At 44.0% G+C, this 103491-nt stretch overlaps 8 protein-coding genes across 10 annotated transcripts; 4 read left to right on the forward strand and 4 right to left on the reverse strand.

The window, feature by feature from the left end:
- The first annotated feature begins 22787 nt into the window (after positions 1–22787).
- On the forward strand, positions 22788–25755 carry ccdc43 (coiled-coil domain containing 43). Its single transcript, XM_068719018.1, has 5 exons — positions 22788–22962; positions 23630–23720; positions 24477–24612; positions 24756–24802; positions 25004–25755. The coding sequence occupies exons 1-5, from the start codon at positions 22789–22791 to the stop codon at positions 25189–25191; spliced, it is 636 nt and encodes a 211-aa protein (XP_068575119.1). The 5' UTR covers position 22788; the 3' UTR covers positions 25192–25755.
- Positions 25750–31053, reverse strand: moto (minamoto). Of its 2 annotated transcripts, none has more exons than XM_068719016.1 (8): positions 30971–31053; positions 30556–30670; positions 29770–29927; positions 29408–29512; positions 27724–29209; positions 27475–27609; positions 27120–27297; positions 25750–26999 (listed from the first exon to the last, which is right to left on the reverse strand). In XM_068719016.1, exons 2-8 carry the CDS (start codon positions 30616–30618, stop codon positions 26800–26802), a joined length of 2325 nt encoding a protein of 774 aa, XP_068575117.1. In that variant the 5' UTR covers positions 30619–30670; positions 30971–31053; the 3' UTR covers positions 25750–26799. The 2 variants fall into 2 exon arrangements, with proteins under 2 accessions (XP_068575117.1, XP_068575118.1); XM_068719017.1 differs by lacking the exon at positions 30971–31053 and adding an exon at positions 30774–30857.
- A 1100-nt stretch (positions 31054–32153) lies between these two features.
- Positions 32154–34741, forward strand: fzd2 (frizzled class receptor 2). The gene has a single exon (XM_068718901.1). The coding sequence runs from the start codon at positions 32322–32324 to the stop codon at positions 33948–33950; it is 1629 nt and encodes a 542-aa protein (XP_068575002.1). The 5' UTR covers positions 32154–32321; the 3' UTR covers positions 33951–34741.
- Positions 34742–44025: 9284 nt separating this feature from the next.
- Positions 44026–53182, forward strand: mylk5 (myosin, light chain kinase 5). The gene is made up of 17 exons (XM_068718286.1): positions 44026–44418; positions 46601–46750; positions 47314–47466; positions 47615–47794; positions 48231–48266; positions 49290–49417; positions 49510–49663; positions 49760–50071; positions 50168–50273; positions 50663–50866; positions 50967–51184; positions 51272–51395; positions 51548–51700; positions 51777–51903; positions 51988–52081; positions 52202–52342; positions 52525–53182. Exons 1-17 carry the CDS (start codon positions 44301–44303, stop codon positions 52728–52730), a joined length of 2604 nt encoding a protein of 867 aa, XP_068574387.1. The 5' UTR covers positions 44026–44300; the 3' UTR covers positions 52731–53182.
- A 1611-nt stretch (positions 53183–54793) lies between these two features.
- LOC137878145 (complement C1q-like protein 2) lies at positions 54794–55979 on the reverse strand. Its single transcript, XM_068718289.1, has 3 exons — positions 55582–55979; positions 55332–55466; positions 54794–55188 (listed from the first exon to the last, which is right to left on the reverse strand). Exons 1-3 carry the CDS (start codon positions 55661–55663, stop codon positions 54902–54904), a joined length of 504 nt encoding a protein of 167 aa, XP_068574390.1. The 5' UTR covers positions 55664–55979; the 3' UTR covers positions 54794–54901.
- A 92-nt stretch (positions 55980–56071) lies between these two features.
- On the reverse strand, positions 56072–58773 carry si:ch73-141c7.1 (coenzyme Q-binding protein COQ10 homolog, mitochondrial). 2 transcript variants are annotated; one of them, XM_068718288.1, is made up of 5 exons: positions 58549–58773; positions 57911–58066; positions 57399–57591; positions 57169–57270; positions 56072–56568 (listed from the first exon to the last, which is right to left on the reverse strand). In XM_068718288.1, the coding sequence occupies exons 1-5, from the start codon at positions 58650–58652 to the stop codon at positions 56416–56418; spliced, it is 708 nt and encodes a 235-aa protein (XP_068574389.1). In that variant the 5' UTR covers positions 58653–58773; the 3' UTR covers positions 56072–56415. The 2 variants fall into 2 exon arrangements, with proteins under 2 accessions (XP_068574389.1, XP_068574388.1); XM_068718287.1 differs by having other exon boundaries at positions 57911–58069; positions 58549–58772.
- Positions 58774–60585: 1812 nt separating this feature from the next.
- On the reverse strand, positions 60586–62920 carry hsd17b1 (hydroxysteroid (17-beta) dehydrogenase 1). The gene is made up of 6 exons (XM_068718698.1): positions 62782–62920; positions 62369–62530; positions 62097–62276; positions 61832–61925; positions 61562–61745; positions 60586–61297 (listed from the first exon to the last, which is right to left on the reverse strand). The coding sequence occupies exons 1-6, from the start codon at positions 62876–62878 to the stop codon at positions 61142–61144; spliced, it is 873 nt and encodes a 290-aa protein (XP_068574799.1). The 5' UTR covers positions 62879–62920; the 3' UTR covers positions 60586–61141.
- An 18825-nt stretch (positions 62921–81745) lies between these two features.
- stk17al (serine/threonine kinase 17a like) lies at positions 81746–93152 on the forward strand. The gene is made up of 7 exons (XM_068718626.1): positions 81746–82095; positions 85347–85559; positions 89243–89387; positions 89961–90087; positions 90190–90238; positions 90537–90716; positions 91460–93152. The coding sequence occupies exons 1-7, from the start codon at positions 81983–81985 to the stop codon at positions 91749–91751; spliced, it is 1119 nt and encodes a 372-aa protein (XP_068574727.1). The 5' UTR covers positions 81746–81982; the 3' UTR covers positions 91752–93152.
- The last annotated feature ends 10339 nt before the right edge of the window (positions 93153–103491 follow it).

The following is a 103491-nucleotide window of genomic DNA, read 5'->3' on the forward strand; positions in this document are numbered from 1 at the left end:
AAGCAACTTCCCCAAACTTTTTTTTTTTTTTTGCCTCTCCCCTCTTTCTTTTGTTTTTTCAGCAGACAGCTGTCTGAGACAAGATGCCGCTTCCACTGGAGACCTCGCTCTTTTTCGCTAACATGCTCGCTGGCTCCATAGTTGCCATGGAAAAAGCCCAAAAATGGGGCAGAAAACAGTTCAGTGAGGGAGCAGAGACTTGGGAGAGTCTACAGGGAAGGTAGAAAGTTTCTAGGGCCCATCCTGTCAAACCATCAAGCTCTTTTGATGCGTGAAAACGGAAAGGAAAGGAGTGAGAAAAACTGAAAATGAGAGGAGGAAACTAATATGTTGACTGAAGTACAATTTGTGTGTGGAGAGTAGAAAACTGATATACATGAGTACAAAAAAAAATGAAGATCTATCTGTGTTGGAAATATCGTAAGCACCGGATGTCATTTTAAGTGGGGAAAAAAAATGAAACTCCTGATGAAATATGATCGAGGTAGTCAATATCTTGCAGCCAGTGAAATGACTCACTGAAATATAGGAGAAATCGGTATGATATCCTGTCTCCCAAGCAAGAATTAACTGTCTTTTATTAAGTTGTTAATAACTTCATGAGTACAGTGTTGATGATAAATTACTATACACAGTCAGTCAGAGCAAGTGAAAATGAGCCTGGCTGGCACCAAAGGCCTGTCTATCAAACCAGCAAATCAAAATGTAATCATAAAAACCAGAAAAGGCTACATTTTCTGAAAAAAAAAAACTTGAGTGTGCTTGATGTAGCTGAAAGATGGTGCTTCAATAAATTTCAGACGCCAGAGTATCTTAAATATCCAACAGCAATGGTGGCGGTGGCTGGGATTGAACTTCTTACTGGAGGTTTGGAGCAAAAAAAGGGCAGAATTATGTGAATTCCCAATGAAGTCATCGAGGGGGGGAGGGGTAACAAATAAAAAATTAAACAACCATCTTTAAAGAAACGACTTAATACAAGACAAACTCACTGATGATGAAGGTTGCTCATGGCCCCAAAAGTTCGAAAGAGGACTATGAAATATGCAAACAAACAGATATGGATGAATAAATAAATACTTTAAACTTTGAAGCTCTCTGACACATCCGTTGGGACTTGCTGGCGACAGCCCCACCTCACTTTTTGCAGAGGGTTTTGAAGTAGAAGTGTCAGGAGAGGCTCCTCAGAGGTGCCTGAGTAAAACACCTGTCTGAAATCAAATTCCCTTTTATTTGCCTGCCTCCCAGAGACTGAGGAGCAAAGACAAGGGACTCCATTGTGTGTCGCAAACATGCAGCACCATGGCACGTCCAACAAACCAATTTGTTGCTCTACTCGCATGTTGTTGTTACTGTAATTGCACTTTTGGTGCCAAGTGTTTATTACTGTTATTGATCATATGTCTAGTTTAGTTCTCTGATGTATTTTTCCTTTTTGTAAATGCAGCTTTACTTTTGTACTTTCCAACTCTGTCTGCTGCTGCTATTATAAAATGCATCACTTCCTGACGTGAAGGCCTGCTCACAGCTAGCACTGGCTACGGCAGCTATGGCAGTAGCTTGGGGCAAGCAATATTTTCCCTCCATCTCTCTAATAGTTAAGCCTTTTGTGTGAGCTCACCACTGTGGCGCAAACGTGACGACAACAGTTAGCGGAAGGCTAAGCTCGTAAAGCCTCGAGTCCCAGTATGTCATCTCAAAGGGCTTTACAAGCCCACAAGTGTGCAAAGAAAACAGGACGGTTATTCTCATTAAATTGCAGCTATAAAACGGCATCAGGATCACAATAACGATGACACAGTCAACGTGACGCCACCCGTTGGTTTGTAGACTATACAGTTTTGAAACCTCAAGATTTTTGCCCGTCGACATTTTTTTTTTTGCAACCAGAAGGGGAAGGGTGGAGCGAAGTACAAATGAATGCTGAATAAGACATTATTAGGTGACCAAAATGTTACTATTAACCTTCATGAACTGAAAACACAATGTCAAAGTGTTAAAGTTGTAAAAGATGAAAACATGGACAACAGCCAGATTGGATTCTACATCGTCATATCTTATGCATATATTCATTTTATGTTCTCTGTAATATTGTGCAATTTTTATATTATATGGAGGCTTCAGATAAGCCCAGTTGGCTTTTTAACCTCTTCCTGCACTGTGATATTATTCTTTTTTATTATATCAATTTTTGTTTTTATTGTTTGTTTGCTGTGGTAGCCACACCCTGAAGCATACTCTGCTTTACAAGTATTTTACTCTAAATGGGATCGTAGTTTCGTAGTTTAAACACCATGTTGTATTAAATAAGACTTGAAACTAGCGATTGAGAGCATACACTCATAATCAAGTGAAAAGTAGGGTCACTGACTTCTACAGAATTGTTAATGCAAACAAGGGAGTTGGCCCCTGATGGCCATCAGAAAGAAACATCAGCATGTTAGCATTGTGACTGTAATCATTTTAGCATGCTAACGGTAGCCATTTGCTCAATTCAAAAATAATTCCAAACTTCAATACAAGTGTGAAAGAGTTTGTGAATAGCACACAAACTGAAAATGTCTGGCCCACCACACTGCCACTTTGTAGTCCAACTTCTGGCAATGATTAAGATGAGAAGGGGTCAAAGAGGATGGGTGGGAGGATAAAGTTGGATGCTGGATGACATGAGAAGACTGAGTGCACTTAAAGCCCGGAGAGATTGATTCTTCTAAGAGACTAAGTAGAAACAGGGTGGCTCCGGCTCTGACACCAAAGATCCTTCAATTCTGGCCATATTCATCGCGGCTTCCTCTACTGGGCCACCAGACGCCGTGATTGACATCATCCTTCCATCTCTGTGATTACGGCACGTCTCCTTTCCCACCTCTGTACCATCCGTCTTCTATCTAAGCCCCGAACACGGCTGTCGGCTGGGCCTTCTCTACTGGCTCTGTCCGAGGACGAAAGCAGGCATAAAGAGATTGTTACAGAAAGAAAAGGCCATCAGACTGGCTGTGACACAAAGCCTCTGAATTTGTCAGTTTGTCACAAACACTTACACCTAAAACCTCGAGGCCGTCTCCAACACCCGAAACTGCTCATGCAACCTCAAATATCATGTCAGCTGTAGTTCAACACGAGGGGAAAAAAAGTAGGGTGTAAATAAAAACCTCCCGTGCTATCCTCTTTCTCACAGTTTAAAACGAGTACAAGTATAGCGCTTTCTTTCCTATCTTTATTCACGAGAGTGGTTTTCAATGTGAGAGCGTGACCCCTCAAAACCACGTCCTCGCACTCAAATAGCCCTGTGTTGCGAATGGATTTGCTCTGCTTCCACTCAAACGGTAGTCTGGCCCGCTGATCTGTTGCTTGCACAGATTTCCTGCGTTCCAGCTTTCCACACGCTGCTTCCGTGAGCTGAAACCTCTGCTCTGGGATTTCTCATCTGGTCTTGGATTTTTTTGAGCAATGACCCTGTCAAAATCCCCCCACAAATAAAATGCCAGGTGTGTGCTGACCAGTGGTGGGCCGTCAGGGCCAGCTTCTCTGCTGGCCTAAACAGAATCACAAAGTTATAGCTATTTTATAATTTAATAATTTTTCACACTACAAGTATTATAATTTTTTCCCATTAGTTTATTTTCTCATTGCACAGCTCCTGTCTTCCTCAGTTGCTCTGCTTCCAGCCTGCAGCGCTGCTTCCAGCACAGCTTGTTTTAAGTAGAGCTTTTATCCAATCAGATTCAGCCTCTATGTCTCTATGTAAGGAGAGAGGCCCCAGGTCCTCTAGGTAGACTTTGCAGATTAAAGTATATGGGGACAATATTGTTGATTGTCATTGTCTTCAACCAATCAGATCTTTAGTTTGACATGTTGGGTGTATTCTTTGACGTGCCACAGCTGTCCAGGTAGCCTGCTAAGTACGTCAGCATTAAGGTGCACCGTGATTGGTCAGTGGGCCAGCGTGACTTTTGTCAAACAGAAAGCTAGCTATCAGATCTTAGTGTTAGTGTTTAGAGTTCAAGTTGAAACATATGTAAGAAGTTATGACATTGACATGACATTTTTAGCGTTTTTAAACGGATTTCTGGAGAAGGACATTTCCAGAAAAGCTGGACATCGTGTCAAAGGGTCGACAAGCCCACAGCTAGCAGCTCTGACCCAGCATGGAAAAGGATTTGTACGAACGGTGTTTCTGGCTGACAGCGGTGGAGAAGCGTTGCACATTTTATGGCTAAGAATGCGTTTCATTTGCAACTGAGCTCTTGGTGTTTGGAGCTGTTTGGAGCTACGCTACGCTAACCAAGGCAGCTACACAACAGGACACGCACAAGCTCCGTGCTTTTGAAAACTTTTGGAGAGACCTGAGGGGACTTTTTAAGTGAAGAGCAGCTGTGGTAAGTTAACTGATTTTGCATCCTTACATCTGCAGGAGCGTTTCTATGTGTTAATTTGTCTATCGTGTAGTTTTTATGAATAATATGAATGGCTCGTGCTCTAGCGCCGCAGTGTTGCTGGATTGATTTGTTGCTTTGTTGTCATATAAATATATGTGACTGGTTCTTGTGAGTTTTTCTTGTCATTGTCTTAATTACATTGATTGATTGGACTATATGCATTGTCCGTTAATTACGAAGCATCCCGTCATGTGCGGGGTTGTTGTCCGGACAATTGAATCCGTTCGGGCTGTTGTTTCCCCGCTAAGCTAGTTAGCTTAGCCCCCCTGAAGACACGCGCGGTGCCGCAGCTGTTTTTTGTTATTGTTCCGGGTTCAGAGGTCACAAAGCCTGTTGTCTGTTACGTGAGCGCAGTCCACCGAAAACATTATATTTCTCACAATTTAAGCTTCTGCATTTTCCAAATGCACTAGTATTATACAAACCTATTGTTCAGTTCTTAAGCCTTGTACTGAATGGTTTAATACAAATACGTGTATTATTACACTCCTAGAAACAAATAACCGTAGCTGTGGCGTCTTAATGAGCTTATTAGGAGATGGCTCAAGTCTAGTCGGACAGCACAGAAGACCCAGGTATAAAATGCACGGTCCGCCACTGGTGCTGACCAATGAAATGATCCTGGCCTCGTTGCGAGTGTGTCCGCTTTTTAAATAGAGCGACCCTGACCAGCCAACATGGAACAGTTGACTAATTTATAGCTACAGCGAGGTAGCTTAACATGGGCAGACCATGGATGTATTAAAGGTGCCGACCGCAATGGTTTCCACCTCGGGTTTAGCAAGCATTAGAAAGCATGCAGCTGTCAACGAGTAAGCTTAAGTGTATAATTACGTATTATAGTAAAAGAAAAAGTATGGTTTTTAATTCCAAAAAGTCGTAAAGAAAGCAAGGGAAGTACATAGTAAAGCCTTGGAGGGCCAGGTTAAAGAGTAACCGGACATCAGGGACACTCAAAGAAGTAAAGCGAACGCATTTGAGAGCAGATGTTTCCCGAGGAAGCCCAAGTGTGAGCAGAAGGGCTGAAGCTGGAGCGCAAGAACATTTGTGGGAGCAATAATCCATCCGAGTGCAAGCATACAGTTTGAGCAGAAATCCAAGCGCATGCAGGGGGTATTTGAGAGTGAGGACGGGGTTTTTAAGGGAAAGCGTTACAAAATCTGAAGTGAGATCAATGAGTCATGTTCTCAAACTGAAAGTCTTCACTCTTGAATAAAGATAGGAGAAAAAAAAGCCCTAAAGTGATGAGCTCTGGGGGGAAAAAGAGCAAGAGAAAGAGAAAGTGTGATGAAAGACCGTGGACGAGAAGAAACGGCACAGACACAGATGAAAGAGAAGATGTCACACCGAGTTGTCATGGGACCATGTAACAAGCATGCATGTCCCCCGGGCTTGGTGCTCCATGTGAGGAGAGGATGGAGTACACAGCCATGGCCTCTGAGGAGGAGCCATGCTCTGAGGGCAACAACACCAGCAAGGAAGCCAAATCCCAGCAGTGATGAGGCCTGTGAACTTCTGCATGTTCAGGCCATTTGAGTGTCCAAATAAAACTTGTGACTGTCTTTCATTTGTAACTTGTAGTTACGGTCATGTGCAGTAGTGCCTAAAGATGAGCTTTTTCTGCTAAAGGCTGCGCAATATTGTCTCCAAACAAACTCTGTCTGTCCTGAAATCAATGTGAACTTTTAGATTACTTAATCAGTAGATTTCACTCCTTCTGATTTTGTCTTGTTGATTTTCAAAGTCATTATTCCATGAAAATGATACAGGATCATAAATGAGGAAGAGGTATGTTTGGCCACGGTGGTTGTCAGATGATTGTTCTTCCTCTTCTCGGCCCACTTTGGGATTTTCTTTAAGGCTTCAAAATGTATATTTAGAGACATAAATAGGTGACATAAAAAAAGTCGAGAGCCGTGTGCAGGCAATCCTGGATTGTGGTTATAGGATGCAAGCAAAACCATAGAAATAGTTTTTTTCAAGATGTGGGTATAAAAAGGATACATTGCAGGTATTGTTTGAATGGAAAGGTTTTCGATACTACTTGGTGACAGGTTTTTTAGGTCAATACCATAAAGGTGTTGAGTACCGATACCCAGCCCTAAGGGCGAGTGTAGCGGTAGACTTGACTACCAGGGTAGTCTGTATGCTCTATATACAGCATTTGCACTGTGCTCACTAAAGCCTGGGAGACTTTTTAATTTCATTGGTTGATTTAACTTTAACCAACCCTATATATCGTAAAGGAGGATTGATGTTGGAGGATTTTGCAAACTTCCAATGCCAAACTTTTCAAACGGTATTGTAAAGGATATTACATATATATTAAGGTAGAGTTAAGGTTAAGCAGCTAAAACAAATGGTTAGTTTGGAATTATTTGTTTTATTTAAATCCTAACAGCAATGAATTGCTGTGCGGCCAATGTTTGCCCGTGAGCTACCGAATACTGGAGGAAATTTCTGTCATTTTCTGTGTTGTGTGTTTTATCAATACATTTCAAGATCAAGCTCTGGTGTAATATTATGTTATATTGTATGTTGTTTTTCCTGTTTCCTGTAACGTATTCTGTATGATTCCCATTATTCCCAGAATGTCCCATGATCCTACATTGTTAATGTTTTACACTAAATGTCTTTTAAAGTGCTGCAGGCAAAAGTCACCGAAGTGAAGATTTCCAAAGTTACTTTCTTGCTATCTTCTTTGAAAAAGGAAAGAAAGAAGTGTGACTGCTGCAGATATTCTACCTCTGCACCTCTTTCTGTAAACTCAACCGGCACCGACCAATGGGAAATCAATGCACTGACTGCTGCTGTGAGTGTCAATGAAATGTACCAAATGCACCCACGTGGCTGTCCGAGCAAATAAGGACACACACACACACACACACACACACACACACACACACACACACCCCTATACTCACACAAACACACAAAAAAAGGACAATTAAATAAGAGACAAATCAACGGGGTGTCTTTTAGGTAGATTACTTCATTCCCAGGGATTTTTTTTTTTCACACCCATGAGACAGCCTTCTCTAAGTGTTTCCATATTAAGAGAAAAGACACAATAAACCAATTTTAATCCAGGGACATAAAAAAGACAGCATAACAAGTTTAAGGGAAAAAGAGTTACCTGCTTTGCTTGACTTTGTAAGGCTGTCCTCACTGTCACACCAGGGTGAATGAAAGATGCATCTCGGTACTGTAACACACATCAACTGAAATATGACTCATATAGTTCTGAATATACACCATCTGGGTGTTCTAACAAAACCCCAACCATCTGTGTCAGCACACAAGTAAAGTTGACTACAAATAATATGACTGAGGTCAATTTTAGCCTCGAAACACAGCAATGGAGGTAAACAGAAAAGGAAAAGAGAGGACATCAGGAGCTGTGCGATAATACACTGAGTAACATGCAGTATTTTTATTTTTTCACTATTTTTACATATTGCTATTTCCCTTTTGAAGAAATACTTCAAATTTATGAAAATGCACTTATTCACTTTCTGGTGGAGAGTTAGATGAAAAAAATCAATACCACTGTCATATTTCTCCGCTAAATATGAGGCTGTAGCTAGCAGCCAATAAGCTTATCATAAAGCCGACACAATCTGCCTTCCAGCGCCTCTACAGTTCACTAAAGAACTCTACATATATTGTTTGTTCAAGCCACACAGAAACCAAACTGCAAAAACCATAATTTGTCATTTTAACGGGGGGTTGCATGCTGGACTATTTGTGAGATTGTTATTGATCCTCTCTTCCATCTTTCCACCAGAGAGCAAATAAGCATATTCCCCCAAAATGTCAAACTACTCATTTAACAGCGGCACAAGATATTACTCTGTCTCAGGATCCGAAAGGTGTGATTATGCCCCAACTCCTTTACTTATTTCCCTCAATATATGACCAGCAACCTTGCAGATGGTGCTAAGCTAGACGTCACACTTATTTGCAATATTTGAAGAAAAAAAAAGAAGAAAAAGAACAAATAATGAGTAATGCCCTTTCCAGACCAATTAGGTAAGCAAAGGTTATGGCGGAGCTATGGCTGGGTCACTATCTCTGTGTCTGATTGTGAACCGAGCGGCTGTCTCCTTCCTGCTCATGCCGTTTAGTTCCTAATTTAGCCTTCGCTGAGCCCAGGAAGATTACAATGGCCTGCAACCGGGCCACGGTGCACTCCGGTGTTTCGCTCCACAAGCAGGAAGCGGGGAAAAAAAGGGGGAGGGGGGGTAAATCAAGAGACAGCCCCAGGTTGATAGATGCTGAATGGAACCGATGGAGAACATGGAGCGAGGTCGGCATCCATTAGCTGTGCCTTGAAGTCACAGATGGATAACTCCGCAACAGAAGGGTCAAGCCTCTGCTGTTGCTGTTAACACCTCTGTCTCACACTGTATATTTCATGGATTCTGCCAGCATGCACGAACACACACACACACACACACACACACACACACACACACACGGAAGCATGGAGACATGTTGCAAACATGTTTGTGCATCAGACGTAAGCTTGGCCTGGCTCACCGTGTCGATGCCATATGTTTGAACTTGTTTTGTGTGAAAAGCAAAACTTCACAGAACATACATAGTGGTAAACATGTTTTCATCCCCGAACGATGCAGTCGCTGCCATTGACAATGACTAATACGCACATGCATCCCAGTGTGCCAGTCAAAATACTGCAGCATATTCTGGAGAAGCTTCTGTCAAAACACAATCGGCGAACAAAGAATCCAAATGAAACTGCATGCTAAACAATAAAAAGGGTGTTAAACCGAACTATTTCTTACTTAAAACCACTTCAACGTTTTTTTCCACCAACCATACAGTTGAAATGTACAGTCACTAAAAACATATAAGGTCCATATCAATGTCCATCCCAAACAAATCCATCCAAGCATGAATAAATGGCAGGACTCCAGACATTTTATGCACATACATTTAAATTTAAAAAGAAAAATTGAAGTCACATCACACAGACAGAGCTCCTCCCATCTGCCTGACAGGCCTGGAGGTCTAGCACTAACAGCTTCTTCGCTATAAAAGCCAGATCTGGCCACTTTCGCTGCCCGTGATCCTCCAGGATCCCAAACCCGCACGGCAATGACGGCGGCAATGACGGCTCCAATGTCACCTGAGCTGAGCCATTATTACACAGGCCTTCTTAATAGCCCTATAGATTAAAGTCCAGAGCAACAAGACACCAGCAGATTAAAAAAAGAAAGATAGGAAAGAGGATGATGAATTGCCCCAGATTGCCAGGGAATCATGCATAAATTACTAGGATGTGTGTAGGTATAATAACCAGCGCTGTTTTAAGCGATTGCTCACTCACGCCGTGCTGTTGTGTAAGGGTGCAGGTGAGTGTGCGTGCGTGCGTGCGTGCGTGCGTGCGTGCGTGCGTGTGTGTGTGTGGGGGGGGGGGTCGCCGCTGTCTACTCAATCACATCACCGTCAAGGGTATCGCCCTGACACCGTCTCCACTCTGTGCCCCGAGCCTGCACACAAATCTCCTGATAGACAGACGCAGCAGTCAAACAGCAACCGTCATCACCCCCCCCCCCGACACACACACACACACACACACACACACACACACACACACACACACACACACACACCCAGGGCCCCCAAAGGTTCCCTGGGCATGTCTCTGTGGCCCCGCAGCTTGCCTGCCGCGGGAGCCCCCGACAACAACTGATTATTCAGGATCTAGGCTAACAAGAAACTGTCATGTGGATCTCAAAACAACATGTTCTGGTTGTGAATACATCATGAAGCGGGGGGGAACAGGCTGTCTTCTTCTGCTGCTGCTTCCTCCTCTCTGGATGCGCTGCACACTTTCAGCTGAGCAGATTCATCAGGTAGGAGGATTGAAACCACACCGTTGACTGGTTTCACAGCAAGAAAAAGTGAGATACAGCTGCTTCCCACTGTTAATAAAAGGCCCCAAAGACCTACTGGCACAATGTTAAAGAAATATAGGAAGTTTTGGGGGAGAGGAGCATAATGTATGCTGAGAAAACAGTGACCAAAATCTCCAATCTCTGGTTATTTGTTCATTTTCATGCTTCAGAGAAGTCATTTTAGAAAATAAAACGTAAAGATTTTTGATTATGTGGCCAGAGTAGTGAGTTTTAAGTTTGTTTTTGTTGGCAGTTATATACTTTTGAGATTTTTAGCTCTGTATCATCTCGTAAAACAATCACCGTGAAACAGTTAAATGGACCCTAATATTTGTGTCAGTGTCTCCCACAGAATTAGAATCCATTTGTGGTGCCAGCCGTCTTCTTCTCCGGGTTTCTTTGGTAGAGCATGTGAGATCAAGAGTAGACGTAAAAAGTGAAAATCTGTGTGAAGGGTGAGCGGATCAACAGCGCGGCCTCCGCAAAAAAACTTAATTGGGAAGACGCGTCAAGGATGAATATTATTGCATGTCGGTTTCTCTCACCTTCCATAATGTCTACCCTTGCCACATCAGTGCTACAGCCTGTGCCATCTGCAGCAACTCAACCAGCCAGTGAGCTTGGCAGGAGTTCAGGCTACAGCCACAGTCGACTCTCCACCGCAGGGAGGGTGGGGCCCATCTCTCGGACCGCTACGGCTCCTCAGGGCCCGGGCATTCGTCGCCCTTCACCACATCCTTCTTCATCAGCAACACTCACTTAAAGCATGATACTGCAGTCCCTGTTCCTTTAGATCTCTCTCTCTCTCTCTCTCTCTCTCTCTCTCTGATTGCTTATAGTCCGAGTGGTGTAATGCTATAGCGCAGCAGGGAGCTGGGGAGCAAAACAAACTTCGGGCACTTAACTAAATAGTATTCACAATGGCAAATTAGAAAGAAATACTGAAGTGGTTGCCAGCCGTCCCACCCAATCAAGCACACACACACACACACACACACACACACACAGAAAGAGCAGGGGAGTGTCTTTCTCCTCTGTGACTCATTATAGAACTGATAATAAGCAGAAAGTGTAGGTGAATGGGCAAAATTGTTAAAGGATACACTGGTTAATATTTACATGGCACTTTGTCTCCATCATATCCTCTACTCCACAGCACGGAGTGAGAAAGGAGGATTAATAGTTCCACTTTTCCACCCATTAATCCATGAAGACGCTACAGAGCTCCTCCTCCCCTCGCTGCCTTTTTCTTTCTGTCTTTTATATCCCCGATGACCCCCGAGTTCAAAGCAGCAATACAGGGGCAGGCTGTGTGTTTGTACAGATGAGTCCAGCAGCATCTGAAGGAAATGAGAAGGCAGAGTTGAGGTCTGTCAGCCATTTTTTTTTCTTCCTCAAAATAGCAGGTGGCAAACGGAACAGAGAGAACAACGGAGCACGTGGGAAGAGACACCGAGGGTCTGCTGCCAGGACAGCCGGGGCCTCTGGGATGAAGTCAGGGAGATGCCCAAATAAAAACACACGGCCAATCGCTTCAAAACACCCCATTGCATGCACATGCAAAAATGGACACTTCGGCACGTAAGCTTAAACCGTAGCCCACGGGTTCATCTGAGCTCAGCTACATAGCTTAAGTCAGTTAGCCAAGGTTTACTCCTCTGGACTGAGCTCCAAGTGGATCACACCAAAAAGGCATACCGCTACACTACACACCGCTAAACCGAGGAGCCAGCTGCCAACTCATGGATGGACTAAAGCGCTGTGGTGTACTATCCAAGCTTGGCGCCGCATTCGCACAGCGCTGCCATCACATGGTCTCCGCAACATCACAAATACGCCAGGCACGCACACAAAGCACGCAACGTGAAGAGGCAGCCGACCTGAGAGGATTGAGCTCGCCTCCAGGGGTAAAAACGCAGTCAGCATCTAACACGCTCATGTACACAGTACACCAAAGTACACACTGGGTGACCCGTAGAGACGCGCACACAGAGGACAAACAGGATCTATCTGTCTCTCGTAAGTGGCGGTTCACTACTGTACCATTAACCTTGGAGAAAAGGAGCTAATAAAAGTGTGCTTTGGTACCCTTTCCTTGTCTCTATTTAATTTGTCCTTTAAATGAAATTCCCAGGAGGCTCTGTGTCTGAGTAGGCCGAAGAATAATGCAGGAACGGCACACAAATCCCACTGGTGTAACATTTTCAGGCATTGAGTCGAACATAACAACAAATGTAAAACAAACAAAAAAACAATAAAAGAAATAGTTTGAAAATCCATCTAAAAATATAAATGCTACATTCCATCGACCTGATCCTGCATACAGACGTTTGTGCCCAAAAAAAATTAACCGAATTTCACACCAGGCCAGAAATAGGACTTGGCTTTGTTATGTCAAAGAGATTGAACTCTGTGAGACAAAGCTACAAGCAGAGCAGGTTCTTTCTATTTCAAAAAGAATAGATGAGGGTTGATGCCTTAACTTGCGGTGTGTTTTATCTTTCTAATATCTCAAGTGTCCCTACCTTCCCTTTGATCCTCTCCACTAGACAGTTTCACGTGTCTTGCGACAAAGAGAGAATGTGGGTGGGGAACAAAAAGAAAGAAAAGGAGGCAGCTTTAGCAGGTGAGAGATTGATATACATCTCTTTTGTGCCGATTAATATCTCGATCCAAATGGGCCGAATCGATAAAAAGCACGGAAACACATATGGAATCGCCTCGCCCAGAATAACAAGTCATAAAGGCCCGGGCGAGACGGAAAAAAAGAGAGATATTTGAGAGAAAGGGCAACGAGAAGAGCAAAGGGCAGCGGAGAGGGACTCCGGCTTCTAAAGGGTGAGCTTGTTAGTGAAAGGAGACGGCATGAAAAGCGCCAAGCGTGCGCACTCAAACACTCGCCCACGAATGGATTTAACAGCACACAAATTCTCGCGACAGGGCATTTGTGTCCCCGAGTATTCTTGAAGAATGTGTGTCCCTGTGACATCAATACAACCGGAGCGGTTAACACGCCAGGCTTTTGCCATTTTGCCTCATGCCGTCCACTCCGCTCGCCCGACCGATAGACCTTGCACTTGGTGTACGGAAGAATGGGAAAGGGGGGGGGGGAGAAAACAAAAGCGATTGATATAAATGATCTGCTGGCTGAGAGAGGCCCCCAGGCGGGGGCAAGCGAAGGTCCGCTCGATACCAATTGATCGTGGGAGGCCCAGGCATTCGTCTTAATTCTGACTAATTAGGGCAGCGGCTGACGATGAGGGGGTTAGAGAGACAAGTAGTCGGTGTGTGTGCGCGTATGTTGTGTGTCTGTGCGTCAATGGGACCTCCCAGATTACAAAATCGAGCCCCCCCTTCCCCCGTGTGTTTACAAAGCGTGGAACAAGTGGAGGATTAAGGAAATCAGTTTAGGAAACAACAACCGTCACCACATTAGTGTTGCTGCCAAAATAATTCCCCTGTCTTCGGTGGGTTGCCTGACAGGCAGGATGGGGAGTAAATCCTTCTCTCAATTTTTTTTTCTTTCTAAATCTTGTTTGTGCGCGAGCACTGAAGATTATCTCGTGCCAGCACACGTCTGGCCTTTGGTAGCCAAGAGGCAGCAGAAGAGAGATGCTTTTTCTTGCCTCACCCGTTGCACAGATAGACATCAAAGCTTTTTAATTGGCACGGAGGAAAAGTTGGGCTTGATCACCACAACAATTGGGATGAAAAAACATGATTTAGTTGCATGGTCCTCGGTGTGAAAAATGATGGGATGTAAGCTCCTGGTCGAGGGTGAAAGAGACGGGCCCCGTGGAGACCTGAGGCGAATCGCTTTAGTGCGTGATCCAACAGTAGTGGATCGTATAGTGGCAACCTGAGGACGGGAGATGTGTCTCGGAGTTTAGAGGCAAAGCCCTTTTAAAAAAAAAAAGAAATCGCAGCTTTTGGGAGCAGACAGCGAGCGGGCGCCGAGCTGCTGAGCGCCCGGCTCAGACTCTGATTTCTATCTGTCACTCCCTGAGGATGTTAGCGGCGTGAAGTGGAAGGTGGCAGAAGGGAGGTATCGCCACGAACAAAAGGGCGGCAGAGGCGATGATTCCACCTGACTGGAGATCACAATCTGACAACAGGAACACACACACACACACACACACACACACACACACACACACACACACACACACACACACACACACACACACACACACAGGCACTCATGTGAAGGTGCATGAGCACTGGCTGCACAGACAAAAGTGACAAAATATCAGGGAGTAAAAGTGACAGACAGGTAGCGTATCTGTATCAGACAAGATCCCTTTGTTGAGGAGACACAAAAAAGCTCAGGCAGGCCGGGCTGACCCTTTGTCGCTCACTCTCAGAGAGAGAGACTGACAGGTACACTTGAATATCAGCTCCTCATTCTTGTTCTTTGACAAATAAACTTCCCTGCCCTTTCCACCCTCCGGCACACTGTTCCCAGCCAGCTATTCATATCCCGGGCCCGCCTCGCTTTCGCCACCAGACCCCCGGTGGGCAGCGAACAGAGGCACGCAAACTAGCGTTGGGTGTCTTGATATCCTCACCCGCGCTATAAATACCTCCAGACGCAGTGTCAGTCTACTCGCATCAAATTAAGCAGAAGGGGCGGACATGTCCCCGGAATTCTCTCTGCTCGTCAGCTCAAGTGTGATGTCCTAATGACTGCCTGGCCGTCGATACCGGTCCACATAACGGTTGGGGCCCTGAGGGGGACAATTACGGAAGAGCAGGAGATGTTTTCACTGATAAATGTTGTCACTGCTGGTATCGGTACTAATAAGCTGTAATTTGCTGCTGTAGACTGTGATGACACACACTGTATCAGCAGACAGATGGGTGAGCCCTACAAGGCTTTGCATGAAAGTGACACAAATGCTTTCATTAACTCAGCGCGGTGGGATCCACAAATTTGTATGCAGTGTTTATGAGATCAGGCCTGCGTGACATATTGAGAAGTCCCCAATTGTGCCGAAATGTGCTCAGGAAGAGAGAAAACGTCATCGTCCAAGTCCCGTCACGAGTTTCGTCGTGATGGTTGCAGCCCAAGGTTGGGGGAAAACGTCACAAAATTGGTGGCGATGAAGAATTCATGATTCCATTTCTAATCACTGTGTGTTTAGTACGTTTTATTCTGAAAGGTAAATGTCAGTTGGAAATTCTCAGTTGATATTTTCTTCCCTGAATTAAATTTAGCAGGTAGCGCTTCCTTCTCCGGCAGAACAGCAAAAGTCAAACTGCTATTTTCAGATATCATATTAGGTTTGGGATGGGTACGTTTGGCTATGTTACAAACTATCTGCTGAGATTTTAATTGGTTTGGGCTCTGCCTGATGAGCCTACATCTGGCACTCTAAATATTCTTTGAGCATGAACATATTTGCAAGGACGTTGATTTTATTTGACTCAGCTTGTAACAGTGGTTCAGAACTCATTTATTTTAAATGGCGAAAAGGCGGCACTTGGTAATATCCGCAAGCTTTGTTCTTTATTTGAACCAGTCTGTGAAAAACATGGGGAGGATTTGACAAAACTGAAAGCTCTTGCAATTCTTGCAAACACAAGACCCCAAAATCACACAGAGACTGATCATTGGTTGTTATCGACGCTGAAAACTACCAAAAACCCAAAGACAGTAAACGTACAATGATGTGAAAGTGGAAGCGCGTTCACTTGATAAATGCCTTTAAGGATTAATCCAACAGCAAAACTGTCATTTTTTTTCTGCTGATCAAACAGTTAGAGTGTGTGTGAAGCTCTCTCTCTCTCTCTCACGCTCTCTCTTCTGATTGGCTATGGGGCCAGATGAAGAACAGAGGGCCAGAGAGACGGACCATCATACAGACACAGGTGGCTTGAGACTGCGCCGCGCTCTCTGATGTGTGGCTGACTGACGGCTACCAGCGGAGCAGGCGTGCCTCAGCCCATCAGCAGACGCGACACCAGCGCCAGTCTGCAGCACCGACCCACAGCCAGCGTGAACAGCTGAGAAGACGCCTCTCTCTCTCTCTCTCTCTCTCTCTCTCTCTCTCTCTCTCTCTCTCTCTCTCTCTCTCTCTCTCTCTCTCTCTCTCTCTCTCTCTCTCTCTCTCTCTCTCTCTCTCTCTCTCTCTCTCTCTCTCTCTCTCTCTCTCTCTCTCTCTCCGTGTCGCCGTCCTGCCAGAACACTGATGGGAGGATGTGTATTGTTGTCAGCGAGGCAACACAGTGTCACCACAAACTGTCATGTGCTGTCAATATTTACCCTGATTTGAGTAGCCTTGTTAGGCAGTCATCTGACAGCGACTCATCTGATTGCGGACTCATTCAGATGTGGCATATAGGCGGTGGTGGGGGAAGGGGGGGGGGGGGGTCCATGGGAACTTTGCTTCAGTGCTTTTGGGAAAACATTGGAATATATTGGAGCTTGCATGTAAAACACCTTTACTGACAAATATCACCCTGACACTGTTTTGTTCGGGGGAGGGGGGGTGAGGGAGGGGGAGGGGAACAGCATTCAGCTATCAACAGCAAAATAACAGTCATTTTAAAAGGAGGTGACTGATGTGTCACAGTGGATAATAAGATGGCTGTGGGGGGGATGTTCCGCTGTCAGCGGGCAGACAACTCAGTCAGCGTTTCGTGTATTAATTTAAAACAGACCCTTAAAAGTCGCCTAAGTGCAGCTAAATCCACAGTATCCGTTTCCTATCTCTCTCTGAGAAGCCACCCCCCCCCCCCCCCCCAATCCATCCTTTTATGCCCCCACGCCGAGTCAGGTCTTCAATTTAATTCCTCAGCTGTGGCCAGCTTGAAATATTATCCAAGAAATGAGATCCGTGACCCTGAATACAGAGTCGTGAAGCGGCACGGGGAGCCGGATGGAGACATGGCCTGATTCCGTGGCTAAGAGGCATGCCTTAGCGGAGGGGAGGGAGGAGGAAGCTTGGATCCCCTCCCCAAGTGGCATGGCTAAATATTTGCCCTCCTCCACTTGGCTGTCTAGACGCTTCCACTCAGCACCCCCTTCTTCCCATCACTCCTCTGCACAGAAGCGACGAGAGCTGGCACGGTCGGCCAGGCAGGGCGCCAAGCAGCTCCGCGACAAAAAAAAAGTTTCTCCACACTGCCAGAGGTCACGGAAGTTCAACAACCTGGAAAGAATGGGCTACGCATTTTTAAAAACCTCTGGGCCACCATTTGGGGAGTCGCGCGCACTGAGTGAGGGGACAGGAAGAGAGAGAGAGAGAGAAAGGGGGAAAAAAACGCTGTCAAATGGTCTTTGTGCTTCAGGATGATTTGGAGAAAGGAACCCTCAGAACTCGACGAGCGGTCTCTCCGCGGACGTCTCCGCGTTAGTGTTCCATATTCATTGCCTTCTTTCCACATCCGCGTGGCCGGGTTTTAATTGCCTACGATTCAGACTAAAAAAGGCGAGATGAGCGGGAGTGAAAGTGCCGTGCCTCCTGAGAGGGAGATGTGGGGAGTCCAACACCAGCACACTCAAACCTGATAGATGCATTAACTTCTAATAAGAGCCCTCATTATCCCTAATCAGATTGTTCCTTCTGCTATCAGCTCAAGTTGATTTTTTTTTTTGGGAGCTCCAGCAAAACTGACGAACCAGCATGCATCGCTGCTGTGCCGCCACTGAAGCTTGAATCCGAGCGGCCCTGTACTGATCCTTGAAGACAAACGAAACCTCTTTAATTGAGCGACTCCTCTTTATCCGTCGATTGAGTCACAAATTTCGGTAACTTCAGACTACATAAGAGAAAATTAACAAGAACCAGCTATTTCACTTCATCACCACTGACTCATATCTTCACTTCTGATTGAACTTTTTAAATTGAAATGAAATAGATCCTACATGAAACCTCCCGCTAACGTGGTCATGGTTTCTGGAAAGAGTTTATCAAATGTTGTCTTTGTTGGGGGGAGTCCCATGTAGTTCCATTATATTGGAGAGAAGGCAGACATCTCTACGGCGGATATCTCCAATTAGGCAACTCGCACCAAAACTATCTAGACCAGCACCTGGTCAAGTATAATTTAAATTGTATGATATTTTATAGACTTTTTATAGATTTATCAAATAATCAAAAAAACATGATCAGTCTCAGCCCTATGAAAAATGTCAATATATAACAATATCTCAGACACATTTTCTGTAGAACAAGTACTCTTACGCTTTCAAATGCATTAAGCTATTAATACGTCTGTACTTAAACAGGATTGTAAACATAGTACTTCAACACTGTGGTTTGTGTACTTCTACTTTGATAAAGGACCTGAGCACTTCGTCCACCACTGCATGCTATTAACAATCGTGCTTCATGAGGTCTGGTGAACAATAAACAATGGCAACATGAAGTCAGCGAGCCGTTCACACAGTAAATGTGGTGAGACAATCTCTGGTAACCAAGGTTTGATATCCTTAATGTTGTGTTGCAGAATCAATAAGCAATCAGCAATGTTTAATAATGGCAATCTGACGCTGATGGATGGACAGAAGGAGTCAAACATTACTTAAGACTTTACTCACTCTCTCTCTTATTACTTCTCTCTGCTAACCACAGAAATATGGAGTGAGTTTGTTTGTCCGTCAGTGTGGAGTGTGTGTGTGTGTGTGTGTGTGTGTGTGTGTGTGTGTGAGAGAGAGAGAGAGAGAGTGTGAGTGTGAGTGTGTGTGTGTGTGAGTGAGCTATTAGAGGGGAATCTAAATAGAAGAACAATGTGTTTATAGCGAACAATAAAAAAAGGCAACATCATGCATTCATATTATTAGAATTATTATGTTGTGTGGCTGTCGTAGTTACCGTCACTTGTCCCTCGCCTGGTGTCCGTCCTGGCCCACAGGTCAGATCGCTGACGTCGACACTCTGAAATGATAAAAATGTATCACTTACCATGAATACCATTCAGTGACATAATACATCGCTGTTAACACTGCCATTAATTTGATTTCACTCGTCGTTATCTCCTACAGTGAAACAGTATATGTATGTATATGTGAATTCAGGTCTCTCCCCTACCACACACCAACCACACTAGTCAACAGGCTGCTTATTCAAAAGAACTGCCAGCGTTGTTTTTAATGTCGGAGCCACCGTGTGATGAGGCAGCAAACTGCTCGAGAAGATGAGGAAACATGCCTGTTACACATGCTGCTTTTTCTTTGCTCTTCACCGCCGCCTGGTCGTTCCGGGCTCTGGTGGTTATATTCTGTCACATTAACGTTGGGATAGAGGATATGTTGACAGAGAGAGGACATTGCACATTGAGACTGGAGGGCTTTTCTAAGGCTGGTGGCATTGGGACATGAAGACAAGTGTGTATATATGGGTGTGTGTGTGTGTGTGTGTGTGTGTGTGTGTGTGTGTGTGTGTGTGTGTGTGTGTGTGTGTGTGTGTGTGTGTGTGTGTGTGTGTGTGTAGAAGGAAAAGGTTGCCTGTGGAGTGGAGCATGTGGATGCCCACCCACTCAGCAGCCTCGCGGCCCTCGTCATTTCGCATCAATCCACAGCCCCTCAATATAAATAGGACAGGCGTCCTAAAGCTATACGGTGCTAAGAGAGGCGACGGCATTATGCATCGACCCTGGGCCCCTCAGCTGGAAGTATGACTGTACGCCAGCCTGTTGTAATGGCAGTTTCCCTAAAACTTGCACAGCACTCTGTTAGTAGGGGAACTATTTTGGCAGTTAATATACGTGACATTAATGTACTTGTCTTGTACTGCCTATAATAATATAAGGCTAGTGAGTGCCTACGGACATCGTTAAAACTGCACTTTTGGATACTTAACTGTGATAGAAGTAAAAAAAAAAAAAAAAAAACAATTCCAGGAGTTTATTATTCTTTTTTTTTTTTTTTTAAGTTTTGCACGCTGTATGCAACTAACTTCTTCACAGCACTGTGTTGCACTTTTAATTTCACTGTGTGTCATTCATGTCAATCAGCACCTCAAACGTCACACAAAGCACGCTGGGGGGGAAAAATAATTCCAGCACTTTTTTTATTTCCAATGTGATATTCAATTCATGGAGAGAATTGATACATAACATGCAGCTGGTTTACATATCTGTCCGTCTAATTTGAAACATCTGCAAAACACCTTTAGCACTAAAGTAAAAGCACCAAGCACCAAACTTAACGGTCTGATTTCACAATTGTTTTAAGGGTGTTTGACGAAAGTTAAGTTGAATTTTGCCTGTAGAAAGTACAAAGTGGGCTAAACGTGTGTGTGTGTGTGTGTGTGTGTGTGTGTGTGTGTGTGTGCGTGTCGCGGCTGTAAGGAATTGAAGATGGTGCTCGAAAATAGAGAGTACAGTTCCACGCGGTAGCTTCCCCGTGGCGTCACAAAAACTTCACACTTCATTACTGCAAGGCCAGCGACGTGTGAAGCCATTATGTAGGAGCAGTGGGCAGGGGAGCGAGTGTGTGTGGGCATGTGTGTGTTCGGGGGTATAACTAAGGGTTGCGGGGTGTGTGTGTGTGTGTGTGTGTGTGTGTGTGTGTGTGTGTGTGTGTGTGTGTGTGTGTGTGTCTGGGTAGAAATGATAACCCCCCCCCCCTTTGCTTAAAGTGCTTTCTGGAAGCAGGATCAAGCCATTCACATGGAAACATTGTTTAATGCATTCAAACAGCTGGGAGGTGTTGTCCCACTGTCAAATGAAAGAGGACGAACAAACAGCTGGCAGGGCATTTTTTTCTTGCTCCACGGCTCTGCTTACAACTACGCTTTAATAAACGCCGTCTGATGCACATGCATGCAGCAATTTGCAATGAATCACACACTAAATGAGCTCCAAACTACTTTCATGCAATTTAATCCAAAGAGTTGATATCCTCTTGTCTCTATCTTGAGAAGCAAATCCGTGTCCTCTACTTCCACCAAGTGTCCAAAAGCAGAATGTCACACTTGCTTTTTGCTATTTTTTGATAGCAGCAAGTCTGTGTGTCATCTGTGCCTCCATTCAGCAAGATGGAAAAGTTACGATGAATGGTAAAAATAAAAACACGTGTGTCTCAACTATTCCTTTCACTCAGTGAGAGCCAGTGATGCATTGCAACGAGCTTCTTAAAGATTTACAATCAAACCAATTCACCTTCAAAGACGTCATCCTCTTACCTGAATGGTCGATGCAAATCTGTTCTCAGCATTTTGATACGTTGTGATGATTTTTGTTCTGGCTATGGCTGTCTGACTGCCAGCTGAATTTAAAAAAAGAATAGCTGATCATTTTGAAATCAGCATTTCAATTAGACTATAGCATGCCCGGTGCTCAAAGCCTACGAGCGAGTGCACAAGCACCTTCTGTTAACTGCGGGACAATCGGAAAAATATATTTTCAATCAGAACTTTTTGGGATTTGTGGCAGTATCCCAGGGCACTTTCTGTGACTGCCAACGAGCGTTTAGCTCTGATTGAAATGTTGGCCGCTGATATTGATCTAGCAAGCCAGAATAGCAGCAGGAGAACGTTATCGCAGTCATTTTCATTCAAATGGACAGTTGACAAGACCTGTGTTCATAACTATATGGTCCATAGACAGTGTAGCGTATACAGGGGGCAAAGCAGGGACCAAGGTCTAGATGTGGAACAGGTAGACATCACTGTGAGGCAACAGGAAGATGTGGGTACATGTGGTCATTTTGATATATTTGAATCAATACAGAGTAAAGAGACAAAGGAAGACAGAATATACAACCTACCTGTGAAGACATCTCAGGGGAAACATGGGGAAACATGGGGAATGAACATAGTAAGGCCAATATGTTTGTATTTCAAGTATTAGATGTGCGGTAACGTTGGATGAGATGTACTGGAGACAGAAGCAGTCAGATGACTGGCATTACAATTTGTTTTTCACAAATAGTTCTTAATTAGTTCATCAATGTGCTGTATTTCATTTTGGATGCTATTTGAATGTGATAATAAGCTACAAACTTTAAGGCTGAAAGAGTATCCGTTAAATTAAAGAAATGTAATTCATACTGATTGATTGATACCGAAATGCCATTAAACACAACCTAAATGTTTTTGAGTGAGTCATGACCTTTTAAAAGTAAAATAAAGTGTGTTTTATAAATATATAAACTGATGACATGCTTGTAGAAAGTATAGTTTCAGAAATCCCCGCAACAGAAACAGTAACATGTTTAACTTATTAGGTAATTAACTTAAATGTGTTACTTACAGAGCTTTTTTGTGCTGGCACTTGACAACTACCAGTACTTTGTAAATATACTCAGTACATAAACTGCTACATTTGTATTTCAGCGTATTACAAAATGACTGCCAACGTCACTCGGTTACCTTTTCGTTTGTAGAAAAAACAGCTGAACTATCAAACGCCTGCAGTTTTCGACAGGCAATGGGAAAGGACAGCCCTGCACCGCCGAAAGACCCCAGAGGGCCAAGATGGCTGCGCCCGTGTCAAACGCCGGGGAGTTTGAAAGCTGGCTAAATGATCGGCTAGACTCGCTAGAAGTGGACCGTGAGGTGTACGGGGTGTATATTTTAGGGGTCCTGCAAGAAGAGGAGAGTGACGAGGAGAAGGAAGACGCGCTTCAAGGAATCCTATCCGCATTTCTGGTGAATATTTCCAAGCGGCGTGTCCCGCTCAGCACAGCGAGGCTGCGCTCTCTCATTTGTTGCTGTCCGTCTCGTCCGCCCGGGCGGTGCCAAGACACAGCGCTGATGTCAGCTGCTGTTAATGGAACGAAATGTCGACGGTAGACGCGACAGTGTTTCTTTAGCTAAAGTCCAGAAACCACAGGCGGTGATTTGAACTCTTCTCTCCTGCCACGTAGAAGCCAATTAAACAACACATGACGCCGGTTCCTTAAGATGTTTTGACAATTTCGGCTACGGAAAAGTGCTAGTTCTGGTTAACAATTTGCACATCTGTGTAGTTGTATACTATGCACTAGGCGTATACGTGTATGTGTAGCGAGCTTTGGCTTCTCAGAGTTCACATAATGTAAATGTAAATATGTGTTATTTATATATCCTTATGCTGTGTGGCAGCCATGCTGAATGCCGCCTCTGTCTCAACCTCTGCAAGATGACCCAGATATGGGATCCCAGCACCACTAAATGAGTCATGTGCTGGCTGTGAATGAAGCCAATGGGTGCTGTTGTCACCTCACACTACCTGAACTCATACTAACATGCTGTGTTGAGTTGATGCATAAGTCTGCTGCTGAGTGTATGAAATGAGCTGTTAGTACTACAACTGTTATTGGTCTTTTGTATGCAGGACGAGGACAACGTGGAAGATGTGTGCAAACAGATCATCAAGCAGTGGACAGATTGGCGCAACAGATCAGCAGCCAAAAGTGATGAAGATGGTATTTATGTGACTTTGATTTATCCACATTCCCAATCTCATTGAAGCATAAGATTTCATACAGTGCAGTTTATAATAATGTAACCATAAATTACTGAAGATATGATCAACGGAAGACAATCTGGCAACAGTGTGGTCCAAACTTCCACAGGCAGTTGTAGAGTAATATATGAGAATTCATCTAAAAAATGTCAAAAGTCCAAAATAAAGCCAGGAGGCTCGTCGACTCTTTAAATCTCGACTAAACAGAGCAGAGACAGCTGGCTACCGAGTCGTTCGTCAACAGCAGTGAAACACACAGAAGGATCAGCTCTGTGAGTTTTAAATCCTTCGCTCTGAGTTTGGAGCAGAGTGCACAAAGACGCGTTGGTCTCGCAGAGAGATAAACATTTCCTGGAAAAAAAAAACTAAACAAAAACTTCCTGAGACTGTAGAATTTCTTTTTTTTTTTTTTTTTCTTTCTGATCTGATGCCAAAAAGTAATTTCCACTAAGTTTGTTTTGTCGGCGTTATTACTGGAAAGAGATTGTTTACTGTGTACATAACCATAAGGACGTCTCGAGCTCAGATGGCGGCCCAGCGGCTCCTTCTGTTCATGTGCCGTCATATTGACAGTGAAAAGCAGGTATCTTTTTTTATTGCAAGTGAAGCTACGACTTTTATTTACAGTCTGTCCTGTTCTCTCTCTCTCTCTCTCTCTCTCTCTCTCTCTCTCTCTCTCTCTCTCTCTCTCTCTCTCTCTCTCTCCCCCCTGCAGCCGAGGTCCAGGCCATCGCCAGCTTGATCGAAAAACAAGCTCAGATTGTGGTGAAGCACAAGGAGGTGTCGGAGGAGTCGAAGAAAAGGAAAGAAGCCCTCCTCGCTCAATACGCCAATGTAACGGACGGAGAGGAATATCCTTTATGTTACAAAGCTGTCATGGTTCACGTCTATAACAAGTTTGATCTCCGTCCACGTTTTCATGTCGTCTCACCTAGTGAACGTTTCCTCCAGTCATGATCCCTAAGGTGTCCGTTCCTTCCTTGACAAAAAGCACTGAAGCTGAAGAAGAGGAGGCAACGAACTTCACTCCGAATGATAAATGTATCCTTTTTAAAGCTGTTCATAGACAACCACATGGAATGCAGTGTCACTAATTGCAATATCAATGGATAATGCAACAGTTGCATGACGCACTGCTCCTGTCGTTTACATCTCCGTGCCGTAGTGGTGACATGAAGTCCTGATGAATTGTGCTTTTGGCTTCTTTTTTTTTTTTGGCTCTCCTTGACTGAAACGTGTCAGCCCTGTTTAAGAACACAAACGTGGAAGAGGTGCTGAGCAGACAGAGGCAGAAGCGGGACCAGGCCCGCGACGACTCTCAGAAGAAGAAGGAAGGCGACAAGATGCAGCGGGAGAAGGACAAACTGGCCAAACAAGACCGGAAGGAGAAGGAGAAGAAGCGCACGCAGAAAGGGGAACGCAAGAGATAAAAGAGAAAGGACACTTTGTGTGTGGAAAAGGTTTTTTGTTATGAGACAAAGATGAAATTGCCTTTTTTTTTTTAAGCTGACATTCATCAGACCCTCTGTGTTGATTAGTCTCTCTCTTAATGTGCGTAAAGAACAATGTACTGCTTATTGTGCAGGTCCAAAGCCGTTTGTATGATGACAGCCGTGATGTTAGTCATTCTTCTGTCGTGTGAAGCATGCTCTGGCTAAGCTTTTGACACAGTTACCCCTGAAATTATCAAAGTATGCGCTTGAAATTGGATCGGTCCCGGTGGAAGCAGAGGAATGCGCGTAGAGCAACCCGGTCCAGAGGTTCTGCTGTTGTCCTCTGTGCCAATAAGCCTTTTTATTTCTGCACAAATAAAGGCGAGGTCATCATTTTTGCACTTTGGGTTTTAGTTTTACCGTCTATGCATTTTGTCTGAGAATAAAAACAAAGGAGCGGTCGCTTAAATTATACCTCAACTGTATCATGTACCACGGTCTGAATGTTTAATGAGGGTCATCGTCTTTTGGAATTAATAATAAAAAACGTTTTTCAGCCGTTTGGATTGCTTTATTTTAAAAGTTTCCTTTTTACAGAACGAGTGACAAGAAGAACAACATGAACGTTAAAATGAGGGCGTGGAACAACTCGTACTCACAAAGCACAGTCAGCGAATACGTCTGCAGACCGGAGAAGTGTTGCTTGACAGATACAAGCTTTAGTCCCAAACTGACAAACTGTCACAATGATGAGAATAATATTTGATAAGACGACCTGAAAATGATGGAAAGTGTGATTAATACATTTCAATTTAAAACGCTGAACTCTTTAAAAGTTTCAGTATATTTTTGTACAGATACTATTTTTTTTTTACCAAATGGCAGATAAAACAAGTTTCAGAAATGAATTGGAACATTTGAGAAAACATTTTATAATTTAGCATGTTAATATTAAACTACTGATGGAGAGTCTTAACAGCATACAGAGAATCATCTTTTAACTTAGCTATGTTACATTTCACTGATAGGAATATTTGTATATATTTCTAATAGAAAATGTGATTAAAACACTGAACATTTCTTCCTGAAGTCTGAGTTCAAACTTCACCAAATTGTAGATAAATACATTGTTTTCTTCTGATTACAGCACATTACGATTACGTAATAAAAACCAAAGCTGCCGAAATTAATTTGAATATTTAGCATGTTTGTTTTAAAGTACTGCCCTTATAATTCAATTATTGCTTGGGAGGGGGGGGGAATACTCAGAACTGAGGTTCCAATACATTCCAATAAATAAGTAAAACAGGAGAATTCACTGAAATCTTCCTCATAAATAGTGCCTTTAAATACAACTGTGATGGAGCACATTCGGACACTAATTAAATGAAAACGGAAATGAAGACACAGCAGGACAAATTACATTTCATGCAATTCCCGCACAACAAAAGTTAGCCCAACTGGTGCCAAAAAACTGCAGCCATCATCAAGCTTCAAATTGCTCATCTCATATTCTGCACTGATCACTGTGTTGCAGGTAACATTAGTTTTTAGGGAACTGTATAATCAGGGCATTCTGGATTGGTTGTAATCTAATCAAGCCCTTTAGCTCGTAGCACTGCTAAAAGAGTAACCCTCAAACGGAGAGGGGCCCCTCTCTCTGTGTGGGGCCTCTCTGTCCATGCGGTGGTCCTGCCTCTCGGCGGGTTTCGGCAGCGTCATCTGGAGAGCGCACCACAGAGCCGTGCGCATCCTCCTCGTGGTGGCAGCGAGGTCCTTCAGTGCGATGACCAACAACAGTGTGTCTACGGAAAACAGAATGCGAGTCACAACCGGCAGCGTGAGAGAGAGAGAGAGAGAGAGAGAGAGAGAGAGAGAGAGAGAGAGAGAGAGAGAGAGAGAGAGAGAGAGAGATACCGCTTTACCTCTGTCCTCTGAGAAGTGCGCTCTCTGCCGCTGGTGTTTGGACATGCTGGCCATCTCCTCCTTGCGTCTCGCCTGGCTGACGCAAAGCGCCATGTGGTGCTTGTTCAGTGCCGTGTGGATGTTGACGTGGAAGGGAGTGTTGCACAGACTCTCCATTCTATCCAGAAGGCTGGCCACCTGCAACACAATCAACACTATTACACCCCTCCTTAGTCTTAGAAATGTGTGACATTCTACACACACAGTGCTTATTAATAACGGCACAAAAATAGATCATTTATCAACAAGACATTTGCTGTGACAGAATCCCCCTGTAGATGGCGGTATGGAAGCAATGCATGGAGGCTGTCTCACCCTTGCTTGCTCCCTCATCTGATTGACAATGAGGTGGTCGACTCTCGTGGGATTCGGGGGAGTATTGGGCAGGTTGGTGGTGGCCACCGCCGCAGCTCTTTTCCCCAAAAATGTCTTGGTTAGGATGACCTCTGTCTAGAATAATAACAACAACAAAAAACAAGGGAGAATAACAACACAACACTTGCACAACACCAACACCTTTTAAAACATATATTTGTTTTACTAATGAAGTATAAATATACATACCCTCTTCCTCTCCCTCTCCAATCTCCTCCACTGCTCGTAGCACTCGTCCAGGTAGAAGTTGAGCTGGATCACCGCTCCTCCTTGATTCATCCCCATGGACGTTGTCCCGGCGGAGGCCATGCCATAATAAGTGTTCTCTCCTCTGCAGGCCAACATGTCGCCGACGTAGGAGTTGAAAACCGCAGACTCGTTGGCGGAGACTACGTCGCCCGTGTCCATGCCGGGCACGCAGCTTCCGTAGGGCAGCGTGGACCTGGAGCTGAAGTTGGGGGGTGCGTTGGAGTACCTCCTGGGGTTGTTCACGGCGTACATGTAAGGCATGAGCAGCTGTGTGTTTTCTCCATCGAATCTGTGAGACTGCATGCTCCCCAGATGGTCATGGTTTGGGTTTTGGGAGAGCGCCTGTCTCTTATCTCCGCCTCTCATGTTAATGTTGGCTGAAGGTCTCGCGGAGAAGCCTTCTCCTAGAAAGCCAGACATGTGCATCCTCTTCTTTTCCCTCTGCACCTGTGGCCTGGGCTTGCTCTGCATCAGGCCCTGCTGGATGTGATGCTGTGAATACCGGTTCATGCCCATGTTGATGGGGAGCGAGGCGTTCTCTCTGTGCACGCTCATGTTGCTCTGGTATTGATTCGCGAGGTGTAAAGGTGCAGAGAACGGCTTGGCCGGCTGGTAGTACTCCGTGTTTTGCAGGCCGAAACCGGGCGGGTCTAGAAAGGAGTCGCGCTGAAATGTTTGTCTCCTCGCTCCTCCGTTTCTTTCCATCTGCGCCGTCCCAAACTCTCCCGCCAGACGTTCTTGAGTGTGCATTGCAGGAGTGCTTTGCGCTGACATGCCGGGACCGGCGAGCTTCCATTGTTCAAACATGCCGTCTTCGTGGGGCATGCCCGCCGTCTGCCTGTGGACGTTGGGGACGTCTCCGCCGCGTAAGCCGTCGTGCTCACCGGCTATGAAGGACTGAAAGCTGCTGACCAGCTGGTTGATGTCTTGTGGCCCATACTGCTCGTGACTGACGCTCTGGATGTACTGGTCTTCATAATAAGGACGAAAGCGCGGGCTGTTCATTTCGTTTTGAGGTCTAAAGACATTACCGAGGTCAGGGAAATCATTAACGGGCTGACTGCTCCCTCGGTCCCTCTCAGCTGGCACGTTGTCGTATCTGCATCGCGGTGCCTGTGGTAAATAGGTGTTTCCTGAGTTGGGCATTGACAGACCTGGTGGCGGCTTCTGAGGACGGAGGGCGCAGCCGTCCTGGTCTCCGTTGGGCAAATTCAAAAGCCACGGTTGATTGGTAGAAAGGCCGTTGGACTGCTGATGAAACTCTTTGAGGTCTGACTGTCCCTGTGCTTTACTTAACGTCTCACGGGACACATAGTTTGGAGGAAAGGTCGGGTGATGTTGCGTTTTAACCTCTGATTGAAAATACTGTAGCAGCTCTTCTCTCAATGTCTTCGGAGACCAGATGGGGTTACATGTCGGTAGGTTCCTAAAAGTAGTGTAAAGGACTTCCTTTAATGTCAGATTTTAGAAAACTTCTACAGCATATATTAAATATATATATATTTGTTTTAATTAAAAGATTTTTTAAAACTACAGATATTTATTTTTGGCTGCATAACAGCCATAAATCATATATGTATATATACCCAACCGTACAATGTGAAGACCATACACCATGACATACCCTTCACTGTAGTAGCTGTCCTGTGAATCTGCTTCATCCAAAATATTGGACACTAGACCCTGTAGATCCGTCTCCCCTTCACAGTCAGTACTCTCAGCGGGTTTCCTGCAAGGAAAACAGAACACGTCCCTAGAATTGCACTCCATCTTTTTCTTTTTCAACAGTATGGCTGAGAATGTGTTCTTCTTCCATAATAACACTTTATTAGCACCCACCCAGTTCATTTAACTACCTCAGGATAACAGAATAAAATCCCAAACCTGTTGCGATTAGGAGGAATAGCAGTGCAATTGCTTACCATTACTAAGGGATAGCGCAGAGATGAATAATCAGTTCACCCGGACATAGTTAGAACTGAGTACCTGATTTTCATGTTATTCTGGGCACAGTTGATAAGGCCATAGGGATCATCGTGAGCTGTGTGAGACCAGGGCAGGTAGGGTGCTGTGTTCTGCTCCTGTAGGGAGACACTGGGGACGGCAACGAACGGCAACGCAACGCTGCCATTATTTACACTGGTCTGAAAGAGACAGAAGCAACGGTTAATCAATCTGAAGCACACCTGAACAAGAGAAGAAAGAAACCTGACTACTGTATTTCTCTTCCTCACACAGAGCAGATTAATGAACATTTACAGAAGCTTTAAAATCATTTACAATACTGTTGAGACTCGATAAACCAACAATTAACGCTGCAATTAATAGATTAATAAATTAAGGATTTGCTGTTTATTTTTTAGATCATTGTAAAGTAAATATTTGGTCATACATAACAAGCAACGGTCGAGATATCACATGGAAAATTCTACATGTTTTTTAATATTTCACAGGCCATGCGATTAATCTAGAAAATAATCCATAGTAAAGATAATTGTTCGTTCCAGCTTCAGAGACAATAATCATAAACAATGTAACACTAAGTAACTTTGTGTTTCTGCTATGAACTAAGACAAAATATTTCAAACAAAAAAATATAATAAGAGATCAAGGGCCTGATCTTCTGTCCCAGAATATAATTTATGATTTATCAGTAATCTAGTAGTCCCACCATTAACAACCTCATAATAAACCGCTAACACATGTGCATGACTATAGCAAATATGGCGTGACACAAAAATAGATCCCATAGGTATGAAGCTAAAATCTTACCTGTCGTCGGTATGAGGGAAACAGTGAATTAGCAAATGTGCTCTGATAGCTGTCAAAAGCCATCCTGAACTCCCTTGAACTTGGACCGATTCTTTACTCCATTAACGTCACTGGTCTGGCAAAGCAAGAGAAACTCACTGTTAAAATGTGGTGTCATATATATCATATGCGACAAAGGTTCGGGATACATAGAAAATGTTAGCTAAAAGCTATCTTACACAGAGGACGTCAACTTCGCCATTAGCTTAGCTAACGTTAACTCCACCTAACAGTTAGCACTAACAGCTAACGCTAGCTAGCAAGCACTTGGTCACACGGCTAATTCTGACTAAAACAAAATCGAAATGCTAGTCATATTAGGTTAACTCGGTCTAAACGAACCGAGTTAGCGGCGTAGAATACAGGATTAACCTACATGAGTACTTTAAGTAACGTCAACTTCTGGAGTTTAACAGTTTTCTTTACAGTCAGTACATTATCGTCAAAGGCTCTCGTGCGCCCTCAATCTCGAACCCAGAGACCTCGCGACCTGAGCCCACATTGGCTCAGCGCGACCAATTCTATTTTTCACCCAATTAACATCAAGTAGGAGATAAAAGCGCATAGCAACGTACGGTGTCACCACCCTTCCCCCATCGGCCAGTGGCACAGGTGGTCTTAAATAAAGACCACCTGTGGCCTATGTATTTTAGACAAAAGAAAGTATAATAACAACTATATATAATTATAACAACATATATATATATATATATATATATATATATATATATATATATATATATATATATATATATATATATTGCATTTTTTAATTACAATGCAATGGTAATAAATGCATAAATGTGCAGTATTTTACGTTTTATACCTTTGTTCAATTCAGTTCTGTATAGATTGTTTCCACTTCAGTTTAACTATAGCAGATTCAGCACAAATTACATTTATTTTTACTCATTACTAGAACTAAATTATTGCATACATACGACTGATTGATTGATTACTGGATTGTTACATTGTTAAACGGGATATGAACATGACATGGACATTGAAGTACGCTAGGTGGGGAAGTCTACCTTCTGCATTTGGGACGTCTAGTTGGGCCCCATAGACTTTATACGCAATCCAGCTGTGGAGCAAAGTTAGAAAATGTTACCAAAATTATGAGCGACATTACCTTCAAAATAAAATAAAAAGCGCTCTGCTAAAGTGTCATATGCATACAACTCAATACGATAATTGCCTTAAAAAATGTCATAATATCGATTCTGTCCACTAATGAATATGATTATGATGCTCTATATAATTTGTCCTGTATTACAATAAAACATGTACTGTGTTGATGAATGCATTTGATATCATATGACTAGACCATTATTATTATTATTAATAGTAGTTGTAGTAATAATACATACGTTTCTCTGGATGACGAAATTATTAAAAAGTATTAATTTTTTTCTATAAAATACGTGTGCTATGCAAATTCGTCGTATAGGGTTTTATTTTGAAAGCTATAACCGGAAGTTATGTTTCTTATTGTTGCCACCTTGATGTGTTGTGGAACTCGGAGTTGTAGAAAAGAAAAATAAAGTCAGCCAGCAGTTCCCTGCGGAGACCAGGGAGCAGCGGTCCGGTCTTCACCTCCGGTTTTTCTACTGTAGTAAGTTACTCTCTCTCTTAAAAACTACTTGCAGAACTGATAATACACACTGAGCAAGTTTTACAGCAAGTTAAATCGGGCTGAAGAAGTTGCTGTCTTAAACTTTGGGAAGATGATTTCTTGGTCTGTTGTCCTCCTGCTGCCTCTGCTGCTTTCAGCCCAGTATCAAGGGGACAACGGAATAGTGGTCCCGGAGCACGGGTTCTGTCAGCCAATTTCCATACCTCTGTGCACGGACATAGCCTACAACCAGACCATCATGCCCAATCTGGTGGGTCATTACAACCAGGAGGACGCAGGGCTCGAGGTGCACCAGTTCTACCCTCTCGTGAAGGTGCAGTGCTCGCCGGAGTTGAAATTCTTCCTGTGCTCCATGTACGCGCCCGTGTGCACGGTCCTGGAGAAGGCCATCCCTCCCTGCAGGTCGATCTGCGAGCGAGCCAAGCAGGGCTGCGAGGCTCTCATGAACAAGTTCGGCTTCCAGTGGCCGGACCGCCTGCGCTGCGAGAACTTCCCGGTGCTCGGGGACGGACAGATCTGTGTGGGCCAAAACGATTCCTCTGCAGCCACCGTCCCGCCCATCGTCCCGGTCCCGGGCACCCACGACCTCACCGACGTCCCCGCGCACGAGAGGCCTTTCCGGTGCCCGCCAGTGCTCAAAGTGCCCCCGTATTTGAATTACAAGTTTCTGGAGGTGAAGGACTGCGCGGCTCCGTGTGAGCCGTCAAGGAGCGGTGGATACATGTTCTTCAGCGACAAGGAGATCCGCTTCTCCCGCATATGGATCCTGGTCTGGTCCGTGCTATGCTGCGCATCCACCTTGTTCACTGTGACCACCTATTTAGTGGACATGCAGCGCTTCAGGTACCCTGAGCGACCAATCATCTTCCTGTCCGGCTGCTACACCATGGTCTCCGTAGCCTACATAGCCGGCTACTTCCTGGGGGACAAAGTGGTGTGCAACGACAGCTTCAGCCCCGACCGCTACAAGACCATCGTCCAGGGCACCAAGAAGGAGGGCTGCACCATCCTCTTCATGATGCTTTACTTCTTCAGCATGGCCAGCTCCATCTGGTGGGTCATCCTGTCCCTCACCTGGTTCCTGGCGGCAGGCATGAAGTGGGGCCACGAGGCCATCGAGGCCCACTCGCAGTACTTCCACCTGGCGGCCTGGGCGGTGCCGGCCGCCAAGACCATAAGCATCCTGGCCATCGGGCAGATCGAGGGCGACGTGCTCAGCGGCGTCTGCTTCGTCAGCCTGAGCAGCCTGGACCCTCTGCGGGGCTTCGTGTTGGCCCCTCTCTTCATCTACCTCTTCATCGGCACCTCCTTCCTGCTGGCCGGCTTCGTGTCGCTGTTCCGAATCCGCACCATCATGAAGCACGACGGCACCAAGACGGAGAAGCTGGAGCGGCTGATGGTGCGGATCGGGGTGTTCAGCGTGCTCTACACCGTGCCCGCCACCATCGTCATCGCCTGCGTCTTCTACGAGCAGGCCTTCCGCCCCCACTGGGAGCGCAGCTGGGTCAGCCACAACTGCAGGGGCCTGGCCATCCCCTGCCCCGCGCAGACGGGGCCCCGCATGACCCCAGACTTCACCGTCTACATGATAAAGTACCTCATGACACTGATAGTGGGTATTACCTCTGGGTTCTGGATCTGGTCTGGAAAGACTCTACACTCCTGGCATAAGTTTTACACGAGGCTAACAAATGGGAAACAAGGAGAGACCACCGTGTAGAATGAAGGGACATCGGCATGTTGCTGGGACCTGTTTACCTGTTTTGTCATGTGATAGGTAGGAAGCACGGCGAGTTGCCACAGGTTCTCCCAGCGTTTGTATTCGCCTCAGCTTCACAGCCACACATGCATGCCAAACTGTGGGGTCAGGGTTTGACAAAAGGGCAAGCTGGATAAACAAGGACTGAGCCGGACTGTCTGAACAAATAACAAGCATGGCTATGGATGCCATGTGCTGAAATGCTCTCCCTCCCCCTCTCTGAAAGCCACCTCGAGCTCACGTTGAGTGATGATCCAGCAGCCGAGGAAACTCAAGAGAAATGAGCGGTGGAAGAACGGCGGTTTATTCTCCCCTGTAAACCTTTCATATGTACTTCAATGAAATTGTAAATAGTATTTGTAAAAACATGAAATTATATATTTTGTATTTATAGAAAGTAAACACTTTTCCTTGTCTGCCAGTGTACCTACTTTACTTTTGCACTGTAAGAATGCCACATACTGTAGATCTAGACATGCTCCTTTTAAAAAAAATGAATGATGTTGTTTTTGTATGGATTTAAAGAACATTTCAGTCTTTTTCAGAAGCTTTTTTGTTTTAGCCCACTGTAAAAAAATAACATGTGCTGAGACTCAGCAGAATGTGCAGATATAATCAACTATGACTCAAATGCTTTGATTTTAATTTCCTTGTTCAATAGGAAAAACTGTTTATTTCTTTACTTTTTCCCTTCCTTATGTTGAGTATTCTTTACTGATTAAATAATATCATGTTACTTTCTTTGATAACAGAACAAACCATGCTGTTTTCTCTGGGGGGGGGGGGGGGGGGTGTCTTGTCACACCTGAACATCTGTTGCCTCCGACTGGCAGTAAAAGAAATCATTGTCATTCCTAATGGAATCGGACTGTAACCCTCTCTGAAGTACTAGGCCTGAGTTTCATACCGAGACAATTGGGCACACCTCTCCTGTTATGTATTCCAATACATTCTGAAATATTTCACATCCAAGTGTCTTGTGACTGGACAAACTGGTGCCAACCTGTAAGAATGCTTCCTCACACATGTCCACCAACATCGCCTCCGAGTGCCAAACAAAACAAGAGCCCCTTTTTATTAGCCTGTTGTTGGAGAGGGCCTCGGTTAAATCAACAGGAGTCGTCTGTCGCCGAGGAGGTCCGCACTGTTGCATAATTGTGAAAAATGTCTCTGCCTCTTTGGCGAAGGGAAAAACCGGGGGTGTTCAGGTTTTTTTTTTTGCCGTCGTGTTGCTTACTACTCGGTGCAGTGCTGCCAAGTTGGAGTGCCCCCCGAGGAACACGCATGGCTGAAACTGAACCTTTCTCTGCGCTGATGTCATGAAGCAGATGGGTGTGTTGGAGAAAGTTGATCCTCTTGCCTTGGAGCGAAGGCTTCGGGGCTGGAGAGGATTGCACGCACATACAGCACAGTACTGTGCATTCCTATTGTTACTGCAATGCTCTACAGGGGGGGGGGGGGGTCACACATAATCACTATATTAGGCTGCATCTCTCTAGGTTACTAGTAATTACTGGCATGAACACGTGGCAGCTAGCCGTACTGTCAGCGGAGCTTTTGGCCTCTTGGACAAGTTGCTGTTTGTCTTTCTTGTATCTTCATCGGGTTGAATGAAGAAACGTAATAACAGACAGGTAAAAAGGTGGAAACTGATACTCTGAGAAGGGGGTGGGGAGAGAAAAAAAAACATAAATCTTCTCTCTTACACCCCCTCTGCCTCCACCCTCTCCCCCTCTCTCTCTGCTCAGATGATTGGGGGGGGGGGATGCGAGTGAGTCAGCGGAGCGGCGCTGGGCCTTCGCCCGGTGACAGACAGTCTCCTGTGTGCTGCTCACTTCAAAGCGCCGCCGAAACCTGACTAGCTCCTTGTAAACAGTGCCGCCTGGCCCGAAGGCCCACTTCCTGCGCTTAACTCAACTTAATGGCTGGCTTGTTTGGCTTTGCACCGGAGCGGGGAGACGAGTGAAGAGCGAGAGGATGAAGACAAGCGGCGTGGGGTTGGTGGGGGGGGGGGGGGGGGGGAGGGGTAGAGAGAGGGAGATGGTTTTTAGGGGTTTTGGGGGGTGGGGTTGGAGAGCGTGATGGAAAATTTGGTTTTATTCGGTTGCTTTTGTCTTTCTCCAAGGGGGGAAAACAAAGAAAGAAAAAAGAAGGAGAATCCAAATGAGGAGACGTGTGTGTGTGTGTGTGTGTGTGTGTGTGTGTGTGTGTGTGTGTGTGTGTGTGTGTGTGTGTGTGTGTGTGATTTTTTGTGAATATTTCACTTGAAACCTTGGACTCAGACCGAAACTAAGTGGAATCAGATGCTCTGCATTCAACTCTTGCCAGGAAAAACAGAGCTTTTCATAAAGTCATTTTCTCACAGAAAATCTTGACGTGTGTTGTGGAAAATGTTTTTTTACAGACTTTACCTGGTGGCCTTTTCTATTACATGCAGAGATGAGGAAAAAAAACAGTATGAAACTGTTAACTGTGCAACGAGGTGGTGCCTGTCTAGAGTAAATCCTTTTTCCTCTTTAATGTCGGTGCCCAGTTTTTCAGTGGCAGCCGTCTCCCCTGTTGTTGATCTCACATCTTAAATCTTGCGTGCAGCCGTTTCCTGCTTGCTCGAAGGCAAGAAGGGACAAGCCGAGGATCGGGGGGTAAGACAGGAAGAATGCTCCTGGAGTTGATATTATGATGTCGCTCCTGCAGGGAGGAAGGCCTTGGCATGTCAGAAGAGGATCATGTTGTTAGTCACAAGCGCCAGTGTTCTCCCTGCTGCTGTGAAACTATTGTTTTAAGTTTGTGTGAATGTACCATGAACTTCTTTTTTTTACTGGATAAGAATTACATCAGGCCTATGAAGGGGCTCGCAAACGGACAAAGGAAATCAGGAATGAGGTAAAGAAAAAAGGAAAAAAGAAAGAAAAAGCTAGCCAGACATAAAGTAAGTCTGTTTCTAATCAAATCTTGGCACGAAGTCAAGAAGAACTCTGAAGGCTAACACTGGATTAGTTGCAGTCATACATTATCCTAACCATAGGAGAGCAGCTGAGATTTTCCAGAGCACGTACTATATCTATCTGTCTCGCTCCCCCTCGAAATCTCAACAGGAAGTGCAATATGTTCTTTCTCCTCCTCTCGTTGCTCTCAGAGGCGGCCACTGCGAGTGGGATGGAGCGTAACTAGTTGGCAGGAGGCCGAAGGTTTAAATGTGCATTTCAGTTTCTGACTTTGTTTCAGAGGCCTCCAGCCACAAATGCTGCTCCTCACAGTCACCATGAAGACTCGTGTGTCCACTAAAATCCCCTTTTTTTCTTCTTCTTTTTAACTTAACTTGTTGAAATCAGAGCCATATTTTTTTCACGGAAAAATGTTCAAGATAAAACACCAAATCTGAAGGATTTTATTTTGGTTTTAATATCACTATGGTGCCTCGTCCTCCTGGTCTCTTTGAGGCTTGCATCATGCCTTCACAAGATGTCCAGCTGCTCTTAAATCATCAAACACATCAAACCTTTCCTACCTCATTGCCGAACAAATCAGGCCAACATGTGGGCCTTGCAGCGAAGAGCAAATATAGTAGGGCTTGTGGAAGGGAGCTCAGCCCACCAAGCTTCCTAACTTCACATTCTCAGTGACTCATTTTCATGCCTTGCGCACACCATTTGTCTGGGATTTTTTTTATTGCTCTTAAGTGCACAGGACCACTCAGAAGTTGCTTTGACGAGTAAACAAACACTGTTGGGGCCTAAAACTCTGCGATGTTAGAGGGGGTTTATTTGCCCCATTGTCCTTCAGGACGAGGGGTGCACGGCACCAGGGTAGAAAAAAAGCGAGGGAGTGCCCCGGAGCCTCTCCAGCTGCTGAGCAGAGAGGTGCCGACAGCTGCGTGACAGATATTTTGGGAGCCTGCAGCACGCCTGGGATAATAATGGGCTTGATTGGGAGGAGCGCGCGTGGAGAGGAGGGAATGGTTAATGTGCATCCAGACACCGCAGCGTGTACACAACAGTGCCACTCTCATAAACATTCGGAGCAAATGACAACACGAGGAGGGATGAGGTGTCTGGAGTGTTTTAACGCTCCTGTGTCACGTCATTGTTTTTTTCTAACTTTTTACAATTATTAAAAAACCTGAGGATGGTTTATTAAGTTGCAAAGCTTGAGCCTTGAGTCGAAACTAGACAAGCTTTTACCTGTTGGAATAATATTACCAGGGTATGTTATCCAACACAAGAGTTTGGTATAACAATGTCTGTGGTTCTCAGACACGGAGCTACAGAGATGGATCACCTTTCAGAGTGTGAATACACTGATAGCCCAAAGCATTCTGTTTAATGTGTCGTGTTTCATCCATGTCTTGTAATGAATCTACAGTAAGTTTGCTATTACTTAGTATCACATATTCTGTCATAATTTGACTTTTATTCATTGACCATATCAGCAGATGCAATGGCACCTTTGTTGACTTTTATTTTGAAACTCTTGGACCTGCAACCTGACCAGATCTCCTCACCTCCTGAACAGGGTTGCTGTACAATACTTACAAAATAATTCAGCATTTTCTGATCCAAACCATCAGTAGGTGGGAGTAGAAGATTATTATTTCTCGAAGAACAATCGGCCAAAGGGAGTTTTGTTCCTGTGCAGCAGAGGCTAGAAACTGAGTCAAAAAAAGAGCCTCCCAATTCAACAGCTGTGCAAGTAATCGCAGAGCTTTTAATTGACGAGTCAATCAACCCCCTACAGATACACCACGAGGCAGTAAAATAATTCTTTGATGTAATCCACGCGGCGCTCTCAACACCTGTGTCTCCAGGTGAACGAGGTGTGTTGAATAGGACGGCGCAGTCTGTGGCTGTATAGTGACTCTCCCGTGGGCCCCAGCGAGGCCTCCAGGCTTTCGACGATGACTTATTGAGTCGGCTCCTCTCTGGCGAGCGCCGCGCCCCCCCCCCCCCCAAACCATTTTAATGGAGGCGCTCTTAACAGCACTTTCTGAGGAATTTACAGCCCCACTCCCGTCCAGGAGAGGGAGGGAAGCACACTGCGGCCTTGTCCCAACAGAGCCAGCAGTGGAAACGCACAGCCTCAGGCAAGGTGGCTGCAGAGCTCCCGTGTGAGGGCATGTGTGTGTGTGTGTGTGTGTGTGTGTGTGTGTGTGTGTGCCCATCTGTCTCTCCGTATCGTGTGCGTGTGTTCACTCGGCTCTATGTGCTTTCGGAGCTTGCGTTCATGTGTGTAAAAACCGAGCAAATGAGCGAGTGGTTATAGGAGGGCTCCAGTTGAGTAGGTTCCCTCTGTAATTTCACTCTCTGCGCGGCCTAATCGCTTCCATGTGGGCCCTCACCGACAGCAGAGCGGTGGAGGGGCCTCATCGCAAAGGTGGGAGTTGAACACATCGACTCCCAAATGCACTCGCTCATGGAAAAAGGACTGCCAAGCCTGTTCACTAATGGAACAGAGGGCCAGAAGATTATTTGGGGAGGTTTTTTTGGAAACAATATGTGCCTGGGTGTTACTTTAATTCTGTGTAATGTCATGTTTTTTAAGGGTTTTCAGAGTCGGAATGGGAAACTACTGTAAATAACTGTTTTTCCGTCGGCATATTGAACCACAAACGTCTCAGTCCTTCATGCAAACGAGATAAAATCGTAATATTCCAATCCCTAAGTGAAATAGCAGGAAGGCCAGCGGTCATTAGTGATTTCCTTTAGAGATATTCAGGAGTTTGGTGGTTTTCCTCTGCATCCTGTGTTTTTTGGCTCCCTCCACACATGTCGAGCTGTCAGCCTGGGATGCCCCAAGGACTGCTGGGTCAGAGGGTCACGGTCAATGTGTGAAACCAACAGAGCAGAAAACGACAGCCCATTTTGCACAACAGGGTCAGCATTTAAAGACACCTCTACGGAGCTCATTTGCTCTTTTCAGGGGCAGGGAAGAGAAACAATAAAAAAAGCTACCAGCAATCCTGATAGAAAGGATTGTATTTAAAGGAAGCTATGTACATGTCGCAAAATGTAAATACACAGACTGTGTAACGTGACTGTGTAACGTGATCTGAACTGAGACTGAGCTCTGAAATCAAACATTTCATTCAAAGATCTGATTACAGTTATGGATCACGTATAATATTTGTTATGGTGAACAACGCCCCCTGCTGTTTTGGCTCATCTACTGCTACAATACACACGTTTAAGAACACACAAGTTAAGCATGGAAATGAAACGTGAAGATATGGTCCCTCTGCTTTGAAATATAAAGTTCTATTTGTGTTGGTTGTGACCTTGTGAATTTTAGTTTGACAGTCTACTACATCCCAAAACAAGGCCCTTTGCAGAAACACTTCCTCTTTAGCGGGAATAGTGCGTGTTGGAATGGCCAGCAGGCCTCTCAGCACCACAGCACCGTGGCAACGTATGACTTCTTGTCCCGTCAGCCTGGGAGCTGCTGTGGGAGAAGTCAGGGGTCACTGGTCAGCTTAAGTGTTACATTTTTCACAGCGCCTCGGAAGCTTCATAACATTCACACCAGAGAGTGTGTGTGTTTTGCTGTATAAGGTCAGCACAGGATGTCAGCAAGTTCATCAAGCCACAACTCTGCTGTGAAGGCGTAAGTAGAAAATGTGTTTGTGGTGCAGGGGTGGAAGAAGCATTGGTAGATACTGAAGCAAAAGTAGCAATACAACAAGTAATAGTCATGCATACAAATTTTGACTTAAATAAAAGTACAAAAGTATTACCATCAAAATTGTATATACAGTATATATACATACATATATATATATATATGTATGTATATATATGTAAATATACATATATATATATATACATAAATATACATACGTACATATACATATATATATAAAAATATATATTTATGAAGCACCAACTCGTACCTTTACTGCTGCAGGTAAGGTCACTTAACATGTCGCCTTCAAGCAAAAGCTTCGACAAAGTACAGAGAGATTATTGGAACACTTTTACAGTGCAGAGTTTAATAAATACATATGAGAAATGTGACGAGCCCTTCTAGTTTGGCTGCATGTCTTTATGTTTTGCATTGCAGATGCCAGTAGTTGTGGTCGGGTCATCAATCAGGCTATTGGGAACAGCTGGGAACATCCCAGCTGTAGGAGCACACGTCCTGTACCGTGGGGGGGGGGGGGACTCTGCTCCGTATACGCTCCATGCTCACTATCTCTGTCCCTTCCTTTCACAATGCCACACTCCTCTCTTTTTCCTTTCATTCATGCACATACACAAGCACCACGGATTTACTGACTTCCACTGCTCATAATATTTCTAGCTGATTGTGTTATCGTCAAATAAATGAACCGTTGTGTCATCTCCAGTGATTTGCTGTTGTTTTGAACCAGCCCTGACAACAAGTACATTGCCGCACTGACAGAGTGGGTAATACACTATGTTAGTAAGATGATAGCAGTTACCACAGAGTGACAAATCTGGGGGGGGGGGGGGGGGGGAGCTGAGCATCTAGGAAGCAATGTAGTGCTTGCATGTACATAGTTGTCCTCCAGGTGGAGCCAGTCTCTTCATCCTTGGTGTGAAGAACTGACTGCTGCCAGCAGCTCCACTGAAGAGGTGTAATCAATTGAACATGCAGAGATCAATGATGTCAATTGGTTTCTTGTTTAACCCTTTGACTGCTTTATTCACTAAACGGTTAACCACATTTTACTCTCTGTACTTTTAGCAGCCTCTAATATTCTTGATATTAGAGGCTGCTGTTTTGCTATTTCATTTAATATTGATAATGTAATATCTGCATATCATGTAAAATGGAGATGGCTAAAGGATCAGCATAGCTTTATCATTGTTATAACCAAAAGATAATGATGTGATACTAAAAACACACTGTGTATTGTTAATTTCCCCTTTTATCTACTCTATTTATATGTATTTATTATTTGATGCGTTCTTTTGCATCCACTTCCACTTTTTTTTTTTATTCAAAGAATTGTGTAATACGCTTAATGGCAAAAGTTTTGTATCTGCAACAACTTCCTCAAACAGATCAAGAAACGTGCCCACATGTTTTCCACCAATCAAAAATAATTGGCTGCCCAAATTATATCTAACTTTCTGAATTGTGTTGACGGCACCCAGTTTGCCATGTGTACTGAAGCAACATGTGATACACATGCTTGGCATATAACAGTTTCAGATTAAGTTTTATACCTGTCTTAGTCTGATGATGTCATTTGAAAATGAATCATCATTACCTTTTGTTTTGTTTTACCAACGTAACTGTTTCATGTCCACTCACATTGCACCAGCTTCCCTTTTGAAGCTCTACAAAAATTCCAATCCCCGGACCGAATCCTTCCTTCAGGCCGCTGTGACTATCTCCAGTCTACATCTACCTCCCTCATGTTTAGATTGAGGAGTCATGGTGGATAGTTCTGGAAAGACGAGGGCTTTTTAGTTTTATCACGTGCAGTCATTCAAGGACAGAGAGAGCAGATCAAACTACCTGCACGCATACCACAGACTGGTAAAAGCTGCAGCATGCAAATGGGGGGGGGGGGGGTTAGATTAACGAGTCAGTCGCCATGTCCCCTCCTGCTCTAGATTCTGCTGTGTGTAGTAAGTGGCCCCGTGCCTACATTTCATTAACTATGCTCCTACGGGCCAAGGCTCTGTGGGAGAGATGCAGCATTATCACTGTGTTTCCTCTTACTGAGCAGCTCTGCAGACCTCACGGTCTCTGCCAACTTTCTCTGAGTGTGTTTTCTTTCTCCCACGAAGCTGTCACATCTCATTATAAGCTTTGAGTCAGACCTAATCCTACAATGTGTCTATTATGATGTGCAGCACATATAATACTGTGATTTGTTTTTTTAGGTTACTGTGAGATTCTAAATATCCCAAAACGTATTTGTTTCTTTTGGTGTAAGGTGGCATGATTATTTTGGATTATTTTGGAGCCTGTGGCTGCGTGGTGATCCCAAACAAGGCATGGAGGATGTCTGTCTCCAGCTAATGAGAAAAGAAAAGGATATGAACTCTCTCATCCGCAGTTTTTGGTATTCTGTTGAGTAAATTATATGATGGTTTTACATTTTAACAGTGAAGTTCTAGTGAATTCCAGTGGTTTCAACCCTTCTCTGGTTTCATTCTTATCTCAGAACACGTGACGTGATATTTAGCAGTGACGGGGCTGGGATGCTTTCACGGCAGCAGTCACCGAAAACATGCTCTACAACTACAACAGCTATTTTAGAACAGCAACAGATTTTTACACGTTTCTACATCATCAAAATGCCCTCACAATGGTGTGTCTGTGTGCTTTTGGTAAATGTTTGATTTGGGAATTCTTCCCTCACAGAAACTAAAAACAAGCCCCTCACAGTGCTTTTCTGTGTGATCACTGATGTGGAATCCAGGGATCAGGCATGGGAGCGGAGTGGGAAGTGGGCCTCTGTTGTGTTCAGCGAGGCTGATATTTCTCCCCTCATGAGTGCATACCCCATCATATTAAAACCCAGGTTGTGTGATCTGTTGGGTCTACACAACATATGTTCATCATGAGAACAAAGGCAGGCCTCTCACGAGACATCCCCTGGTTACCATAGCAGCAGGTGGATCTGTTGAAGTGATGCTGCTACCCTTGGAAACGACTGCGTGTGTGTGTGTGTGTGTGTGTGTGTGTGTGTGTGTGTGTGTGTGTGTGTGTGTGTGTGTGTGCTGGGATATACTGTACCAGGGGCCCAGACTTAAAGCCGCGTAGGATTTACGAGCCTGTCGTTCACAATCAGTGCTTTTTTTTTTTCCGTCACTGGCGTCACAAAGTTCAACTGCAGCATTGATAAGTGAGAGGCCAAACAGGGAAATCGATAAACGGCAGCGCATTCGACAAACAACACACAATAACGACCTTTGGCTGGGCGGGTAGATAAGTCCTTCCTCCCACTCTCCCTCTTTCTGTCTTTCCTTGTTTATGTGTGTCTGTTAGCCTCGGTAATAAAGGCCACCGTGTGAGGAATGTATTTGGGGGGGGGGGATCAGGCATCAGAGTGATTTTTGGAGAGATAAGGAGGTGACTGCCCTGCCCGAGGAGGCCAAAGTAAAAGAGAAAGAATTGTGATGTAGGTGGAGTTAGAGTAGACCAGGGGGAGGGTGATAAAAACTGAGTTTCAACATGTGCAGAGAAGTGTGAGTGAGGGCAGAGCTGCACTGGCTTAACAGAGACAGAGACACACAGCTGTGACAGAGGAAGGAAGTGCGATAACCAGCTTGGGAAATGACTGTGTGAATTATTGGTTGTTCCGATCACAGGCCTTTTCTGCGTCCTTGCACAAAAATGAACGGCGAGGGCAGCGAACAGCGTTATGTGTCAACCTTCAGGATGCACATCAGGCCGCCCCGAGCACCGTCTGCACCGGGGGCTGTTGGCACCAGAGGCAGATGTGCTTACACAGGTACGGTTAAGCACTGCATGAGAGTCAAGGGTGTGTGTTGATGTTGTCAGGAGCTCCGCTGATAGCATTTATCATGGTTTTAATGTCAGTGCTCGAGTAGGCAAGCCTGAACATGGTGATGCCTTCCTAATAACATTTTAATTTACTGCGTAAGGAACTTTGCTTTAATTATTTTTTTTGGTTTGAAAACTTTATTTTTTTTAATTTCCAAAGAAAGAGACCACACACCAAGTTTGTTGCTTTTAAAGTTGATATCCGGTGTTATGTTTGATCTGATTGTTTATTGTATTTGAGCCCCTTTTATTTTCACATCACACTGAACATCATTTTCTAAAAGCTTAACAGCATATTGCCTTTCTTTCTCATCCTTTTCAGTTTGAACAAATATAAACATTTTTGGTGGCTTTTGCCACTAACTGAAACACACACACACACACACACACACACACACACACACACACACACACACACACACATCTGTCGATCAGATGACCATCTTGTACAGTAGTCAAAACATCAGGAACAGATAAAAACTGTCTACTTGGCCACGGTGCTATAGTGATTTCAAAGTCTCATGTTGAGCCCGCAGTACAAGGTTTGTATAGCAACCTGTAAGCTTTTGGTTCGGCTGAGTTTTCACTGACTCGCTAATAAAAGCTTTGAGGTCTGCTTAAAAAAAAAAAAAGGTTGAAGAGTGATGATGTGTGAAGGGTGCGACATTCCACCTCTCAGTGCGTGCAGCTCAAAGTAGTAAACATCTGGCTTCACAGTGAATACTTGTGGATTGTAAACGCTGGCTAAAGGTTGATGGTAAAACAGCCATTTTGTTAAACCATAACTAGCAATCTGTAAATGACTATTACACACAGTCAGGTCTAGTCCACTTTTACACAATGTGGAGTTAAGGCACTGTACTACACCTGACAGGCCTAATAGTACCGGTGATACCGCTCGATGTCAGTGTAACAGGATTGCACGGAGGACAAGGAAAGTAGTGGCATCACAGCAATCAAAGACAAGAGTCAGAGCAGCTGTTACCAGGGTCATCAATTAAACAAACTCAAAGATACACAAACAAAGCAGAAAATCTAGCTCAGTCAAGAGCACCATTACCAAACGAGAACAATCTAAACTATCTTCCAACTGTATCCAACACACTGGAGATCTTGGGGAGACTCCGCTCCTCTCTCAGCATCTCACAAGATCAGCTTCCCTGATTGTCTTTTGGTCACCTCCCTGATTAGGAGATCAGCTCCAGGTGAGGCTCTTTCTCCTCTGGCTGGAATGTGTGCCTCTAATTACCCTGTCTCTCTGCCCCTTACAGTCAGCCTGTAGTGCTGATAATGTGTTTTGGATTTATTCAAGCCTTACTGGATCAGAGGGCGTGCAGTTCCAGGGAATATCCAGCCCCGGGCTTCAAGCCAGCACCCAGCTCTGATATCAATAGTGCATTTAAAAACAAGACAGAAAACAAAGAGAAAAAAAAACCCCGCCCTCTTACCATGATTTATGTATTTTATATTATGGAGGATTGATGTCACCGATGTGGTTTTCTGGGCAATGATGACCTGAGTTCATGTGACATTTAAGAGAAAAGGAAAAAAAGATGTGAACTGGTGTGAACTGTTAGGGTAGCAGAGAGGATGGAACATATACCATTGCGTTTAGCACTTCTAGCAGGTGTTACTTCTCATTGAAGACGAGGCCGAAACATCAGTGTGAGGATACAGTAGTTTAGTACGTGAATTCATTTAAAAACACAAGTTTATGGTCAAACTTTGCATTATTATTATTATTATTATTATATACTGAGCACAGAAATAAATGGGGGGGGGGCTAAAATGAGAACTCTTGTAAAAATGCACTTAGATGCAGTCATAACAAGTCTGTAAACCATTGATATAAATGTGTTGCCCTTATTTCGTGCATCTGACTATCCTGCCTATCATGTACCTATCCCTCGTGTTTGTTTTCTAATTACCTTATCCTGTTCTTCCCGTTCCTCGTTTTCCTTGGATTTTTATTGCCACACATTTTTGGACTCCCCTGCTCTGCAAGTTTTTGTTTTGGACATTTTTTGTTTGTTTATTAAAATCACAGTCAAACATCCTTCTGCGTTTGGGTCCATCCCCTGCTACCATTTATGTGTAAACCCTGACCGACTTTCCTCACCTCTTTCCAGGGTCAGTTGACCTCTCCGCTCGTAAACGTGTGGATCCCCCCGTCTTCGTAGAGCCACTGCAAGACTGCTGCGTGGACGAAGGAAATGACATCACACTGCGGGGGGTTCTCGCCGGAAGTCAGCCCATCAAAGTCTCGTGGTTGCACAATGGTGAGATGGGACAATTTACACTGATACAGCACATTAGATAAACAAAAGCAGCAAGAACTCGCATTTGGTTTTAAACGATTAACCCTCTTGAACTCTTATATTTCGCCTTATGGCTTTACATTTTGCAAACTAAATCAACTCCTTGGGACGTTTCTCATGACTGTGTTCTGTTTGTGCTTGCCCCGACCCAATGACTCTTATATTCCTACTGTACGTTATGTCATGTCAATTATACATCAAATGGCAACTTTCTAATTGTCTTTTGCCTAATTGTCTACACATTTCTTCTAAACTCAGCCTGACTATTTGGTATTTCTGGAGACTTTGGGATTATTATTATTATTATTATTTTGTATTATTAAAAACATAAGTGTGGGTTTAACCAATGCTCGACCAGACGACCAACATTTGTACCGACAGATTCACAACAGGGTTCGGGAGGAATCTGGCTTCTTCTGTCAGCCCTTCCTCTCTCCCTTGGCTCCTCTCCATGGCTCTTTCTTGCACAGGACACCGGCGGGGGAGAGAGCGTTTCTAGTTTGTTTGTTTGCTCCTATGGGCAGGTGAAGTGGCTCGTTTTGGGAGTCCTTCCTTCAATGGCAGGGAGACGAGATTTGTGGTGAGTGAGTGCTTGCCAGAAGACGCTGGCGCCTACACCTGTTTGGCGGAAAACAGCGCAGGGAAGACGTCCTGCTGCGCCGCTGTGTTCGTCAGAGGTGAGGGAGACACTGGCACACACTCGTCACAAGTTTGATTACGACAAAGTCTGCTGCTGGTTTCAAACTCTGCCTCTTGCGAGTTGTAATGCAATAGGAGTTTCATTTCTGCTGCATCTCTTCTCCTCTTCCTCTTTCTGACAACCAGACTTTGAAACTATCTGCGGTGTGCAGAATCATGTCTCAAATGTCCCGACTTCTGCTTCCAAGAGCATTGTGGGGAATGGAAGGTCACCACAGTCTCCCAAAGGAGAGCTGCAGAAGTTCAAAGCATCTGTTTGTACTTCCCCAGCAGGCTCTAAGCTTAGCCCAGTCTCAACTCCAAGAGGTAATCAGATAAACACTCATATCATATCTCGTATCGATACAAAGGAGTTGATCATTCTTGATATTTTAGGAGTTGATGTAACAACACAATACAGTGCAGCTTCCTTCCTTCCCTATACACCAGGAAATATCTTTAAACCATTGTTTTAACTTCTTCAGGACATCCATGTTGTATTTATACATAAATAGTTAACGCACCATTTCCCGTCTGTGTCTGATTGGTTGGCGGGCAACATGTGAACCAGTCAGGGATCATGCAGGACTTCCATAACAGTGATACACCCACTAGAGGTTCTCGGTCCCAAGTGAACACCATGTAGGGAAGTGCACATGTGCACTGTACAATATAACTCTGTAAACTGATAGCCGTAGAACAGAAGCGCTGAGCCCCGCCTCTATCCCACTAAAACCTACCTGCGCTTCACCTGTCTCTGCAGAAGTCATCCCAAAGAAGAGAGCCAACTCGGAGAAAGGTGAGAAACTTTTCTCCTCTTTGACAAATGACAAAGCAATGCACTTGTCTTTCTGTTTCTCATCATTTACTGCTATATTGTCTGACTTCTCCTTGTTCATTTTAATGCCATTTATTCATTAGTCAGTTTTTGTGTGTTTGAGTTGCTTCTGGTGCTGCTGTGGTTTGCCCTGGAGGAGCTACACCTTTTTTTTGGCCTTTGTTCTTGATATAATGTTGTCTGGCTCTAAGCTATTGTGCTCCACTATACTGGGGAACTTTACCTTGGGGTGTAGGCTGCAACAATAAAAGCATGAACAGCTTATATAATGTCTGAACTTCTGCTATGAGTGCACAGGATATGTAATACTGCTTTTTATGGTTTTATGAATTAGATATAAGTGATGTCTAGAGCTTGAGAGGCAATCATTTAGAATGCCTTTTAAGAAGGTGAACAGTAAAGCCCTTTTAAAGTCAACTTTATCAGATTGTCTCTAGTCAAATTCCCCATCCTGATGCCACAGTATTTGAATACTGATAGCTTGAGGGTTGATATTGACTGCAGCTCTCATATGGAATTTTCCATACTAATGTAAATGTATGGTAACGTTATATCACAAGAATACAGTACAGACTTCAAATGTGTTTTTTCCTTTTTTAAATAGATCTGTGTGTGAAACCTTTTGAACTGAAATGCAACAGGTGAACTAGATTAACATTGTTTAACACACTTGATTACACAAGAACTGGATGTACTTGTGTGGAGTAGGTCATGTATGTTTTGCTTGTGTTTCCAGTTGAGACACTTGGTTTGCTGTACGCTACAATAATAAGGGTCTCAGGGGAAGTGACACACTTCCAGTCTTGGCGTACAGCGCTAACCACCGATTATGTAATCCCACAGCACTAATTCTGTCTTTATCTCACGTTCACACGCTCACACAGTTTCCTTTCCAGTCTAGTGTTTCAGGCCTTAAACCAGACCGAGAGTCAAAACACTCAATTCTTTTTTTATTTTCTTTTTTTTTTTAAATTGAATTTGCAGGTGCAGTATTACATTTCGAAAACCCTCCACAGCACCTCGAGGTGAAGGTGGGACAAACTGCACGAGTGACGTGTTTTTTCACCGGCAGTCCTCCTGTAGTGTCGTGTTGGATCAGACACAAAGAACAGGTGTAATTTTAAGCCTAATTTACAAAGTATGCACTTTCTGCAATCTCATCTTTATTTCTGGTGTAAACCTGTCTGTATGTCTCTCTTTGCAGATAGTGGATGGTCCAGAGCTGTGGGCAGAAAGCACTGAGAGGAGCAGCACACTGGTCATAGCAGAGGCTAAACCACAGCACGCGGGCCGCTACGCTGTCGTAGTGAAGGACCGCAGGAGCTCAGCAGAGCACACGCTCACCATCTCTGTAATAGGTAAGGCAACACACACACTCTGCAGCATCTGGACCATGAAGCAAGTTTGCATTGCAGATACTAGAGTTCTTAATTCATTATTATCGTCCTACCCAGAGAGGCCTCAGCCTCCGGCCTCCTGTCCTGTGGTCTCCCTCATATCTCCCAACAGCCTAGTGCTGTCCTGGTCCGGCCCCTGTTACGACGGCGGCAGCGCCGTCCTGGGTTACGTGGTCGAGGTAAAGAACCAAGGACGTGTTGGGTCTGGGGATTGGAGCGAGCTCACGACCCAGTGTAAGAGCACCTCATATAGAGTGTGCGCCGGGCTGCAGCCTCACCAGGAATACTGTTTCAGAGTGAGGGCCTACAACGTTGTAGGAGCAAGTGAGCCAGGACCAGTGTCGCCAGTGGTCAGGATGGAGGAGAAAGGTGAGGCAACAGGGGTTATTAAAACCACAAAATCAGAGACAAATATAATGAGCCTTATATTACAGCTGTTGTGCCTTATTTAATTTTTTCATGTAGGTGTAGAAAAACCCAAAGAAGAGGCGCCACAAGCGTATTCCTGTGTCGCTATTAACTCTTCACAAAAAGTCACAGATCACTACAGTTTGCAGGAGAGACTGGGAATGTGAGTATCTGTCAGGAACAAGCATGTTCCAAAAAGCGGTTTCTTCAGAAATGCTGATGAACATGCAAGCTTGACCTTTCCCGAGAACAAATCTTCCTTTCATCGGTGTGGGTTGCATGTAAGAGGGGCAGTCTGCCAAGTGTAAAAGAGGGAGGATTCAAATTCATGCAAGTAGAGACACAGTTCTGCTCATTACAACAACAGATGTGCACCCACGCAGGTTTGAGAACGCCAGCGACATCAGTTAATAATGCCAAATAAAATATGTACTTCATCTGTTACTTTGACAGATGAAGGATTAGAATCACACATCTCGGATGAAAGATTGTTTTACATTTCTTTCTTAAAGTCTCAGAGATAAAAAAACAAAACAACTTGTCTCTAATTAGGGGAAAGTTCGGCCTGGTGTTCAAGCTCACCCACAAAGAGACCGGACGTGTTCATGCAGGGAAGTTCTACAAAGGTCGACGTGCCAAGGAGCGGGAGGCTGCTCGTAATGAGATAGAGTTGATGAACTACCTCCACCACCCCAAACTGGTTCAGTGTCTTGCAGCGTACGATCACAGGCCTGAGATGGTGATGGTCATGGAGTTGTGAGTATCCTCGTGGACGTGTTTGTGATCCTGCAGTTTCTGGTTGCATGCAAATAAATGTGATAACCATTTGAGGTCGCTGCCGCCTGTCTGTCTGCAGTATCGCAGGCGGGGAACTGTTTGAGCGTATCGTGGACGACAGCTTTGAGCACACGGAGTCGGCCAGCGTGCGCTACATGCATCAGATCCTGGAGGGGATCGCCTACATGCATCAGCAGAACATTGTCCATCTGGACCTCAAACCTGAAAACATTGTGTGCGTTGACACCACTGGCACCTCCATAAAGATCATTGACTTCGGATTAGCCAGCAGGCTTGGTATGTGAAGTGACACTAGCTTAATATTTACTTGTCATTTCCAGTGAATGTTCCAGGAGTAAATTAGGCAATTTTCTATTTTAACAGATGGCAACACACCTCTCAAGGTGATGCATGGGACTCCAGAGTTTGTGGCACCTGAAGTGATCAACTATGAGCCTGTGTTTTTAACCACTGACATGTGGAGCATAGGAGTCATCTGCTACATATTGTGAGTCTCACTGTCACACCCATAGCGGTAATAGTCATGATAGATCAACCGCCTGTTTGAATGTTTGTCTTTGACTTGTAATGCCACCTAGTGGTTGCAGCTTGAAACAGTTAATATAATGTCACTGCCGTCTCTCGTTCTCTGGTCTTCAGACTGAGTGGCGAGTCTCCATTCCAGGGTAACAATGACGCAGAGACCCTCGCCCTGGTCACAGCTGCCCAGTGGGAGTTTGATGAGGAGAGCTTTGATGAGATTACAGACGAGGCCAAACATTTCATCAGCTCCCTGCTCAACAAAGACACCAGGTCATTTCATAAATGCACAGATGGCTCCAGACACAATCTCCACTCAGGACCAACTATAACGCTCTGTGTTCCCCAGGCGGAGGATGTCCTGTGAGGAGGCACTTGCCCACCCTTGGATGGCATTTGAGTCTGGAGATCACACCACCACCAGGAGCCTGTCCAAGGAGAAGATGAAGAGGTTTTTAGCCAGGCAGAAGTGGAAGGTAACGCCTCAAACTTTTGTTTGTCTTTGAGTATAAGGTATTTTGTACTTGACACTTTATTTTTTTAATTTTTTTATCACATAGAAAGCAGGTAAGGCCTTGTTAGCCCTGAAGAGAATGGCTCTGCTGTCAAAAGGTGACAGTTCTGCCTCTGGATCTCCTACCAGCCCTAGAGAAGGTAAGACGCTCACTTTCTTTCATCTTCCTATCAGGACCTTTCTTAGTTTTCTGGTTTAATGTTGCTGTATAGAGTTTCTTCCCCCTCTTTCATCTCCTGCCTCCTTCCTCCCTGTCCCAGACTCACCTCTGAGCCCGGAGGCAGAGCATGCCCTGCAGTCTCTGGAGCGCAAGATGCACGGGCCGCCCAACTTTACCCAGAGCCTGGAGGACCAGACAGTGAATCAGGGATCCAGTGCTCGTCTCTCGTGTCACCTCACAGGTACACACGACTTCATTCCGAATGTTCCGATACTGTCACATTTTACTGTTCAGCACTCAGGCCAGAAATACTTTCATTTGGCCTCCCGATATGAACTTCGACCAAAACCGCTTTGCCCTTCATTCATTTTAAGAGGTTCTGCTTTATTAAACCTGCCCTCACCCCTCCATCTATCTTGGCAGGATACCCTGACCCAGAGGTTGTTTGGCTGTGTGGTGAAGAGCCCATGGTGGAGTCCGCCACTGTGCAGATAGAGTACGAGGAAGATGTCCGCTGTGCTTTGGTCTTAGCCAAAGTTGGGCCAGAGGACGCCAACGTTTACACATGTAGAGCCAACAATGACCACGGGGAGGCTTTCTGCTCAGCTAAACTCATGGTTCAAGCGTAGATCCATTCGATTTTTGTATGCAGAGATAAAATGGATAAACGGAGTTCTTGGGTGCCTTCAATAGTTGTATTGTACATTGTTGTTTTAATAAAAATTGGGACTAAACTGTACATGCTTTACTGTGGCTAGAAATATATAATATATTATTGTACAAATGTATGAACAGATGAATATTGTTACAGAGCTACTACAAGCATGTATAAAGGTTGATATTTCTATATGAGACTAAGGTATGGTTGTCTTAAACAAGGCGTTGCAGAAAAATCCACAAATGTATCTCTTGCTTTGGCTTATAGGTGAATGATTTTAAAGCTTCCAATATGAATGGACTGAGATATCTCTTATGAGGAGTAAATGAGCCTGAGATGATGCTATTTGAATGATAGTGAAGATCTGACTTGTGATTTCTGATGTAGCTTTCATTGGGTGAAATAAACAACGGTACAACTACATTTGTACAGCTATGGCGATAACTTGAACATGCAATGCATTGGCAATATGGGCATCCAAGTGTCTCTGGATCTTCTTTAGTAGTTGGTAGAAACTTGGGGCACAGGAGGCAATGAAACGATGTCTTGCTGAGATTTGGGGACTGCATTTTGAACAGGCCCACGGTTGACGGGTGAATCTGTGAAACTGCAGTAGATTTGCAGAACAATTTCAAGCCTTTTTTTCATTTAATTGTATCAAAATGTTTCCTTATCCTTGACAGATTTGTTTGGAATGCATACCCATTTTTAGGGTGAATTTCTTAAAAAAATATGAAATTGGGATTTTTTGGGGGGATTTATGAATATGACATTTTCCCTCACAAACAAATATGTTAATTACAGTCAAATGTTCTGTTATCCGTACAAACGCAAAAAAATAACTTTACGTTACTTTGTGCCGTTAAAGCTTTGAACACCTGTCAGCTATTGCTAATTTGTTCGCACACACAAGAACAGTATGAAACATTTAAGCACATTTAACATGGAGAACGTCACCTCTGATGAGACACTGGCGTTTACAATCCCATTCACTTTGACCGTGATGTTTCGACTTTAGAATAAAGTTGCTACATTAATGTATTTGTTCATCGTAGCATTGCTAGGCGTAAAACCCTTGGAAGAATTCAAGAACGTCTGTCTAAGTGTATACTTTTAATATGGAGTCATTCACACCAGCATAGCTGCAGTGTCCTTTTCTGAAAGGTACATGTGTGTAGTGTACACAGTAAGTGGTGTAAATACTAGTCTGATCTTTATGGAAAACAATAACCTTCCTGGCACCAGTGTTATTGTTTGCAGCAGCGACAGCTATGCTGTTTATTTCCTTCACCTTGTGAGTCTGTGTGTGAGTCATTGTGACAAAATGTAATCCTGGAGACCCCATCTGTACCAGGAACTACCACAGGGGCGGTTTGGAGTACTTTGACTGTTTATATTTATGTCTGTCTGTGGACACATTTCGTCACCACGACAGCGTACAAGATGCTGTCATGAAACTATATACAGGAGTGTAATGGAGAGCAAATTGGCGAGTTTGAAGATGGCTGGAAGCATGAGTAGGGAGTTGTGAAGCACCCCCCCAACTTACACCCCTGGTCTGATTGGACGATGCGACCTTTGTGTTCCTATCACAAGACGGTCTACGGTATTATTCTGTATTTTATTTTCTATAGCATTTTTACCCTCAAAACTAATAACCACACTGTAAGTAAGTGTAACCAGAATAATTTAATCTGGGATCTTAATTATTATGTTTAAGATCCCAGATTAAACATAATCAAATTTGGTATAGACACTTACTATGAGGGAATTCTTGTTCCGGGTCAAAATTGACCCGAACCATACTGTGAAGGCATCAAATATAAACAGTATGTAAGGGTTAACCAGTCTCCTCATCGAACCTGGATTAGATTTGATAATTCCCCTATTTTCTGTCTATTCTGCACGTTCTCTGAAGCGACAGCTGCAGGGGGTTACATACGCTTGTTCAAATGATGAAATCCAAACATCATGAGAGGAAAATAGAGACACAGGCATTGTGCCGACAAAGCTTGATATTTATTGACGTCTCAAACAAATTGCTGTTACGTTTCCTGACACAACACATCATTACACTTCCCAAGCTCCCAGTTAGCAGTATGAATAACGTGAGATATTACTTTTACTGCAGACCCGTGCAGATTATGCAGCAAAGAGCAGAAACCCAGTGAAGGTGTTGTAGTTCATGCCGTCATCAAAGACCCTCCGGTTTGCCAGGAGCTCCACATACACGCTGTCCCCCACGTGGAGGGGGATGACCGCGGCGTTGCTGCCCATGTCATTGCTGTCGGTCCCTGAAGTGTCCCAGACAGATACCAGCCGCTCGCCGTTCTTCATGAGGCTCACAACAGAGTTGGGAGTAGGACTGAGGTTGTTGAACATTGAGAATCGAAAGAAGTACGTCCCACTGACACGTGCTGTGAAAATGCCTGCCAAAATAAAGAGACTTGTTTTAATTTCACGAGCCCTCATTAGTCTCTCTCTCTCTCTCTCTCTCTCTCTCTCTCGCTCTCTCACTCTCTCTCGCTCTCTCGCTCTCACTCTTCATTGTCTCTCTCTAACACACACATACCTGTTGAAGGATTGTAGCCATTGCCAGTGTTGGAGAAGACCTTCTGATACTTAAGTGGGGTATTGGTAGTGAAAGGTCCAATGTCTCCAGAGCCAGATTCCCTGAGAGTAGCAGAAAAGGCCACCTGAGGCGTGCCTGAGAGCATCAAGTTACCACAAACACATCAAAAGTAAGAATTTAGGCAGGGAAGAATTACAACACATGAATATTACATCCCATAAAATCATGTTTTGTCTTTGTTAGCCTATACCTCCAGTCAGGCTCTGCAGCTCCAGGACTTCTCTCTCAGTGTTTTGCAACTTAGCCTCCAGTAGTGTTATTTTCTCGGCCATGTTTGCAACCTTCTCCCCCACCGCTCCCAGGGTTTGACTTATGGAAGTGAGGGAGCTGGTGTCACAGCAGCCGGTTGATCCTGGGTGCTGACGGACCTTGTCATCATTCAACCAGCCACAGAATTGGACCTGAAAGAAATGTTTTCTTCATGACATAAGTTGCCCGCCCTCTAAATTTTGTCTCATATTGTATCTTTGAACAGTTCTGAGCTTCTACTGTCTGTGTATGCAATATTACCAGGATTCCATACATGATTTTCTTTTCCTTCTTGTTTGACCACTTTTTTTCCCTCCTTTATAATCTGGCACAAACGAGTAAACAGATATTGATACAATCCACTACACTGGAGAATCCTTGTTTGCAGCACATAAAAAATATGAATGCAACAAATGACGCTTCGACATAGATTTACTAAAACAAAAGCTTTTTAATTCCACAGACAAACAAAAGATAAACATGAAATAGCTCATATCCCTTTTAGATGTTTTAGTGTTGAGCCCACAATCGCACAAAGAAACATCATTTGAAACCACGTATGTATTCCTGACCTATAAGAAACTAAATATGTACAAGGAAGTCAATAAATTAGCTTGCGGACTATAAATAAACAATAAGTATGTTTAATGTACATTGTCAACTCAAGTGTAAGATACGGACGAGTGCAAAAAGAAGAACCAGCTTCCTGTGTAGGACAAGTGTTGATAGGAGGTAGAGCAGAGTTTGGTTAAAGGTCTAAGGGAGCGAGGAGGCCTCATGTCGACCGCCTCCTCGATGGCGCCCCCTGCTGGCTCCTATACAGCATCGCAGCTCGTGACTCGAAGGCATTGACCATCTGTTTAACCACTTCATCAAAGAAGATTCTGGCCAGCTGAGAGTGCAAAAGAGACTTGAACTCAAACGAAACCTACAGAGGACACAGGAGGGGGACAAACAAGTTAGTGACTGTATAAAACCAGAGACGTCTTTGGCTGAGTTCAAAGTCACTTTTGACCGTCAGACTTTCACTTCCTTTAAATGTCCATCTTATCCAACATGTTCTACAGAAATCCAACTGCTTCCTGGTTGACCCTGAGGTCATCTGAGCCAGCATTTTTGGTCAAACCGCCTCACAGCAGCTCCTTTACGCTGCTCCCTGACAGCTATTTCAGGCCTCCTGGGACACCAGCATGCGACTCGAGACCAAATTTAGAGCACAATGAGATTTTACTCAACACTTCCTTTGAGTCAGTAAATTCACAACTGTACAGAAGCGAAGACCTGGAATTAGTCTCTCTTTAAGCATGCGATCTGATCCCTTAAGGCCCATGGGAAAGTTATCGTATTTTCATCAGTGGGTTTGTTTCCAATAATAATGTTGCTGCTATTTGACTCATTTTAAATCGTTTACATTATTCTAATTCCATTGCAGAGTTCTACTTCCAATTCCAACGACTGTGGCTGCTGCAAAAAACGGATTTGCTCACAACTCTCCGGGTCAGATACACATTTCATCTAATACACTCACATAGAAATCCACTTTGCAGGAGGCTGGTAGGTCTTGGTCTGCAGGGGCAAACTTCCATATTGTTTCAAGATGGCTGAAGAGGGATCCGTCAGTACACACGGCCTGTTACAAAAGAAAGGACTCCTTCATCATCATCAACATTGACTAAGGCAATACGCTGGGTACAATGTTTTTTTAGAGAATAATATTCGTAATGGTTGTTTTCTGGAGCTACCAGGACTGGGGCTTACCCTGACTTGGTGGTTTGGGACGACGGTGACCTCAGAGGTGTAGCGCTCCACAATGGGGGGGAAACCTATTTCGAGGTCCGCCCGGACGTCACCGCTCTGTCCCTTGGTGACCCGAGACTTTTTGCACCAGGGAACAAAGTGCTGGTACTGGTCCACGCTGGCCACCACTTTGTACATCTGCTCTGGAGAATACCTAAACACACACAGTTACATCCAGCTGTCACCGCTTCTACATCATTTCACGCATTTAATTCAACTTTGATTTTATGCTCAGTTTTTAAGTTCTATTTTCAGTACTTTTTTAGTGAATGTATATTCACAAAAAAAATAAATAAAAATAATAATAATAATATATATATTCCTAACTCGGCTTGGTTTGTCCATCACCCAATTTTCTGATTGTTGACTAATCAATTCATCTATTCCTAACCTGTCCATGTATAGGATCAGGTGCCATCGTGTTCATATTTCAGTGGTCTTAAACACATTGCACATCACTTCGGGGCACTCACCCTAATGTCCGGCACTCGGTGTACTCTATCCTCCGTGTGCTGGTGGGAAAAGCCAGGTTGATGAAGCTGCGGCTGGGTGTGCTGACGGGGACGGCGGGGCAGAGAGGCAGGCCGGCCCTTCTCGCTGCCGGGGCCCCACAGGAGCCCCACGAGTGTCTTCTGAAGGGGGGAGGACATTCATGAGTTTGTGGAATAATACAATAATCTGTGTTTATCCTCAGTATTTTAGGTTGTAAATTCCCCGTATGAGCATCAATTCAAGTGAAAGCAAAAGCATTCATTTACATTTTTCGACAGACCCCCACCCCCCCATCGCTTCTCCACTGAGGAAACCTAGGTGCATAACTACCACAAGAGGGAGAGAGGACCGAGTCTCGTGACTGCAAGTTGAACCGTCGACCCGTGACCCTTCACTCGCGCACATCCCCCACAGTACAACCCGTGAATACGGTAACAACAAACCAGCTCTGGAAATGTCAAGACAAATAAAAAAGGGCAGTTTAACGTCTCTATTGATACCAACCGCCACACTTCGATTAACGCATGACTAATGACATTCAACCGAAACTTCTGTCGTCAGTATTTCACTGAAAGTTACGCGTCGTCTCCGCCGAGGGAAGCCCCATTTTTTTACTCACAAGATATTTGCTCTTCTGCCGTTTCCTCGCACGGCTGCAGCGGAGTGGGCTTCAGACATCTCCCGCAGCGCCCTGAAGAGAAGCGGGCTCGTTCTTCTGGTCATGGTGAAGTTTGCGTGTTTGAAGACTGACACAGGCTCTCGGGAGAGACGTCCGTGGTTCTAACCCGGCGGCGGCAGAAGCAGCAGCAACCCGGCGTTGTTTGACTGATGACTCTGCTCCACTTGTCAGATCAAGATAACAGTGACGCAACAGGAGGCTCTAGCCAATCAGAGAGCCGGATCCAGTTTAAACCGTTAAATTGATCACTTATTTGTGAATTGAAGTGTAGCTGGACATCAGTGAGAGGACAGAATCATATTTTTTTTTTTTACAGACACATACATTTTGTAACTTATTTCCATGATTTCTAATAAAAAAGGTATCACAAGTGGTATTGTTAATACGGAATGCACAATGAGTCTACTAGTTGGAACTGATCTCTTACTCAGAGACGGACAAGTTCCGAATTTAGACACTTTTACTCTTGTCACCCACATATAGATAAGGAAATGCACATTTGTTGTTGTTTTGCCTTAAGTGTTGATGCTTTTTAATGGTTTTATGTGAAGCACTTTGAATTGCCTTGTTGAAATGTGCTATACAAATAAACTTGCCTTGCCTTACTGTAAGACAATTTCGCTGAAAATATTTGACTCCTGGGTTCACAGGGTTTTGGGAGGTTTTGACTGAGTGATCCAAAGGTGACCGATCAAGCACACGCTGTGCACATGACTGTCCTGGACTTTGGTGCTTCAGAGGAATCAAGATCATCATCTACAATCAAATAAACTGTGTAAAGCTAAGTAGTAATATTAACAGCAGCATTATGCTAAATGAAAATGTTTACATTATGATAGCAGTGTGACAGTAAACTACATTTTATTTTAATGCACCAGCTCTTAACTCCCTTTATTCATTTGATACTGCATGCTTTAAGAGGCTAACACCTCTGGGTGCTGCTGCATTAAGTGTTACCACACAGACCGAACAGGTACAGCAGGATCCATCTCAAGATCTTCATACTGGAAGTCACTTGATCAGGGAGGGATTTAAGAACCTCAGACATGCCATCAAAGGCCAGAAATGTCATGCGTAGACATAGAGACATGCCAACCATTCAGGTTATAAGACAACATACTCATGGGCTTACCAGGCTGTTCCAACGACTACACAGGTGGTGGCTGCTGTTCCAGCTGGCCCTCCAGTTTGATACAGTTCAGTGATTCAAAAGCCCAAGTGAGGCCGCTAAACTTCCTCTTTACAATTTACTTACAACAACTCAGAAAGACATTTCTTAACTTTTTGTTATTTTTCAATGACCTTTTTTTAGATTTTTACTGAAATAGAAAGGTAACAGAGGACTTACAGTAATAACTATTAGATTATTTTCTTCTGTTAATGCAGTTTGTTGTCTCACGATTACGTAGGAGTCACTGCAGTGTTGTCACTGGTTTGCAAAGACGTCACTGAGCATGCATTTTCAGTTCACATGTATTAATCATTGACAGGCCGTCATTCAATCAGCCAAAGAACTTTTCTGTGTGTCTACATACATGTCACCCACAGTAGAAAATATATAAGACGGCTTGTCTAAAGCGTGCAAACTTCTCCGCTAAAGAGTCTTCCTGTTAAATTTCAATGAGTGAACTACCACAGAATATATGACACCATCTGTTTTATTCAGACAATATGTTTAGAGGACCAGAGAACAGAGAGACGATACATTTCTAGGTGAAAGGATATTTCCAGACTAAACTAGCTGTTAACAGTGTTTTTATACTCTTCTTTTTTCTTTTTCTTTTAAAATAAAAGTGATTTTTCCACTTCAGCAAAATACCATCCTGATTATCATTCGGACATTGCCATAAATACATATTTACTGGAGAAAAATTTAGAATTTGATCAGCATTTCCTGTGTTCCCTATAACATACTCCCTGTGACACTTGACTTCTATTATGAAGTAAGTAAGGTACATAATGCACAACGTTGTTTCAGTTCAGATGCTTTATTCATTTACCCCTCAAGGGACATTTTAAGACAAGCCATTCAGCAAACACAAGAACAGAAATTAAACATTTCTTTGTTTCATGCTTCAGAGCGAGGAAGTTGTTCTTGTTGCTTGGGCGAGCCAATCTAAAAATGAAAGAGAATTCTTGGAGTGTTTTACATTGAACAGGGTGGCAAGAACCTGTCGAGAAGCTCGCCGATCCCTGTGAAAATATGCCAACCAGTGTGTCAAAAACACTATTAAAAGACAGGAATCCAATCAAAACCCTTTTCAAATGTTTCTCCACCAACCAGAAAAATTATCTATTTTTATATTTATAACTTTACTTTGTGATAAGGAATATAACTTTTGATAAGTGACGTACAAAAATAGAAGCATGAAGTCATGTGAACTAACAAAACTGAACTCATAGACCTCAGAGCAACCAGTGAGTCACAGTGAGTCACAGTGCGTCACCTTTATTCCCGATAATCGAAACTGAAAGAGCAATAATGTTGACCTGCGCACATAAAGAAAGAGAAGTGCAAGTGGTGGCTTGAAAATTATTGTTCCTCAGCTGAGAACATGATTTTGCTCAAAGCACTGATGTACCGCGAGCCATCTGGATCTGTGATCTTCAGTTTGGTGAGAGGTGGCACCCCTCCCCCAGTGAAGTATCTGAAAGCAGGGCTGGGGGACTGGATGGCCTCCAGGAACACCTTGGAGACAAAAACAAACACACCACAGGGTTAAATGTAGCAGTGCTCCTACATTGGCACACTAACTTTTGTCAATTTGCTGTGATAAATTCAAAGTATCGCAGTATTCTGATCCTCTACGAAAGAAGAATGTGTACATCTTGAAAATCTGTTTATTGAATCTCACACTCTTTATATTTGCACTTTTTTCCTACTTTGCACCGCAACTGCTGCACAAAGATGTGTCCTCTGTTTAAATACAGCTCGACCTTATCTTCAATGCACCTTCACAATGTCCTCAGTGTCCTGTGCTGCGTTTTGGAAAACGGAACTGCAGTGCTGCAGGTATTTTTCATAGAGGCTGAGGGTGAGGGCGTCCACCTGTTGGAGGGACGTGTCCCCGAGCTCTGCCCTCTGCAGGTTGACCAGGAAGTCAGTGTTGACTGGACCACACTCGATGAGACTCACGCTACAGGGATGAAAAGCACCATCAACATTTACAGTTAACAGCCTCTAAACTAAGGGGAAAGAAGGTAAACAAACATTAAAACTCACTAGATATTGAAGTGTTGCAGGAGGACAGCCAAGCTCTCACATGCTCCCTCTATCGCAAATTTACTGGCACAGTACACCTCATTAAAGGGCAGACCTGCAAGAGAGCATGAAGCAGGAAGATGGCTTGTTTTGGCAATTTCATGCACGGCAGCGAGCATCGACTGCGATTTGTTCTCGGGATTTCCGCCAAAATCATTAGAAAAACTACACGTGCGGAACACGCTGTTGACGTCCAGCGATTCCTCAACCCATGTGCTAGACTCACCTTGAAGCCCTCCCGTGCTCCCGGTGACCAGAATGCGGCCTTGGCCCTGAGCCTTCATGTCTGGCAGGAAAGCCTGGATGGTCTGGATGGTACCGAAGAGGTTGACCTCCAGGATCTGCCTCATCGAGTCCAAGGACTGCACCTCCAGCGGCCCCGTCAAACCCACTCCGGCATTACACACTGCGGGTAGAGAGGGTAAGCCCATCAACGCACACACACACACACACACATTACAATCTTAACAAGAACACGCCGACGACACGGGAGCGTACCCAGAATGTCCACTCGCTTCTCCGCAACCCTGTCCCTCGCGTCCAGGATGGACTGCCGGACGGTCACGTCCATTTGGAGTATGTCCAAGGTGTCCTTGTGCAGGCTTTTCACACACTCCAAAAGACGCTCCTTCTTGGCCAGGTTTCTCATCGTGGCATACACTAAACAGAAAGCATGTAGTGGCCTGTCATGATACAGATTTCACTTTAAAATGTTTTGCTATTCATACAGATCACATATGTGTTTCAGAAAACCTCTAGTTGCAGTGTCAAAGTACCACACACAGCACATACTGTACGACACTTCCCACTGTACAGTGTCTCCATGGGCTTAGAAAGTCCTTAACATCAACAGTTCCTGACCCAGTGCGGACACGAGGAATGCGATAATAGACAGAGACAGCAGTAGTTACCTTTGAATGTCTTGTCGGGGTCGGAGGCTAACCGGACAGCCAGGCTGAGACCGATTCCCGAGGAGCAGCCCGTGATCAGCACCACCTTCTTGTCCATGGAGCCGCCGACTGTCTGCTTCAGGAGAGAGCAGCTGGAGAGCAGAGGGTAAGATGGAGGCATGTGAAAGCTCTTCTTCTCAGTGTTTTCACATATTTCTCTATCACAAGGCCAGTCAATCCTAAACATCTTATCGGACACCTGGAGTCCTCCCATCTATTCACACGTCCTTGTTGGTGTAGTTGATTTTGTTTTTATATTGAGACACGTGGGAAACGTTGGTGCCTTTGTGGGGGTGCTTGTGTATACTTCCAGCAACATCAATGATTCATAATGTAAGTGTATATTTATTTTTTTATTTTTTGGACGACTGTCCTGATTTATTTCAAATAAGTTTAGCTTTTGGGAATAAGTACAGCTCATGCACTTAAATTGCACTACATATGTGCACCAGGTGGCAGCAAAGCACCATGATATCGGTCACACTGGCCTCTTTCCTGGCTGCTCTATTGACCACATCTAACAATGAGCTGAGAACAGCCAGCAAGGAGAACAATGGGTTTGAGTTCAAGGGGTCGAGGAGGGAAATTGTCGAGCGCTGTTCTCATAAAATCAGATTTGGAGACCTTGCATCCTTTTCCCAAGCTCAGGAGAGAAATTGTTATTATAGGTTTGTCTCACAGAGAGTTGACATTTGCTGATGCCTTCTTTAAATGTGTGACAAAGTCATTTCAATTCAAAAGTCACATTCTGAGCTTTTGACCACATCGCATGATTTCCGGCAGACGATGAAAGCTCTGACAAAGCTAGTAAGCGGAGCTTTGATAAGAATTAACTTCCATGCTGGTGTTGACCTAGAGTGTTGCTAATCAGTCACTGTTAGATGTTTTATTTCAATAGGCACAGCACTTATAGTCTGAAGTTTCTCCTGTCATCTTGCCAGTTCAAGATTTCATCTAATCTAGAGCAATAGGACACAGCAGAAGGGGTTAGTAGCAACTACCATGACGTGTTTTACAGTTATTAATTATTTAAGTACTGGTGAGGCAGACCTTACCACCGACGTTACCTTAGGGTCAAGCGTTGGGAAGCAAACTGGTCTTTCTGCCCTTTTTAGGAGGATTAGAATTCCAGAATAAATATCATCAAATGGCAATGCTATGCAAATTACAGTGACTACCTGTCAAGATGTTTTGTGGTAGGTTTATTGGGCATTTTGTGTAATTCTGTGGTAAACTTACTGCAAAAGCTAAGTCAGGAGACCCTAGTGCTCAACTAAAGATGCTTTTCAATGTTTTCAATGTTGCACTGAGAGGAAACTTGGCCCATTTTAGAGCAAGAATTCTGACCAGAGCCAAGGTCCAGAAGTGTCTGTTATTCCACATTAATCCATCATGCAAGTTCTGCGCAGTAACTGGAAAATAAGTTTTGTGACAACAAGATGCCATTATATGCAGTTTTCACTGGGTGGCGCCAAATCCTCATGTACAAACCATTCATCTATCAGAGCTTGTGTAAAGTGTAGCAGAACCTTGGACTGACTAGAACATTGCATCTGATCAAACTGTCACCAAACACTGGACATAGTGCTGGGTTTTGGATGAATTCTTAGGTAAAAGTAGTGTGATTTCTTCTCAGGAAATGTAAAATATAGAGTAAATATGAAATTTGACTTTATTCTATGTCACGGCCCCTCTCCTATCTTCTTCCTCTTTTGTGCCTCGTTGCCATGTTTCTGCATTTAAACTGGTTTTCCGTCCCACGTGTGTGCTCCTACGGCTGTGTTTCTGACCGGTCAAAAGAACTTGCATATTCGTGCAACATTTCAGCAGCCTCATTTGAAAGAATTTCTCCCGCTGATGAGAGCAAACCAAGTAGGAATTTCCTGCCATTTTGCTGCGTTCCTCCTCTTGAGATGGCATCGGCTTGGCCGCTGTCCCAGAGTCTGTGGGACAGATAACAGCAGGGCCTTGAACCTCTCTTGAATATCTACGACTCCCAAGCATTGTTCAAAATCTTGAACTGCCTGACCTCAGACGTTGCTGAGTTTGAGCTGTTTTATGGTATCTTGTGTGCATCCATTCATTTTTTTTCACTAAAAAACTTGGTCGTGAAACATGTACCCGAAAGAAGAAATTCATATTTTTTCCTCTCTGTCAACCGTGCAGACATTTAGAAGTATGGGCTTCACCTCCTCCATCAGTTGTCTCTGTATCCATCCTGGCAGCATGCTGCAGTCTATGGTTCAAGGTCTATGCAGTATAGGGAGCTTGCTGCTAAATGGGGCCATCGTCTCCCTGAGGCCCAGTAATTACCAAGAGAGGATTGAAGAGAGCCTTTTAAAACACCTCCTGGACAAGATTGACCCAAATGTAAACAGACTTCTGAAGACCTTACATCCCACATGCACAGCTGTGAGTCGAAAAGTAAAGTGTTTGCTGGAAGTTGTGGAGTCTGCACTGTAATAGCGAATAAGATATCTGCTACTGCTTCATAACAGCTCTCCAGTGTCAGTTTGTTCATGTGCTCACCCTGTGCAGAACCAGGCCACATTAGGCAGTGCTATTCCAGGACAGACACAGGTAATGAGTGCACGGTGCAGACACAACAAGAGGTACGGCTATCGAAGCAGATGTGCTCGACAGGATGTCCCGTGTGACAGTGACGAGCAGAAGTGGAACAGCTAAAGACGTGCCGCGGTGGATGTGGCGAAGCTGAAATGTCACGCTCTACCTGGCAACAGAGTAAAATTAGGCTGTTGTTTACTGAGGGCGTTTAAGGCCAAGCTGAATTAATGCAAATTTTTTCTCAGAGATGCTGCCTCACTTTTCAGGTGCAAGATGAAACAGTTAATTGGCCTTTTGAAGCTGATAATATCAAACTTGTTCTTTACCTAAAAAGAGGTCCGTTCTTGTTATCAGCTAATACAGTACAGCCAAGGTTTGATCTACATCAGCCGGGCAGGAGAGAGGAGACAGGGCTCCCTTTGATGAGGAACGTTGTATAGAAAATAAGATACATCGTATCTGGAGCAAAACACAATGTTTAACAAAAACTACTTACTGTGTGGTACGGCATCGTGTAATATACTTCACATGTGTTGTTGAAAATAGTACAACTGGAGACACAATTTCCAGTAAACTCTACCTCACTGATTTAATTCTGTAGTTGCCAGGCGGTAAGTGTGATAAAAATACAAATTGATTTAACAAATGTCTGCATTCCGAGCACCTTGACTGAGTGTGTGACAAATAGTCATATAGAAACTGTAAGCTAAAAGTACAAACAAATCAAACAAAAAGTTTGATGAAAATAGCTCAAAGCAATGGTTTAATTGTTGTCTAAAAGTTAAAATATTAAAATAAGGATATAGAAGACAGAAATGTGACAGAAATGTAATGTTTGGATTGGTGTTGTCTCCATGCCAGTGAGTTCATACCGCAGCGTTCACATTATCAAATTCATTCCTCTCTATCTGTCAGAGAGGCTGTTGTATCACTTTGTTAAAACCTCCGTTTGAGTTCTTTGGTCTGGACTTGATGGATTTTATGATTATTGTATGCGTCTGCATCTGATGAGGTAGAGTCACTGTGTCTGTGACCTTTTCTTGCCTCTCTTCTCAACACACACTGCATTTCATATTCATCTTTTTAACTATAATATTTTATCAAACTCCGCAGCCTCTCGACTCTTTTGCTTTTTACCAGCGTTTTGTCTGGAGACATGTTATTTTGGGGTCTCTAGACTTTCTTCTAGTATGTGTGCATGTATGTAGCTCTTTGCTCACTGGTATGGTAACTGTCCAAAGTAAACTGTTTGAGTGAAGATATTCCTTTGTGTATGTTGCAGTTGGATATAGCATGGCAGGGATATGTGGTAGAAAATAGAACCTATCCAGCCTCCAGGACAGCTGGGACTGGAGCGAGAGGTCGAAAGAATTCCCTCCTCTGAGAAATTAATCCAGGATGATAAAAAACGCAACCCAAGGAGCTGTAACTTAAGGTACTTATAAACCGCCGCCTGATGAGAGATGTGGCTCCGACCGTTCTGACGGTGAATGGCAGCTTTACTTCAATAGAGGATAAAGAGAGAGCCTGAGAAATGCACCAAGCGTTTTTCACAAGGCAGCATAGAGGGAGTGGGATGGTAAAATCATCACGGCTGAAACAGGAGAGGATGTGTGGAAAGTATGACCACACCGACACAGAGGCCGAATCAGCACGTTTCAAATGTCCAATGTACGGAATAGAATTTCTTGAAAACTACTTTGATAGAACAAGCTCTAACTTTATTATTATTCCTTCCTGATCCTTTTAGAATTGTACTTGCAAGTTATATTCTTATAGAGAGAAATGCAATCTGTCTGAAACTGTTACTAATGACAGAGCATTTGTAGTGCTCCATGAAGACGGAGAAAAAACAAATACTCTTTAGTCATCAATATTTCAAGTGCAAGTACATTACGGTCTTCCTGTGGGCCAAAGGGAGGAGTATGGCCAAACTTCTATCCTCGAGCAAGGTGAAAGGTCAGTCAGGTCGTGTCATGAGAGGGGATTAGGCCGTCATGTTTTATACATGTGTATTTCCCCAGAGTTTGTTGATATATGGGACGCAGGGTTAATGGTTGCCTGCTGGATATGCAGCTTTACGTCAGCTGTAACCCTCAGGGCCACCGCCTGACCTGCTGGATTTGCATTCCACAGGACCAGTTTGTGTACAAAAACCTCAGAGCTCCAGGAAGTAGCGATGATTGTGTCATGGGAAATGGCCCCTCTGTCTTCAGTCGACCACTCGAGGCATTCATTCCCTCTGGGACATCCTGTTCCTGCTCTTTTCTCGGTATTCAGGCTCTCGATTCTGTCCGGAGACTAGACCTGACCTGTATTTAGCTCAGAGCGCTGAAGTCGTAGTCGCGGCTTCAGCCGGAGGTCAGCGCGGGACAGTTCCAGTGCATTTGCTGGGGCAAATCCCCGTTCTGGCTGAGTAAATAGAGTTGGAGACAGCAGACGACTACGGTTGCACTGGGCAGCTTCAGGGGCTCAATGGTTGAATGTGAATGGACAGGGAATCTTTTCTAAAAACAAATATGAATATTGGGTGGCTGTATTATGTATTATTTCTTTACTATGAAATTGTCCATTCACACACATTCCAGTGTTTTCATATCTTCTTTCCCGGCTCTCCGTCTCGTCGCTCCAGGCGCAGCAGGTGGAGAATGCCAGACATCAGTACCTCACCTGTGATGTGGTGAAATGAAGTGATGGGTGGTGTGTTGGGGCACGGCAAGTGACTCAGTCACGCTGGTATTTACCCGCTATCACATCAAAACGGTTCTTGGGAAGTAAATGCAGGCATGTTGTCGCACCACCCCTCACACTCTACACAGTTCTCACGCCAAACGCCTCCTTCTCGTCTCTCTGTGTCTTCACTGTCTCTTTCTCTCTCTTCTTTTGCCTGAACTGTTAGTAAATAATGTTTTCCCATGCACCTTCTTGCCCTCTAACAGACACTGAAATCAGTGGTGCGCTCCGCCCACCACCTGGTTACCAGGAAACCATCTGTTTACATCTGGTTCTGGACACACTGTAACTAAGAGAGTAGACATAACATGAGGCATTGTGTGAGCATGCATGACAGTAAGTGACAAGACTTCCTCAAAAGACCTTCCCACAAACATAAACACCACACCATTACACACAATGAAAAATAAATAAAACATTTGCATTTTTTGCATTTTGCTGTCCATCCTGTCTGTCTTTTTCTACAGCTCTTTCCTGTGTGCTCATAGCAAACCCACTTCCCCTGGCTCTCAATGCTCAGTCCACACAAAAAGGAGACTAAGGTGCTCTGTGGTTGCACTATGCAGTGCTCAGACCTGAATAATAAAGTCTTGATCTGATATTTGTCCTAATGTCTGCATTGTTGCTGTTTTCTTTTGTTTTCTGTTAGGAAACCACACCTATTTTATTGGCTTGCATAAGCTTGCAGTTAAAAGGAAGCTGCAGTGAAACCCTGGCAGCCAGGCAGCCTGTCAATAGATGTCACCTCAAGAGAAGAACAAGAACACAACACATTTTTGTGCAGCCCATACCACAGCTGCATTAACGCTGCCTCGACTTTCAGTTCCCAGGAGCGAAGAACACAATGACATAACATTTTACACCTGCGGCATGCAAACCCGCTAAACGCCTATCACCGTATTTCTACTTAACACTTCTCTCACACGCCTGAATAGAAAGAAATGTCACCTGTCTTCATTCCTAACATACCTGTTTTCGGTTTGTCATTGTTTGGTTTCCTACACTGTGGCGTTCTCATTGGTTGACTCCTCAACAGTTTCTGTTTATACTAAATTTAAAATGCTAAAAAAATTGTAAAAAGCTGCAGTGAAACAGAGATTGCCATGGACTGCAATAAAAACATAGATAAACTCTACCTTGAATCTCACACATAAGTCACATACGTGCTTAGAGTATCTGGGTAACACGTTTGCTTGATTTCTGCTGTAATTTCTGTCAATTTCAATTAGTCTGTGGTTAGAACTGCTAGTGAAAGAAAACTAAATTTCATGGCTAAAGGACATTTTTGTAGCAAAACTTCATGTGGCAAAAAATGACATTGTTTACGTAGTTCAATGTGTAAAATATTTCAGTTTATTCTCATGCCAATAGGTCAGATCTCTGACTTCATGCCTCCTCTCTACTTGTGCTACGCTACACTTGAACAGAGGTTATTCTTTATTTTCATCTCTTCTTTTTTCGTCTGGAGCTGGATGATTGACATCTTGACTCAAACCTGGTTCTTTGAGGTCACCTCCTGGCTATGTAACCTTGATACAACTTCAAATTTCCATTTAGTGTTTGGTCCAGAAACAGAAATAAGGTGCTGATAATGTTGTGCCACCTGAAAGATCGAGCACATGTTAAAGTAAAATACCATAAATTCTCATAAAAATATCAAATTAAAGTGAAGAATAATATGCCTCTTGGAATCTAAAACACTTTTTGGCTCCCTTCTCACCAGAAAGAGTTATTTATTATCAGGAGTTTTTATTCCAAATAAACAGTGGATTATGTAAATGCATTTTTGCTACACAACTTCCCGAAACGAGCCACAGAAGCAGATAGAAAACATTCCATCTGGGTCTTATCACCTCTCAACATCATTTCCTTCACATAAAATGTCCAAGACCAGGAGCCAAGTCCTTAAAGTGTGCTTGTGCTTACTGTAAACGGTGCTACGTGCTAATCACACATCACTCCCTATTTTGTTGTGTCAGTGGCCCTTCATTTTATTGCTAATGTAGGTCTGTCTTCCTCCTCTTGTCCTCAATAATCTGTCCACGCTGTGTTCGACAGTGACATGCTGGCGAATTTCTCAGGCATTCTTAGACAGCCGTTGAATCTGTCCTGCATTTATGAGACGACAGAGCAAAGGTCAATAGAAAGCTCTGGGAAACGTGCAGTGCTGCATGATCCTCCGGGTAGAAGTCCTCCAGCAGCTTAGTAATTATTATATAAGAACGCTTTGGCCTATAATTTGGGTTCAAGCAGACGTTCTGTGGTGGCAGCAGATAGCGTTAGAGGAGGAGAGAAGTCCAAACGCACGATTATTAGCTGCTGGTTATGTAAGATGTTTTGTTTTTTCTCATAACCAACAACTCAAGTTGAATTCTGGGAGTGACAAGCGTGGCAATCTCCATGACTGGCATGAGGGGAATACCATGGCGTTACGGCCTAATATGGGCACCATACTGAGCAGATGGGCCAGTTTGACTCTCAATAGCATTCCAGCTGCTTTTAGTTTCAGCTCATCAAGCTGTTGTGAGCTCACCTTCACATTCCTGCCTTGTTTACGGCTCATTTCAGGAAGGTGACGGGATTAGTGTGTCTGAACACATTAGGCGTTCATGTCCTCCACGCCCTTCCATTTACAGTAAACTGAGACAGTCAAATAACACTTTTGTTTCTTGACTTGTGAGGTTCCTAAGTGTCATTTGTCACTTTAAGGGAGGCTATACTGTCCACAGTGTTTATAAGTTATAACAAATGGATTTAGTAATGTTAACAAATCATCTTATTGCTATTTTAGATAAGTAAATCATCACATAGGCTCGACAGTTTGACCACTTAACTTCTGGGTATGTGCTGCAGAGCCTCCACTGATGGAAGAAGAAGACAGATTTTTTTCTTAAGTAAAAATTATGTTAAAATACTCAATTACAAGTAAAAGTTTGTTTTTAAAATCTTACTACAGTTAAATTAGAGAAGTATTGTCAGCTAAATGTACTTAAAGCATCAAAAGTAAAAGTACTCGCCGTGCATAAGCAGCATTTTAATGCTGTAGCTGCTCCAGGTGGAGCTGGTTTGACCTACTTTATATACAGTTAAGTTGTTTAATCCAGTGGTTCCCAACATAAAGGGGTCAGGCCCCTCTAAAAGGTCACAAGACACATTTGAGGTCAGGTGATGATTAATGGAAAAGGAAAGAAGAAAAAAAACTCAAAGACATCTGAAACAAACCAAGAGAGCCCAACAAGACAGATATTTTTTGTAAGGGGTCGCAAGCCAAAAATGTTGGAAATCACTGGTTTAATTTATGTTAAACTTGGACTGACAAACACTGTTTCTTTCTGTCAGAAAATCCTTTAAAGATGACAAAGAGATTCATTTTGAATACATGTGGAAATGTATTTTTCTGGGAATTTAAGCACATAATAGCAGTGAGGAAACACACTTCTGGACCTCATCATTGAGAGCTTTGAATTGATTTAATTCACAAATTGTCTTGGCTGTTTGAGTCTCACAGACTCAGCCAGATCATATGACTGATCTGTCTCTGGGCTCTTTGATCACTGCCTTGGATCACATACTGCAGTGGACATGTGCTGCTCTCCTCATTAACGTTGACCGTCCAGACAAAGGTGAAATGACATCAAAGGTGCTGGAAAACTCTAACATGAGAGAGATGTCAGACTAGATTTGGGGTATTCTCCTTTGCATGGGAGTTTTTCTTGTTTCCTTTGTGTGATTGTAAAACCATCTTTACACCACCTACCATTGCTGAGAAAATCACATCTTATCAAATAATTTAGTAAAATGAACAAGAACCTTATTTAGACAGCTATTTTAAATTCTGAAAGCATGTGACATGTCTGTAAGGCTTCTGTTCACACCACAGTTTTCTTCATGGGGAAAAAAAAGGCCCTGAGGCCGGTCTTTATTTAAACAATGAAGAGATCTGTAGTCTCAAAATGATTCATCCGTCTTCATCGCTGGAGTCTGAGTCTTGTCTCTGATTTAACATTGATGTGGCAGCAGATTCCTCCGGCCTGGCTTTGCGTCAGCAGGGGGATTCCTCGAGATCCAGCATCTGGGTGCTGCATTCTTGCCGTCCCTACACATTGCCATCGCAACGCTCACGAGACACAACAGCTCGACGGTCGCAGTCGCAGACAAGAGTTGCTTCCTGTCCCCCAGCTGGAGTGAGGGGTGTGAGAAACATCAGGGTTCGTGGCCAGAGTGGCGAATGGCAGCAGAGAAGCACATAACCCCGTCCCACAGTGACGATGGTCCGCTCTTCTACGGACTCAATAGACCAGGAAGAGAGACAAAGGAGTTATTCAGTGTCTGTTAACACAAGAAGCCCTGTCTATAATAAATACTATGAATGAAGATAAAGATGTGTATAGGCTTTGTGGCCCAATACATGGAAATCCAAGTCTGGTTTCAAAGATCATACACCCAACACGTCTCACCAAAATCAGAATCCCAGACAAACAGTTGGAATTGATCAGGGAGAAGTTAAAACCTAACAGATGGTGCTAACCCTTGATTTTTTTTGTGGGGTTTCAGGGTTTCGAATTAGAGGAGGGCCCGTCTAGGGCGGGTGTCCCATCAAAGCGGGGACACGCCCTCAGCGTGGCCACAGAAGTTGGGCTGGAGGATGTTTTATGTTCCCATTCGGCCTGAGGAAAGAGCTGCAGACCACTGGAAGCTGGACACCCTCCAGCTCTTTATCCTTTAAAATTAATTTTACTTTGACACATTCTGTTATCACCAGTGCAACATTGCAGGAGTAAACAGGAGCGCTCACTTCTGTTTAAAGGCAGCAAAACAGATTCCTTCCTGTGGAAAATGAGACTGTCGGAGTAATGTAATGTTTGAGTCATTGGCAGCTTGTCTGATTTGTGATGTTATCGGCTGAAAAGCTGAGGGGTGTGATAAAGAGGGCAGTTTAAACAGAGAGGCCTGGAGGGACGCATGAATAACTGGCTGTCGATGTGAGCTGTAAGTCATAGCCGTTGGGTCCTTGAGTGCCAATCCAGTGGAAACACACACATATGAGTGCACACGTAAGTCTAGGTGTCTCCGTGGGAGGTCTTGGAAGGGCAAAAGCAAATGAACTAAAATTATGGGAGCGAATGAGCTGCCGGATTCTCGTTTAAGTTCATAGGGGGGTGCTCGAGGTGGCCTCTTGATTTACTGAGGCCAAAGAAGTATTTGTTTGTGTGAATGGGAACAAAACACAGGATAACAGTAGCAGGCTCGTAAATAATTCCAGGAAAAGAAAGATGATGGTCCAAACCCTCCTCATCACTATTTCACCCCTCTGAGGCTTTGAAGGAAGTAGAAAATAAATAATAGAAAATAGATTTCTGAGCTGTGGATTCGCTTCAGTTCACGAAAGGAAATGCAGTTATTATTGTTTGTGGTCCCCAGAGGATGATTCCTATATTTTGCAGACCCCCGGACCTTCTACCACCACCTGACCAACACTTTGCTCCAAGTCTCCAGGTACATCAAAACTTTATGGCTTGATTTTCAAGACATTTGCTGTACTTATTCTTTGTTCAGAGGGTAATTCCCAGTGATTTTGGTGACCAGCTCACATTTCCTCTAATGCCACCATGAAGAAGAACTCACTACAATTGATTTCATTGTCAAATGGGCTGTGAAATTGACTCAACAAATGAATTGTTGATATGCTGTTCGTTCAATCCAACTCTCTTGTATTGTAAAATCTTATATTGCAGCCATTATTTATAACTTATATCTAATTTTGCTGAACCATGAAATTTTCCTTAATTTGTTTTTCTCATTACCAGCTTTGGCTCTTTAAATATAAGATTCTCAATAAAGGCCTTTACACACCATGGGGCATGTAAAATAAACGACCTTCTACCTAATAATGACACTTAGCAGTTTTATAGCCTCTATATATTGGCTCTGAGCAGTTGCCAGGCTGTTTCCAGTATCTGTGCTAAGCTAAGCTAACCGGCTATACTGGCTGTAGTGGACAGATGTGAGAGCATCAGAATCTTCTCATTCGTCAGAAAACGGATAAGCGTACTTCCCAACGTGTCAAACAATTCTTTGATGCACAAAGACAAAAAGCTTTACGCGGTGCACCTGTTCACAGTATGAATAAAAGAGCGGCCGTGAAGTGTGACAGTTGCAGCAAAAAGAGAAGGTTATCCCCTTTGTCTGACCGTTGACCCACACCTCCCCTCACCTCATTCCTCATGCGACTCACAAAGGGCCACACGGTGACAGAGCAAGCTGCCCGCTGATTACAAACACAAAACACCAACGCAAACATACACAGGAACACCCAAACACAAATCACACATATGCAAAAGTACACTCACAAACAAAACCCCGGCTCCAGAGTGAGCTGGTAAAGATGAGCATTGATTAATACACAGTGGGATATCGCATGCGAACCTATGTGACCTTTCAGCTCATGAGACCTACCGCACCTTGTGTGGTTTTTACCTCACAAAATCTTGACCGTTTCTGTATTTCTTTATGAGGCCTGTTCGGATTTTTTCACCTCACTTTAAGTTGAGACCTTTCCATAAACCCAAAACCACAAAGCTCTCCCTGATGGCCTTGTGGTGGGACAGATAAAAGGCCGAAGCTAGCCTCTTTAAAGATTCTTGGCTATGGTCTAAAGCAAACTCCTCCTCCCACACACGCACTTCAAATCCTAAGATTGTTCTATCCTTGAGAGTCATGAAACTCTTTTGTCAGTTGTGTGTTTTATTTGATCATGGATTTTATATTGTTTCATATTAAATGTTGTACTCATTTCTGAGCTCATGGCCAGTTGATGATAAAACTGGCATGGGGATGCAGATGGGATGTGCGTGTGCAGCTTGTTGCACTGTCACCACGGCTACGCAAACAAACACAGAGGACCGAAGCAGCACGCTTCAGCAGGTAATCATTAGCAGCGAGCCAGCCTTTGACCCCTGCCATGCCTCAGCTGACATATGGTCGAGTCTACCTGCTGTTGCTGGAGTCACTGGGCTGTGTTACCCAGTGTGATGCAAATGCAGTGAGCTGCCTTAGTTAGATTTGTTTCATGTAGAATGCGCATTAACAGAAGGTGCAGGTTTAAGCGACAAAACATTGTTTTTCAAGTAGCAGGAGTACAGCTTACTTATAATCTATCAACATTTTGTTCCCCAGAGGTATCGTGTGTCTGTCTGCCTTCTCCAATAGCTGTGTGGGTGAATACTTTCTTGCATGAAACAAACCCACTTTTAAAAGATAATCAGGAAATTCCCTTGGCTAGAGCCTGCCTCAACAAATAGCGAGGATATGAGAGTCAGGCATTCATCTTGTGTGTGCTTGTTTTTCTGTTGTCTTCAATCCCCTTTTCAATTTGTCTTTGTTTCTTGACACGTTCTTTTCTCCCCGGTGCATCAGTCTGCTCGACTAACACTACCCCGTTTCTTAATGCTTACCATTCCACCTCCTCCTACCTCCCATGCTCAGCTGCCAATTAAAATACATTTTTTCCATTTCTCTCCTGAGTCAGACATTCCAATTGGATTTCTCTGCTTCCCCATTTCCTCTGTTTCATTCTCTCATCCTTCTTCTACCCACTGGCACGTCTTCTCCTGTTACCCTCCTTCACATTTGTGCCATCGACAGCATATTCTTCCATCCCGTGCTAGTTTAGGTTTATCTGACCATCTCAGAAAGGAGTGAAAAGCCAAAATCCCCCCCTATCATCATTTGTATCTGGGATTACTGGGAAATCATGTTTATTACCATCAGACCGCAATTGCTATTTTTTTTACAACTTTATTTTCCCATGTCATTAAGCGCCAACTGAGACAACAAGTGATTTGTTTTGGCCACCGACCCACACAGATAAGCTTTTGATGGATGGCCACGGGTGCAGGACTGTGTTGGCCAGTGGTATTTAATCTGGTCCAAGAAAGTGGCAGCTTTTAAAATTTCCCACAAATTGTGTTTAATCCCATCTGATATCATCTGAATAATGCTGGTATTGTGTCGGCACGGAGCACGTACAGTGAATTGAGCTGTGGAAGGCTTTGTGTCGCCTGTTGTTGGATTAATGAGACAATGATGTGGCTGTGGGGGGGGGGTGGAGACCGGAGACGGAGGCAACAGCTGAGAAAGCCCTTTCAGTTTCTAAAGTTGGTCCGTCTGTCTGTGGTTAAGCCTGGCTGCATCTGTTAATGCCCACACCCCAATGGCATTTAGGGTGGTGCAGTATCTAAATCTGCATGCAGCTATTTTGACCAATCTAGACACACTTTGATGAGCTACTCAGAGAGTTCTTGCATGTGGAGTCATCGAGACAGAGCTCAACAACGTGCTGCCTCTATTCTCTACTTTGTTGAGACAAGATGAAAAGATGACCTAACACTTTTTATGCTATGTCAACACGCAGTGAGGCATGGCTGTAGTATAGCTTGCACAAGTCTTACTAATTCATCCGGCTGTGTTGAACATGTTAGTTCTGTTGTTTGTTTGTTTTTTGCCTGAAGAAAATAAGCACTTTACCACAATCACTCTGCCCTCACATGCACGGTGTCTAGCAGACATGTGTGCTCAGCTACAGTTGTGAATTCCTCCGGTCTGGGAGATCACGTTGCCAGAAAGTGAGGCAGGATGTGGCAACACGTCTCCTCTGCTGCCTCCACCTGAGCGCTGCAGCTCTCATCTTCTCTCTTCCGTTTCATCCTTCTCTTCCTGTGCCGCTGCTCTGCAACAACCCACACAGTGTGAGATTGAAGAAAACAAATCAGTTGCTACAACCAGGGGAAGAAAAAAAATCTGTTTAAAAAATAAAAAAAAAGTCTATTTCATATTTGTGGGCAAAAGAAAGATGTGCAGTTCACACTCAATATTTCCACTGCAATCAGCTGGTTTGCAAACACAAGTGCTCCCATCGCCCAACTCTTGTCTTTCCCATGCATTTATCTGGAACAGTCATGTCACTTTTTTCCCCATTGGGTTTTCTGGTCAGGAGAAATGAACCAAAACCAGCTGCTCAAATTTGATTAACACCCGGACTGGCTGACCCCGCTCCAATAGCTGATTTTTGCACCCACGGTGTGAAACGTGGCTGTTGTTTTTAGCTGATTTGCAACACATCATGTGTGTTAGCCTGCAGGGAGACGTTTGACAAATGAGGCTCGAAGACAAATGAGATCGAGAGAAAAACAAAATTGCTCAATTTGTCATGATCTGCTCTGAGGTTATGTATTCTTTGTTTTTGTTTTGTTTTTTGTCAATTTTAAAATACTCATCCTTCTTCCATATAATCCCACGTTGCTTCCTGCCCCTGTGTGTTTCCCACCTGTGTGATTGTCCTGATGAGACTCACATGTTGCTCATCAGACCCTGCTGTCACCTGTCCCTCGTTATCACCCTCCTTTCCTTGTGTATTTAGTCTTTGGTCAGTTTGCATTCTTGCTTGGCTACCTTTTTGTCATCTGGTCTCTCATTCCTTAAGCTTCTTTTTCATATTGACCCACAGTTGAGTTACTCAAGATGAAATTACGATTGAAAAAAGACTAACACCACCTGTTTGATCTTATCTTTATTCAAACACCATAAATAATCATCAACTAAACATCATGGGGGGGCTGTTCTATCAGAAGCTCTGACTCTAAAGCCAACTTCACATGAAAATATACTGTGATAGCTGAAATCCAAATGGAGGATTCCCAACAAGGCCACACACCGCTTCCCCTCCCGGCCTGTTTGCCAAGTGTTGTCTTTAGATTACAAACAAGGCAACGCGATCTCCAACCTATTCTGATGTCTTATTTTTAGTGTTTTTTTTCTCTGTTGCCAAAAGGATTAGGAACTTATCTTTAAATACCACTCGAGCGTCAGCCTTGCACGTCATCCTGCTCTCCCGAAGTGAATGACTTCCAGCCCCAGCGTTTGGGAGCCCCCTGATCCTCCTCCTCAGGCCACAGAGGAGATGTTTGTCCTTTTTTGTCTCAACCACAGCAGTTGATGTGGCAGAAACGCCAGCAGCAGTATAGAGGCGAGAGAAAGGGTTAAGACGTGGGTGGTGTGTTAAGCATTCAAATCGACCGGAGCTATTGGGCTGTTTAGTTTTATGAGGTGCCAGACCTTTGCTGCTCCATTCAGACTGCTTTACACTGAGGTCACCGCCAACAGATTAAAGATCGCACCAGTGTGTGACCTAGGCTCGCCACCGTTTCGTCACTGCGCAAATGATTCATGGCGTTAATGAAAGCGTGACATCATGTATTACATCGGCTGACTGTTATCCTTCCCTAACCCTGTAAGTGGCAACATGCACGCTAACTGCGCAAGCAAATTAGGGTCTGCCATTGCAGAGACATGGAGCTTTTTTTTTTTTTGCCAAAGCATCAGTTGCTTGTTAATTACAAATTGCCCAACCGAAGAAGGCAGGGAACACTTATCGACTGAGGTGAGATTACCAAGCAGCCCTCTTGAGTCTGAACCCGTTCATTACATGGAATCCTCTTTCTGCATAAACAATCGTTTGCAACTAAGAATCATAAACAGAGAATTTAGACAGTTTGCAATCACGCTCTGTAAGGGTTCAGCATTTTGCAATGGAGCAGATGTATAGTCTTGTTAACAAGGCAAATTTCCTCATGAAGGTTGATGGCTTTTTTTCATTCTCACGAAATGTTGCTCTGTCTGCGGTACGCTACCATCAGCAGGTGATCTCAAAACGAGGGAAACCTGGAAGAGGAGGCGACCAAAGTGACTCAAAAACATTTCACCAGTGAGAGCTTCACCTCAAAACATCGTCTAACTAACAGGGACACACAGCTCATCTGTCAGACGTTCGCTGGTGCCGGATGATGGCATGCCTCCTCAATCATGCCTCTTCCATGCTCTAAGTGAGGGGTGGAAACAGGTCATTGTGTTCCTTCAAGCAGAAAGGAACAGTCTGGGATGTTATCGGAGTAGGAGATCTTAACATAACTGCACGGGCCTCCGAGCGGACTCATAAAGGACCGGCAGCTCATTTAACAGCACAGTGTCACAAAGTCGAGGGAAAAAGAACACTTACATAATGAGACCCCCACCCCTTCTCTCTCCCCTTTTACACCCCCAATGGCGACAAGAACGCGAGGAGAGAAAGGGCATCTTTGAAAATGTGGACAAAAGACTGTCTGTCTCTCCCACACGTTTACCTAAGGGAGTCGTCAGAGAGCTTAATAGCGTACATTTACCCTGGTCTCTTCTTTATCACCGAGAGCTTATGAACGTCTCTGCACTTCACAATCATAAATACAAACTCAGCCAAACATTTTCACACACCCCTGTACCCTAATTAAAGCCATCGAAGTCCCTCTTTCACATCAATCAGATCCGTACCTTGGACACTTTTTTTTGGACCGGACCCAGGGAGAGCTGCGTCCTCTGGCCGAGTCATGACAGGACCTATTTGTTCCAGTGGCTCGGAGTGCTTGCGTTCCCCAGGTCACGGCTGAACTTCTCATATTTATGTTAGCCTAACTGCCGGCTGGCAGGCTAATTCACTGGTATGTGTTTTCATTAGGTCTCTGGGGCCGGGTAGAGCTCCCTCGCTAACGTGGCTCCTCTGAACTCTGACCATATGCTTTAATGGGAAGGCTGGCAGAGAAAGAGGGGTCAAGGCCTCGAAGTGGGATCGCTTAGACTTAAGGTAACAATTTGAGGAGGCGAAACAGGTTATGTAACCTCGTCGCTGGACGCTAATGATCCGGTAGGGCCTGAGGAATGCCCCCTCTCAATAGCTCTCTTTTACATCAGTTGCTGTTTGTGGCAACAAAATTAGCTTTGGTATGGTAAGATTGGACAAATCCTGCTCTGTGTGCTAGATAACAGCTAGGGCATGTGACAAACTACTAGCAATGTGATCAGCATGGGCCAGAAAAGCAGCACAGAGGGACCTGACATCCCTTCTTGTTCTTCACTCCTTCCCTTCCCTCGAGGCAGCACAAACACTCATGTCCTCATTTAGAACTATGAAGAATACAGGCTGGTATGTGTCTCACCCTTCTACAGGAAAAATCACGTGGCCATGTGACACAGTGCTGAAACATTAAGTCAACCCTCTATAAAGCTTTGAAAACAGCCGACCTTCAGGTTTCAGGCAGTTGGTCAGACAAAACAAGCAATTGGAAGTCATCTCATTGTGTTTAATCTAAATCATAATCAGCAATGAAAACAGTTGAGAGTTGTAGCTCTAGATGGCAATGACTGATGTCCAGCGTGAGTCTTTGCCTACTGCCACGGGGTACAACAGTGCTTTTAAAGGAAGCAAAGGTCTCACGCTGTCTCATATGGTCTCCTTTACAGCAGTCGCAAACTGAGGCAGAAACCCACAGCTTCCACCAGCAGATCCTTTATCATCTCTGTGATTGTGTGTGTGTGTGTGTGTGTGTGTGTGTGTGTGTGTGTGTGGCGCTCTGTTTGCTCAGGGTCAGCCCGGGCCTCGTCTTTCTAACAGTTTCACAGTTTCACAGTTACAGCATCAGCAAGCCTCTGGAGCTTAGGTGACACATTTCTCATGGAGTCCAGGTCACCGCCAACTCCGCGGGCCATAAATACCAATCCCTGTTCCTCACTGGTTTGTCTTTATGTTTTCTGCCCTGGGTCCGGAGTGACTTGTGATAGGGAGTTTTCTATTTTGGAACAACAAAATCTGAAACGTAATAAAACAATAAGAAAAAAACCCCGGAGTCACCTGTACATGGTAATTCCCGTACTCTACCTTCCAAATTGTCCCATTGCAGAAAGCTCTCATTCCCCAAGGGCAGCTTCACACTCCTTCACACTGAGCGGGACTGAGTGTGAGAAAAAGCCTCACCTGAAGCGCAGCCAAGCCCAGATACAAGCGGCACGAAAACACATGCCAACGATGACAAATACGCCTGAAATGTGTGTGCTTGTGTGTGTGTGTGTGTGTGTGTGTGTGTGTGTGTGTGTGTGCTTGTGTGCTTGTGTGTGTTTGAGTATGAACGCGCTGTGTTTTCTTTTTGTTTCTTTTAGGAGTAAATTTGGGTGGTCAGTGGGTACAACATGGGATTAGATGTAAAGACAGAAAAGGGATTAATCAAGTACAGTCAATGAGTTAAATTGCCATTTCAGTGTCTTACTAATAAGACCTTGCAATAAAGTTTGAACTATTTGCCTACCTTATTAAGTTAAAGAACTTTATGGCTCACAAATCTAAAGTGACACATCATAACTATTATACTGCTGTAAATTATAAGAGGGTAAAGTAGTTTGACCTCCTTCACATTCTTATGGTTAATGAGTGTGTGTGTGTGTGTGTGTGTGTGTGTGTGTGTGTGTGTGTGTGTGTGTGTGTGTGTGTGTGTGTGTGTGTCATGTTTAATTATTATCATCGTTGTCTTACTTTAGGTCAACATGAGAACTATTCAACTGAAACTAATGACTTAACATAAACAAGGACTTTGTTTATGTTTGTGTACCTGCACTGATGCGCTCCTGTCACTCCAGCACACCACTTGCCAGCTGACTTGCACCGCCTCTTCAGCGCGTTCATTGGCTTTCCACTGCGGAGCGTCAGCGCGGGGGGGGGGGGGGGGGGGCGGCCCGACGAGGAGTTTATTGTGAAGTAAGTGTAGTGGCACTCAAACTAATTTACCACACCGACTGTGCCGCACTCCCTGCAGAGCATCATCCTCTTGTTTTTCGGTGGAACGCGCGTATACTGGATTATCTCCCGGTGGTTTGACTCTGCTGCTGTCGGCTCTATAAGCGACTTTTTTTTTTTTATCATGCAAGTGTTTGCTTGAGAAAACCCTTTTTGTTGTGTGTTATATTTGGTTGGGGAAAAAAAGACCGTTTCAATTCAAGCGCGACTTCAATGCTAGACTCAGCGAAGATGAGCAAGAACGGAATGGTGACAAAGATCCACACGAGGATAAGAGCGGACCCGTTCACGGCCAATTACGAGCTGGTCGGCAGAGAACTGGGCAGGTGAGCGTGTTTGTTCCCAGCGGTCATTGACCAAACGCTGATCCGCGTGCTGACTTTGCTCGTGCTGCTGCGCTTGCTGGAAATGTGCTACACTATCTTGATGCGCTTATGTAAAGCTGGTAATCATATTAGATTCGCGCTCGGGTTAATGGGAAGCGTGCTAATTGGACATTTCCAATCCTGCATTTCCATCCCGGGTAAAAGCGAAGAAGGTGACGCGCTTTGGCACGCGTAATGCGTCCTGTGTGGGATTTTTTGTGAAGTTTTCGGACTTTGTGATCATTAAATAATAATGGGGGGGGGGGGGGGGGGGCAGAATGAAATAAGTGTAGATGCCGGAGCCCAAAGAGTTCTGTTAGATAAGGGATTTGAACACACTGCTCTGACATATCTGACATCCAAGAGGTGAAAGCATATTTCACTTTCCTGCTCTATTGTTTCTGTCGATGCTCACATGTGTAGTCCAGTAGTTTCTAGTGTAAGTGGTGGTGAAAATGTAAACTTCCTCAAATGCCATGAGCTGAACTTCAGAATCACTTTGGAGTCGTATCACAGTAGCGGTCACAAGGGTAAGGTGGCAAGACTTACAGTAAGTACACAAGGCCCGTGAAGGAACGCACAAGACCTGTTGTATGTCTTTCTTGTGTAAATCAGAACCTGTGTGTGTGGTATTTAGACCTGCTTTCCTGTCTTACCTGCTTCCTCCAACATGAAGTATACCATTTTCCTCCTGTCTCTCTTCAGCCAAATGCATGTTGTGGGTCACCCACTGATGTGTGGATCCCAGTAACAGAAGTGCACATTCCAGTCGTGTTTAAGCGGGGATTCCCCAATGTGCCAGACACTAAATGACTTTCCTCAAAAAGCTTTCTGAATTCTTGGGTTTGTGCCAATTCTGCATCTGTCTTTATAACTCAAATTTTCACTGTAAGTTTGCTGCTCTGCAGAGAGTGGTGGCACAGCCTAAATAAAGTGTCAGTTGGTAGTAGCCAGTTTTCGAGACACCCTGGGACATCCTGGGACAACAGCCAGGACCTATGATGGGGGGGGGGTGGCTTGAGGCTACAGCCTCTAAACGCCCCCTCTTCCTCCTCTCACCCTCATACCTCACCCCTTCATCCTCCTCTTCCCATGAGTCCGACCCAACAACATCCTGGGATCAGGTCTCATAATCGCATTAAGTGCAGGAATGTATGCCGGCAGATCAGTCTGTACATTAGGAGGGGTGTAGTATTACCATATTAGTGCAGCTTTTAGGTGACAGAGTTGACTTCTACCTTTAGCAATAGGTCATTGGTCTGCATTTATAAAACCATTTTCATCATCAAGCTTCACATTGTGACTTGTGGTCCCCCTGCAGAACTGTGCGCAATATAGCAGAAAGAGGAAGTAATGCTTTGTGTCAGTCCGTCTGTGAAACAGGAAAACGAGAGCTGCGAGGGCTGTCATTTCTCATCGCGCTTCAGACATGAGTCAGTGGCCCGCTGAGGGAGACAAAACGCAGACTCCACAGGAAACCAACTTCTCAATCGAATTATCACCATCTCCAGTGGTGGCGAGGAGTTAGTTTAATTTGTCACGGTAGGGTTGATGATTGATGACAGACAGAATTTACAGAGCTGCAAATGAGCTGATCTCCTGTGGAGTCAGATCGGATGTTTGAGAAAGAGGTCTTCTACTGTAACACAGCTAACTGTGGGATTTAATGCAAAAAAAAAGAAGAATCTCAATGTGTAGAAATAACATTAAAGCACTGTGATGTTATGTATAACCAGGAGATTCAGTGCATCTGCCTAGTGACATGGCAGAGTGTGAACGCAGCCGGCTGGGAGATGGCCGCGTTCCGTAACCTCTGACCTGTCGTCAGCCTTTATAAAAGGCCTCCTGTTGCTCCATTTCACTCCATATGTAGTTCCCAGCCCACAGAGAGCTGCTCTGAACTTGGCTAATTAAGGATGAAAAGCCTCTGACGAGGTTTGCCTTTTCACTCTGAACAATGAGGCGTCGCCATTCTGCGAGACTGCTGGTGGGGGGGGGCGTAGCCAAAACAGAACCAGGCTCTGGCCAGAACAGTTGCTGTTTTTGGTCGGCGGCGGCACAGTGGGCTTGAAGTAACGCTGTGTGGGAAAAGTGACCGGCACCATGCTGACCTGGCCACTTCATTTAGATTCAGTTCACAGTCATCTTTTCAGTGTATTTGTATCGTGCAGCCCGTTGAAACGTTGAGAGGTTAGTTGGACACATAGACGCTGAGGTTACATGGTGTTCATTTTAGCCTGCTGCCGAGGCTCCAACCCGACTGTAGCAGCAGTGACCCCCTGCCTGGCCGGCCCAGCAGCGGTCTGGTGGGTGGTCCTGGTCTCGGGGCTGCTTGTATCAGCCGACTGGTCAGCTTTTGTGCGATTGTCAAAGGAGAAGCAGGCTCTGGCCGAGGGTCCGGGCAGGAGGTGTCAACACGGTCCCATTTGTCCCTGCTGCTGTCAGCTGTGAAAGGAAGGGAAGTGGACAAGGCCTCATTATCGGCCCGGGAGGGACGGCTGCTGATTGTGGTCGGCTTGACACGGCGAGGCAATTCTGCACACATCGGACATCCTGCCCACACCCACGGCTGACCCCTTTACACCTCAGATGAATCCATCAATGTATATGCAGAACAAAAAACAACAGATTGGTAGTGATGACGTTGTTAAAGTGGATCCAGCAACCGAGCTGTTTTATCTCTTTGCTTTGGCTTGACCTTAGCCTTATCATGTCCCGGCCTGCTAGTCAGCAGCCTTATCTGCCTCCTGTCAGACCCTCCTGAAGGCTAGAGGAAGATGAGGAGAAACTTGGAAATCTCTAATGAACGTCTAATGACTCATCCACAGCTGAGCATATCAGTGCTCTGTCGCACAAATTCAAATGATGCCAGAGAACATTCTTATCTGTGAGCTGTTCTTTAACCTCGCCTACAGTGTTGCACTCGTGGCCGACCGGCGGGCTTTTCCTCATGCCTTGCACTGTAATCTAGTTTTCGCCTCATGGCAGTTTAACTGTCATGAGTATGTCCAGTAATTTTAGCCTTTCATACGCTGCAGTTTCAGTGACCTAAATTTATTCCAGCGGTCCCGTTGGCTACTTGGGGGAAAAGAGCAGAATCTCTAAACCAAATATATTTGAAAAAGCCAGTAATGTGGTTGGGACTATTCTGTCTCATTTTGCCTCTCGACTCACTCTCTCACTCTCTCCCCTCCTTTTTTTTTTTCTCCCAGGGGAAAGTTTGCGGTGGTAAAAAAGTGCATTGAGAAGGCGACGGGGAAGCAGTGCGCTGCAAAGTTCCTGCGAAAGCGAAGGAAGGGCGAGGACTGCCGCATGGACATCTTAAACGAGATCGCCGTGCTGGAGTCGGCCAAGGCAAACCCCTATGTGGTGGCGCTGCACGAGGTCTACGAAACCAACAACGAAATCATCCTCGTCCTGGAGTGGTAAGACAACACTGGACGTTACATAAACAACACAAAAGTTCACTAAAATGGCCTTTTAAGCTTTCCTCTCTTGTCGGTGTTTGAGCCATGCCAGGTAAAATAGGGGATAGAACCATCAAAATCATTTGACTCATCACTCACTAAACTTTCCCCATACAACATGCCAGAGCAATTTGGCTTTTAGAACATTTCTACTTAACAGGCATCAACAAAACCTCACATCACAATGCAACATCCTGTGTGTTGCATGACGAGAATGTCACCGCTTTGGTGTTTTCATGTGAATTGTCAGCTTTTATCTCAATCTGTCTGCACTGTGGAAAAAAAAAAAAACCTCTCACTTTGAGTTATGTGCTGGTTGCTGAGGGCACAGCTGCAAGTCACTCAAGTCTATCTCACCTCACCTCAAAGAAAAAGAAAAAAAAACACACACGCACATGTGTGAAATGCATAGCGCTCGCACTATTGTGACATGACTTCAGCCTTAAATGGAAATTCTCTCTCTCTCTGTGGTTAGCTGCTCGTCTCGTCGTAGCCTCGGCACCTCGGTTTCTTGTTATGCGAAATGTCAGGAACTGTCACTTTAAATACCGACGTGGCAGAACTGCACCGAGCTCACTGTGTGAAAAATAGTGATGTGTCGAGCTACAAATGAGTCAGTTACAGCCCTCTGTGAGAACGTACTGCTCAGTGCTCGAGACTCAACACACGCAGGTGAAGTTCAGTGATTGTTCAGTGACCCGGCGAGGTCACCCCGGCTGTCTGGCCCCGGTCTGTTGCGGTTGGGTGTTAACTGACATGATGCATATCCAGTACGTGTTCTCTGACCGCTCTAATGACGGCCTCTAATTAGGATTTTGGAGAGGACACTTAGCATCTTAATTACCTCGCTCGCCTCATTACAGGGAGATAACGCGGGGCAATTACGCTTCAGCCACGTCCCCCTGACCCTGTTCCTGAACTGCTCACTGCTCAGGCAGGAAGTCCTCCCCTGCCCAGTCCTCGGTAGTCATCCCAATCCCAGACATGGAATGCCTCCTCAGAACAAAGGTCTCTCTGTGGGGGGGGTGTGTTTGACCTCTGACTGAAGTGTGAAAGGGGAAGTTGCACCACATTTCACCCCTGCATGCCTGCAGAGAAAACATAGCAGGAGGTCAGTCAGCAGTGGGCAACAGTTCCTCTTTGGCTTCCAAGTAGAGCTGCTCTCTTTGAGCCTAAGATCAAGCAGCTCGCACATGCACAATCTTTTTAAAACTTAAAGAGCTCCGTTTTGAAATGCCAGCTCTCCCTCTATTGCACTGTACGTTTGTCCTAAAAGCTGCAGTGACACTCGCAGCGAGACCATCGGCCGCCGCAAAGCTGCATCTTCAAACTGTCTGACCTCAGCGTGAGTTTCAAGAATTGCAAACCATTTTCCATTTCCTGTGGGTTTAAATGCAAGCGGCAAGCAAGGCTCCCAAAAGTAGCACACACCACCACTTGGGTATAAAGTGTTATGCACACACGCGCATATACACACACACACACACACACACACACACACACACACACACACACACACACATACACACACACACACACACACACACACACACACACACACACACACACACACACACACACGCTCTTCTTGTAGCCGCAACCACATCCTTGGTAATGTCAGAGAAATGGATGCTAGAAGCTGCATTCTAATCATCTTGGAGAGCTCCAGCGTGCGTCAGTACCAGAGAAACCTCCAGCATAATGACTAGTTAGAGAGATGCTCATTTTGATAAAAAAAATGAAGGTGCATCACTATTTTTTTTTTTTTTGTGTGCACAGTAGCTATGCGTTTCTGGAGAATTCATCACTGTGACCCTAATCCAGGAAGCAGTCTTTTGTTTCCTGCTTTATAGGAAAGTGTACTGTAAAAAAGTCACCCAAGAAGGCTTTTTTACCAAACAATCTCTCCTTCAGAGCGAAAAAGGAGGCTGACTTGGTTTACTGCTTTTGAAATGGAGAAATGCTTAACATGTTCCCAGCTCGTGCCTCCGAATGGTTGGTCGCTAATGTTGGCAGCAGCGGGTTTTGTCTCGCAGCTCGGTGCAGGAGGGGGGGGTCTCCCTGCACACTGAAGTAGTGTGTACATTAACTCTCTTGGAAGGAAGGGGAGCGCGGAGACAGTATTCAGACTTCAGGGGAAGTATCAGATCATTCCTAAGTGCTTGGCCAGAATGTGTGCAGACTGTTGAATTTAAACAAGATGGCCTTTATCAAGATTTGAAACCCTCTCGGGCGCTCTGTTGACAGCTTAACGAAGCTATTAAAACACGTTGTCACGTCAAGCAATTCATTGTTCAGACAGGTACGCTAATAGTTCAATGTCCATGTTGAGTTGACAGATTCAAGTTCAAGTACAATATAACACAGAGAGGCAGGATTGTTTTTTTCTATTGCAGTTTTCAGCTCATTTCCTCTCCTGAATGAAAACACTGTAGGCTTGCTTGCATTTCATTTACACATGCAGATCAATGCAGTTTCACTCTCTGTCTCCACTGCTCTCATGTTAGCAACAAGCGGGGTAGGTGGCAGGTCAAATAATGTGCTGGGAGCAAAAAAGTTCAAAATAAATAAAAGGAAGATTATATGGACCAATGACGGATATCCTCGAAATCCCCCCAAAACATGGGTGCTATTTTCACAGCTGAGGATAGTAGTGTGTGTGTGTGGGGGGGGCTGGTTATGTAACAGTTGTGCCCAGGGCCTGGTCACAAAAATGTCCTCTGAAGATAAAAAGCATGCGTGCCATCTAAATCCCCCACACATGGTCCTAGTTTTTATGGGTGAACTGTCAGCTTCAGGCATTGATCTGACTGATGGAGCATCCAACGCATAGCCACTATCCGCTTTACTTAACTTTGTTACACAAGCGCAGCAAGACCAGGCAGGACTTTGACTATTCCTTCCACAAAAAATGTGAGAAGTTGTCTAACTACTAAATTCCACACAAAAACCCCGGCTAATCCCTTACATTTAATTTGTTTTGAACAAACAAGCGAAAAACTATGCAGGCGCACACATTATCTAGTTACCAACCTGACACAACCCCTCTGCCACCTTCTGTGGCTAACTTATAGCTTAAGATTCCTTTCTACTTTAAAGAAAATGTTTTGATCAGTTATCCAGAGTTTGCTTCTGTTTTCCCTGGTTTGATTTAGTAAGTTAACCTGCAGTATATCAGGCTGTATAGGCTTATCTGTATTAGCTGTAAGCTGATATGACCTTTCTTATCTCCAGAAATATTCTTGCTAACGGGAAGGTACATGTAGGAATTAAAAAATTATATTGATTCACGTTGGACTCACATGCAATGCGTGGATGTGGATGGACTCTGTTCCTCCAAGTCAAAGTACACTCATGAGGAGACGGGGTGTTGCGTAATTTTAAAGACACTGGAAATTACTTATGGTTTGTTTACTAAGACTGGTCAAATGGGACGAGTAGGAATTTGCTGTTGTGAGCTTGTGTGATTCAAACTGAGAGGAAGGGCGTATTTGTGCAATTTATTATAACAAGTTAAAGAGAATAATCAAAAATGAAAGTAAGCCAAACTGAACTCCACTGGGTGGCTGCGCAGCTCCTTTTTCTTCCCATCCTCTCTGTGTTTTGTTTTCTCAGTTTTCCTTCCTGTGCTTTCCTTCCAGCGCCGCCGGTGGCGAAATCTTCAACCAGTGTGTTGCCGATAACGACGAGGCCTTCACGGAGAAAGATGTGATCCGGCTGGCCAAGCAGATTCTGACAGGAGTGGCCTTCCTGCATCGGAACAATGTGGTGCATCTGGATCTGAAAGTGAGCACACTGAAAGATTATATGACAATATGGGGCGGTCTATTCCCCCGAGTGGCAGCATAAAGGAGATATGATTTCTGTTACGCAACCTCGACTCATTCATTGTGTCACGACCCCGTTCCCACGAGGAATCAGTCGGTAGAGGAACCTCACTGAGCCGTCGTGTTTTCTTTAATGGCCTCCCCTGGGGTAACAAGGCAGTCATCATTGAGGTTTTCTTTCTACATCGCATCTCGCAAATTAACCAAGCATCTCGTTTCTCAATACATGTTATACAACCCCTTTTAAAAGCCAGTCTGACCCAGAATAAACAAAAACAGTCGCACGCACACTCCAGTACCTGGACTCATGCCATTGTTTGGCACGGGTATCCTACCTGTTCTCCGTCTCATCTGATTGGCTTAGAGGATGAGCTCAAAAGGAGCAGCTAGACGCTGACTGACAGACCAGATCCTCTTGGAACCAGTTACCTCAACTGCTTTGACTCATTCACGCTGCCATGTGATTACTGACCTCAGATGTCACTATGTACCATACCTCTGTCTAAATTGTGTGTGTGTGCGTCCTCTCCAGCCCCAGAACATCTTGCTGACCAGTGCTCGACCTCTGGGGGACATTCGCATTGTGGACTTCGGCTTATCCAGACGCATGGACAACCTCACAGAGGTCAGGGAGATCCTGGGTACCCCCGAGTATGTTGGTGAGTCCTGATTTAAGGCCTTAAATACCCAGAATCACCTGTGTCTTTTCAATGTGAGGGCCATTTGTCAAGACTAATTGGGGCCATGTGTTTCTCTTGCAGCACCAGAGATCCTGAACTATGAACCCATTAGCACTGCGACAGACATGTGGTAAGTGTGCTACGGTAGTTAATGGGACTATTTCCACTCATTTAGACCACTTTAGTCATTTTTGCGTCTGAGAATAAAGACTTATTAAAGAAGCTGACATCACCTCCCTAATGTGCAACAGACAAGTCTAGACCTTTGACCACAAGACCATCTTTGCTTCATTCTACATTGCAGTTAATTCATCACTGACCGCAGTCCAGTGGAAGACCGACAAATGTGTCTCAAAACAGATTCTGTAACAGTCAACGTGACAAACCTCCTCGTAACTTCCTTCCCTTTCTCCCTCCCCACCTGCTAGGAGTATCGGGGTCCTGACCTACGTCATGCTGACGGGCGAGTCGCCCTTCCTGGGCGACGACAAGCAGGTGACATTCCTCAACATCTCCCAAGTCAACGTCGACTACTCGCAAGACACGTTCGAGGGGATCTCCTCCCTGGCTGTTGACTTCATCAATACCTTGTTGGTTAAAAACCCCAGGTGAGCCAATTTACTGTAAAGACGAAGATATCATCAGGAGTTCTGATTATGGTTAAAATGACAAGTTTTCCTTCAGCATCGCTTTGAGCTGATTTAATCACCGAGGATGTGAGTCAGGTTCACACTGGCACGGAAGTGCATCCGCATGTGTCAAAATGAGTGTATGTGGTAACAAGATTCACGTCACTTTGACGAAAGTTTGCTTCCTTTTTTGCAGACTGTGGCTGTAAACTCACCTCAATTTCAAGAAAAAGAAGGCCACTGTTGTTTTGTTTTGACATTACACTGATGTGTCAGTTTTGTGTGTCAACATGTTAACGAAAGAATAGTTAAACTGAGGTGATTTTCAAGGGAAGCTTTGTAACCGTACTTCTGATTAACTTAGCTCCAACCCTAATTCTGATTGAGGGCTCCGAGACTGAGCCCGTACATTGTCGCCACAAAGTTGATGAAAAGTAGCAGCAGCCTCTGTCTCACATCCAGAGCCATAATCTCCAGTCAGTATCGTTTAATTGCAGTAAATTACTGGTGGCGTTGGAAAAAGTGGAAGATTCCTCAGTGTTTGAGTAATCGGTGGGAGATGGAAGGGGGAAAAAACTTGAGAGTAAAAAAAAAAAGTGCTTTTCTTTTGTGGTTTTCCAAGCCAGATTGAGTGAATCGGAAGATCCAGGCAATCCGTCGGTTATGTAAACTCTCTGGGAATTTCCAACTCATCCGCAGTGTTATTGTGTTTGTGTGTACAGGAAGAGAGCCACGGCAGAAGAATGCCTCAACCACCCCTGGCTGAACTCGCTCGCCCATCCCAACTCCCACCCGCACCTCCACGCCAGGTCGGGCTCCTCTGTGGACGAGCCGGAGATGAGCCAGTCGGAGTCTGAGCCCGAGAGCCCGGCTCCCTCCCCCGAGCTGGACCTGATCGGGTCGTACCTGGCGTGCCCGGGCCAGGGTGGGCTGAAGACGGGTCGCAACGCCTTCTCCTTCAGCGAGCCACTCTTTCCCACGCGGCCTGAGATAAAGCAGGAGCTGATCTGCTGAACGGCTTCTTGGCAGGTGGAGAGAGACTGAGCGAAGTCAAACTTCGCGGAGCAGACGCTGAAAGCCAGTGAGCCCGCAGCTTCTTGGTCTTGATCTGACTCAGGGCCACGCTATACGGATGCTGTACGCCTGCTGCTGGCTGCTTCTACTGCTGTGATGTCTGTGAGGCTCTGTGTGTAGTCTAATACCTCTGCATGTTGGTTGAATAATCCTTGCTTCTCCGTGCTGATTTATGATTGTACGGAAGGAATGTGAGAGGAATAAAGATGCAGGAGATAAAGGGGGTGGGAGAAGAGACTCAAGGACTTTGTCACAGGACTGCACTGCTGCCTTGAAAGCGACGTGCTTTACACTGTGGCTAGTTCACCCCTGCACGCACACTGGTTTCTCTTTTTACTCAATTAGCCTCTTGAACTGGGTTCCAGCGAGGAGGCAGCCTTGGGAAATGACTTCACTCACTGTGCGCTCTCATCAAAACACATTATGCTTCGACTGACCCAGACATACCTTCTGTGATGAGTTTTGTTGAAGGAGTTAAAGGGTTTTAACACATGGTTGTACTTAACTAAAGAATTAAAGCAAAGGACTGCTCCACTGTTTTATATGTTTATTTATGTGTGTTTATCATGCCACTTCACCCCCTAAAAGACATAAAGACACATCAGTGCCTGCATTTTGAAATAGTAGCATTTTTATTTTTTTTTTTAAGGACAATCTGAAGCACTTTTTATTTTGTTATAGTAAGAAACCAAAGGCTCTTCAAGCACAGTCAGCTGTCACACAATGTACTGTACATGTTAACCATTTTACACAATCTACTGTTTTTGTCACATTACCTTTTATTCACAAAGTGACACCTTTTTTTCAACATCACTTCTGTGTTAATATTACAGTTTTGCATTTGTAATGTTTTGTTGGCTATTGCACAAATTGCACAAGTTTTTTTAGGGTTTTTTTAGGGGTTTTTTTTGTACTTAACTGCAAGGTTGCCACAAGATTTCAGGCTCTTCAAATATTGTGAAAACATCAGTCTTGGAAAAAGGGGATGGCAGGGGTTGAAATTGTGATTGTGCTCAACTGAAGATTTGTATAATTATGGGATGTTTGCCTTCAAATGGTCGGGAGCAGAGAAATTAGAAGGAATATCTCAAACGAGTACTGAAATGTATATTGTGAGTTAGTATTAAGATGAATCTGTAAAATAATTGATGTGTTTTTTTTACATATGAATGTTAACATCATTATAGCATTTCTTATCTTGTATGTTAACTTTTACTTATTCCTGTTTTCAGGCAGGTTTGCACTTGTCCCTGTGGACGCTATGTCAAAATGAATAAATGTTGATGGCATGCATTACAAAATGTAACAAAGAAAAATACAGGTGCATTTTGTATCAAACTATTATACTTGTGTGTGTGTGATTTATTATTATAGCAATATGAAATTTAACATTAGCAGCATTACTTTATTTTCCAAGCAGTTAACTTAGCTCATTATTTCTGATTTAATTTAAGGGATCAGTTACATCCAAACTGCAAAAGTGAAAAATTATGATTCTAGATTTGGAAAACGACAACAAAAACCATGACTTTAGGCATGATAATGTCAGTCTATACTAAAATATCTCAACAACTGATGGATGGATTGCTATGACATTTTACAGACATTCATGGCTCCCAGAGGATGTCTCCTATGACTTTTACTCTAGTCCCTCCAAATATCTGCAAAACGTCTGACATGCGCATCAGGTTTTGCTGTACTGTGTTTAGCATTCATTGCAACCATTAACACGCCAAACTAAACTACAACATAAGCATTATACCGACTTAACATTCAGCATGTTGGCATTGTCACTGGGAGCATGTTAGCATGCAGATGTTAGCAGTTAGCTGCACTAGCTAACACTAGCTCTAGATAGAGCTGTTCCCAGTTTTCGCACCGGCCACTGTCCTTCTCCTACAGGCTTAGCACACGGGAGAAGTTTCAATTGGTTGCAATCTGCAACCTCACTGCTGGATGCTGACACATCCTACATATTAAAAGAACCGATTTGACATCAGAACAGCCCTGAACCCTCACAGACTTAGTGGGAACGCGCCTCAGAGTCCGTGAGTGAGGCCATTCGGATTGGGCCCCTCTATAGTTCAGCCCTGCTTACGAATGGAATACAGCGAAATCCTTCTGTGCTTTATGGATTTCAAAATAGTGAATTACAGAGATAAGGAATTGCCCGCCAATATGTTTTCATGCAGAGTTCATGCAAACTCCTAAAGGAATGTCTTCAACAAAAAAAATATTTCTTTTTTTTTTATAAACCCAAATGGTAAAGATATAAATGTTAGATAGCGAAGTCGTCATGGAGCCAATTCTGATTTATTTTGCATTAGCATGTCAACATTATCAGTTGACCTCTGATGGATTGTATTCATGTACAGCATGTACTTTGTACTCCCTGGTATTTAACAATGTAAACAAAAATGAGTTTCCTCATGGTTCCCAACTTCTTTCATCTTCAAAAGTGTCTTTGTGAAAGCCTCCTTCACACGTTGCAAACATCTAAGCAAGCATAAGTAATTGAACCAAAGATCAATATTCCATACTCGGATTGTTTCATTGGAATAGTTTTTAGAGGCTTTACTTGGTTAAACTCTAGAATTTCAGTATAAAAAGCAACAATAGAGACAAATCGAACTTGTTAATAATCTTGTGACCCTTCATATTGAAACAAAAAATTTTTTTTTTGTGTTTTCAGTTTTTTAATCTTTTGTAACATCCCTAAACATGTTCTCATACCAAAACAGATTACCCACGTGTGGACCAGATGACATGTGAAGCATCTGCTTTTCCTCTCAGCATGTCTATTTAGCGTATCATAAAGAAAATAAAAGTCCTTCTCTCGGCCCAGTCTTCCATAAATATCCAGCAGACTCTCTGAACAGGAAATGCCAGCATCCTGTGAAGAGGAACACAAGAGTAATGCTTTCCACCGTAGTTCAGTCTCTTTCTCTCTCATGCACGCGCTCTAATGCTTGTTTACTTGTGTCAGGTTAAACAATATCCCTGCCCGCCAATATCCTGAATTCTTGCTTTAATGTGCGCTTCCTGTCGTGGTCGGCTCTGAGCCAGGTCAGCTCTGCTGTGGCCAATGAGGAGAAGGTGGCTCTTGGACCGACTACTTCCCCTAAAGAAAATCCTGCTGCTGCATGGAGCTGAGGAATGCCAGAAATGTTCACAACTGGCCTCCTTCCTTTTTTTCAAACCTCGTCCTTTATGCCTCTTTTCCCTTCTTATGGGGTTTGTTTTCTCAGTGGGAGGTGGTATTGTTTCCATATAGCAAACACACACACACACACACACACACACACACACACACACAAAGGTATTGAAGTGGTTGATTAAGTGCCTGTTTCTCAGAAGGACTCTCAGGATCAGTTGATGTGTCTTTGATATTTAAGGTGACCATTAGAGGATGATTTAAGGCAGATGTGGGGCAGTTTGTGCTGTAAAAGTGCACTTGGCTTCTACAGATCCAAACAAATACAGAGAGTATAGTCAAAAAGCTTACTGTGACATCCAGATAACCTGCTGTCAGCGATCTCCGTGGAATGAAACTAAGGTCCTTAATGGTTTCTGAGGGTTATCAGGCAACAGATCCTGCTTTTAAAACGGCCCAGTGAGGCACATGACTTTGTAAAAATCCATTTGTCTCTCTTGAGTCTGTGTAACAACAGTCAAAACAGATAACATTAATAAAACAAATACTGGCTTTTCTTGCACTATACAAAACCTGGATGTCTGACATCTGCTGGGCTCTTTTTTTGCTGTAGGCGCTCAGCCGACGTTTCATCTCATGCTAACCAACCAACAGGCCAGCCTGTCAGCGCCTCCGGCTGTGACGCATTGATCCCTGGAGGTTTGTGAAAATACAGAGCTGGGATCTCAAAATGTAAACCTCTCGGGAAGCTGGAAGGGCTACATTCTACACTGTATAGGTCAAAACCATCAGTTATATAACCAAAGATTGTTTGACAGCAGTGCAAAAATTTTCCCTGTGGCTTTTCCCATCTGTGTGCCACTGAGAGCCAAGGAACACGCTACAAAAAAAACAGTACTGTGACTGTAATCACATATTTGCTCATATGTAAAGCACTTTTCTTCATCATATTCAAATTGTTTTTTTTGTTATCTGACTGGACGAAGAGAACATGTAACTTGATGACCGTTTCATGACACCTGAACTGGAACCAATCTGTCTTGTTATGGGGTTAGATTAGATGCAGAGACACTTGCAGCCCATCCTTATTGTCTAAGGCCCAACCAGCGACCCGCTTCCATCACCAGATATAAATGAAGTCTTCCCAGCTCCTCGTAGTATTCCTCTCTCTCCGTCCGCCTGACCTCCTTCTCCTCTCGTCTCTCTCTGTCTCCTCTGTCATATTTTTCTCTCTCCATGTCTCTCTCAATCTCGCTATCTCTAGATCTCTTTCAGTGCACCAGTTTTGTCATAAGTAGTTCCCCTCGCATCTTACATGATGGGGAAATTCCTTTACGCTCAGGTTCCTGATTATACTGCGGAATGAGAGTACACTGATGTCAGAGAACCCAAGAGAATGTGTGTGTGTATGTGTGTGTGTGTGTGTGTGTGTGTGTGTGTGTGTGTGTGTGTGTGTGTGTGTGTGTGTGCGTGTGTGCGTGAGTGTGTGTATGTGTCTAGTCTAAGCTCACCTTTACATTGTAGCCACAATGATCTCGATGACACAATGCATCGCTAATACATTTTATCCCTTTGGGGTTCTGCTCAATTGACATCCTCTCAGTCACTCTCTCCACATCAGTTCGCTCCTGCTACATTCCAGCGTTGACCTTTAAGATATTTAAGATCCACATAAAGCCTGCACCACATGCAAGAGCTTCGGCCTCTTGATGCTGATGGATATCAGTGGCTGGTAGAAGTGGATGAAAACAGGGAAAGGATCCTAACGGCTACCTGGGATTCTGTCTCTTCGTCCCACAACGCCTTGACAATGGTATAGACCGACCATGACAAATCAAAGGCGGCGGCTGAAGTTCTCCATGTCCGCTGACCAGATGCTGACCGGTACAAACAATGAAGACTTATTTCTTTCACGTGTCCCATGCAATGCTTGCAAGAGAAAAACAAAAAGAGAGGGAAGAGAATTACCAGAAACACTCGTAACCGCTGGTAATATGTTTCTCATAGTGGTGCATTCATAGCAGCGAGGGAGGCAAATGCCTTTGGTTAAGCGCAGCTATTTATTCTGTCCCTGGAAACAGTTGAAGAACAACAAAAGCATTCTCAACGAAGAGCAGCACGACCTGATGCTGCTGCCTGTTTTCCTCTGTCTGCGGTGGCTACATCCTCCCTCAACATGGGGGCACTACTGGCACACACATCGCACCCCAAAAAGCCACACAATAGGCACACTCAGCTCGGAGAGAACTTTTCAACCCGAAAGCTGCGTAAGGAACCCAACCAAAACAAGAGACGCTGCTAAGTTGGTCTTTAAAAGGTTCAATTTCAATGCGGGTAAGCTCATGGAAAGAAACAAAAACACTGCCAGTTCTGTTTGGATTTGCAGGACGCGGTGCACACGAATGCGCACTTGCATGTACTTAAATTGTAGTTGATACACACACACTCGCCAGAGTACCCACGGTGAACTCTGTCCGCTGACTCGTTACAAGCTTGGGAGGGAGTACAGGTTTTGTTTCAGACTGACGGAACAGATTCTGTCGGTCTCTTTTTCCAGCGCTTGATTTTCGACCCACAGCGCTCTGCTTGTTTACTATGGTACTGGATTAGGGAGTTATTTGGAGCACGCACCCACACACACACACACACACACACACACACATACACACTGGCAAGTACCTCCATTCAGGACTCAGACACGTGCTTTAGGGATAAGTTCGGATAAGACTCTTTTACTCATGACAGTTCCGTTTTCTTATGGCTCTCTACATCCATATTTGTTTGTGTTGCTGTTGCAAGTTTTAAGTCGCATTTAGTGTTAAGCAACGTTATGAACTTAATATTCAACACCAAAAATAAGAAAAAAGTCATGGATAAAGGTACAGCTGTCTGATGACTATATAAAATGAATCTGCCTTACAGTAATGGTTGCTTGTCAAGTTTTCTTTTTTTGTTTTCGCAACCAAACCATACATTTCCATTATTTGTAACTCATGACGTCTTTCACTTTTTCACTGTCTGAACACATTTTATTGACACATTTACAATCCTGCTCTGCATTCATTGTATATAAAGTACAAACACATATCATATTCATAGACGACACCAGTTGTTTCTCTATATTTACGACCACTAATAATTCCAAATGACACCCAGAAAGTAAGTTGGAGTTGCAACACTGTCTCTCACTGAATATAAGTTCATGAAATTGGACAGAAAGGAGAAAAAAAGTTGCAACAATAAATGGTCGAACAAACAAGCAAGTATGAGAAAACTACATCAGACGATGTCAAAACTTAATGACTGAGCACATTCTGACGCTTTTGTCCCGATGGTTCCTAGTTATTCCTGCATGATGTCTCTACATTTGTATCTCATCTGGCCTCATGTATTCCCCTTGTTACATGTTCCACTTTATACATCCTGTCTTGATTTTGATCACTTTCTATTGTATTGTTGCTTAACATAAAGTTAAAGTACTTTTCTTCTAGCTGTATTACTCTGCCCATTGTCCAAGTGCACTGGTCTTTAGATCAAAATCTTCTCTTTGTAAAATCATTGAATCAGAAAAATTGTTTCCAGTTGCGAGCGAGCATGCAGATACACATGACATCCATCTCCAAGCTGGGCAACATTTCATCCTCACTTTTTGACTTGCAGCTGTTAAAAGCTTCTCGGGTCGGGTTTCTAGACTGTTGCACTTTAGCCAAAGAATCTTTGTCAGCAGCGTCTGGGTCGCGGTTGAGATTTACTATCAAATCAGCTGGTGCTGTTCCAAAATATGCTGGATTTAACAAGGAAAAACCCTGATTTGGGGCAAACATCTCAACTGTAGAGTTGATGCAGCCCAAGTCAAACTGCCTTGCCAAAAAATTGTAACAGCATTATATCGACTGCTGTGGTGTCTACCTTTTTCGAAAAGCTGTGGTTTCCTTGCAATTTGTCCAAAGATTGGAACTCGATCTTGAACCGCATGAGGTACCTTGGTGAGATAAACAGACATTAAATTCACACAAGCTGACCTACAGAGCACACATTCAATAGTGGCACATGTACACATATACACATTGGATGTGTACACCCCACCAAGAGTGCCCTTGCTCTCCCTGCCAAAAGTGGACCTCAGGCCCCGGGTGAAGTCCTGCAGCTGCTTTGGGATCAGGGGGGTCTGCACCACCGTGTGGTCCCTCAGTTGAGTTGAAGACTTGACGACAGCATTTTGCCATTAAGATGACTGGGGTTGTAGTTTGTCTCGGGCGACAGGAGCCGCGTGGGCTGCGTCCTCAGCAGTGCACGTTCCCCGTGTGGATGTGAGTTCGTCAGTTGATGCCTCTGTGAAAGAGATTCAACTAGACAGTACCTCTGTGTCTGACAGGCTGTCCCTGGACATCATTGATAAATACAGACGTCAAGTCTGTAACTAATTATCATTAAGCTGCTTCCTCCAATATGTCTGCCTGTCTCTTGCACTAATGTTTGATCCGTTCCCCATCTTGTCCAAAGCAGATTGACTAACCGGCTGAAAGTTACAAACAAACAAACTTCCCGCAGAAATGTATTATAGATAAAGTGTGCAAATTGTAATGAGTGTTATTCAAGAATGTTCAAAGTGTGTGCTTAAATGAGAAGAAGAAAAAGCTTGGTCATATATATATGTGTATGTATATATATATATATATATATATATATATATATATATATATATATATATATATATATATACAGTATGAGGTACAATAGTCTAGTACAGAGATGGTACGCAACTTGAGTACTTAACTTTCATTTCATTTATTTATTTTATGTCTAAGTAATTCACTTCACTGTCTGATCAGTTTTTGCTGGGATAGAACAGAGATCCAGCAACTATATAGACAACCTTGTCGTTTTCAATAAACGCTTACCCAACAGTGATAGAGGGCAGGAGATCGAGACCAACAAACATACTGACAGTTTACTTTTAGTGTGACCTCAGGGCAAATAATTGGAAGGTACATAAAAGGTTCATGAACAGGCAAAACAGCTTGCCTGGGTCTGTCTCAAGCACCTGTAGAGCTCTCTTACAACAGAAAGGTGAAAACAACAGTTTTACACTCAACTACATGTAGGCTAATATCTATTTCTTGATGGAGAGCAGCCTTTGTTTAAATCACCCAGAATTTCAGTGCAGCTTCTGTTTCTGTATCTTTGCTGCTGGATTGCATGGCTCAGCTCATACGTGGATGGCTTATTGAAGCGTAAAGTGTTATTTTTTTGTTTTGTTTTTTTACTGGAGATATCTTCTTTTTCCAAGAGGGGGCAGCAGATGTTTGTGGAAGAGATAAAACCAATGTTGTCGTGCTGTTTTAAGTAATGTTGAATCATACATAGGAATCTTAATGTTATCAAGCATTTAAATGCTCTCAGTCACTAATAATCATTCGAAACTCTGGACTTTACCTGGTTTTAACCAAGTGGAATAACAATGAAAGTGGTGACTTACTGCACTGACTAAAATTATTATTATTACCTATTTTGCAAATGACAAATAGACTGCTGTTTATGCACTAATTTCAATTTCAATAATAATTTAATAAGGGGTTGTTAACTCAAATCTTTTGGGCAAAACACTCTATTAGCAAAATGACCAAAATGCGTACTGGGTACGCACATTTGTGTTGTGTTGTTGCAAGTTAACAAACATTTGCATGTACGTATACAAACATTTGCCAGTTAGCACTAATCACAACGTACACCTGAAACTGATTTGGAATACCTTTTGCAAACCAAAGTAGGCCAATTGGTATAATTAAAATTAGGACTTAGTAAAAGCGCTAGACGAAAAGTTATTTCAATCAGGAGAGACAAGTGAATGAAGAAAAGACAGCTGATCCCCAAAGTCAGTAGGATTAATCTTCTGGGGACCATGAATATCTTTACAACATTTCATTACAGCCCATCCAACAGCTGTTGAGATATTTCAGTCTGATTATATTTATAATAAAGGCTCTTTCTGGTGGCAACAACTATCTTTATAAGGATTCTTTTATTAGGTTTACTGTTGCAGTGCCAACTGACGCTTGTTGATTTGTCAGTATTATGAGCTCTGTCAGCGTGATGGAAGATTTTGTGAGAAAGAGGAAAGTAAACATGTCCTTTTCAGTGGAATTCTCCTCCAGGAATATTTCAAGGTTTCTTGGTGCCTGGAAAAATGAATTAGTGTAAAGGTCAGCTGTCATATCTTTTTATGCGATTGTCACTTGATTTTTTTCTTTCTCCTTGTTTTCCCTTTCTCCGGGCTTTATGTGTTATGCAACTCTCTTCCACAGAGTAATGGAGATTTGTGCATGTTTGTGTGTGTGTGTAATTGTCATGGCTGTCAAATTGTCATATTGTCTGAAGCCTCCTGATGTAATCGGCCAAATCGGAGTGTGAAAAAAGAGGCTGGAAACAATAGCTGGGGGTCAGACAGGTCATGTGGTAATATAATCCCTGTGGTGTAGAAAGGTACAGGCCCTTTGCTTCCGCTCTCCCACACTCACCTGGGCCAACTATTAGCCGAATGGACCTGCTTGTCAGTCACGTCTGCTTGAACAAGTTTACCTTCTGTGTCTGTCAGCAATGATGATTCCTGATGTGACAGACTGAGGCACTCTATTTTCAAGATGGTTCAAGAACTAGGAATATCATTGAGGACAGATAGTCTCAGCACTCTGAATACTGAAAATCAAACAAACTGCACATCTTCCGTAAAGCCTCGCTGCTAGGTTGGTTGGTCCACTTTGGTCCATGCAGACTAAAATATCCCCAAAACTAGTTAGATGGATGGCCATGAAAGTTGGACCAGACATGCATGGTCCCCAGAGGATAACTGATAATGACAGTGGGGATCACCTGACTTGTCCTCTAGCACCATCATCAGAACATTTACATTTGTACAATACTTTATCAATATAGTTGCTCCCATCTTCCTGGGCTGTACTTCATTTTTAGCACTAATTAGCTAAAGTTAGCATGCTAATAACAAGCTAAAAGATGGAGAACATTATAGCTTTTTAAACATCAACATGTACTGTATGTCATTGTGAGAATGTTAGCATGCTGATTTTAGCATTTAGCTCAAAGCTGCACACAGGTAAGCAAGCGTAAGCGTAAGTACAGGTTTAAAGGGACACTAGCATATATATAGACGCAGTAGTAGTCTCTTTTTTTGAGTGTGTGCAAAATGTCACATATTTAATGTATGTTCTGAAGGTAAAATTTGTCTTCTGCACAAACAAACATTTTTGACATTACTTTTAAGTTGACTGGATGCTGGGAAAGGTGGGTCCCTGTAAACCACTGAAAAGTCACATTGGTTTCATTAACCTCATACGCCTGTATTTGTCTGTTTGTGTATAAAACACTGGGTTGATTGTGGAAAGTCATTTTAAACTGAACTAGCATGGGGAAAGTGAACCTTTCTTTGATCAACATTTTCATAGTCTTGTGAATGCTTTAAGGTGATATTTATTATTAATTTGTGATTATTAACTTATTGGACAGAAATTACTTTCTGTTTGTTCTAAGCTTGTTATTGAAAAAGGACTTAATGTCACACAATATTAATGATTTCCTCCATAACAGGAGTACTGTGGCACGAGATGTGAGCGGCTCTAAAAATGTTTTCATTCGTTTGTCTGGAATCTAACACTGCTTGAAAATGCGTGTGTGGGTGGAAAACAGTTGAGAAGAGAACATCAATATTATTCCACAACGCCAGAATGCACAGTACCTTGGAAAGAGGGGGAAAAATCATTATCATAAGTCCATTATCCCACAGAGAGGTTTGTGTCACACAGCGAATCCCAATTTCATGCAGATTGATGACATGTTCAATGGTTTGTGTTCTTCAGGCTGCAGAGACTCTGAAACACACAGCATTGTTATTTAACACTCAATAAAGTATGGGTTGTTGTTTGCAGTATTTCTGTACATAACAACATTACAGTGATATTTCTGGATAATTAGTCACCATTGGTGTAGCTGTTTCTAACGTTGTCTAACATCCCAGACCCGTTTCTCAGTGCCTGGATCATGAGGACACTGAGGCCTACAGCACGAGAACAGCTGCAAAAGCATCTCTGTTATCCCAAAGAAAAAAAATCTACTTTAACATTACGAGAAACACAACATTCCTTGGGACAGTTTTCTGCCAAACTAAAGTGCGCTTAATGTTTGCCTTAGATAAAGGAGCAAAATAATAAGCTCAGTCTCGTTGGGGTTCATGCTTTGAAACTGCGGAGTAAAAGTCCCGGGAAGTGTAAACACGACAGGATTTCTTGGGCTGTTATGAAAGCTTGCTCTCACCCTTGGTTATACATGACACGCTGGGAAATATCAAATTAAATGAGCTTGTCCAAAAAAAAAAGTTAGATAAATAAAGAGCTCTATTATTACTTTGGGCTGTTGTGGCTAATAGCCGCGAACCCCCTCGAAAAAAATATGTCAGATAGAGAACATGATGTTCCTCATCCCAGAGAGGCTCAAGGTTTTAATAGTGAGGTCTCC

The sequence above is a fragment of the Cebidichthys violaceus genome, unplaced genomic scaffold (genome assembly GCF_023349555.1).
Source record: "Cebidichthys violaceus isolate CVI_PGR_0920_01 unplaced genomic scaffold, fCebVio1.0.p SCAF_23, whole genome shotgun sequence".
In the NCBI taxonomy this organism is placed as follows: domain Eukaryota; kingdom Metazoa; phylum Chordata; class Actinopteri; order Perciformes; family Stichaeidae; genus Cebidichthys; species Cebidichthys violaceus.

Coding starts and splice junctions, on each gene's coding strand:
- ccdc43 (XM_068719018.1), top strand. CDS start 22,789: ATGGCTGCGCCCGTGTCAAACGCCGGGGAGTTTGAAAGCTGGCTAAAT. Junction 23,721..24,476: donor AGCCAAAAGTGATGAAGATG/GTATTTATGTGA, acceptor TCCCCCCTGCAG/CCGAGGTCCAGGCCATCGCC. Junction 24,803..25,003: donor CTTCACTCCGAATGATAAAT/GTATCCTTTTTA, acceptor GAAACGTGTCAG/CCCTGTTTAAGAACACAAAC.
- moto (XM_068719016.1), bottom strand. CDS start 30,618: ATGGCTTTTGACAGCTATCAGAGCACATTTGCTAATTCACTGTTTCCC. Junction 29,928..30,555: donor TTCCCTCATACCGACGACAG/GTAAGATTTTAG, acceptor TGTCTCTTTCAG/ACCAGTGTAAATAATGGCAG. Junction 27,298..27,474: donor AGATGAGGGAGCAAGCAAGG/GTGAGACAGCCT, acceptor ATTGTGTTGCAG/GTGGCCAGCCTTCTGGATAG.
- fzd2 (XM_068718901.1), top strand. CDS start 32,322: ATGATTTCTTGGTCTGTTGTCCTCCTGCTGCCTCTGCTGCTTTCAGCC.
- mylk5 (XM_068718286.1), top strand. CDS start 44,301: ATGAACGGCGAGGGCAGCGAACAGCGTTATGTGTCAACCTTCAGGATG. Junction 47,467..47,614: donor CGCCGCTGTGTTCGTCAGAG/GTGAGGGAGACA, acceptor TCTGACAACCAG/ACTTTGAAACTATCTGCGGT. Junction 52,343..52,524: donor TCTCTCGTGTCACCTCACAG/GTACACACGACT, acceptor CTATCTTGGCAG/GATACCCTGACCCAGAGGTT.
- LOC137878145 (XM_068718289.1), bottom strand. CDS start 55,663: ATGGCCGAGAAAATAACACTACTGGAGGCTAAGTTGCAAAACACTGAG. Junction 55,467..55,581: donor GCTGCAGAGCCTGACTGGAG/GTATAGGCTAAC, acceptor TGATGCTCTCAG/GCACGCCTCAGGTGGCCTTT. Junction 55,189..55,331: donor TGGCTACAATCCTTCAACAG/GTATGTGTGTGT, acceptor TTATTTTGGCAG/GCATTTTCACAGCACGTGTC.
- si:ch73-141c7.1 (XM_068718287.1), bottom strand. CDS start 58,652: ATGACCAGAAGAACGAGCCCGCTTCTCTTCAGGGCGCTGCGGGAGATG. Junction 58,070..58,548: donor GGCAGAAGAGCAAATATCTT/GTGAGTAAAAAA, acceptor TCCCCCCTTCAG/AAGACACTCGTGGGGCTCCT. Junction 57,592..57,910: donor ACCGAGTGCCGGACATTAGG/GTGAGTGCCCCG, acceptor GTGTGTGTTTAG/GTATTCTCCAGAGCAGATGT.
- hsd17b1 (XM_068718698.1), bottom strand. CDS start 62,878: ATGGACAAGAAGGTGGTGCTGATCACGGGCTGCTCCTCGGGAATCGGT. Junction 61,746..61,831: donor CTGCAACACTTCAATATCTA/GTGAGTTTTAAT, acceptor TCATCCCTGTAG/CGTGAGTCTCATCGAGTGTG. Junction 61,298..61,561: donor ACACTGAGGACATTGTGAAG/GTGCATTGAAGA, acceptor TTTGTCTCCAAG/GTGTTCCTGGAGGCCATCCA.
- stk17al (XM_068718626.1), top strand. CDS start 81,983: ATGCTAGACTCAGCGAAGATGAGCAAGAACGGAATGGTGACAAAGATC. Junction 82,096..85,346: donor GTCGGCAGAGAACTGGGCAG/GTGAGCGTGTTT, acceptor TTTTTCTCCCAG/GGGAAAGTTTGCGGTGGTAA. Junction 90,088..90,189: donor GGGTACCCCCGAGTATGTTG/GTGAGTCCTGAT, acceptor TTTCTCTTGCAG/CACCAGAGATCCTGAACTAT.